Source organism: Accipiter gentilis, chromosome W (genome assembly GCF_929443795.1).
Source record: "Accipiter gentilis chromosome W, bAccGen1.1, whole genome shotgun sequence".
NCBI lineage: Eukaryota > Metazoa > Chordata > Aves > Accipitriformes > Accipitridae > Astur > Astur gentilis.
Genome location: NC_064918.1, coordinates 33904773 through 34048951, shown reverse-complemented (window position 1 = coordinate 34048951; position 144179 = coordinate 33904773). Strand labels below are relative to the sequence as shown.

The following is a 144179-nucleotide window of genomic DNA, read 5'->3' as shown; positions in this document are numbered from 1 at the left end:
CTTGCCTGTTCGGGTGTAAAGTCCCAGATTATGGGAGGTGATAACCGTCCTAGGAATCTGCCCAAATCCTTCCATATACCCTGCCACCCAGGGACTGGCCACTTCAGGGCACATTTCAGTATTGCCTCACCTGAAATTTGTCTTCTCTTATACCAGGACGAGACCAGATTCCACAAAACCCATAATATGCCACCAGTATTAATTATTAGTATTAAACAGCTCACATAAGGGTGAACAAGGACCTCGGGAGCCTGCATAATAAAACCATTCACATCAGTGCCCGGTACGGGGAGGGAGATATATTCCCTCATCTCCTCCACAAGATAGCTCCCCCAGCACAGTAAGGCCATCAATGCCAGGACAAAGCACATAGCCATTATTTGTATTAACATGCTCCAAAGTCAGCAAAATAAGGAGATAAGCAATGCAGCCAACAAACTCTGTGACCTGCACAGGAGCTTGCCACTTAATAATTATAGCACGCTTAATGCAAAACTGCCATTGTCATGCCCCATGTTGGGGACCAAAAAGGACTGTGGTGGGTTGACCCTGACTGAGTGCCAGGTGCCCACCAAAGCCTCTCTGTCACTCCCCCTCCTCAACTGGACAGGGGAGAGAAAATATAACAAAAGGATCGTGGGTCAAGATAAGGACAGTTTAATAAAGCAAAAGCAAAAGCAAAAGTTGCATGTGAAAGCAAAGGAAAACTAAAGATTTTATTCTCTCCTTCCCATCAGCAGGCGACGTCTGGCCACTTCCTGGGAAGCAGGGCTTCAGTACAAGTAGCGGTTGCTCCAAAAGACAAACGTAAAATAATGAATGCCCCCACTTTCTCCTCCCTTTACTTAGCTTTTATTGCTGAGCTGATGTCATTATGGTTTGGAATATCCCTTTGGTCAGTTTGGGTCAGCTCTCCTGGCTATGTCCCCTCCCAAGATCTTGCCCAGCCCCAGCCTGTTGGTGAGGCGGGAGGAAATGTTGGAGGGACAGCCTTGATGCTGCGCAAGCACTGCTCAGCAGTAGCCAAAACACTGGTGTGCTATCAACACCTTTCTAGCTACTGATGCAGAGCACAGCACTACGAGGGCTGCTATGAGGAGAATTAGCTCCATCTCAGCCAGACCCAATACACTATAAAAGATTTTAAATGCCTAGTTGGTGTGTGAAGTGTTCAAATCCAGAACTGAAATTCACAGAATAGGCTTATCAGCTTAAACCCAGAGATTCCTCTCAGATCTCTACCTCTCTCACTATTAATCCAGTAAAATCCCCCGAAGAATCTGTATTTTTGCTGCTGGGGAGAGAAAAACTTCTAAGTCATGAGGGTGGTGCCTGCAGATTCACAAATCAATCATTCATCTACCCAGTTTACCTGCAGGATGTTTTTGGCAGGTATTCTAGCAGATTAGTTCTCAAGTCTGCCATGGATGATGGTAAGAATTATTTATAGTAGAATAGAATATTTCAGTTGGAAGAGACCTACAATGATCATCTAGTCCAACTGCCTGACCACTTCAGGGCTGACAAAAAGTTAAAGCATGTTATTAAGGGCATTGTCCAAATGCCTCAAACACTGACAGGCTTAGGGCATTGACCACCTTTCTAGGAAACCTGTTCTGGTGTTTGACCACCCTTTCGGTAAAGAAATGCTTCCTAATATCCAGTCTAAACCTCCCCTGATGCAGCTTTGAACCATTCCAACGTGTCCTGTCACTGGATCCCAGGGAGAAGAGATCAGCACCTCCCTCTCCACTTCCACTTCTCAGGAAGCTGTAGAGAGCAATGAGGTCGCCCCTCAGCCTCCTTTTCTCCAAACTAGACAAACCTAGAATCTTTAGCTGCTCCTCACAGGACATGCCTTCCAGCCCTGTCACCAGCTTTGTTGCCCTTCTCTGGAGTGCAGTAGTTTAAGTATTCTGCTGGGGCTTGGGAGAGGCAAGTTAAAATGCCTCCTCTACCTGTGCAGAGATTTTCTCTTTCACATCTTGAGAGTGCCAGTGCCCTAACAACTGGGAGGTATTCTCACATAAATGTCATTCTGTTTTTTTAGAAAGTGATAGCTTTATCCAAATAAGGTCTTAGGTTCCTTGAAGAAGGTTGGACTTTACCCGGTAGAGTTATTTCAGCTAAATTCAGTAAACTAAACATGTATGCCTTTTCTGTAGTTAGTGGAGTCAGAGGCACTATTTTAGGCTGAGATGAATTGTTTTCTGGAGGCACCTATTGATGTCCTTCACTAGAGAGGAAACCCAGACATCTAATTTTTACATAACTAAAGTCAGATTAAGTGAATCCAGGTCTGAGGGCTAAATTTAAAATTCCAACCTAGGTTCTTCCTCAGGGACTATTCACATTTACTAGAGACAAGCCAGCTGACCCAGGTGTTTCCTGCACAGCACCACACCTGTTTCCTACTCAGGCCTGACTGATGGAAACCTCTTGGCCTCTGAAAACCTCACCACAGCTGACCTTCTTGGCCTGGGCTGAACACTGAAATTTTCAACACCTGATTTCTCTTTAAAATATACTTGGAGAAGGCAGCAAGGTTACCCCAGCCTGAGCCCTTCTCCCCTCCCAGAGCAGCTCTATGGGGGGGGAAAAGTTGGGGAACAAAGAGGAAAAAAGAGATTGTGAGTGGGATTATAGTGGGTAAGGCACATAACCTTAATTTTGGCCTTTAATTCCCAGAGTGTTTGCATTTTCTAATGAATGATACAAGTTATATAATATATGCCTTTGTATGGGAACCAGGGCTGTGATTTCTAATAAGTGTGTTTTATTTTTTAGGCTGTCCTTTGGTGTTTCCCTTGCTAGCTCTGTGCATTTTGCAGTCTTGTACTATACAAGTGTTTTATAGAAAGCAGAACAGTTATAACAGGTGAGCTTGCCAAAGTCAGCCCAAACAATCAAGGTATTTGCCTAGAAAGTAAGAGATATGGGTTTGTTACAGTTCCCACTCTAAATTATGTAAAGGAGGTGTTTAAACAAAGGTTTCCTGCCTTCTCAAGTCCCTGCAATAGCCACTATGCTATTGGGTATTTAAACTCCTGGCAGTGGCCAATGAAAGCAAAAAATTGTTTCTTTATCCATGAATGTTGTTGGAGGAGTGTACTGCTTTTGAGCTGGAGTTATGTAAAAATCCTGTGAGAATTTTACTCCAGTATTTTTGTACTGGGTCTGGTTGGGCTATGTTAAGGGATGTTAAGAACAGCAGTGGCTGCAGCCTCCAGAAGCTCTGGCCTGGGACTCTCTCCTGCTTGGCCACTGGAGCCCAGTCTGCTGTGCCTGAGGATGCAGGACCTCTGCCCAGGCTGAGAGATGTGGCTGTCACTTTCCCATTTGCAGGTTCAAGTGGTAGTAAAGCTGAGCATGTACTGCAGAGAGATGCACACAGAACACTAATGTGGCTGGCTACACAGACTGCTGCTGGCAAGGTGCTGCCTTCAACAGCACCTACATATAGGACTCATAAAACATAGACAGACAAGTCCCCTTTCTCCTCTTTGGTTGGTAGAGATAGAAGGTCACTTGTGAATGCCTGCACACATCACTCTCAAATCATAAGCACATGCATATTTGTGGATCTCCTGAGTACTGGCATGGCTCCCTCTGTCTGCCTGGTACCCCTGCTCAGATCCTAAGCCTTCTTACCTGCTTAATGGGTCCCCTACTCATCAGCTAGTCCAGCTTCATGCTCACTAGCAAACACAAATGCACACACTCATCCCATGGGTGCTCCACACTCACAAGTCCCCCTCCTACTCATTGGTTAGTCCAGATGGAAGTTTGCTAGTGACTGACATGCCCATACACACACATACCAGGTTTGGGGAAGACACTCAGCTTCCCCCCAGCAGCTGGCACCAGGCGCACAGGTTCTGACCTGTGGTCCTGCTCCAGCCACCGGCACGGAGCCCCTCAGTTGCCTCACTCATGCTGTTTCCCCCACCTAGTAGCTCTTTTTTGGGACACACACTGTTCCCACCCCAGTGGCTGGTGACCAAGGGCCCCACCCACTCCAGTGACTGGCACTGAGACCCCCACTTGTTCCAATACCTGACACAACAGGCCAGGGGTACCTACACCCCCAATCTGACTCCAGCAGTTGGTACTCTGGGCTCAAAGGCTGTAGGACCCTCCTGTTACCTAATCAGAAAGTAACTCCCGAAACACACAAAGTATGTTTAGAGAGGACACATTGCTTTATTCTGCGCAAGGTGGAAAATTTCCACAAATCAAGCACCCTTACTGAGGTTTTCAGTCCATACTTATACACTACAGTTAAAACACCATGCCTATCAAATACATATGTTCCGCCTAACTATTGCATATTCATTATGTTGAGCAAGCATGACATGTTGTTCTCTTGAGCAATCATCCCAGAGTCTTCTACGACTGCCCAGGGGTCTCTGGTGGTCTTCATTTGGGGAAGAATACCCCTACTCCTTTTGTCTTTTTATGGTCACCCATCATCTGAGGACACCAGGGTCTTTGTTTCTCTTGCCAAGCCCTTGTTTCTCAATGCCGAAGGAGGATGTATGTCCTTAACTAGCAAGTCTGTGACTCTTTAAGCATCCTCTATTGTAAGCAGAATCTTAAACTAGATAAGCTTTACCTTGAGTACACATAATCTAAACAGTCCTTGAACAGCAAACATACCACACTTCTCATGGTTTAGGTTTTTTTCTTTAAACTATCACTGCCTTCTTATTTGTTAATCAGTCTTCTGAAGGCTTGAGGCAACACGACTGACCAGGTTTGTTCTTATTGGTCCCTGTGTTCTGCATCGGGTGTGTGGGAGGGGAGTGTGTTGAGGAAGGGGAGAGAAATAGAGAGGGAGATATCTCAATAAAAAAGGCTCAACAACAAATGGCTTAATAAGATAACTGCTTTAATAAGACAGAAAAAAAAGAGGAATATAGATAGCAAGTAAATCTTACGTCCCTTCAGATGCTGGGCACCCCACATTGGTGCAGCATCGGATTTAGCCCAGAAGGATTTTCACACGGCATGCTTCATAGAACAGATCCTGTCCATGGAGAGAAGCTCTCCCTTTTTTGTCCTTTGAGCTAATTTCCTTACAAAAAACCCAACTCTATTCCTAAAAGATGTTCTCATGAGAAATTCTTGCTGCACTGTTAGATAAAGGTGAGGCCACACAGGCGAGGTAATCACTGGTACCAAGCGGGAGCTTCTTGCAGGCTCCTCTGTTGCAATGAGCTGGCTGAGTTTATCCTGCGGCCAAGGGATTTGTGTAACACAAAACAGGCCTGAAGGCCGTGCAGCACAGCGTAGCACAGGCCTGGGCCTACTCAAGGTAACTGCATTGTGGATCACTAGCTCCTAGATGTGCAATGCTATCCCAGTCAGGATCGCTACAACCTCCCTTATCATTTGTTTATCAGGCTTGTCACTGTATTTTCTTGTTTATGGCTTCTTTGACCAAATACCCTTAAAGGAGCAGTCATTCTCCTTCCACATACCCTTACAGGATGGAATCAACTTTCTTCATAACAGCCCATATGGTGCTGTGCTTTGTATTTGTGGCTAAAACTAGTGCTGATGATAACACACCAATGTTTTGGCTACTGCTAAACAGTGTTTGCACAGCAGCAAGGCTTGCTTTCCCACTATGCCCTGCCCACCCTCACACAGTGAGTAGGCTGGGTGTTACAGATGCACGACTAACCAAATCCAACAGGTGTTAAAACTCAGATTTATTCTTCAGCAAAAGTTAGAGGTCCGGTAACATTTTATAAAACCACAGGCTCAATGATGTAAAGAATTAATACTACACGGCCGACTTAAGAATCCCCAAGATTTAAAGTGATGGCTCAAAACGCGCGTATCACTCCCCTAAAAGCTGAGGGCTCTCTCCCTCGAGGAGTTACCTGGGGTGGTGCCCCGGCCCGAGGGGGAGTCCCCGACTGCAGACCCGCTGCTCCGAGGAGGACTGCTAACATGTCCTCCGACGGGACCCCGTTTATACCCCTGTCGAATCTGACCTGTGGTCATTTAATTCTATTGGCTAGGAGGGTCACCTCGGTGTACCTGGCACATCTTGATTGGCCAGTTCAAATTTCAACCTGCAGCCTCCAGGGTTTCCTTCCCCTTCTCCCTTCCTGGAGAAGTTTTGTTTCCTGCTGGCGGGATGGGGGGGGGGGGGGGAAATGTACTGCCACACTTGGGGTAGGCAAGAGGTTGGGAGGGGACATAACCAACACAGCTGACCCAAACTGAAGAAAGGGATATTCTATGCCACATGATGTTGAGCTCAGCAATAAAAGCTCAGTGAATGAATTCCTCTTTTTGTTTTGCTTGCATGCACACCTGTTGCTTTTCCTATTAAACTGTAATTATCTTGATCCCTGAGTCATCTTGCCTTCTATTTTCTCCCCGTGTCATGAGAGAGGGGAGCAAGCAGGTAGCTGGGTGGGTGTTTAGCTGTTGGCCAGAGTCAATCCACCACAGTCCTTTTTTGTCACTCAGTGTGGGGCTTGAGATAATGACAGTTTTGATCTGAGTGTGCTATAGATGTTGTAGTTGTTAATTGGCAGGCTTCTGTGCTGATCATGGAGTATGCTTTCTTTACTGTATAGTAGACTCCAGGGCTTGTTAGTGGCTGCTTTTGGCTCTTGCTGTTTGCTGTGCTACTTATAACTTTATTTCACTGTACCTGGGAACTTTTAATAAAAGCAATGGCCATGCACTTGGCCCTGGGCTGGCATATGGCCCTGGCATTGATGCCATTCCTGTGCTGGGTAGGCTATCTTGCAGGGATAATGAGGGATTACACCTCCCTCTTCTCCAGGATGCATGTGTACAACTTTGTTGCACAGGCTCCTGAGGTTCTTGCACATCCTTATGTAAGCTGTTTGATCCTATTATCTAACACTGCTGCATAGTTGTTGGGTGCGTGGAACCTGGTTTCATCCTGGCATAAGAGTAAGCAACTTGTTAGTGATGTCAGAGAGAAACATGCTGCAAGACGATCCCTGGATGGCAGGGTATGTCGAAGGATTTAGGCAGGTGCCTAGGGAGGTTATCAACTCTGATAGCCTGGGATTTTACTCCTGAACAGACATATAATCTCATTGAAATGGCACCCCACCTGATAGAAGGGTGCCTTGCCAACCTCAATGAGACCCAGCAGCTCCTAGCACTGTTTTGGGGCTTGGCCTGTGTCTATCAAGCCTCTGTCCAGCACCATCAGAGGAGCAGGGGAAAGAGGGCCTCTACATCTGAGGACACCATGGTCGAGACAGGGACCCAAACCCCAACTACAGTAATCGCCTCATTGGTCAAAACCAAACACTGGATGTGGAGATCAATGGGTCCATACCATCAGTTAGTAAAGGAGGAAGAGGAGGAGGAAGGGGCTGATCAGGAAGCCAGTCCTTCAGCAAAGAAATGGGAGGAAGAAGTGAGAGAAATCAGACAAGAGGTGGAAACCATCCAGCTTCTAACCCTGAGTGAGCTGCAAGATCTGTGGAAAGTTAACAGCTGCCAGCAAGGCTAGTGGATTGCTGCCTGGTTTCTCTGATGCTGGGATACTGTGGCCAACAGTCAGGAATTAGAGGGTGTGGAAGTCTAGCAGCTGGGATCCCTTGCTAGGGACCAGGGAATTGACAAAGAAATCAGAAGAGAGGCAATAATCTGCAGCCTCTGGAGATGGTTCTTGTCAAGTGATGTCCAGTGCACACAGGCCATGTGGAGGAGTTTTGTCCAAAATGCACTGGCACCCTAGCAATGATGGACCAGCCAGACCTCAAGATACCAACTGTGGAGAATGTCTCACTGGGTTTGGCAATTCAAAGAGAATCTCTCTTCCTTCTCATCCTGTGGGCCTGCATCTCAGCTGTCAGGGGTGCCCCACAGAGTTAGCCTCCCCCTGCTGGAGGGAAAGGGAGCCCCAAGTGCATGCTGCGTGGCACCCTCTGGTTCTTCCTGTGTGACTGGGGGAGAACATGAGGAAGTAGGATGGTGAGCCTGCCTCTAAGCTAGAAGCCCGCATACGTGAATGAGGGGGAAGACAGCTGCTAAGAAGGGGCCATCCAAGAAGGCTTTCACTCCAGTTGCTGTTGGTAGAAGGCAACCAGCAATCCCCCCATAAGTAGAAGGACCAAGAATGCCTGTCCTCCTAATTTTGATGAAGAGACTTCTGGTCTGACACTGCAGGGGTCAGATGATAGTGAATACTGTGACCCAGATTAGAGGGTCCCTGCCTCCAGCCAGGTGGAGGAATGGGACAACCAGTTTTACTCAACTGTATGGATTCAATGGCCTGGTGCATCAGACCCACAGAAGTATGAGGCTTTGGTGGACACCAGTGTACCCTAATGCCATCAGGATACAAGGGGGTGGAACCTATTTGGATTGCTGGAGTGACAGAGAGATCCCAACAGTTTTCCAACAGGCTGAGGTAAGCCTAACAGAGGACAAGTGGATAAAGCACCCCATTGTGACCAGCCCAGAAGCCCTGTGTATCCTTGGCATAGAGAAGGTACTTCAAGGACCCAAAAGGGTAATGGTGGGCTTCTGGTGTAACCACCGTGGATACAGAGAAGATTAAACAGCTGTCTACCTTGCCTGGCCTCCCAGAGGATCCCTCTGTTGTGGGGTTGCTGCATGTCAAAGAACAGCAGGTAACAATTGAACAATTGAATTGATGCTGTAGGAAACCATCGGAAGTGGAAAGGTGCTGTGTGGAGTCCCACATGATAAGTTGCAGACACTGTCAAAAGGGAAGGCAAGTTGATTCAGTCTGCAGAAGTAAAAGCCATCCAGCTGGCCCTAGAGATTGCTGAACAAGAAAAGTGGCCAGTACTCCATACTGACTCCTGGATGGTGCCAAATGCCCTGTGGGGGTGGCTACAGCAGTGGAAGAAGACCAACTGGCAGCGCAGAGATAAATCCATCTGAGCTGCTGCATTGTGGCAAGACATCGCTGCCTGTAGGGTTTAGGGTTCTTCCATGCGGGGTCCGGATGATAGAACACCAATATGATGATTAAAGTTGCCAGTTTATTGAGCCTAGCTGATCATTCTTATACAATTCTCTAAGTTGCTTAGAAGCTTTGATTGGCAGCTGCATGCAAGCATTTGGTGTCCACGCGCACAAACATAAAATGTGATTGGTTATATCGATACTGTCCACGCGTATAAACATAAGATACAGTTAGTTATACTCACTCTGTACACGTGCATAAACACAGGACATAATTGGCTATATTAACTAGAGCATGCAAAACTTGTCTCAGTCCAATTGGCCAAGACAAGCCCCTGAATTGAGGTTGTTTGTGCCAAGTTCCCTTTATCGTGGAATGCGCACCTGTGTTCTTCTAATTGGCATCTTTCTTTTTTTTGTCTTCTTGTTTATTCTGTTCAAGGCCTTCTAAAGGCGTCTGGAATGCTCTTGTGACCATGAGCTACTTTCAGGCCCAGTCACTAAGTTCCATATAATTGACCCTACATCTCCCCCATTTTTTTTTTTTTTTGTTTCAGTTAACACAGCCTTACTTGATCTATCAATTAATTTTTAAACACATTGCAACATACAAGGATGGACCATCTGTACATTCTTGTGCCGTCTTGCTCCACAAACTCAGCCCAGCAATCAGTAGGTGTCAGCTTTACGTGGGCGTCCCCATGGAGGCAACGATGGCCTTGCCATACACCAGCCCGATGCTCTTCGGAAAACCCCCGTATTTATACATTTGCAGAGGAACGGATTTCAGCACGTGGCCAGCGGGTGCCAAAATACGCCTCAGTTGCAACCTATGACGCATGCGCTCGCTGGCCAGGCGCGCTGCACGAGTCATAGCCATCTTGTCTATTGGTTCATGGGCTTTACGATACAGTTGCGATGCACAGAGAATCTTGACCTGTTATGTTAGCCAAGATGACCTACGTGTTAGTTTTTGACTGAGGTGGTATTCATATTGCCGCACCATCTATGATGTTCCAGATGATGATGGTCGTACAAATCGAACGGAAGTCCATTGTGGGCCTGCATCTGTGGAAACACAAGCATAATCTCGCCCCCAAGTTATTAATGAAAATGGACCTTCCCATTTCCCTGTTTCTAGATTCTTAACTAAGACCATGACCTTACCTCTAATTTTGGCTTTAGCTAACTTTTCTTGTGTAGAGAGAGTCCCAATTTTTATATTTTTTTTAATGATTAAATGACTACATATCAGGGTATATTTATACTACTTCCACACTTGGCTCTTATGAGTAATGTTTCGCCGGATGCTGATCAACATTAAATCATATATTTTTGCTATAATAACTCTAAGCTGCTTATTCTCTATACGATTAGTTATAAGTTAGTTGGTTAGTTAAATTTCTATTACAATGATTACACACACAAAAAAAAAATAATTTTTTTTTTTCTTTTTTCTATCCCTTCCACCCACTCGCACTAAGATACATATCCAAGGCCGTCATCGTACTCCGTGTTTTTCACACGCGTTCTTAATTTCCGCATTGACTGCCGGTCTCCGTCGTGATTTGTCTAGGCAGTCTATCTAGGGCTTCGGGACCTGCTGAAGTCTCCACTGCCTCTTGTTCTCGATCTTCTGAGTTGTTTGTGACATCTGGTCACTCGATCCATGGTGTCCTGGGTTCAGCTGGGATAGAGTTAATTTTTACAGGAACCTGGGAGGTGGGGGCATAGCCGGGGCAGCTGACCTGAACTAGCCAAGGAGCTATTCCATACCATGTGACATCCTGCCCAGTATATAAATGGGGAGCGGGCCAGGGGGTGGTCTCTGTTTTTTTCGGTGGGGGAAGTGGCGGAGCGTCGGGTCCCGGGTGGTGAGCAGTTGCACTGTGCATCACTCTTTTTGTATACCTTTTTTTCATTAGTGCCGTTGTTGTTGTTGTAATCTCTTTTGTGTTTGTCCCAGTAAACTGCCTTTATCTCAACCCTCGAGGTTCCAGTTTCTTTTCCTTTTCTCTCCTCCGTCTCCTCCCCATCCCACCGGAGGGGGGCGGAGGAGTGAGCGAGCGGCTGCGTGGTCCTTTGTTACCGGCCGGGCTGAAACCACGACAGTCCTTTTTGGCGCCCAACGTGGGGCAGAAGGGTTGAGATAACGACAGATCTGGCCAGAGCGTGTTGAAACAAATTTGCCAAACGCATTTCTTAGATATATAGATGTTAGTCACAATGTTGTTTCATTTGTTTACATGGTGGCGTTTTGTAAGCTCTTATATGCTCTATGTATTGCCTGTAGTTGCGTATCTCATCTCTGGGAGAGTGATTGGGATTATCATTTTGCTGTATTGGGCAATGTCGACTTATGAAATGATTACATCACTGGTCATGAGGTTAAGCTGGTATCTGTATGAGGCAGTGATATCATTTCCATACTTTGGGCGCCTTCTGTCGGATTTTATTGGTAATTACACCCAATCCATGGGGAAATTAGGGGGGGATACCTCCCCCCGTCCGTTCACCTCCCTCTTCTCCTTCCGACTAATTACAACAGCTTTTGAGAATTTTGAATATCCTTGGGATGCGCAAGCCAGTGTGCTGTTAGTGCTATGCCTCCTGAATATGTTTCAGGTCTTGTTTAGGGCTACAAAAACGCTCTTTAAGAGTACCACTCAGAGATCTCCCCCAAAGCTGGAGACTCATGGGTGGCACGGCATGTGGGAGCATATGGGCAAGTATCTAGAGAACTTCTCACCGCCAGTGACTTGGAAGTTCACTCCCGAACAACTACAGAACCCTTATGAAGTGACAGAATATTTGAAAGAAAAATGCTGTGGCTATTCCAAAGACATACAACTCGCTGCACTGTGCTGGGCTCTGGCCAATATCTACCAAACACTGCTTGATATTATGCAGCACCCTCGGGGGGAAAAGGGGGAAAAGATGGAAAACAGGACAACATGTACCGTGGCTACCCAAACCCTGACAACAGACACCGTGGCTGCCCCTACCCCGACAACAAGCACCGTGGCTGCCCCTACCACGACAACAGGTACCATGACTACCCCTACCCCGGTGACAGACACTGCAGCTGAACCAGAGAACCAGCCTGTGCCAGTATCAGTCGCCCCTGTACAGAAAAAGAAACACACAAAGAAATCAGTTCGCTTAGCGAGAGATGAAGATGAACCAGGGTCATCGCGAGAACAGGAGGTAGAGGCAGAACCTGAAATAATTACCCGATCTCTATCCCTGAGTGAGTTGCGTGACATGCGAAAAGATTTTAGCCGCCACCCAGGTGAGCACATTGTTACCTGGCTGCTCCGATGCTGGGATAGCGGGGCTAGTAGTGTGGAATTAGAGGGTAAGGAAGCCAAGCAGCTGGGATCTCTGTCTAGGGAAGGGGGCATCGACAAGGCGATTGGGAGAAAAACACAAGTCCTCAGCCTCTGGAGGCGACTTCTGTTAGGTGTAAAGGAAAGATACCCCTTCAGGGATGAAGTTACATGTCACCAAGGCAAGTGGACCACCATGGAGAGAGGTATTCAGTACCTGAGAGAATTAGCCGTGCTGGAGGTGATTTACAATGATCCAGAAAATGCGCAGTCACCCACAGATCCAGATGAAGTCCAATGCACACAACCCATGTGGCGGAAGTTTCTACGAAGTGCACCACCAACCTATGCCAACTCATTGGCAGTAATGTCCTGGAGAGAAGGCTATGGACAAACGGTGGATGAATTGGCTGTCCAACTCCGGCAATACGAAGGGAGTCTCTCTTCCTCCCTACGGGCCTGTGTCTCAGCTGTGGAGGAGTTGTCCCGAGAGTTCCAGCAATTCAAAGTGGATCTGTCCTCCTCCTCACCTGTACAGGCCCGCATCGCAGTTATTGGGAGTAAGCGTTCCTCTGCCCAAGAGAGAGGAGAGAGAAAGTACACTCGACGGGCTAACCTGTGGTTTTACCTGCGTGACCATGGAGAGGACATGAGGAAGTGGGATGGAAAACCCACTTCAGTCTTGGATGCACGGGTACAGGAGTTGCGAGAAAAAGCAACCAGAAAAGAGAATTCTTGGAAAACTGCTGCTCCAGTTTCCCATGAGCAGTCCCCCAGACGCAGTAGATGGGCTGATCTCATTTCTGATCCCCTTGAAGGGACTTCCGATTTACGTGTGCAGAAAGTGAGTAACGGATGTTCTAACCAGGATTAGAGGGGCCCTGCCTCCAGCCAGGTGGAGGAGAGGGACAACCGAGTCTACTGGACAGTGTGGATTCGATGGCCTGGCACATCAGACCCACAGGAATATAAGGCTCTAGTGGACACTGGTGCACAATGTACCCTAATGCCATCAAGTTATAAAGGGGCAGAACCCATCTGTATCTCTGGTGTGACAGGGGGATCCCAAGAGCTAACCGTATTGGAAGCTGAAATGAGTCTAACCGGGAATGAGTGGCATAAACACCCCATTGCGACTGGCCCAGAGGCCCCGTGCATCCTTGGTATAGATTATCTCAGGAGGGGGTATTTCAAGGACCCAAAAGGGTACCGTTGGGCCTTTGGTATAGCTGCATTGGAGACGGAGGAGATTGAACAGCTGTCTACCCTGCCGGGTCTCTCCCAAGACCCTTCGGTTGTGGGGTTGCTGAAGGTTGAAGAACAACAGGTGCCAATTGCTACCACGACGGTGCACCGGCGACAATATCGCACCAACCGAGACTCCCTGATCCCAATCCATAAGCTGATTTGCCAACTGGAGAGCCAAGGAGTGATCAGCAAGACTCACTCACCCTTTAATAGTCCCATATGGCCCGTGCAGAAATCCAATGGGGAATGGCGACTAACAGTAGATTATCGTGGGCTGAATGAAGTCACGCCACCGCTGAGCGCTGCTGTGCCAGATATGTTAGAGCTTCAATATGAACTGGAATCAAAGGCAGCTAAGTGGTATGCCACAATTGACATTGCTAATGCATTTTTCTCCATTCCCTTGGCAGCGGAGTGCAGGCCTCAGTTTGCTTTCACTTGGAGGGGCGTCCAGTACACCTGGAATCGACTGCCCCAGGGGTGGAAACACAGCCCCACCATTTGTCATGGACTGATCCAGGCTGCACTAGAAAAAGGTGAAGCTCCAGAGCACCTGCAATATATTGATGACATCATCGTATGGGGCAACACGGCAGAAGAAGTTTTTGAGAAAGGGAAGAAAATAATCCAAATCCTTTTGAAGGCTGGTTTTGCCATAAAAGAAAGTAAGGTCAAGGGACCTGCGCAGGAGATCCAGTTCTTAGGAGTAAAATGGCAAGATGGGCGTCGTCAGATCCCTGTGGACGTCATCAACAAAATAGCAGCTATGTCCTCACCGACTAATAAAAAGGAAACACAGGCTTTCTTAGGTGTTGTGGGTTTTTGGAGAATGCATATTCCAAATTACAGTCAAATTGTAAGCCCTCTCTACCAAGTTACTCGGAAGAAGAACGATTTTAAATGGGGGCCTGAGCAACGACAAGCCTTTGAACAGATTAAGCAGGAGATTGTTCACGCAGTAGCTCTTGGGCCAGTCCGGACAGGACAAGATATTAAAAATATGCTCTACACTGCAGCTGGGGAGAATGGCCCTACCTGGAGCCTTTGGCAGAAAGCACCTGGGGAGACCCGTGGCCGACCTCTGGGGTTTTGGAGTCGGGGATATCGAGGATCCGAGGCTCGCTATACTCCAACTGAAAAAGAGATCTTGGCAGCATATGAAGGAGTTCGAGCCGCCTCAGAAGTGGTTGGTACTGAAACACAGCTCTTCTTAGCACCTCGACTGCCAGTGCTGGGCTGGATGTTCAAAGGGAAAGTTTCCTCTACGCATCACGCGACTGACGCCACGTGGAGTAAGTGGATCGCACTGATCACACAGCGAGCTCGCATAGGAAACTCCGGTCGCCCAGGAATGTTAGAAGTGATTACGGACTGGCCAGAAGGCAAAGATTTTGGAATGTCGCCAGAGAAAGAGGTAACACGGGCCGAAGAAGCCCCGCTGTATAATAAACTGCCAGAAAATGAGAGGCAATATGCCCTGTTCACTGATGGGTCCTGTCGCATTGTGGGAAAACATCGAAGGTGGAAGGCTGCTGTATGGAGTCCTACACGACTAGTCGCAGAAACTGCTGAAGGAGAAGGTGAATCGAGTCAGTTTGCAGAGGTGAAAGCCATCCAGCTAGCGTTAGACATTGCTGAAAGAGAAAAGTGGCCAGTGCTCTATCTCTATACTGACTCGTGGATGGTGGCAAATGCCCTATGGGGGTGGCTACAGCAATGGAAGAAGGGCAACTGGCAGCGCAGAGGTAAACCCATCTGGGCTGCCGCACTGTGGCAAGATATCGCTGTTCGGATAGAGAAGCTAGTGGTAAAAGTACGTCACGTAGATGCTCATGTACCCAAGAGTCGAGCCACTGAAGAACATCAAAACAACCACCAGGCAGATCAGGCCGCCAAGATTGAAGTGTCTCAGGTGGACCTGGACTGGCAACGTAGAGGTGAGCTATTTATGGCTCAGTGGGCCCACGATACCTCAGGCCATCAGGGAAGAGATGCAACATATAGATGGGCTCGAGATCGAGGGGTGGACTTGACCATGGACACTATCTCACAGGTCATCCATGAATGTGAAACATGTGCTGCAATTAAGCAAGCCAAGCGGCAAAAACCCCTGTCGCATGGAGGACGATGGCTGAAATATAAACAGTGTGAGGCCTGGCAGATTGACTATATCACACTCCCACGAACACGCCAAGGCAAGTGCCATGTGCTTACAATGGTGGAAGCAACCACTGGGTGGCTGGAAACATACCCTGTGTCCCATGCCACTGCCCAGAACACTATCCTGGGCCTTGAAGAGAAAATTTTATGGCAACACGGCACCCCAGAAAGAATCGAGTCGGACAACGGGACTCACTTCCGAAACAACCTCGTAGACACCTGGGCCAAAGAACATGGCATTGAGTGGGTGTATCACATCCCTTATCACGCACCAGCCTCCGGAAAAATTGAACGGTACAATGGACTGCTGAAAACTACATTGAGAGCGATGGGGGGTGGAACTTTCAAGCATTGGGATACACATTTAACAAAAGCCACCTGGTTAGTTAATACTAGAGGATCCGCCAATCGGGCTGGCCCCGCCCAACCAAGAGATCCACATACTGTAGAAGGGGATAAAGTCCCTGTAGTGCGCATGAGGAGTATGTTAGGAAAGACAGTCTGGGTTAGTCCTCCCTCAAGCAGAAGCAAACCCATTCAAGGGGTTGTTTTTGCTCAAGGACCTGGGTACACCTGGTGGGTGATGCAGAAGGATGGGGAGGTTCGATGTGTACCTCAGGGAGATTTGATTTTGGGAGAGAATAGCCAGTGAATTGGGCTGTATGATATTTAACTGCTAAATAACCTGCCAATGCATGTCATTGTATCTATAGTGTCTATATGCCATATCAAGGGTATTATTGTGAGAATTATCCAAATGACTACAGGATGGACTTTTGAAACTGAGCCAAGTACAACAGCGATAGAACTTGAACTGGCACCCACCAATTTCCTCAAGATCAACATCTTCGACCTGCAGACCAGGGGCATGAGTTGCACCAAATGTACTAGCCACAAGTTCCAGAGGCAGCGTACAACAACCCAACATCTCACACCATCTCTCTCTTATCCTGAAGAACTGTTACAACAGATAGAGCCCCAAAATTGATGGACACATTAGAGGGATAGCCCATAGGCTAAAGGAACACCGTGTGTGTGTGTGCGAGGTCAGGGGGTGGAGTCCATATACTTATATATAAGACAAGGAAAGTTGTAGTGGTTGATTGGAAAAAAATAAAAAAAGTAAGATCTGGGCATGATGTAGATGGTATAGAATAAGGGGTGGATAATGTCCTGGGTTCAGCTGGGATAGAGTTAATTTTTACAGGAACCTGGGAGGTGGGGGCATAGCCGGGGCAGCTGACCTGAACTAGCCAAGGAGCTATTCCATACCATGTGACATCCTGCCCAGTATATAAATGGGGAGCGGGCCGGGGGGTGGTCTCTGTTTTTTTCGGTGGGGGAAGTGGCGGAGCGTCGGGTCCCGGGTGGTGAGCAGTTGCACTGTGCATCACTCTTTTTGTATACCTTTTTTTCATTAGTGCCGTTGTTGTTGTTGTAATCTCTTTTGTGTTTGTCCCAGTAAACTGCCTTTATCTCAACCCTCGAGGTTCCAGTTTCTTTTCCTTTTCTCTCCTCCGTCTCCTCCCCATCCCACCGGAGGGGGGCGGAGGAGTGAGCGAGCGGCTGCGTGGTCCTTTGTTACCGGCCGGGCTGAAACCACGACACATGGCTTGACCCATTTTGCCGGTATCCAATAGGGCTGTTCGTTACCACAATAAGGCCGAATCCACTGTAGGTCTCCGACAAGTTTTTGTACAACACGTATATTTCGTATGTCTTTGTGTAGCAACAGCTTTTGTGGACAAACAGAGGCTTCCGCAACTTGCAAACCCAGATATAGTGTTAATGGCATTCCGTCTTTTTTAAACCTTGATTGACAGTCGCTGGCTTTGTGTCCGAACTTGTCGCGCCTCTCACAGACCCCAGGAAAGTTTGACCGGCTGCCGTTAGTTAGTGCCGGCACAGATCGAGGCTGCGTTGCTATGCGTTGAGGGCACACACCTCTCAAATGCCCCGGTTGACCACACCGATGACACACTGAGGGGTCTTTGTATGGGCCGTAGTCTCCTTTTCCCTGTTGCACTATCGGTCGTAATGCTACCGCGAGCGCTGCAGCGTGAGCTTCAGCATGTATTTTAGCTCTCTCTTGTTCCTGTATCAGAGGCAAGCGATTACAAGCCTCGATGATATCCACTAATGTAGCTGTACGTGGAAGCGACGCAATGATTTGTCTGCATTTTGCATTCGTGTTTTGAATAGCTAAGTCGTTTCCGACCGCAGCTTTCGCTTCGGGGGTTAAGGTGGGCGATGCATCATCGACAGCAGTTTTTAAACGGTCAAGGAATTTCATGTATGGCTCCTCTTCCCCTTGTATGATTTGAGAATATGGCGGAACCAGTTTTCCCACTTGCGGCACCTCTGAAATAGCTTCCAGAGCTAGTTGTTGCGCCAATTGTAAAATCTCTGGTCTTAATGCAGCCTGAACGGGACCAGTAGCAAACTGTCCCGTGCCAAGTAACATGTCTACACTGACAAATGCAAGTGGATTTTTTGCCCCAGCATCTAAATTTCTCACCTGGGCTTCTTCTGCTTTCTGTCTCCACCGACCATGAAACAACAACCTCTGAGTTGGTTCAAAGAACATTTCCACCAAAATCTTTATATCCGCTGGCACTAAGGTTTGTGTCTTAAAAAATTGTTGTATCATTTGTTGTACATACTTATTGTCTATTCCATATTGGATAATGGCTTTTTGCAGTTCTCGGACTGTTTTCCAGTCCAGAGGCGCCCATTTTCGCTTTCCTCCTGGTTCAGTGAACACGGGAAATGATCCGACAGTAGGTGGCAGTATGACTCCTTCTATAGTGGCTTGCTCGATAATCCCGCGCCAGTGTTGTCCCGGCGAAAAAGACGGATCGCTGGGTAGTGGTGGTGGGGGGTCCTGCCCGGGCTGGTTCCGTGTTTTGTAAGGGTGGGTCTGTTAGCCGTCGCATTCCTTTGTATCTATCCTCGTATCTCCATTTAGACCCTTTTTCCTCATCGGGCATTAATTCCCCTGCCTCTCTCGAGCAGTCCTGCCTCTCTCGAGCAGCCCGGCGCTTTCTTTCAAGCCCACCGGAATCCGCAGCAATTCCCCCCGCCTTTTCAGTAGCGTTGCCTCTTATTTCTCATCGGATCACGTTGGAGGTCGCCAAATGTAGGGTTTAGGGTTAATCCATGCGCACAAACATGAAATGTGATTGGTTATATTGACACTATCCACGCGTATAAACATAAGATACAGTTAGTTATACTCACTCTGTACACGCGCATAAACATAGGACATAATTGGCTATATTAACTAGAGCATGCAAAACTTGTCTCAGTCCAATTGGCCAAGACAAGCCCCTGAATTGAGGTTGTTTGTGCCAAGTTCCCTTTATCGTGGAATGCGCACCTGTGTTCTTCTAATTGGCATCTTTCTTTTTTTTTTGTCTTCTTGTTTATTCTGTTCAAGGCCTTCTAAAGGCGTCTGGAATGCTCTTGTGACCATGAGCTACTTTCAGGCCCAGTCACTAAGTTCCATATAATTGACCCTACAGCTGCCCAGGTAGAAAACATTTCTGTAAAGGTACATCATGTAGAGGCTCACATGCCCAAGCACCACAGTACAGAAGAACATCAAAACAACAAGCAGGTAGACCAGGCTGTCAGAACTGAAGTAGCTCAGGTGGACCTGGACTGGGAATGTAAGGGTTAGTTCAGTGGGCCCATGAAACATTGGGACATCTAGGGGGAGATGCAACATATGTATGGGCTCGTGGTTGCAGGGTGGATGTGACCGTTGACACCATCACATAGATCACCCATGAATGTGAAACATGAGCCACACAAGTGTTCCTTAGAATAGAGGGCAGTGGCAGGGATATCAATATGGGAGATAGATATACTATACTGGACCACTGCCATGAACCTGCCAAGCCAAGTGCTACATGCTTACCATGGTGGAAGTGATTGCTGGGCAGCTGGAAACATACCCTGTAAACCATGCCACTGCCCAGAACACCATCCTGAATCTTGAAAAGCTAGTTCTTTGATGACACAGTACCTCAGAAAGAATTGAGTCAGACAATGGGTCTCATTTCTGAAATAACCTCATAGACTCCTGGGTCAAGAAACATGGCATTGATTGGGTATATTACATTCCCTGTTACCTGAAGATGTCCGTGTACTGGGTCTGGCTGGGATGGAGTTAATTTTCTTCATAGCAGTCCATATGGTGCTTTGTTTTGGATTTGTGGCTAAAACAGTGTTGATAACACACTAATGTTTTAGCTGTTGCTGAAGAGTGCTTGCACAGTGTCAAGGCCTTCTCTGTTTCTTGCTCTGAGGGATGGGCAAGAAGTTGGGAGGGGACACAACTGGGGCAGCTGACTCAAACTGACCAAAAGGATATTCCATGCCATATGACCTCTTGCTCAGCAATAAAACATGTGGGCAGTCTTTCCAAAGTAGCTGGGCATCAGTCTGCTGGCAGGAGGTAATGAGGCCTTTGCATCAATTGCTTTTTTTTTCTTTTTATTTATTAACCTGTCTTTATCTTGACCCACACATTTTTCTTGCTTTGCTTGCACGCACATCTTTTGCTTTCTCTATTAAACTGCCATTATCTCGATCCATGTGTCTTCTCACTTTCTTTCTATTTTCTCCCTGTCTCATGGGAGAGGGGAGCGAGCAAAGTGTGTGGGTGTTTGGCTATTAGCCAAGTAAACCCACCACAATTTCCTACTGAATATCATTGTATGTCCCTTCCAACTGAACTATTCTATTCTATTCTATTCTATTCTACTTCAAAGCCCTGCCTCTGGCTGTTAGTGATCTTATTTGCTTCAGGTTATCTCACTTGGGGTTGAAAAGTCTACTGGAGAGCAGTACAGCCCAAATGTCTGCATGCTGTGCTTCATAGCACTGCAGTTCCTAAACAGTAGGTCCAGTATATGATTTAAGTGGTTTTTAAAAGCCAGCTTGCCAATGAAATCATTGCAGCTGTCTAATAACAACTTCATTATAAATTGCTCAGTACCTAGGTTACACCTATATCTGCTAAAAATAATTTGTCCCCCCTTTTATAAGACTCCCACAGGCTTGATTCAGCAGCTGTTCTTTCCCAGAAGTACCAACCAGCTTTTTCATACCAGTCTTTTTGAGAGCATGTGAGCTAGCTCAGTAGTGGTCAACCCTTCCGGTGGCTAGGGCAAGTTAAGAAATAATATAATGTACATTTATCAATTCTAAATCCTATATAAAGGCCCTAGATAATTAAACTGTGACTTGCATAAATCATGCTTGTGAGTCTTTGGAAGGCCACTGTTTTGAAGGTGTGGGTTTCTTATGTACTTATTAAAAAGTCACAAGTCTTGCTTCATCTTACAAATGAGATTGCCTTTATGTACAGTAAAGGGATGAATAAATATTCGCAATGGGAAATCAGATGTAGATATGCCTCAGGTGAAAACTAATTTCAAGTACATCTACTTCTGTGGCAATCACACCCCCCTCCCCGACTATTTTAAGCTCCTCAATCAATACATATGAAATCCTTCAGCAGGCTCCTGGCAGGACCTGTGGCCCCATGGAGAGAGGTGCCCATGCTGGAGCAGGTTTTCTGTCAGGACTTGTGACCCCGTGGGGGACCCACACTGGAGCAGTGTGCTCCTGAAGGACTGCACCCCATGGAAGGGACCCATGTTGGAGCAGTTTGTGAAGAACTGCAGCCCATGGAAGGGACCCATGTTGGAGAAGTTCATGGAGGACTGTCTCCCATGGGAGGGACCCCATGCCGGAGCAGGGGAAGAGTGTGAGGAGTCCTGCCCCTGAAAAGGAAGGAGTGGCAGAGACAACATGTGATGAACCCCCATTCCCCATCCTCCTGTGCCACTTGGGGGGAGGAGGTAGAGAATTTGGGAGTGAAGCTGTGTCCAGGAAGAAGGGAGGGGTGGGGGGAAGGTGTTTTAAGATTTGGTTTTATTTCTCATTACCCTACTCTGGTTGATTGGCAATAAATTAATTTTCCCCAAGTTGAGCCTGTTTTGCCCATGACGGTAATTGGTTGAGTGATCTCTCCCTGTCCTTATCTCGACCCACGAGCCCTTTATTATATTTTCTCTCCCCTGTCCAGTTGAGGAGTGGGAGTGATAGACCAGCTTTGGTGGGCACCTGGCACCCAGCCAGGGTCAACCTACCACACTAGAAGATAATGATAATCTCCTAAGATCAGTAAGTCATTGTCAGTGCACTCCAGAAACGTGGATTGCTTGTGACCTGCTGTGTTGCCCTTCCAGCTGATATCAAAGGCTTGCAAACATGAGGCTTCTTCCCTTTGTCTGAAGAAGGCCTCATCTACTACTACTTCCTGATCAGGTAGTCTGTAGCTGATACCCACCCCAATGTCACACATGTTGGTCTGCCCACTAATCCTGATCCAAAAGCTCTTATCATCTATCCCTAGGCAGAGCTCCAGGCAACCCTGCTCCTCCCTCAGAACTCTCACTCCTTGCCTTCCCAGCCTGTCCTTCCTGAAGAGCCAGTATCCAGCCATTGCAGCAGTCCAGTCCTGTGAGGTATCCCACCATCTCTCTCTGATCCCAATGAGATTATATACCTGCAAGTGCATATAGGCCTCTAATTCTTCCTGCTAGTTTCCTATTCTGAAGTGTCTGCACACAGTGAGGCCCACACTCACACTGATTTTCCAGAAAGGGTGTGAGCTTCCCCCATCATGCTGTCCTCTCAGCATGTCCTTATTTGTGTGCGTACACCTAAGGTCAGCCTCCTTCTGCCCTGTTTTGTTGGTGTCAAGGTGTCTTTTGTCCACATCACTCAATACCTTTTCCTTGCCAACCCAGGCCACTGCCTCCTCACTTGACTGCAGATCATAGAATCGTAGAATGGTTTGGGTGGAAAGGGACCTTAAAGATCATATAGTTCCAACCCCCCTACCATGGGCAGGGACACCTTCCACTAGACCAGGTTGCTCAAAGCCCCATCCAACCTAGCCTTGAACACTTCCAGGGAGGGGGCATCTACGACCTCTCTGAGCAACTTGTTCCAGTGCCTCACCACCCTCATCGTAAAAAATGTCTTCCTTATATCCAATCTAAACCTACCCTCTTTCAGTTTAAAGCCATTGCCCCTTGTCCTATCACTACATGCCCTTGTAAAAAGTCCCTCTCCAGCTTTCTTGTAGGCCCCCTTTAGGTACTGGAAGGCTGCTATAAGGTCTGCCTGGAGCCTTCTCTTCTCCAGGCTGAACAACCCCAACTCTCAACTCTCTCATTAGTGCTTAAATCACCTGCAAGTCCTGTACTTACTTGACAGTACTGAGAGTCTCAGAAACCAGAGGCTCTTTAAGTGTAGCTTGGATACCAAGGCATCCACACTGAAGATCAAAATGGGGAAAACACTGAGTGACTTAACAGGTAAATGGTGATGCCAACACAAGAGCAGATGAGCTAGTGGTAACCAGTCAGAGAATACATTTATCTGTCCTTAAAACACTCATAGCAGAAATGCATTTTTTTAATGCGCTTTTGCAGACAGACAGACCACAACCTACTCTTTTTAGGTAGTACTGGGGATGGCAGATTAGAAATATTTAACAGGATTAAGATTGAAGTCTTAGACTTCCATGTCCAAAGAAGAGCAACGAAGCTGGTGAAGGGTCTAGAGAACAAGTCTTATGAGGAGTGGCTGAGGGAACTGGGGTTGTTTAGTCTGGAGAAAAGGAGACTGAAGGGAGACCTTATCGCTCTCTACAACTGCCTGAAAGGAGATTGTAGCGAGGTAGGTGTTGGTCTCTTTTCCCAAGTAGCAAGTGATAGGACAAGAGTAAACGGCCTCAAGTTGTGCCAGGGGAGGTTTAGATTGGGTATTAGGAAAAATGTCTTCACTGAAAGGGTTATCAAGCACTGGAACAGGCGACCCAGGGAAGTGGTTGAGTCACCATCCCTGGAGGTATTTAAAAGATGTGTAAAGGTGGTGCTTAGGGACATGGTTTAGTGGTGGACTTGGCCGTGTTAGGTTAGCGGTTGGATTCGATGATCTTAAAGGTCTTTTCCAACCTAAATGATTCTATGCATGGTAGATGAAACAACTGAATCTTTATCAGCAGCATGAGTTCTCTTGGAGCCGCCAGAATTCTTACTTCCTAAAACCTCTTGTAGAGAACAACACTAAGATCTGAAACAAGAGGCTTCTTGTCAAATGGATACTTCAGAGCTGGACACACTCCTCACTGACTTGCCATTATAAAAGAATAAAATAAAGATCAAATCTGTGTGCATGGAAAATTAATTATAAATGGCTTATTTGCAGAGGATATGGTACATATCTTACTATTTAGGAGAATCCCATAACAATCTCATAAGCCATGGAGAACACCTCTACCATCAAACTTCATTCCCCTCTGCATTCAGTTAAGTCTTAAGCAGCTATAACATGATTAAACACAACCTAAATATACTAATTAGCAAAGATTCTAACCAAAGCCACCAATTATGCTCTGTCTTTCTTATCTTTGAGAGACCCAAGATGCCTTTGACAAAAGCGTATGCAGATTAACCATGTGACATAGACATGATCAGCCACAATGCCATGCTAACATAGCCATGCTGATGGTGAAGCAGACTTAGTGGGACTACTCTATTGATGTGTTATCATAGTGGATCCAAGATTCCAGCTCGCTACCCAAACTGTTAAGAACTAGGCAATGGTTGTGGATGCTCCAATTTCTAGATTTTCACCATTGCAAGAGGAAGATGCATAGCACACATGCACAACCTTACTAGCTAAACTAACACAACACTAACTAAACACTGCTTCAGCAATTAAGCTCAAAAGTAGAGTTCATAACCCTCCCAAGCCTAGGAAGATGAAGAGCTAAGAAATGAAGAAGCATTAATTATCTGAGTTGCAGCCTACATTAAATTAGCTTAAATGTACTTGGCTAAATATTAACTTAGAATGTGCAGCAACTGTGCCTATAATAAAATCATAATAGACAGGTACTCTGAAGAGGTTTTGGTTCAATTTTAATGCTTCCGTGTAAACCTAGTTAATTGGAAAAAAACGCTCAACACAGTGCAAGATGAGAAAAATTGCAGCAACATATTAGCTCCAACCACATGATGCCAGGGTAGACATTTATCTTCCCTAATTATGTTGTGTATTAAAATTTAGTACTTAAGAGTTTAATATTTTTATGGTTAAGTGAGAAAGGTACATTGTAGAAAAACAAACACCAGCAGAAAACAAGAGCCCACATATCCTTTTAAATTTAACTTGTCAGAAGTTATCTATGTACAATCAGTGTGCATTATAATAATTCTATTAATAAAAAGCCATTCAAATCTAAAATATTAACTGGCTGCATAGCACACTTGACATTATTGTCTATTTTAAGAGGGAAAACGAATATATTTCCAATAAATTTGGGCTGATTTGGATTCAGAAGTGTTCAGATATTGAACACTCCTTCTTTAAAACCAATGGACTGGAAAAAACTTTCAAGATCACCGTTTAGCTGAATATTTCCCACCATTTCATTACAACAAATCACAATACTAATGGTTTAATAGAAAACCATGTATATGAAGCATCCAGTAAAAAGGGGGCACTAAATGGAATAAAAATGTTCCCTTCCCCCATTTTTGCATTCTGAACAGTGATTTCATAAAGATATTTTATTAAAGTGTTAGTATACTGACTTTGTTTCATACTTGTGACAAGCAGGCCTGAGTTGGTGGGGAAAGGAACAAGCAAAAAAAACAAAACAACAACCAACCAAAAAAAACCCCACCCCCCAAAAACCCCCACAAGCTCATTTAATTAGTTTGCAATAATTTTCAGCCATTTATTTTATTTTGTAAAAAGGCATTATTACAACTGATCACAAACAGGAGAAATCCTGGCTATTTTACAGTTATAGGTACAGAACTTAAATATTCAAGCTTGTGATGAAAAGCGGCAAGGTGGTTGCAGTGTACAATGTAAACAAATAGCTTTGGAAAGTGAACAAAAGTCCTTGAGAATTCTTTACTAAGAAAACAAAACAAACTCCTCATTCCTTCCTGAAACATGATCACAGGTCAGTGTTTAAAAATTCATTTGAACTGTATTCAGCCTAAAAACAGTTTTATGAGATCCAGTCTGAATGGGGCAGTGTTGAGGTCCCTGTAAAAGTAAACATTTTCCATTTCTTAAAGGGGGGGGGGAGTGCTACAACATTTGCAGCACATTGCAGCATAAACTTTAAATACAAAAATATTTTTCTATTGTTGGGATAATAGACCTTGCACCCTGGAAAGAAGTAACAATACTGCTACTGACAGAATATCCAGTCCATATCTTTCAAGTCACATAAGGCAATTACCGTGTTAGCTTACTGTATATGGCTAAAAGAAGGTCCAGAAAATGTCAGTCTTTGTTATGTTTTCCGGCTACTCCATGTATGTTCAGGTGTACTTTTGTGATCTGATGAGTGTTCAAATGGAGATCTGTGTCCTAAAGGAGATCTTGAACCATAAGGAGACCTCTGATCTAATGGTGATCTTGGGCCACTGCCAGAAGCTCTGTGGTCCATTTGCCAGTCTGAGTAGTACCTATGATCTCTGGAAGATTTATGATGGCTGTACTCTGAAGTGGAACGGTGATCTGAATGTATCCTGTGGTCTGAATGGGAACGGTGATCTGAATGAGGCTGACTGTCTTTCAAATTTCCTTCCAGGTTTGACCTGTGATCTCTGCTCCTGTGGTCATCCAACTTTCTATGTTTACTATCACTATAGTATCTGAAAAGATTTACTTATATTAGTATTACCAAACACATAGTAAGAACTACAATTATGTCAATTCAACAGAACTGCATTAGAGAAATTTCTTTGCAATTCTGCATTACTCAGAAAAGATACTTTGGTGCTTACTACAAGCATACTGCAAAACCAGGAAGGGAATTCTTAACAGAATTTACAATTGCTGAAGCAATTTACCTGCTGTCTTGTTTATAGTGATCCCAGTCTCTGTGGTCTTTTCCATTGCTGAAGGCTGAATAGGACCTTTTCCTAGAGTCACTTTTCTTATATGCATCTCCCTGATGCCTGTCCTTACGATGATCATGGTATTGTGACAAATATCTATCAGAAGAATAACTGTCCCTGCTACTGTCATCATGGTTTGTATTCTCTTTCAGTCTTTCAACATCTGTTTAATAAAGCAGAGGTTATAAGGAAGTCTCATACACTATAAATTTTTTTCTTCACCAATTCAAACAGCACTTCTACCTGTCAGATTTAAAGCAATGTGAAAGTGGCATTATTATTTGAGAGAAACAAGATCTAAATAATTGAAAGACAAACGCACGAATGTGAGTGAACTGAGAGAAACCTCAGAAGTAAATAGAAGGCAAGCAAGCTAGAAATGTAGATATGTAGGGCTGAGAAACTAAAATTTTCCACCTTACAGACTGAATGGAGAGGATCAGTGTGGTCCAAATGAGCAGTGAGTAGAGATCAGGTGCCTTTAGTAGAGAAATTTTAATCAGAATGGTAGGAAGTTCCTCTCTAAGGAGAGACAGCCCTTAGCATGAACATCAGTTTTAGACATACACCTCATTAATGAAAAGTTTTTAGTGGTATTCCTAAAATACATTATACTAATTTTAAACCCATGGTAACATACTCAAGGTTTTACATAACATAATATAAAAATAAGTATTACAAGAAGGCAAGTGTGGGAGCATAGAAAAACAGTATTATTGTCAACAATAAAAGACATCCCATATAACTGATTGCTAACCATGACTTCAGGGAATATTTTTCTTATGATATAGTGACATTACAACTGCTAGGAACAGGCATAGAGCCTCCAAGAAGTTTACAAGTGTTGAGTTGGCCTCTCTACCTCCTCAAAATTAAAGTGTTTTGTTTTTAATTAATTTATTTACTTTAAAAGAACAGCAGGAAGTACCAAGTTCAGTTTGTGTTCAGTTGAATTTCATCAGCAAACTAGTGAAGTTATGCTAAGTCAGCCTATCCCTATGATATCCAGCAGTATGGGAGTTCTAGGAGACAGTTTTAAGCTTATTTCATTTTACATACCATCATTTAAGATATCCAGCACAATAATATGCCCAAGATTTCTTACCTGGATTTCTAATTACATGTGTATTCACGCTGCTGCTAGTATTCTGGTCACTGTGTTGCTAGAAGAGACAAGTACAAAAATTGTCATTGATAAATCCCAAAGTTGCATCTGAATTTTTCAGAAAATATCCTAAGAAAACAAACTAGTTTACTATGAACAGTAAAATACACTTCAAATGTATTGAGTTTACTTAATTGATACTTAATAAAACAGTTATAAAACTTAGAATATATATTTGTATATTTAGAGAGTCTGAAAGTATTACCTGAGATTCTTGGCGTTTTTTGATTGCATGTTTATACAGCTTGTGCAGCTTTCTGGCATCAAATTCTGTAAACTTAGAGACAAAAATCCACAAGTTTCTGAGGAAAAAGAAAGAGAGGTTATAATTCTTCCATATATTAGTTTTTATTGTATCATACAACAGAACATGGACTTAAATGAAATTATTTCAACAGTGCTTCAGTAAACTGAAATCACTGTAAAGTCTGTTACGCAGAATATTACCTAGCTGCACAGCAAGCATTATTTAGCTGTATTTCAAACATTTGAGAAATTAATTCCTTTAACAATTTGTCATTTTGTAATATTTATCACAATGACTGCAGAATGCAAAGCGCATGAAAAGTAGTATTAATGGCAATTCTGTTAATAGAATGATTTGTGCAATTGCATAAAGATATAGTTTTCAATTTGTTGTGCAAGTCCTCTGAAAGATTGTTTGAAATATGTCAGAAAACTTGAGTATTTACTACTCAGTAAAGATTCTTCCAAACTTGAAATCTCTTGCAGTGTAAGAAATTTGACCTACATGCCTCATTTCCTACAGATATAAGGGACAGGATTTTTCCACAGAATTCCAAAGCCTAGTTAAAGCTTTTGAAACCAAATGAGAAATCTGAAAGAGGATGGAAGTAGCATGGCAAAAACTTTGATCCTAATCTATGCTATGAAAGAAGAAAGGAAAACAAACCAACTCTTTTGGTGTCAAGAAGCCAAAACCCCAAAGACAACATTTGCTTCTATGATCACAGACACAAGATCTAAAGTCTAGAATTATTTTAGCAAAGTTTACAGGTGGAGTGCTTAAAAGATTACAGAATACTACTGTTCTAATTAGTGTTTAGTTCAGAAACATCTCAAGTGCATAGGCTCAAGAAGCATCTATCTGCTCTTTCTCTGTGATGATTTAAACATAGTTTTGGCCTAGAGGTTTGCAGAAGACACAACCAGCCAAGTGTGCCTAATGACATCTGTATAATATAGAATGAATACCTTTACTAAATTCTATGTCTTAAAGACAGATGAAATACATATTTTAATAAATCTATGGATGGTACTGTAGCATTATTATGAATTAATATTATAGTAGCTCTACTATGAATTTCCACTTAAAGAAATATAATGTTTACCAAGGTGTCTTTAAAACATAGATATTGTTTTTGTATTTCAGTTCACCCTAATATTTTGAAGTAAAGCAAGGACAAACAGCAGAAATAGTCTATGTTAACAGTCTGCAAGGAAATTAAACACTTGACTGAGTGTTGTATATGGAAGTGCAGGATAGATTTGCAACCATAAAGGATTAAAGTGCACATTATGATAAAACTAACTTAATTGTATTAAGAACTTAATGACAAAATATAACAAGTTTATAAACCAACATTTTTCTTATTTTTTCCAAAGTTATCACCTCACAGATGCATAACAACACTTAAAATTCTTTCATTTTGAAATACATCTGAGTATGTTATGATAAAGGTTTTCTGTAAAGTCATAGTTAATATCTGATTTCATTTTAGAGTATATTTTTATTCTTTTTAAAGGATTCTGCAACTCAAAATCAAACTTAACCACACACATTTATAATGGCCTATTTTTAGCATGAATAAAAAACCCAAAACCAAAACAAACTTCAAAGTTGAAAAAGCCAGATTCTTTAATGATAAGAACTCTTTTCCACTAAATATTAAAAATACTCTAAACAGACTTATTTTCTGTTTGCTTTTGGTTTTAAGTAGTAAGATGACTTCACCTTCTGGAAAAAAGTGCATTGCTATGCAAGTATGAAAGAGTGAATCCATTAAAAAAAAATGGAGCCATTTATAATAATCTTTTTATAAGTCCTTATTTAAAACAGCAGAAAAATACAAGAAAGGGAGAATAAGAAACAAGAAAAATAATTAAAAACTACTCTACTTAATATAAGCTATTCTGGATTTTCCTCTTTCAAGAAAAATCATGCAGAATAACTTACTTTCTCCACTGTTTAATTTGTTCAGGATTTGTGTACTCCTTTAGACATTCAGTAATGTGGTCCCCAATTTTGATTAGGCACTGTCTAGTATGCTCCAGCTGTTCCCTTTCAGAAAGGCCTTTCTCTGGTCTATCCAGTTGTTTCAATGCTGCTTTGACAGGCCTCATTCTTTCTTTGCACTATAAAATGTAAAAAAGGAATACATTAATTCAAATGAAAATAAAAAGATAATGAAAATTGTAAAACATGACCCACCCTTACCATGCTATTTATATAGGTGTCGTGCTTTAAACCCAGCTGGTAACAAAGCACCACGCAGCCGCTCGCTCCCTCACTCCTCCCCCCCCAGCCACGGTTGGATGAGGAGAAAATATAAAGAAAAGCTTGTGGGTCGAGACAAGGACTGGGAGGGATCACTCACCACTTATGGTCACGGGCAAAAGACAGGCTGAACTTGGGGAAGAAACAAAGTCAATTTAATTTACTACAAATCAAATCAAAACAAGGATATTAGGAAGTAAAACCAAACCTTAGAACACCTTGCCCCCACCCCTCCCTCCTTCCTGGCTCAACTCCACTCCCGGTTCTCTCTACCTCCTCCCACCAGTGGCGCAGGGGAACAGGGAATGGGGGTTGGGGTCAGCTCGCCACACGTTGTCTCTGCTGCTCCTTCCTCCTCAGGGGGAGGACTCCTCACCCTCTTCCCCTGCTCCACCGTGGAGTCCCTCCCACAGGAGACAGTCCTTCACGAACGTCTCCAATGTGAGTCATTTCTGCGGGCTGCAGTTCCTCACAAACTTCCCTGGCATGGATCCTTTCCGTGGACTTCAGTTCTTCCCGAACTTCCCTGGTGTATGTCCTTTCCGCGGGCGGATCTTCAGTCACACACTACTCCAGCGCAGGCTTTCCCATGGAGTTACAGCCATCTTCAGGGGCATCCAACTGCTCCAGTGCAGGCTCCTCCACGGGTTGCAAGTGGGCATCTGCTCCACCGTTCACCTCCATGGGCTGCAGGGGCATCAACTCCTCCAGCACACCTCCTCCCTCTTCACTGACCTCAGTATCTGCATAGGTGTTCCTCTTACATTCCAATCCCCCTACTCACTGCAGGTTCCCCTTCTTAAATATGTTATCCCAGAGGCGCTACCGCTGTCACTGATTGGGTCGACCTGGGCCAGAGGCGGGTTCTACTTGGAGCCAGGGGAGCTTCTAGCAGCTTCTCACAAGAGCCACCCCTGCGGCCCCCTCTCCTGCTACCAAAAAAACCCCACCACACAAACCCATAACATTCCACCTCTCCCTTCTGTGGATCACATATTCAAGGCTTATCACTAAAATTACAAACTTCACTCACATCACAAAAAACCTCCCAAAAACTTCCCCACAAAATTTAACATAATCACCATCACAATACCAAGCAGAAGCGGACAATATACACACAATCTATCCCTCATTCCTCCACCATAATTTCAATAACCGAAATTCCCAGGGGTATCTCACTAACATTGTTCAGTCTGTATTTTGCCCATTACCTCTCCCAATTACTAGCCTTATATCTGGAATTATTCCTCTGTCTCATGCCTGGCTCGCCAAAAAGGACTGTGGTGCTTTAAACCCAGCTGGTAACAAAGCACCACGCAGCCGCTCGCTCCCTCACTCCTCCCCCCCCAGCCACGGTTGGATGAGGAGAAAATATAAAGAAAAGCTTGTGGGTCGAGACAAGGACTGGGAGGGATCACTCACCACTTATGGTCACGGGCAAAAGACAGGCTGAACTTGGGGAAGAAACAAAGTCAATTTAATTTACTACAAATCAAATCAAAACAAGGATATTAGGAAGTAAAACCAAACCTTAGAACACCTTGCCCCCACCCCTCCCTCCTTCCTGGCTCAACTCCACTCCCGGTTCTCTCTACCTCCTCCCACCAGTGGCACAGGGGAACAGGGAATGGGGGTTGGGGTCAGCTCGCCACACGTTGTCTCTGCTGCTCCTTCCTCCTCAGGGGGAGGACTCCTCACCCTCTTCCCCTGCTCCACCGTGGAGTCCCTCCCACAGGAGACAGTCCTTCACGAACGTCTCCAATGTGAATCATTTCTGCGGGCTGCAGTTCCTCACAAACTTCCCTGGCACGGATCCTTTCCGTGGACTTCAGTTCTTCCCGAACTTCCCTGGTGTATGTCCTTTCCGCGGGCGGATCTTCAGTCACACACTACTCCAGCGCAGGCTTTCCCATGGAGTTACAGCCATCTTCAGGGGCATCCAACTGCTCCAGTGCAGGCTCCTCCACGGGTTGCAAGTGGGCATCTGCTCCACCGTTCACCTCCATGGGCTGCAGGGGCATCAACTCCTCCAGCACACCTCCTCCCTCTTCACTGACCTCAGTATCTGCATAGGTGTTCCTCTTACATTCCAATCCCCCTACTCACTGCAGGTTCCCCTTCTTAAATATGTTATCCCAGAGGCGCTACCGCTGTCACTGATTGGGTCGACCTGGGCCAGAGGCGGGTTCTACTTGGAGCCAGGGGAGCTTCTAGCAGCTTCTCACAAGAGCCACCCCTGCGGCCCCCTCTCCTGCTACCAAAAAAACCCCACCACACAAACCCATAAGAATAGGCAAAGACAGTACTGTTGTAAGCCAAATGAAAAACAAGTCTTTGCACAGCCTTTTTAGTTTTACTACAAGCTTTCATTTGGAAAAAGTAGTAATTTAAATCCAGCTGAAAATTTACTCCTATATGAAAGCATTAGATTGTAACAAATATTAAAGATGTAAGAAAGCACTAATTTAATATAAAGATTTTCTGAGGGAAATGAGTTATTATAACTAGGTTTTACAATCATGGGTTTAACTTTCAGCACAAGTATATAGGGTAAGACTTATTTTACTTTTTAGGACCTTGAAGGCTATACAAACTCAGTGTCAAGATTAAGTATGAGAATGTTTAATATATTTTAAGTAGATACTTTCTGCAACAATTAAACTTGGCATTCAACAGAGGATCAGCATTCATTCTCTGAACAGTTTTTAAGTCTGAGTTCTATGCAGATACTGACAGAAACTGAGCTATCTAGGATAAAGCTAGTTTAGGCATGCCTAAATTAGTAACAGTGATGACAACACAGATGTACCCACAGATATATTTCAGAAGTGCATTCTTGAATTTTCACATTAATTCAAATGTGTTAATAGTAAATGCAGATAAACCAGTTAGCATGTTTTAAATTATAGACACTTGCTTGGAAATACCATTCAATCACAATGGCAAGGTAGATAGATGAAATGCATATTTTTACCTGTCACAAAGTAGACAAGAAGTCAAATGAGTTAGCCTCAACAACCCACAGCAGTAATTTCCATTTGAAAAGGTAAACATGCTAATTAGATTGCACCTGGCCATGGCATAATGATGAATATACCAATACACAAACCCAACCTAGAATTGCTCCCACTAAGGAAGAGAGGCAAGTTTGTATATCCAGAATCAAAAATATGAGGGGTTGGTGAAGAGGGCTTTAAACTAAGGTTGCCAGGGGAGGGGAACCTCAATCCATCCCACTCCTACCAGTTTGATGCCAGTGCCAGCAATAGATGCCCAGAGCCTGGAGAGGGATCACAGGTCAGCAGGAGAGCACCTGAAGAGCAGCACAAAGGAATTCCAGCCACTCCAGCCAGTAAGTCAGCTTCATCAGGGGCCCAACTTAAATGCCTCTATGCAAATGCACATAGCATGGGGATGAGACGGGGAGCCAAAAGGAACCTTAGTAGATATATGGATGTAGATAGGAACTGTTTAATAATTATCTAGCTTATAATGAAGTTAAAGAAATTTCAATAGAGGTAGACATGGCCCAAGGGGATGAGAGGTGATGTTTAATATTTACATTGTTGAGGCTGGCTGGGGCAGGAGATAGTCCCTGATAAGAAGCAGAAGTCGACCCCAAGAACCAGCCAAGACCAGCCTTGTGATTTGGATAAATGCCAAGGAACGACTGAGTCTGCACAGGGACAGAAGGTTAAGAGTTCACCGCGAAGAAGACATACAGCCTTCATCTTCACGACCACCAGACAACCACCATAAGGAGGCACTGCGCAAGCGCAGTTGAGAGGAGACTATGGAAATGACTTCCTGGAGCTAATTTTAATATGAAGTGGGGATAGGTAAGACATACAGCCTTCATCTTCACGACCACCAGACAACCACCATAAGGAGGCACTGCGCAAGCGCAGTTGAGAGGAGACTATGGAAATGACTTCCTGGAGCTAATTTTAATATGAAGCGGGGATAGGTCATGCCTATGTATAGGCGTATTACGAAACTATGTATATGTAACACTTGACTGTATAAATTTAAAGCGAACTGCCAAGTCAGGCACACACGACTTTGGTGGGACTACCCCCCATGCTGCCCAGCGCTGAATGAACATACCTACTTTACAGTCTCACTGATTGTGGAGTCTGTTTCCACAAGTCAGGGAATCAACAAGAGGAGTTAGAAGCATGCACATGCCTGCAGGGCTATGATCTTATTGGCATCATGGAGGCATGGTGGGATGGCTCCTATGACTAGAGTGTTGGAATGGAAGGATACAGGCTCTTTAGGAAGGACAGGCGGGGAGATGAGGAGGGGGTGTCACCCTCTATGTCAATGACCAGCTGGAGTGCATGGAGCTCTGCCTGGTGATAGATAAGGAGCCAACCGAGAGCTTATGGGTCAGGATTAAAGGGAGGGCTGGGACAGGTGACATTATAGTGGGGGTCTGCTACAGGCCATCTGACCAGGAAGACTGAGCAGACGAGGCCCTCTATAGACAGATAGGAGAAGCCTCACATTCGTAAGCCCTGGTCCTCATGGGGGACTTCAACCACCCCAATATCTGCTGGAGGGACAACACAGCAGGGCATAAGCAATCCAGGAGGTTCCTGGAATGCGTTGATGATAACTTCCTTCTCCAAGTGATAGAGGAGCCAACAAGGAGAGGTGCTATGCTGGACCTTGTTCTCACCAACAAGGAGGGGCTGGTGGGGAATGTGAAGCTTAAGGGCAGCCTTGGCTGCAGTGACCATGAAATGGTGGAGTTCAAGATCCTTAGGGCAGCAAGGAGGGCACACAGCAAGCTCGCTACCCTGGACTTCAGGAGAGCAGACTTTGGCCTCTTCAGGGATCTGCTTGGTAGAGTACCATGGGATACAGCCCTAGAGGGAAGAGGGGCCCGAGAAAGCTGGTTAATATTCAAGGATCACCTCCTCCAAGCTCAGGAGCGATGCATCCCAAGAAAGAGGAAGTCAGGCAAAAACGCCAGGAGGCCTGCATGGATGAACAAGTTGCTCCTGGACAAACTCAAGCACAAAAAGGAAGCCTACAGAGGGTGGAAGCAAGAACAGGTAGCCTGGGAGGAATACAGAGAAATTGTCTGAGCAGCCAGGGATCAGGATAGGAAAGCGAAAGCCCTGATAGAATTAAATCTGGCCAGGGATGTCAAGGGCAACAAGAAAAGCTTCTATAGGTACATCGGTGATAAAAGGAAGACTAGGGAAAATGAGGGCCCTCTCCAGAAGGAAAAGGGAGACCTGGTTACCTGGGACATGGAGAAGGCTGAGGTACTCAATGACATTTTTGCCTCAGTCTTCACCAGCAAGTGCTCCAGCCACACTGCCCAAGTCACAGAAGGCAAAGGCAGGGACTGGGAGAATGAAGAACCACCCACCGTAGGAGAAGATCAGGTTCGAGACCATCTAAGGAACCTGAAGGTGCACAAGTCCATGGGATCTGATGAGATGCATCCGTGGGTCCTGAGGGAACTGGCAGATGAAGTCACTATCCATCATATTTTGGATGTTGTGGCAGCCCACTGAAGTTCCCACTGACTGGAAAAGGGAAACATAACCCCCATTTTTAAAAAGGGAAAAAAGGAAGACCTGGGGAGCTACAGGCCAGTCAGTCTCACCTCTGTGCCCAGCAAGATCATGGAGCATATCCTCCTGGAAACTATGCTAAGGCACATGGAAAATAAGGAGAGGTGCCTGGTGACAGCCAACATGGCTTCACTAAGGGCAAATCGTGCCTGACAAATTGGGTGGTCTTCTATGATGGGGTTACAGCGTTGGTAGATAAGGGAAAAGCAACAGATATCATCTACCTGGACTTGTGCAAAGCATCTGACACTGTCCCACACGAAATCCTTGTCTCTAAAATGGAGAGACGTGGATTTGATGGATGGACCACTAAGTGGATAAGGAATTAGCTGGGTGGTCACACTTAAAGAGTTGTGGTCAATGGCTCAATCGAGTGGAGACCAGTGACAAGTGGTGTTCCTCAGAGGTCGGTATTGGGACTGGCGCTGTTTAACATCTTTGTCGGCAACATGGACAGTGGGATTGAGTGCACCATCAGCAAGTTTGCAGAGGACACCAAGCTGTGTGGTGCAGTCGACACTCTGGAGGGAAGGGATGCCATTCAGAGGGACCTTGACAGCCTAGAGAGGTGGGCCCGTGCAAACCTCATGAAGTTCAACAAGGCCAAGCCCAAGGTCCTGCACCTGGGTCGGGGCAATCCCAAACACAAATACACGCTGGGCAATGAGTGGATTGAGAGCAGCCCTGAGGAGGACTTGGGGGTATTAGTGGATGAAAAACTGAATATGAGCCAGCAATGCGCTCTCACAGCCCAGAAAGCCAATCACATCCTGGGCTGCATCAAAAGAAGTGTGGCTAACAGGTCGAGAGAAGCGATTCTCCCCCTCTACTCTGCTCTTGTGAGACCCCACCTGGAGTACTGTGTTCAACTCTGGGGCCCCCAACATAAGAAAGACATGGACCTGCTCGAGCAGGTCCAGAGGAGGGCCACGAAAATGATCAGGGGGCTGGAGCACCTCCCCTATGAGGATAGGCTGAGAGAGTTGAAGTTGTTTAGCCTGGAGAAGACAAGGATCTGGGGAGACCTTATAGCAGCCTCCCAGTACCTAAAGGGGGCCTACAGGAAAGATGGGGAGGGACCCTATCAGGGAGTGTAGTGATAGGATGAGGGGTAATGGTTTTAAACTGAAAGAGGGTAGATTTAGATTAGATATTAGGAAAAAATTCTTTACTGTGAGGGTGGTGAGGCACTGGAACAGGTTGCCCAGAGAGGTTGTGGATGCCCCCTCCCTGGAAGTATTTGAGGCCAGGTTGGATGGAGCTTTGAGCAACCTGGTCTAGTGGAAGGTGTTCCTGCCCATGGCAGGGGGGTTGGAACTAGATGATCTTTAAGGTCCCTTCCAACCCAAACCACTCCATGATTCTGTGATTTTGGGGAACATCACCATCATTGTGTCAACATCTAGGGACAACTGAAAAAATCAGTGAAGCTGTTCCATTACCAGTTCATGCCATTAAGTAATTAAGCAGCTACATTACATATTGCACTAACCACACTTTAAAGCAACCTTTAAAAAGACAGTTTACAAAGTACACTGCTTAAGTGTAGAGGTGAACAGAGAAGTGTAATTGTACATGGGAATAGAGTGATTTTCAGTTACCTAGCCACACACAAGACATCCTGGAAATTATGGATGAGTCACTTATTTAGATAAAAACAAAACACAAAACAAAAACCCTACATACATAAACTGGTCAGTACCATAGTGATGAGAAAACAAGATAATTTGCCTCTCACAGCCAGCACCACAGTAGACCCAGTAAACCTGTCTGGCAGTAACAGACAACTGTTGAGACCTGAATGATAGAACTTCCACAGCAGAAAAGTAGCTGCTCAAAGTAACTCCTTAGCATCTTTCCAAAGGCCCCAATCGACCTATAAAACTTTACATAGATTGAGTTTACCTACCTTTTTTTCTTCCAGTATTGATTCTGTTGTGGTCAAAAGTAGTGATATAACTGAAATTCTTTTGGTATCAGAGATATTAGTCTGGCAAGATATTTCTAAGGACTTGTCATGGTTTAACCCCAGCCAGCAACTAAGCACCACGCAGCTGCTCACTCACTCTCCCCCCACCCAGTGGGATGGGGGAGAAAATCAGAAAAAAATGTAAAACTCGTGGGTTGAGATAAAGACTTCATAGAACAGAAAGGAAGAAAATAATAATGATGATGATAATAATAACAATTAAAAAATAAAATGAAAATAATAATAATATAAGAATTGGAATATACAAAACAAGTGATACACAATGCAATTGCTCACCACTTGCCAACCGATGCCCAGTTAGTTCCCGAGCAGCGATCTGTCCCCCCTCTCCAGGCCAACTCCCCCCAATTTATATACTAGGCATGATGTCACATGGTATGGAATATTCCTTTGGCCAGTTTGGGTCAGCTGCCCTGGCTGTGTCCTCTCCCAACTTCTTGTGCCTCTCCAGCCTTCTTGCTGGCTGGGCATGAGAAGCTGAAAAATCCTTGACTTTAGACTAAACATTACTTAGCAACAACTGAAAACATCAGTGTTATCAACATTCTTCTCATACTAAATCCAAAACATAACACTATGCCAGCTACTAGAAAGAAAATTAACTCTATCCCAGCTGAAACCAGGACAGACTTTAGGATTTGTTCCTTCCTCTGTCTAACACAGGAAGTCTGTAATACTTCAAGTACAACTTTGAAACTTAATTTCTCTTGTTAGCTTACAAAGAACAAAGTGGTATTTGATAAGGCCAAGCCAGAGACTACAGCAGCCACATTAAAATTCATTCGGTTCTCTCCTTTAAGAAGCAGTATCCATGAATTATTCTTGAGGGCAGATCTTTACAGTCTGTATTTTAAAACTATTCAGCGCACAGATGACTATACAAATACTCTTCATTATACTGCATAAATGCAATAAAAGAAAACTGCTGGCCTGAAAACAAAACTGACTTTAGTATAGTGTCAATAATCCTTCACTGATCTAAGATTTTACTGGCAATAGATATCTGTGTTATAATGCCTAATAGCAGAATCAAGAACATCAGAAATTGTGTTCATTTAGAATATCAAGTGTGAATACTAAGTTATCAACAAGGGACTTACCACACTGAATGTCTTCTGATCCAGTTCTTCAGATTCTTCAGATATAGGAACTGGTTCACTAGTTGCAGTAATATGAACTGGAATATCCAACAATGAAACTTTTTTATTTTTTTCTTTATTTTCAGTTTTGATTTCATTTACCTAAGAACAAAATATGAAAATGTACCTGATAAGCAAAGCTTATTTTTGGGCTGGAATTATACTGTAATTAGGCAATCACTGTAATTACTGCCTTCTCTTCAATAATAACAAGAAAAAAAAATAATTCTGATATTCAATGACAGTACCTTTTATTTTCTCTCTCCAAGGGATGGAGAAGGAGAATGGAAAGTTTCTTGCACCATTTGCACTCTCAGTCACACTAAGCTATGCATCTTTAAAGAGGTAATTTCCCATTTCATTTGCCTGTCCTTGTAGTTACAAGTGGTAAAAATAAAACTTCAAATGATGCAAAAGATTTCAATGAAATGACAACTGTAAAGTAAATGATCCAAAATACCTTTTCAACTCAAAATTGTTCACAAAAACCTGGTGGCCTTTTCTAGTGGTATATAAGAAAAATAAACCTAGTTACCTTTTCTTCCTTTACTTCTTTTTCTTTCTGTGTAGATTCTTTTACTTTGTTTTCTCTCTTTTCTTTAATATTTTTAAATTCTTTCTTATCCTCTTTTTCTTTTTTCTCCCTTTTCAAATCCCTCTTATTTTCTTTTTCTTTCATCTCTCTTTTTTCTTCAGCTTCCTTCTTTATACCAATGTCTGGTTCAGGCTTTTCTTCATTTTCTTCTTCTGCTTTTATTTTTTTATGCAGATGTTTCACCGAAACAATCTCATCCTGCAATACACAAGCATATATGTCACATCAAATTGAGTTCCTAACTATACAAGTTTTGTAACCATCAGATTAAAATGTACTTTTATCTCTGTGTGATTTCTGTAGACTTAGGTTTAACACCTATCAAATGGAGCTGGATGCAGTTGCAAAACAAAATGAGGACTACTCACTTATTTCCTTGATGTGACACAAAATAAGTACTGATTGGGCAGGGGTAATGGAGGTGGGTGAGAGATTAAGTCCATTTAACTATCATATCCCCAAAGAAATCTGCCCCTGTAAAAGGTAGTTAAGCTGCAAAGAGCTAAAAACAATAAGGAAGGAGGCATCACAAGACTGAACTGATTTTTCAGGGCATGGTGATGATAAAAGACATCTATTCTGGTTAGATTTGTTCCAGTAACTTTTTACTGACCACAGATTAAACATTCACTGTCACAGGAGAAGGGAACAGAGTTCCAACTTTCTCTTTTCCAGAGGTGTTCTGAAGAATCTGGTGTTTTTTCAAAATTAGGTGCAACATGGCCCCTAAACTTCATCTGTTTCCCCCCTAGTGGTTTCTGCTGTGTGATAAATTTAAATAAATGATCCAACAAAAACAGAGGCCTAAAGGGATACATCAGAAGTAATAAAAACATAACAAAGTTGAGTAGTCTATTAGAATAATGTAAGCCCTGACATACACAGAAGCATTCACTTGCATGTCTCAAAACATCATTTATTCATGCTGTTCTTTCTAATCAAGCTTGATTTTTTTTCCTGAGCCTGAACAAAAGTTGCTACCTGAAGAATCATTATCAGTAGTAATAATGGATTAGTCAGAAACATTAGTTTTATATCCAGATGTTACATTAAAATTGCATTTCTAGCAGATACAATGCTCAAGTCTTTAAAGAACATTGAAATTGCACAATGTCACTTGTAATTGGGTGACAACATTATTTTATGATAATATAATTTGGAAAACTAATCATAATGTCTGAGCTACGGGCTTATAATTAAATTAAAATAGATATAATCTTCCATGTGATTATATTGATGCAATATTAATTGCCACAGAAGGAGGATGCCATTCAAGTGCTTCAATTTTAAGTCAAACAGAAGATCAAATAGAAAGCATTACTATTAGAAACAACTGAATAGCCATCTTTACCATATGAATGATGTTTACCTCATTATTCTCATCATCTTCATCAGATTTTTCTGAGGGTGGTGATGAGGAGTCACTTTTTATTTCTTCTTTAATTTTTGCAGCCTTTGTTGCTCTATTCTTCTTAGTTCTTGTTTTCCTCCTCTTTGAATTGCCCTGAATGCAAATTAGTACCTTTATTATGTCAACTGACAAGCATCTTTGCACCACAGTTGCAGAAAAAGATTTATTTTTTATGTTAAAGAAAGCATTCATTTTATTTATTGCCACTAATGACCACCACTTTTCTCAGGACTGGAGACCGAGCCTAATGCAACAGTAGAGAATATATACAAATAAGAGAGAATAAAACAATATTAAACTTGCAATTCATTCCTTGAGTTAGTCCCATATAATATGTGTAGGAGTCAATTATATGGAACTTAGTGACCGGGCCTGAAAGTAGCTCACGGTCACAAGAGCATTCCAGACACCTTTAGAAGGCATTGAACAGAATAAACAAGAAGACAAAAAAAAGAAAGATGCCAATTAGAAGAACACAGGTGCGCATTCCACGATAAAGGGAACTTGGCACAAACAACCTCAATTCAGGGGCTTATCTTGGCCAATTAGACTGAGACAAGTTTCACATGTTTTAGTTGATATAACCAATTATGTCCTATGTTTATGCACGTGTACAGTGTTGGTATAACCAACTGTATCCTATGTTTTTATATGTGTACAGTGTCGATATAACCAATCACATTTTATGCTTGTGCGCGTGGACACTCTATGCTTGCATGCAGCAACCAATCAAAGCTTTTAAGGAACTTAGAGAATTGTATAAGAATTATCAGCTATGCTCAATAAACTGGCGACTTTGATCATCATATTGGTGTCCTGTTGTCCGTCCCCGCATGGAAATTTCACAACAAATATGATTAGTAATACAGAGAAAAATTACACAAAGCAGAGTGGAACTAAGAATAAAACAAGTATCTGCTGACATGCCCGTAAGCATATTATGTTATCTCGCTACTGAATATCAAGTTTTACTTACCGCACCAGTAAGTCTTTGCGCTTCTTTTCTTGCAAGGTCTTTATTCAGTAATTTAATGAGGTAATCTGCACGGGTCTGTAACTGCTTGGCCTGGGGTTTCTTATCTGGATCATCAGGTAAAATCTGAGGAGAGCAATGGTAGTATCAACTACGAGTACACATTATCAAATCAGGAAGCTGCTAGTCTGGAGCAGTGGGAACAGAAAAAGCTGAATTAAAAAAAAAAAAAAAAAAGGTAAAAAAATAAATCTACTCCAACTATACCTGACCAATATGCCAGCATGCTTCAAGGAATGGAGAATTTCTTAAATGTTTTATTTTTCCCCAAACACACAACTAATATAGTCTTGGAAATGGTCTCACAAAGTTTACAGTAAACTCAAGAAATTAGCTTCAGATTTCTGTTTCCACTCTCATAGTTTATCTAAAAAATTCAGAGCTCCTGTACCACTGTCATCCACAGATCTCCTAGTTCTGCTTTGTGCTTCTAAATGCATTAACTCATTACCACAGGATATTTCAGAAGCCAAAAATATAAATGAGTGGTTTCATAAAACAAGCAAATTAATGGAAGGCAGGGGCAGGATATCATTAAACAGATTTGTATACAACCCTGGCTCCTCAAATCCCAAAGCTACAGGTTGTTGGCAATGTCAATTGAGTTTGCTTCACTCCAGTCCTTCCCTAAATGTTTCTCACTATTTCTAAGCAGCCATTGCACTACTTTTATTTTGATGAGTATAGCTATTCCCATGTTGCGAATGAAAGACAGTTTCAAGCAAACAAACCAGGGACATGTAAACCAAACCAAAACCCCCAAACAACCTTCCCTCCAAAAGATCAAGAATAAAATTAACACAACTAGATCATTTAAACTAGGGAAGCAAAAGATGGAAGAGAATGAATTCAAGTGACAGAGATCCAAATACATAGAAATACAGAAAGATAACAGACTCTAAGAAGGTATACTTCAACTGAATACAAAAAATCTTGAAATCTAATAATTTACCAGAAGGATACAAAGGAGTACAACTGACCTAACTTCTGTGCAATTTCAGTTATCATAAAATAAGATCTTTTAGTAACTGTTATTAGCATTATTACTGTCATGGTTTAACCCCAGCCAGCAACTAAGCAACACACAGCTGCTCACTCACTTCCCCCCCACCCAGTGGGATGGAGGAGAGAATCAGGAAAAATAAGTAAAACTTGTGGGTTGAGATAAGAACGGTTTAATGGAACAGAAAAGAAGAAACTAATAATGATAATGATAGCACTAATAAAATGACAATAATAATAATAAAAGAATTAGAATATACAAGTGATGCACAATGCAATTGCTCACTACCTGCCGACCAATGCCCAGTTAGTCCCCGAGCGGCAATACTCCCCACCTCCACTCCCCCCAGTTTATATACTAGGCATGATGTCACATGGTATGGAATACCCCTTTGGCCAGTTTGGGTCAGCTGCCCTGGCTGCGTCCCCTCCCAACTTCTTGTGCCCCTCCAGCCTTCTTGCTGGCTGGGCATCAGAAGCTGAAAAATCCTTGACTTTCATCAGTGTTATCAACATTCTTCTCATACTGAACTCAAAAACATAGCACTATACCAGCTACTAGGAAGACAATTAACTCTATCCCAGCTGAAACCAGGACAATTACCTAAACAAAAAAGTCCTTGATGAATTTTGTAGATGACATACCTTCTGTGTCAAACTCAGATCAGGATCCATTTTTATCATTTCCCAGCTGCCATAGCCATATTCATAGATACCTATTAACAGATTGGAATCATCTTCCTTACCCCAATCTATATCAAAATGAGCTGCCTTGGTGTGGCATGGGATGACATATCTAGTAGAAATAAATTAGAAACATAAATAAGCAATCTTCTCAAACTTAGCAAGGGAGAGGGGAACATGCCACACATCACTAAGATCCTGGTATATTTAGGTAAGTAATCCAGATATCTATCAGGTTTTCTTACAATTTCTATAAAATATTTATTGAAATCAGTACTGAAACATGTTTTAAAGCAGATCAAGATTAAGATATAAAGAACAACAGACATCTATCTGTGGCCATGGACTGAGTCAGAACTGGCTAACCATTAAGATAAGTTTAAAATATTACTCAAGTGTAACTGCTAACTGAATAAGCAGATAGTCTAGGGACTATGATACACAAGGTAGCAAGCTAAAAAGTTCAGAGGGCTAAACAACTACCAACAATTACCATCTACTACACTTTGACAAATATTGCTTTCTCTCAGGTAGAGGTGACACAAAGCAGCTTCTTAACAAGCCTAATTTCTAGTCTAGAATAATTAAGAGTAACTGAACCCAGTCCCCAATGAATACAGTTCAGAAGCCAAAGCAAATACTGACTTCTAAGGAGAGGGAAGAAAGAATAAAGTAAGGATGTGGAGCAGATTTCTGCTGCCAGTTCTTAAGAGGGAATGGAGCGACACTGGTGTCCCAGTGTGCTTAGAGTCTGGATTGCTTAAATATATGCATAAAAGCCTTGAATAACTTTCTACATTATGGATTACTTTAGGAAAACAAAAAAAATACCTTTTCCTTTCTTCTGGATCTGAAGGAATGGATTTGTGCAATGGTGCCAACTCTTCTTCATGAGAGATGACTAGCTTTGCATTCACTTGCACTCCTGATATTCGGAATGTTGGGCCTTTAACTTTCCCAAGTCTACCTCCTTAAAATAAAGGACCAAATTATTAAAATATTTAGCCTTTATGTGTATCTTATAGACAAACATAAAGAAAAAAGAAAGTTTGATGCTATAGCAGCAGACATTCAATTATAGCAAATTACTTTTTCTTAACCAAACGTTTTAATTAAAATCCAGAATCTCAAGGTCTTCCAGATAATAATAGCAGATTCATTTTAAAGTTCATGGTAAAGCAAAACCATGCTGCATTCTACTATGACAACTCACTCAGGGAAAGGGGGGAAAAAACCAAACCCAAAAAGTCTTCTTACTAGAATCCTTTTTTCTAAATCACCTAGCATGCTAACATTTTGTTAATGTTTTCCCCTAACACAATTATTTTGTTATAATCAGAGTGCAAGAATTTTTCAGATGTCTTGACACTTTTTATTCCTCTCCCCCATCCCCAAACACACTTTACCTGCTCTTTCTTGTCCAAAGGAATTGTCTTTTAAAGCCTTAATGCATCCATTATGTACAAGTTCTCCCAGACGTCTAAGGTCCGTCTCAGATTTATCAACTAGTTCAGCATCTCTAGCTATAGCATCTAACCTGTAAGAAAACAAATATGTTTTTACAGCTCTCAAACTTTAGTATTATGAATGACTCCTTCAGATTTTGAAAGTAGAGAAGTGATCATGTAAGTTATCATTCACCCACACTTGCTATGCTGTGTACAATTTTGATCCATGCAGTTAAAAGCAACTATAGAAAAGAATACAGAAACTATAAAAAAGGGTGTTTCACATAGAGGACAATACAACAGGAACTATAAAGGACCCTAACTATACAGTTTTGAGTTAAATTACTACACATTCTTTTAAATAGAAAAGGAACTAATATATATAATAAGATCATATAGACTATAAATACTATTAAAGAAAATGAAGGTGGGAAATTATTCTCAAAATACAGAGCAATACAGAAAGCTTAAAATAAGAACTGACAATGAGAAAAATGCAAAACTGGCAGTTAGTCTGTTGAAAGCTGACGGCTTTATCCACTCTAGCAAACAAGAAAACTGAACGATTGTCACTAATGCAGATTTAACAAGACAGTAGGTAAAATATAAAGAAAAACAAGCAGTCTTGCAAAATTTAAAGATTTGTCAAACTGGCCATCTACATACATACCATATATGAAGAAAGGAAAAAAACATTAATCTAAATTCATGTTATAGTCAAGGCAAAAGATTAGGCACACTATTTTCTCTTCAACTTAAGATTTCTCAGTGTATTGTTCTAATTTTAATGAAAACAAGGTTCCAAGTTGCTATACCAATATAATCAAATAAGTTTACCTTTCAAGTGGGCCACCAAATTTCTTGTAACTCTTGATAAACCTAGTAACAGAAAATTTTGCAGTTAAAAAATGTATGCTTAACTACACTGGTTTTAAAAATGTATTTGTAAAGTCTTAGTACAAGGCTATGTGGATGCAAAGAAAATAAGAACTAGAGAGACTAGGACAGCTTAATATATCAAGATAACCCACATATAAAGCCAGAGTTCTATTTGGTTTAATAACTGATGTAGATAAAACAACAGAAGATACAATTTATTTCAAAAAATTACTTTACTAATTAGTTTCACAAGACAAAGGATTCAGCAATGTGATGTGTCTAATCATAAAAATCAAATATGGATTTATAGTAACTGGAGAATTCAGACATTATGTTAGGCCTCTCATAATAAAGAGGAGCTAGCTAGCTACAATTTTAAGGTGATTTTAAGACTTAGGAAAACATAATATGAAAGATAAAGGAATGCAAGCACAAGAATACCCCTGACAAAAGCAGCAAACCATTATGTGTTAGATGAAATGAAAAGGAAACAAGGCTCTTTAAGGTTATTTATATAATCAAAAATATTTTATAAGCTTTACAGTATTTTAGAGAAATGTGAATACTTAAATTACAGAAGCAAAGTAGCATTTTGCTAAACAATTTATCGTCCTTCTACCAAAGTATTTTTAGCACCAAGTATTGATGGGACCAGCTGTACAGATTCACTTATGTACTGGTTTTCTCTGAGATAAAGTTAATTTTCTTCAGAGCACCATACCTGCTAGTATGTTTTGGATTTGTGACCAAAACAGTGTTAATAATACAGGGATGTTTTAGTTATTGCTGAGCAGTGCTTACATAGTCAAGGCCTTTTCTGCTTCTCACACTGCCCCCCCAGTGAGTAGGCTGGGGGTGCACAAGAAGTTGGGAGGGGACACAGCCGGGACAGCTGACCCCAACTGACCAACGGGATATTCCAGACTATATGACATCACGCTCAGCAATAAAAACTGCAGAGAAGAAGGAGGGAGAGGGGTCGTTCAGTGTTATGGCATCTGTCTTCCCAAGTAAGTTTTACACATGATGAAGCCCTGCTTTCTGGGAAACGGCTGAACACCTGCCTGCTAATGGGAAGTAGTGAATGAGTTCCTTGTTTTGCTTTGCTTGCGTGTGTGGCTTTTGCTTTACATAATAAACTGTCTTTATCTCAACCCATGAGTTTTCTCATTTTTACCCTTCTGATTCTCTCCCCAATCCCTCTGGGGGAAGTGAGCAAACAGCTGTGTGGTGCTTAGCTGCATACTGAGGTTAAACCACAACAACTTATCAAAATGGATTTTGTATTTAATTTATATTTTTTTTAGTTTTAAAAAGCACCATATAACATTAATTCAATTACAATAGCAAGAAATTTAAAACAAAAATCACTGAACCTTTTGTAGGTATCGTCACAAAAATGTGCGTATCATTTCTTCAACTACAGTTTTTAGGTTAAATAATGGGAAGTTGAATATTTTGTTTGTGGAGTTAAAAAAAGAGCTCACCGATTTTAGAAACTGGTTTTTGAAATCACTGTCTTCAGGGGATGCAGGAAGAATAATACATATTAAAAGATTGTAAAACAATTGCGAACATTTTTCGAACCCAATGTTATCCCTCACCAAAATAGGTTCAAATTCTGGACATAAGAGTTCTTTATGTCAGCACCCCAAACTACACAGAGTAAAGCCTATAATGCCTAGAATAAAATTTTCAACTAAATTCAGGAAAAATAGACTGTTTTCCATATTTTCAAACTCTGAAACAATAAAAAAATATGTTTTGTCCCTTTAAACATACATGTCCCCCCACATCTTACCGCCTAATCTCTGCATCGCTAAATCCTTTAATATTTTCTCGAGGAATAGTTCGTGGTCGTCCACGTTTTTTTGGTCGTTTTCTTTCTGAGATGGAGTCACTATCAGATCCAGAATATCTTCTGCTCCTACTGCGTTTCCCTTCACTTCCATTAAAGCTGATCTGGAATTTCAGATTAAGTACTTTAAAGCTATGTGACTAAAACATTTTATTAATGTGTTATCTAGCCTGTCAAAAATGGGGGAATGGGGGGGTGTGCCACATGTGAAAACCACCCAACCCAAAAGTACAAGACAAAACAACAGCAATGAAAAAACAAACAACAACAAAAAAATCAGTTAGTTGTTCAAAACCCAGAGATACCTGTTTTGCACAGTTTCTCATCCTTGGGAGCATATATATTTCTTCAAGCTCTTTTTGTCTTTCCTCCTCTTCTATTCGTCGCCGCTGGACTTCTGGAATGATTTCTTCCCAGTTTCTTAAATTTTGTTCTGGTTCCAACTCAATGTCATCTTCATCCATATTGGAAAAGTTAGCCACCTTATTTATTGGAACATAAGTATTTTTGCCAAATCAATCATAGAATCATAGAATCATTTAGGTTGGAAAAGGCCTTCAAGATCATTGAGTCCAACCATCAACCATGCCCACTAAATATGATTTTATTTAAACAAAGAGTCAGTAATCAATATTTTAGAAAAACTTAGTTCAGAGTGGCATATTTTATTTATTTATATATACACAAAAATGTACACATATAAAATGCTTCATGAAGCACTGTCTCTAATGAAAGTATTTTCATATATGAAACGCACACACTCCATGCAACATGGCTGAATATAAAGATGAGAATCTTTTTCTTCTTTTACAAGTAATATAGAAACATTATGAAATGCCTCCCCAATAGCTGTGATTGTTGTTTAATTTCCTTCAAAGCAGAAAGCAAGTCTAACCGAATGCCTGAATTAATATGAAACTATAATAATGTAGAACTAACCAAACATTAATAAACTGTAGAAATCACAATATGTTGCAAATGAATGATTAGCAAGAAAGTGATTTAGTACTGTACTGATCTGAGAAAGTCCTGCCCTGCTTTAAACAAAAAACAAACAGAAACACACCACACACCAAACTTAAACAACAACAAAAAGATCCACAAAAAAACCCAAACCCAAACCACCACACACAATTTGGACCCGCTTAATATTTTAAGTGTTATCCAGTTAAGCATATCTGGTATTCATGTTTACATGGGGGCTGAAAGGAATTTCTAAAAGTCATCAACTAAGAAATCCAAACTTCATTCTCTGTTTTCAAAAGTACCACAGGTGCTTAACAGCATAAAGCATTAAATGAAAAACAGCCCTCCCCAGTATTTTAATAATTAGATCAAAGACTAATGTATTTGTAAATATCTTTCTTACTTTGTTAGCAATATACATTGTGTATTTTTAAATGTTTGCACTGACAGTAATTACCCTGTATAGGTGAAAAGACATTCTATGCCAAAGAGTTGACTTATTGTTGCACCTGTTTCATAAGAATGAAGAAAAGATGAATAGGTGCACAAAAGAAGAAGAAGAAAAAGTAGCACTTATAAAGGAAAGTGTAATTAAGGGAAGAGGGAGGGAACAGAGCAATACCTTGAACTGTGAAAGCAACTCATCTCCTACAGTTAGCGGGCCTGGCTCATTTTCTCGAGTTTCAGCCCTCTTCAGGATTTCATCTATATCCATTTCCTGAAACAGAAGTTTCTCTTTACAACAAAACAATTTGTACATATTTATAGTTTCTCTGTCCATCAAGTGTAGATGCACTGTTCTGTTTACCTGAGGCTCCTCTTCTTCCCCTTCAGGTTCTTTAAAAAGTTCCTCAGCACCGAACTTCAAAATCGCTGATAACTCTTCCTTATTAAAAGGTGTTGAGCTGAAATACAGAAAGTTTAAGATAAACACTTTATCTTAATGATTTTTTTCAAATTACTATAACCATGAGTCAATCAAACTTCCTTTTGACTTAAAAGCTATATCTAATATGTAAAAAAAAAAAATGTACAATATACTTTGCAGTCTTTACTTACATAACTCCTTACCACGTATTTTTTGCCTCTTATTAACGAAGTGAAATTACTTGCATTTTTAATCAAATAGTCAGGTATACTTAAGCATAAGTTAATATGAAAGAATAAACAAATATACCTGGAAGGGGTAGAGCCTGTATGTAGCACGGTTTTCCCTGTAGTGTCCATTCTCTGAATTACTAAGTGATCTAGCACCATCTTTTTCTTGGCTCTTTCAAGAATATCTTCTTCTACTGATCCTTTTGTGACTAGCCGATAAATATTAACCTATGCATATTATAAAAAAGGCTTTATTTACGTGTTCACAAATTACACCTGAAAACAATATTCAGATGAAGTTAACAAAAAATCCTTGAGCAACAACAGGGAGAAATGTTAGTCGTGATTACAAATCTAAATCTTATTGAACTAGTATTTCATATACAAAACCAGTCAATAATATTACCATAGTCTCTACATAAATTATTTAAAAAAAAATAAAAGAAAGAAATTCTTGGACCTCTCCTCTTTCAACTTCTGTGATTAGGCACAAGCATGGCCAAAAGGAAAAGTGTTATATCTGATTACTACTTGAAGTCTTCTGCAAGAAAGAAACCCAAAAAGAACTACTAAGTTTTTATCTTTAAGTAAAATGGATGCACCTGAAGTATAGCAATTACTTTCTAGAATGACATGATGCCAAAGAACATGGGACAACTCCACAACTCTTCCTAACCATCCATATAGTATGGCTGCCGTGCAATCTCTCTGTATAGGGAGACTTTAAAAATATTTTTTAAAAAGACAAATTAACATTATTAACATTTCTAGACATTCTTGGCAAGTATTAGTTATTCTTAAAATATATGAGGACTGCCCAGACAGACAGTTTATGGCTACCATATGAAACCCTCCTTCAGGTTTGGAGCTTAAAAGACAAGTGGGCATACCTGTTTCTTCTGTCCAATCCTATGAGCTCTAGCCTGCGCTTGCAGATCATTCTGTGGATTCCAGTCAGAATCAAATATAACTACAGTGTCAGCAGATGCCAAGTTTATACCTAATCCTCCAGCTCTGGTAGACAGCAAAAAACAGAAGTCCTGAAATTATAAAATAAGAAATAGCTTTATATATATTAGCAATAATATTCTTCAAGGAACTGATATGATACTTCTTTATAAGCTCTGTGGAGCAGACTATGAACTCATACACTTCTTTAAGTATATCATAAATGTATGCTAGACTTGTAATACAATAAGGTGCTTGTCATGGCTAGAGCCAGTAGATCGCTATTAGAATAGAACAGACTAAACTATTTCAGTTGGAAGGGACCTACACCAATCATCTAGTCCAACTGCCTGACCACTTCAGGGCTGACAAAAAGTTAAAGCATGTTATTAAGGGCATTGTCCAAAGGCCTATTAAACACTGACAGGCATGGGGCATTGACGACCTTTCTAGGAAACTTGTTCCAGTGTTTGACTACCATCTCGGTAAAGAAATGTTTCCTAATGTCCAGTCTGAAACTCCCCTGATGCAGCTTTGAACCATTCCAACGTGTCCTGTCACTGGATCCCAGGGAGAAGAGATCAGCACCTCCCTCTCCACTTCCCCTCCTCAGGAAGATGCAGAGAACATTGAGGTCGCCCCTCAGCCTCCTTTTCTCCAAACTAGACAAACCCAGAGTCCTTAGCCGCTCCTCATAGGACATGCCTTCCAGCCCTTTCACCAGCTTTGTTGCCCTCCTCTGGACACATTCAAGGACCATAACATCCTTCTTAAATTGTGGGGCCCAGAAATGCACACAGTACTCGAGGTGAGGCTGCACCAATGCTGAATACAGCGGAATCATCTTTTTTGACTGGCTGGTTATACTGTGTTTGATGCACCCCAGAATGCAGTTTGCCCTCTTGGCTGCCAGGGCATACTGCTGACTCATATTGAGCCTGCTGTCAACCACCACCCCCAGATCCCTTTCTCCAGCCACTGCTCTCCCAGTCTGTACTTGTACCCAGCGGTACTCCATCCTAGGCGCAGGATCTGGCATTTCGACTTGTTAAATTTCATCCCATTAATCATAGCCCAATGCTCCAATCTATCTAGTTCCCTCTGCAAGGCCTCTTGGCCCTCAAAAGAGTCAAAAGCACCTCCCAGTTTGGTATCATCAGCAAACTTGCTAACGGTCCATTCAATACCTGCATCCAGATCGTTGATAAATATATTAAACAGAACTGGCCCTAGAATTGAGCCCTGAGGAACACTGCTGGTGACTGGTCACCAGCCAGATGTAGCCCCCTTTGCTACAACCCTTTGAGCCCTGCCCTTCAGCCAGTTCTTCACCTAGCGCACTGTGAACCCGCTCATCTCACAGTTGCACAACTTGTCCAGTGTATTGGGTCTGGCTGAGATGGAGTTAATACTCCCCATAGCAGCCCTCATAGTGCTGTGATCTGCATCAGTAGCTAGAAAGGTGTTGATAACACATCAGTGTTTTGGCTACTGCTGAGCAGTGCTGGCACAGCATCAAGGCTGTCTTTCCAACATTTTTGCCCCCCCCTCAATGGCAGGCTGGGGCAGAGCAAGATCTTGGGAAGGGACATAACCAGGACAGCTGACCTAAACTAACCAAACAATTATTCCATACCAGATGACGTCAGCTCGGCTATAAAAGCTAAGTAAAGGGAGACGGAAGGGGGGCATTTTTGTCTTCCAGAGCAACCACTATGCGTACTGAAGCCCTGCTTCCCAGGAAGCGGCTAGACATCGCCTGCTGATGGGAAGTAGAGAATAACATAATTTGTTTTTCTTTCCTTTCGCGTGCGACCTTTGCTATCACTTTATTAAACTGTCCTTATCTTGACCCACAAGACTTTTGTTATATTTTCTCCCCCCTGTCCAGCTGAGGAGGGGGAGTGATAGAGCAGCTTTGGTGGGCACCTGGCATCCAGCCAGGGTCAACCCACCACATCCAGAAGGATGCTGTGAAGGACAGTATATTGGGCTTGTGTGGCAAAGTTTTTGTAGCTTGGGGGTACAGGGGCGGCTTCTGTGAGAAGCTGCTAGAAGCTTCCCCTATGTCTGACAGAGCCAATGCCAGCCGGCTCCAAGACGGACCCGCTGCTGGCCAAGGCCGAGCCCATCAGCGACAGTGGTAGAGCCTCTGTGATAACTGTTCATGTATCAACCAATGCTAAAGCCGTAATTAAGCACCTTTTGGCAGCATTTGCCGCCATGGGAGTGCCAACAGAAATTAAAACAGACAATGGCCCGGGATATCGCGCACAGTCATTAGAAACATTTTTACAGATGTGGGGGGTAGCTCATAATTTTGGCGTACCCCATAATTCCACTGGTCAAGCTATTGTTGAAGGTGCACATCGGACCTTAAAGGATCGTTTAAACATTTTAAAAACGGGGGAAGACATGCGGCACTGTACTCCCCAAGAGTTAATAAGCAAAGCACTGTATGTTTTGAATTGGCTACAGCCACGTGGTACTGAGGATCAGATCCCAACTAATAGGCATATGTGTGGGAGCAAAAATGTTGATAAAAATCAGCCGCAAGTTTCAGTATTCGATCCGGTTTTACAGCAGTGGCAAGGACCTTGCAAATTATTTACGTGGGGAAGAGGGTATGCTTGTGTTTCCACAGGTAACGAACAACCCCACTGGATACCGGCGAAATGGGTCAAGCCATGGATTGAGCGACTATGGATAACTATGACTCCTGCAGTGCACCTGGCCAGCGAGTGCATGCGTCATAGGTTTTCAGTTGAGGCGGATTTTGGCACCCGCTGGCCACGTGTGCTAAAATCCATTCCTCTGCCAATGTATAAATACCGGGATTTTCCGAAGAGCATCAGGCTGGTGTGCAGCAAAACCATAGTTGCCTCCGTAGGGACACCCACATAAAACTGACACCTCCTGATTGCTGGGCTAAGTTTGCGGAACAAGACAGCAATATGTTTTCAAAAAAAAAAAAAAAAAAAAAAAAAAAAAAAGTGAGAAAGGGGGAGATGTAGGGTTCAGTTATATGGAACTTAGTTATTGGGCCTGAAAATAGCTCATGGTCACAAGACCGTTCCAGGCGCCTTTAGAAGGCCTTGAAAACAATAAATAAGAAGATAGAAGAAGAAAGATCCCAATTAGGAAAACACAGGTGCACATTCCACGATAAAGGGAACTTGGCACAAACAACCTCAATTCAGGGGCTTATCTTGACCAATTGGACTAAGACAAGTCTTGTATGCTTTAATTAACACAACCAATTATGTCTTGTGTTTGTGCGTGTGGACAGTACCAATGTAACCAATCACCGCTTATGCTTGTGCGCGTGGACAGTACCGATGTAACCAATCACCGCTTATGCTTGTGCGTGTGGACACCAAGTGCTTGCATGTAGTAGCCAATCAAAGTCTCTCAACAACTTAGAGAATTGTATAAAAATGATTAGCTAAGCTCAATAAACTGGCGACTTTAATCATCACATTGGTGTTCCGTCGTCCGGGCCCCGCACGGATTAATCCCTAAACCCTACAATATTGTAGCTCTGGGAGCTGACCAACGCTTCCAGTTCATCCTATTTGTTTCTGATACTGCGTGCATTGGTGTAGAAGCATTTCAGATACACTCCTGAGCCCTCCGTGCTCCCAGAAGCAGTGTAAATGGTCCCACTAGCATTGCCACCCTCAGGCGATGCCATGCCAACCCTTGGCTTACCTACTGCAATCCTGTTGGTATCCCCTTCCCCCATCAACTCTAGTTTAAAACTCTCTCAATCATTATCTTGTGGGTTAACCCCGGTAGGCAGCTAAGCACCATGCAGCCACTCCATCACTTCTCCTCCCCACCCCTAGTGGGACAGGGGAAGAGGAAATGAAGACTAAAAGCAAGGAAACTTGGGGGTCGAGATAAAAATTGTTTAATAAGCAAAGGAGAAGTGGAAGATGAGAGATAGAAAACAAAACAAGTGATGCAAAGGCAATCACTCATCACCTCCCATGGGTAGGACCGATGCCCAGCCAGTTCCCAAGCAAAAGATAGCTAACCTCCCTAAACCCCCTCCTCTCCCTTTTTATTGCTGAGCATGATGTTATATGGCATGGAATATCAGTTTGGTTATTTTGGGTCATCTATGCAAACACTGTTCAGCAACAGTGCAAACACTGGTGTGTTATTAGCATTGTTTTTGTGACAAATCTAAAATATAGCACCATGCAAGCTGCTATGAAGACAATTATCTCCAGCCCAGCCAGACCCAGTATAAGTATAAAGCAAACTGATATCAATTTCTCTTGTGAACAGTTATCAACTTCTCCGTGGTTAAAAGGAAGCAGCATCCTAGAAGATGAGCAAAAGCCACTTGGGGAGAAAAAAAAAGCAAAACACTGGCTAAAAATACAAACCCTCTTGTTGTTAAAGCCTCATGTGTGCCCAAGTCCCTCTGATTTTTGTTAAGAAAACTGAAGTGTTCTGTTGGGGTCAATGCTCTTCAACATATTCATAAACAATATGAAAATGAGATGAGTAATCGAGGTGACAAAGTTTGCAGATGATATGGAGTTATTCAGGGACAACTACAAAGGACTACAGAAGGATCTTATGAGACAGGCAATAAAAAAGCATATGAAATTAAAGAGAAAGTGAAATACGAAATAAATTTGATTTTTAAATACAGTGAAAGGTAATAGCAAGCCATTACTGCTCAGGAATGAGTCCTTGGAGCTGTCGTAGATATTTCCATGAATACCTTAGCTCAGTAATAGCAAAAGAAAAAAAAAAAAAAAAGTATGAAGTTTTATTGATTATTAGGAAAGAAATAGAGAATAAAACAGGAAACAATTTTACTGCTGCACAACTCCATAGTTTGCCTCCATTCTTGAATACTGTGTGAAGTTTGGATCCCCCTTCATCTTAAAAACTGTACAGTACAACTACAAGGATTCCAGAAAAAGGCAATGATGTCTATACTAGAAATTTAAAACAGAACTAACTTCTGTATTTAACAAATGTCTGAAGTTTATGTTATGAAATTAAGTCCTTCCTCCTCAACCATAGCAGAAAATAAGCTCAGCAGCAACTGACAAATGTTATGCTTCTATTACTGAAAAACCCTGTCAGTGCAGGACAAAAGACCTAAGATTATAAAAGGTATGTAATGGCTTCCATAGTAGGAAACCTAAATAAACTAGGAATCTTAAGTGATACACAAACAATGGCTAGAAATTAGTTTTTCAGTTTCTTCCAGGGCAAGGAAATAAGAGGCAAAAAATGAAGATAACAGAAGCCAGATTTAAAGCTATTAAAGATAGTTGTTTTTCATGCAAGGATATACAGAACTCAATTCTGCCCATTGCCTAAGTAGGTTTTCGATGTCAAAAGCTTGTGTAAAAGTTCAGTGCTCCTGTAAAAACTGAAAGATTAAGTCCTACACAACAAAATAAATTAAATTCTTCAGGTTTTATACAGTACTTAAAATTACTTTGATAAAGAGCACTGACAAAAATCTAAAACTATAACTATGTAGTTATATTAGTTAAACACCATTTTCATAAATTCTGTGTTTCCTATTTAAGCTCCTCTTATTTTTTTTTTTGGGGGGGGGGGGGGGTTTGCTTTTTGGGATTTTAGTTTTTGTTGTGGGGTTTTTGTTTGTTTGTTAAGAGTTGTAAACCTTATAGTCTAGGCAATAGCAACGAAATTTCAACATAATACATCCCTCACTTTATTCCATCTTCAGTTATTGTGTACATATTTGTAATAAAAATGATGAAAAAATGATGAAAAAAAAGATGAAAAAACCAACCACCCACTAATACCATACCTCTGATCCTTCTGCATTAAAATGATCCAGTGCTTGTTTCCTCAATTCCCCTTTTATTGATCCATCAAGTCTCTAAAGAGATTGAATAATACAGTTAAAAAGGAACTCCTACTATATTCTAATCGGAACAACTTGAATTCTCAATTGCCAAAACAATTGGGGGGGGGATAAGAGTAATGTAACATTTCATCTTTCTAATTAATCAGTTTCATTTCAAAATAGTATTTAGCATATAGTAATTGCCAGTCTTTTCCTGTACATAAAATTAAACTTTCATAAACCTTTCTACAAAAAGGACACTTTTCTTAAAGAGGTAAAGATCAAGGCTTCTTTACTACTACCAGCAAAGTTCTTACCTGAAAGGGAAACTGACGATACTTCAGATACTCTGCTAGGATGTCTAGCATCCTCACCATCTGAGAGAAAATCAGTACTCTGTTGCCACGTTCTCGTAGGCGAATCAGTAGCTTGTCAAGAAGGATTAGTTTCCCACTGCTACGTATTAAATGCTACAAGACAAGAAAACATGTATTGCAAAATAAGCTCACCTCAACACTAATATACACTGTAGATGGTTAGACATTCATTAACTGAACATGAAAGTTTAATAAGTATTTAGTCAGTCCTGATCTTGTAAAAACTCATTATAAAAGCATTAAGCACTCTAACTGAAATCAACAGGAGTACTGACTAGCATGTTTTTCAAATAAATGCATTTCTAATCTCTGGCACATAAAACAGCATATTAACATTTCATTAAAATATTAAGTAAATATACTGTGCTATGAGTTAGAGCAGTTACAGTATAGACTCAAGTTCTTTTCTACCAAATAAACAACAATGACAAGACTACCTGACTACCTTAGTACTGCTTGCTCCTCACTTTCTGTCTTTTGAACAAAAATAAGCATTGCTACTTGATCATCTAAGTAGAGGTCAACAGGCTTTAGCTAGGTTACAATGTTAAGCCTTTACAGCTCCAGTGGGAACAACTAGGACAGAAACTCAGGTGCATGCCAAATTTATTGTTGAAAACATTAGGCCTCTTTAGCTGAAGAGGCTCAGGATAGAATTTTGGGGAATAAAAAATTTGGAGTTAGGTGCTTTTATTCCTTATGCCAGAAATGAGAAGGATGTATCATTCATAATTGGAGCTAACAATTAGAGCTTATTCAGATGAGCCAAGGAAATCACTGTTACAAATATGCAATTATTAGCAATAAGAGCTGAATAGTTCTGATGACTTTAATTATAAATTTAAGTAGTTAGGAGTGTGCCAAGTTACAAATGAAACATCCTTTAGCTTTGATAAGCACTTTATAATATAAAATAGCTTGTGCAGTGACAGCTTATAATGTCAATCTAGTAGTTTTGGGAAAGTATTTAAATTATGAACGTCAAAGCTTACAGAAAAAAAACCCTGATCTTTAGAAACATTTATGTTGTTATAAACTGCATCAATTATAACAGTCCTTTTATTTGTTGCTGTGGTTCTCAACAGTTTTAGTACAAAGATTAGTTAACCTTTACAAAAAACCCAAACTATAAACCCACAACACAATCACAGATCATCTTTGGTAGTGATGCTATAATTGCTTTCATATATAACAACAAAACAACCAGACTAAGCTTTGGATGTTTATTACTTTTATTTCCTTTCACTTTGGTTGTTTGAAGGCATGCAGAGAACAGTGTTTGATTACAAAAAAGTTTAAAGAGATTCTGCAGATTACTTTCTGCTATCACATGGATTGTTGGTGTACCACTGCCAGTCACATGCATTTGCATTTATATTCAATTTACCTGTTTGTTTAACTGCTTTATTTTAATCTGGGTTTAAAATAGGTCTTAAGTTTATTTAGCCTGAAAATACACAGACTATTTCAAACTATTTCCTTTTTATTTTGATCATAATTCAAGCCAGGGATATTTTATTTAGTATTGATCTCTCTATTATTCAGTTCTAGTTAAGAAACAAACAAAAAGAAATAATCAATTCACTTACCTGTAAAACCCAGGATGCACATTTAATAGAGAACTTGTTCTTTCTTAATATACTTTACTAAGAACTAATAAATTGCCAGAACACTATAAAATTACCATGTGCATATTAGAGATGTAAAAACACTTAAAAAAATTTTTTACAAATTAAAAAAAAAAAAAGAAAGGTATTACCTGTAAGGCCTCCTGTTTATTATAGAATTCATTATCATCCGGTGGTTTAATGAGGTAGCAATGGTTACAACACTTCTTGAGTTCCATCATGATGTTCAAAAAGCCTGAGGTACTGCCTTTTGAACCTTTACTCAGGGCTTTATAATTCCTGGTTAAAATCCACCTATGATATAGAATGTGCAATGGAAGTAATTTCTAACCATTTGTGGAAATATGAAGGATGTAAGCTCTCAAAATATCAGTTCAAATTGCATTATGAGAACTATTGCACTTCAGTAATTTTCATATAGATATATCATTAAAATAGCAGGAATTAAAAAGTGTCGTTACTTACTTGTAATATTGCTTCTGCAACGCACTCATTTCCATCCTCAAAATTTGTTCAACCTTAGCAGGTAAAGACTTTTCTACATCTTTTTTAACTCTTCTGAGTAGAAATGGTTCAAGTTCTTTGTGAAGACTTGCATAACCAAACTCTCTCCCTTTGCCGTGCTCCTCTTCGAAATCTTCCCAGGAAGAAAACCTTCAACATAAGAATGAATAAAGGTAAAAAAGTGACATACCATGAACACAGACAAACAAAGACCATAAATATACCACATGTGCACACACACATATGGACTTCTTCCCCACTCCCTTCTGTTTTATTTAATAAGTTTCTGAATTTGCATCTCACAAGAAATTCCAAATATTTTGTCTGCAAATAGGAGAATGGAAATTTCGAAACTTTTGCAGAATGAAAATTTAAAACAAACTACTGAATTTTAATTTCTCCAGTGAAAACCCAACATTTTACTTTTCTGCATGGAAACCCAGGTAGACGGTTGCAGAAATTCCATTATATTTCTCAAGAGCAGCATGAAAAAATAGTTGCATAGCTGGAGGAAGTGCAAGAGAATAGACCACTTCACATACCTTTTGAAGCTTGTATGGACTAGCTGAAATGTAGTTATCCTCTGATATGTACTAACAGACTAAGAGAATGGACTTGTGTGATCAAATGAAGAATAGGTGCAAGACAACAACCTTAGTAGCTTTGCTTTTAAGGTTCTGAAGAAGTCAATGCAATGCATAGCTCCGAAAGTAATTGGAGCTACAGTGCTTTGCATTTACAAGATATCTAAAAGGAGCACATGCCCTTATTTATCCCAGATATAAACAGAGGTCAGTATAGAATAATGTTAATACAGTAAACCTATTCTATGCAAACCATAAGGGCAAATTGGCTGCCTGACTGAACTACTGGATATCAGGCACTGTAGTACAATCTTGAAGACATCCTCAGCCCCATTCTATTTCCCTAGAGTAAATCCATGTGATTTTCCTTTTAGATTAAGATGAAGCATCTTTTCAGGGTTCTGAGCCATACATCAATCCATCTCTTTTGTGGACTGCTAAAACAGAAAAAATGACAACTACTACCAAAACAATTTATCAAGAGCAGCATGAAAAATATGTCCATCTATTTTATATAAAATATTTAAACTATTTCACAATGCAATTCTTTATCTCTATTGATTCTCCAATCACTACAATATTCCACCATAAGAAACTTGACCAAAAAAAAAAAAAAAAAAAAATCATGTTCCTTACTTTTCTGGCATGATGAAGTGCAGCAAAGACCAAAGCTCTTTGAGGGAGTTTTGCAGAGGGGTTCCAGTAATAAGAAGACGATGATTAGACTTAAAGTCTATTAAAGTCTTGTACAGAAGGGAATCATCATTTTTTAAACGATGAGCTTCGTCAACTCCTATAAATACCCAATTCAGACCACCAAGGAATAACTTAAAGAAATTGGGGGGGGGGGGGGGGGGGGGGAGAAGACATTATACAGGTTAATATATTATGCAATTTCTGACATTTTACATGAGGTTATATATACACCATCACTCCTTTTATTTTAATAACAAATGGACACCTATATGTTTTTAGTATTAATTATGGTTTTTATGTTTGCTAGATTCAACAAAAGGCTATGCAGGCATCCCAAATTTAAAAGGAAAGTATAAACCAAGCTTATACTTGCGAGGGAGGAGGAAGGCAAAAAGCTGATCTATAAATTTTCAATTGAGAAAAAAAATAATAAAAATCCACTATTGACTCTCTTCTTTCCAGCATGTACAAACAAATGAAATAGAAAGCCAACAAGCAGAACATTTTTTATTAAAATTTTCGTATGTTGTTAGAATTAACAATAACTCTATGTGCTACCATCATGAAGAGAGTAGTAATAGATATTATATATATATACATAATACTGCACACACAAATACAAAGATAAAACATGGGATTTCAGAGTTGTGAATCACAAGTGTTTGGAGCTAGGGGTTGGTTTGTTTTTTCAGTTCCTGGATGATGGTCTAACAGGAAAGTAGACATTTTCAGATGTGAATAAATTACTACAGTAATGTGAAGCTCAAGCAAACTGGAGAAAAAGAAGTTTTACCCACTCAATATGGGGGGGAGGGGGAAGGGAGGGGGCAGAAAGCCTCACCACACATACATAAAATCTAAAAGTGCTTAAAGAAAACTTCACTGTCATACTTCCAAGAGTAAAGCTGTCATACTCCCCATCTATTTAATGGCCCAGAACCCAAATATGTGCCAACTCTAAAGGAGTTTTACATTCTACAAATTATTTTATCTCCCTGAAGAAGTAAGTGTGATTACCTTATCCTTCAGCAAAATTTCATAAGTTGTTAGAAGTATATTAAATTTTAATCGCTTGGTCTGTGGATGCATCCATTCATGAGTTCTTATCTACAAGAAGAATCAAGTGAACTATAAGCTAGAGAAAAATGGTCTTATTGATCGGGATGACTTCAGGTACTACAGCAATATAGATGTTAAGTGACATACAAGAATCTGATCATGAAAAAGGAACATAACACGTGAAGCTGCTTTTTTTTTAAGTTATTAAACAGTGGTGGTGGTGAGGTGTTTGCTGGTTTTTGTTTGGTTGTTTTTTTGTGGATTTTTGTGTGTGTGTGTGTGTGGTTTTTGTCTTTTTGTGGGTTGGTGGGGTTTTTGGCTTTTTTTGGCTTTTTTTAACTTTAATGGATAAGGTTACTTATATTCCTCCTTTCAGAAAACAAATTAAGATTATGTCTGTCTGGTTTAAATATTTATTTTATGCACCTAAATAATCACATGACAAAAGACAATTTATTTTCAAATGCAAGGTTGCACTTTTAATCCATTTTATTATTAAGCAGGAATTAAATCTTTCACATGCATTTATGTCGGATCAAAATTTATGCTTTTAATTTGCATTTTAAACACATATAATGTTTCAAATAAATATTTGCTCATTCCTAATCAAAACATTGGAGATTAGTATAAGACAGGAACATGAAGTGAGTCTTGTTTAACACTAATCTTTTTCAATGATACAAAGAAATACTCACCATATTTCTGCTAGTTATATCTCCTAAGTAAACCACAGCATTCATCTGAGGAGCCCAAGTTTGAATCTCTCTTTGCCAAGATGTCAAGGTAGAAAGTGGCACGACTAGCAAGAAAGGCCCATACAGTTGATGTTCATGAAACAGGTAGTTCAGAAAAGAAATTGTTTGTATTGTTTTACCCAGACCCATTTCATCTGCAAGAATACAACTATTCCCTCTAAAAAAAAAAAAAAAAAATAAAATATTTAGAAATGCTTTCAAATTAAAAACAGCAAGACTAATTTAAGACTATACTTACTTGCACCATGAGTGAGCAAGCCAGTTCAGTCCATTTAACTGATAATCTCTTAACTCTAAACTCTCATGTCCTCCAATATAAGATGGTTGCTTCTTTAGTGCAACAAACCTCGGCCTCTGTTTTAGAATCTGTCAAAAGCAAATTGAGCATCAGTCCTACTACTAAGTGAAGTTACCAAAATGTCTTCTTATAGAAACAAAGTAGCAGTAGGAATCTGTTTGGTCACCAACTCTAGTCTTTATTCATCACAGACAACTAGGCCATATAACAATATCAACCCATTTGCAAGCTAAAATTAGTTTGACTGCTGATCTAAATTCCACAACAGAAGTGACATGAACTCATTCACAAAGGTTACTTTTAAAACAAATTAAAGTACTAAACAATCTATCTTTGAATGGCAATAAAATAAGCAGGGAACAAATATCTACAAAAGGCTATTCTTAATAGCGATACTTGTTACATATATAAATATAGCTATCATTATTATTGTTCTGGACAAAATTCAAAAAATATTTTATAATATGCATCTTATTTTTGGATGCGTAAAATACGTCAACTTTTTTTTTTAATCTCAACTGTATAAATCCATTGAAATTACAAACTCACCTTGCAGTCCTTAAACGGAGTGGTCTTGGATTGATTTCTGCTAAAATACTCATCAATACACGCCTGAAATTTTTTGGCAATAAGAGCACCATCTTCCCAGCTACATTCTGAGTAAGGCAGACCCTGCCATTTGCAATAGTAATCTGGATAACCAGCTGCTGATTTCTGATTTGAATGAGCTGCAGAAATGCATCAGAGATACCAGATCAATATTTTCCTTCTGTATTTTAAGAAAGTGCTCATTTTAAGTGATAAGACAACATGAACTAGTTTCACAGCAAAGACAGTATGACAACTTTTCTCTTCATCAGAGGTTTTGTTTTGCCTTAAGTTGTTCGGGATATTAATAACCTAAATTTATTAACTATAAATTCAACATGCAAGCAATAAATTTGTAATATTCTCAACACTGTTTTCCATCTGGAAGTTTGTCACGTACCAATTATCCTTTCCACTATTTGGTACTGTTTATGTAGATCATCTGTAAGTTCCTGCTGGCAGTTATAATATTCCACATCTTCTGGAGAAGCATTTTTCAGCCTGAAATGGGAATTTATTTGCAGCACTTATTATATTGTGTAGTTCTAAAACTAAGAAAATCTGGCAATTTTAAAGCTCTGAATGTAAGCACCATAGGAATACTGCTTAGAGAGCTTCTTTGAAGAAGCTACAACTCTGAAATTCCTGCTATAAAAGTGTTGCATCTGGCCTAGGTACCTCATCACTGATGACTGAGCTTATCAAGAGACATTACTATCAGCTACAGCTTGTACTAGTCACGCAGACCATTTACAATATCTGTTCTCAACACTGAGTAGTGTACTTCACACGGTATTTTCACAGAACAGCACTGATGGCTCAGTATAATAATCTATCTTATGAGTAGGAGTCACTAAAAATCCCACCACTATTTATAGATTATATTAAACATACTAATAAAATGGAATACCAAAACATAGACCTAAAATGTAAAGATTTTTTTCACCTCTTGGTTCTGAGGCTTTAACAGAAGTTTGAGCCAAGAAAACTAAATGCTGTAATGTTTTGAGTGCTTTAGCCATTTCTGATTTTTTTTTTAGTCTCTGCAGCAATTCCTGAAGAACTCTGATCAAAATACAATCAATCAATGACAAAACTAGTAAAAGGTAAGATCTAAAACAAAAACAGAAAACCCACCGCCCATCTTGTTAAAACTTCATTTATAACAGACACATTAAAATTTAGGTGCAGAAGCTGCTTCCTTAAAGGCCTGATTTTACAAGATGTGTGAGTATTCTCACTTGCTCAAGTAAAGTTGATCTAACAGGATCATAAGGTGTTAGGGAAGCTTCAACTTTAAAGCTTTTGTCTTCCTGTTGTATAGGCACTTGAAACTATGCCTTCACAAAGAAGCAATAGAACTCACAGAAACACAATAAAAAATCTATACTGTTACAAAAAATGTGCAATGTGGAAGTAAAAATACTCACCAGCGTTTTGTTTCCTGATCCTTTTTCTTATAGTTGTCTAGTTTCTTCATTCCTTTAACATTTTGTTGCTTCAGTGTTTCCTCAGTTTCCCAAGTATTGTGGATGTGTGACCAGCCTTTCCATTTAATAAGATACTGTATTTCTCCTAGCTCCTTTGACTTTTCAAACCCAGTATTTGGGTCACCATCTGCCTCAACTGCATAGATGGTGGTTGCAGCACCAGTGGCTGATAAAGAAACCACACCATAAGGCTTGATTAAGCGTGCACTGCCATAAATTAACCAGTAAAAAACATACTGCAGAAAGCAATTTGTGGTGCTCTTATATGAGCGTGTAACTTGCCTAAATATATCCTCAACTCTTATGTCACTCCTCTTACTTGAAGAATTATGATGTAGCTATATTAACACACACACAAGTATACCAACGAGATTCAAAAAAGCAACCGAAAAACTCTGCATCTAACCTATAGTATCTCATCTCATGAGAATTTTCTTAGCATTCCTAGTTTTTTTAGTGATCCCCAGAGAATGCTCCACTAACACTGCTTGCTGTCATCTTTGCTACATCCTTCTCATCTCAGAATATAACAGATATTTGACATTGTGCTTAATCAGCCTTGAGACTTGAATAGCCTACTATTCAATTATTACTATGGATGCTATAAATCCAATTCACAGAATCGAAGAATGGTTGAGGTTGGATGGGACCTCTGGAGGTCATCTGATCCAACCTCCATGCTCAAACAAGGTCACCTAGAGCCAGTTGCCCAAGACCACGTCCAGATAGCTTTTGAATATCTCCAAGGAGGGAGACTCCACCACCTCTCTGGACAACATGTTCCAGGGCTCAGTCACCCTCAGGGTCAAAAAAAGTCTTTCCAGATGTTCAGATGGAACCTTCTGTGTTTCAGCTTGTGCCCATTGCCTCTCGTCCTGTCACTGGACACCAAGGGAAAGAGCCTAGCTCTGTCCTCTTTGCACTTTCCCTTCAGGTATTTATATACATTAATGAGATCCCCCTCTGAGCCTTCTCTTCTCCGTCCCAGCTCTCAGCTTTTCCTCATAGGAGAGATGCTCCAGTCCCTTCATCATCTTCATGGCCTTTCATTGGACTCTCTCCAGTAGTGCCATCAGTTTCTTGTACTGGGGAGCCCAATATTGGACGCAATACTCCAGATGCAGCCTCACTAGTGCTGAGCAGAGGAGAACGATCACCTCCCTCAACCTTGCTAGCAATTCTTTGCCTAATGCAGCCCAGGATACTGTTAGCTGCCTTTGCAGTAAGGGCACATTGCTGGCTCATATTCAACTTGGTGTCCACCAGGACCTCCAGGGCCTCTTCTGCAAAGGTGCTTTCCATCTGGGCAGCCCCCCAGCATGTACTGCATGGGGTTGTTCTCCCCAGGTGCAGGACTTGGCACTTCCCCTTGACGTTCCTGTCAGCCCATTTCTCCAGCCTGTTGAGGTCCCTCTGGATGGCAGCACCACTCTCTGGCCTACCAGCTACTCCTCCCAATTTGGTGTCACCTGCAAACATGCTGAGGGTATACTCTGCCTCATCATCCAGATCATTAATGAAGATGTTGAACAGGACTGGACCCAGTATTGACCCCTGGGGTACCCTGCTAGTTACTGGCCTCCAGCTAGACTTCATGCCACTGATCACCACCCTCTGGGCCTGGCTGTTCAGACAGTTTTCAATCCACCTCACTGTCTGCTCATCCATTCTGTATATCAACAGCTTGTCTATGAGGACCTTATGGGAGACAGTGTCAAAGGCCTTCCTTAAGTCCAGTTACACTATATCCACTACTCTCCCCTCGTCTACAAAGCCAGTCACAGAAGGTTATCAAGTTGATCAAGCATGACTTCCCCTTGCTAAATCCATGATGACTACTCCTGATGACCTTCTTGTCCTTTATTTGCCTGGAAATGGTTTCGAGGCTTAGCTGCTCCATCACCTTCCCAGGGATCGAGGTGAGGCTGACCAGCCTGTAGTTCCCTGGGTCCTCCTTCTTGCAGATCTGAGTGACATCCAAACTGGTAACAACAGACGAAGAGAAGGCTGAGGTACTCAACTTTTCTGCCTCAGCCTTCACTGGCAGTCTCTCTTCCCACACCTCTCAAGTGGATGGTCCTCAAGGCAGGGACTAAAGTCCCTCCCATCGTAGGAGAAGATCAGGTTTGAGACCACCTGAGGAACCTGAACATACATAAGTCTATGGGACCTGACGAGCTGCATCCAAGAGACCTGAGGGAACTGGCTGATGTAGTTGCCAGGCCACTTTCCATGATATTTGAAAAGTCATAGCAGTCAGGTGAAGTCCCTGGTAACCGGAGAAAGGGAAACATTGCACCTATTTTTAAAAAGGGTAGAAAGGAGGACCCTGGGAACTACCAACCTGTCAGCCTCATCTCTGTGCCTGGGAATATCATGAAACAGATCCTTCTAGAAGCTATACTAAGGCACATGGAGGACAGGGAAGGGATTTGAGACAAGCAGCATGTCTTCACGAAGGGCAAGTCCTGCCTAACCAACCTAGTGGCCTTCTATGATGGAGTGACTACATCAGTGGACAAGGGAAGAGCTACAGATGTCATTTACCTGGACTTCTGCAAGGCCTTTGACATGGTCCCCCGCAACATCCTTCTCTCTAAATTGGAGAGATATGGATTTGATGGATGGACCGTTCGGTGGATAAGGGATTGGCTGGATGGTTGCATCCAGAGAGCAGTGGTCAATGGATCAATGTCCAAGTGGAAACCTGTCCTGGTTTCAGCTGGAATGGAGTTAATTTTCTTTCTAGTAGCTGGTACAGTGCTATGTTTTGAGTTAGGGATGAGAAGAATGTTGATAACACTCATGTTTTCAGTTGTTGCTAAGTAGTGTTTAGTCTAAAGTCAAGGATTTTTCAGCTTCTCATGCCCAGCTAGCAAGAAGGCTGGAGGGACACAAGAAGTTGGCACAGGACACAGCTAGGGCAGCTGACCCAAAGTGGCCAACGGGGTATTCCATACCACGTGACGTCACGTCTAGTATATAAACTGGGGGGAGTGGGGGTGGGGGGATGGCCGCTCAGGAAACTAACTGGGCATCAATCAGCGGGTGGTGAGCAATTGCCCTGTGCATCATTTGTACATTCCAATCCTTTTATTATTACTGCTGTCATTTTATTAGTGTTATCATTATTAGTTTCTTCTTTTCTGTTCTATTAAACCGTTCTTATCTCAACCCACGAGTTTTACTTCTTTTTTCCCGATTTTCTCCCCCATGCCACTGAGTGGGTGGGGGAGTGAGTGAGCGGCTGCATGGTGCTTAGTTGCTGGCTGGGGTTAAACCATGACAAAACCAGTAACAAGTGGTGTCCCTCAGGGGTCCGTATTGGGACTGATACTATTTAATAACTTCATCAATGACATAGACAGTGGGATTGAGTGCACCCTCAGCAAGTTTGCAGATGACACCAAGCTGAGTGGTGCAGTTGACATGCCTGAGGGACAGGATGCCATCCAGAGGGACCTGGACAAGCTCGAGAAGTGGGCCCATGTGAACCTCATGAGGTTCAACAAGGCCAAGTGCAAGGTCCTGCCTCTGGGTCAGGGCAACCCCAGGTGTCAATACAGGCTAAGGGATGAAGGGATTGAGAGCAGCCCTGTGGAGAAGGACTTGGGGGTATTGATGGATGAAAAACTGGACATGAGCCAGCAATGTGCGCTCGCAGCCCAGAAAGCCAACCGTATCCTGGGCTGCATAAAAAGAAGCATGGCCAGCAGGTCGAGGGAAGTAATTCTGCCCCTCTACTCTGCTCTGGTGACATCGCACCTGGAGTCCTGCATCCAGCTCTGGAGTCCTCAGTACAAAAAAGACATGGACCAGTTGGAGTGGGTCCAGAGGAGGGCCACAAAAGTGATTAGAGGGCTGGAACACCTCTCCTATGAAGAAAGGCTGAGAGAGTTGGGGTTGTTCAGCTTGGAGAAGAGAAGGCTCCAGGAAGACATTATTGCAGCCTTTCAATACGTAAAGGGGAGTTATAAGAAAGATGGGGACAGACTTGTTTCCCACATCTTGTCCTGTCCAGGCTGTCATGGTCTGTTTGGATCTCTCAAATTTACAGGACAACGTACACTGTGATTTAAACTTTTGTGCTGATTTTGGCTGGGATAGAGTTAATTTTCTTCATAGTAGCTAGTATGGGGCTATGTTTTGGATTTGTGCGAAAACAGTGTTGATAATGCTGAGATGTTTTCATTACTGCTGAGCAGTGCTTATACAGAGTCAAGGCCTTTTCTGCTTCTCATGCCACCCCACCAGCAAGTAGGCTGGGGGTGCACAAGAAGTTGGGAGGGCACACAGCTGGAACAGCTGACCCCAACTGACCAAAGGGATATTCCAGACCATATGACATCATGCTCAGCATATAAAGCTGGGGGAAGAAGAAGGAAGGGGGGACATTCGGAGTGATGGCATTTTTGTCTTCCTAAGTAACCATTACACGTGATGGAGCCCCGCTTTCCTGGAGATGGCTGAACACCTGCCTGCTGATGGGAAGTAGTGAATGAATTCCTTATTTTGCTTTTCTTGCATGCGCAGCTTTTGCTTTACCTATTAAACTGTCTTTATCTCAACCCATGTGTTTTCTCACTTTTACCCTTCTGATTCTCTCCCCCATCCCATTGTGGGGGGAGTGAGTGAGTGGCTGCATGGTGCTTAGTTGCCGGCTGGGGTTAAACCATGACATAAGGCCTGTTGCGATAGGACAAGGGGTAATGGTTTTAAACTAAAAGAAGGTAGATTTAGAGTAGATATAAGGAATAAATTTTTTACAACGAGGGTGGTGAAACACTGGAACAGGTTGCCCAGAGAGGTGGCAGATGCCCCATCCCTGGAAACATTCAAGGTCAGGTTGGACAGGGTTTTGAGCAACCTTATCTAGTTGAAGAGGTCCCTGATCATTGTAGGGGGGGTTGGACTAGATGACCTTTAAAGGTCCCTTCCAACCCAAACCATTCTATGACACTTGCTTTCCTCCAGTCCTCAGGCACTTCTCCCAGTTGCCATGATCAATCAAAGATTATCGAGAGTGGCCTCGCAATGACATCTGCCAGTTCCCTCAGCACTTGTGGGTGCATCCCATCAGGGCCCATGGACCTATGCATGTCCAGTTTGCCTAAGTATTCCCTGACCTGATCCTCTTCCACCAAGGGTACATCTTTCTTGCTCCAGACTTTCCCCCAGTCTCTGGGGCCAGGGATTCCTGAAGACCAGTCTTGCTAGTAAAGACTGAGATGAAGAAGGCATTCAGTACCTCAGCCTTTTTCATGTTCTGCGTTACCAGGACCCTGCTCCATTCAGCAGCATGCCCACATTTTCCTTAGTCTTCCTTTTGTCACCTATATACTTATAGAGGCCCTTCTTGTTGCCTTTGACAGGCCTCGCCAGATTCAGTTCCAAGCGGGTTTTGGCTTTCCTAACTGCATCTCTGCATTCTTGGAGTGTCTCTGTATTCCTCCCAGGTTACCGGTCCCTGCTTCCACCTTCTGTATACCTCCTTTTTGGTTTTGAGTTTTGCCAGGAGCTCCTTGTTTATGCATGCAGGCGTACTGGCATTTTTGCCTGACTTCCTGCTTGTTGGGATGGGCTGCTCTTGAACTATTTCTTCCTAAACTCATTTTACTACTTCCCCCCCAACCCTTTGGAATCTTACGTGGGGCAATTTTTAATTGAATACAGTCAGTATTACAGATGAAGCACACTAGCAGCAGGAAACAGGCTCATTTCTGTGAGGAGAGCCAAATAAGGAAGTGGACCCAACCAGATGCAGGGGACAGATATAGCAACAGAGCATGGCAATAGCAAAGGACAGCACAAGCAGTAACAACATCTGGGCATGCAGAATATAAGAAGCCTAGTCCAAAAGGCTTTTAACACAGCAGTGACACTGTGCATTGGAGTAAGGGGCTAGAGTAAGAATACAATGGAATTTAGGACAGTATGGGAAAAGAAAGTTGAGAGGAAAGAGAGTGCAAGCTCTGAGATAGGTCAGAAACTCTAGAGAGCAGATATAACTAATGGAGAAAGGCAGTTCTGAAGTATGAGTAGGCCCAAGTTTTCTATAATCAGAACCCTAATTTGCAGGCTAAAAAAAAATCCCCAAACCCCCAGAAACCCCACATAAGCAGGACACTGCATCCCATCAGATGCTGGAAATATGACACCCCTACCATCATTCATAAAATTACTTTTAGAAGTGCACATGCAAGCATACCACTGAAATTTTAGATTCCACTATCCATTGCATTGTATTGGGACTATTTGTACAGGAATAACTGAAGTCACTATCGCAGTGGTTCAGCCTTCCCAACATCATCCTTCAGCATTCAGGCTACTGGTTAGCTGTCCTATCCAGTCTACTTTTTCTCCACCCCCCTGTATACAGTTTATACCTATCAGGTATCAATAAACTGTACAAATAGTGATGTACAAATACTGACATAACAGTATGGTATGCATTTATGCAATATGGAGCTATATTCCACTTCATTTTTTCTTATTGCATTAATTAGTTACTGAAGTTCTTCTAAGTTTTACTTTATAAGACTTACAAAAGAAACATGAGTATGAAAACCAAAATAAGATTACTTTCTGGTATTTTTAAACTTATTATTTTACAGACATCACTGGTCACCTACAGCTGAGAACAACTGCTGTTTACATTGCACCGCAATGCATCTTAAGCATCTTAAGCACGCTGATAAAAAATACCTCCTTTTCGGCCAATTCGACTATCCATAAACTTCTCTATAGTTTCAAATTCATCTTCTTCAGGCTGCGGGACATCTTCTCCACAAACTTCCAACAAGTCATCAGAATCTGTCTTGGTTTCTTCAGTTTCTTTGTAACTAACATTGACTGTTGCCTGGCGACGAGATCCTCTCTTGTCATAGTCATCATCATCTGATGAATCAAGCTGCCTCTTTTTCTGTCCTGCAATCTTTTTGCTGCTTTTTGGCTCAATTCTTGAAGACAATAAGATACAACACAACAGTGGGGTTTCAACACAGACAGCTACAAGCCTTCTGTATTTGTTTCTGAATACATATATTTCATGACTGCTCAGTTACACCACTTTCAGTTGAAGCAGGCAGGAAAGAGGTATTCAACAGAAACCACTGGTGTGATAACATCTTTTGTAGCTTAAAAAAAGTCTTCAAGTTCTGTAATAAATATTAATGTTTTCATTTGCCTGTATAGTAGTACAATACTCGATTACGAATTAGAAATAGTACCAGAGTATCTAAAATGCAAGACTTCTTACCTGCTTGGAGGTTTCTGGCTTTTGACCTTGTTTTTTGGCTCATAGTCAGATTCACTATCTTCATAACTGCTTTTCTCTCTATCTTCCTGCGATTCAGAATCAGAACCAGTTCCTGATACTGACCCTGACCCAGACATTTGCCAGTCTTCACTGTACATATTGAGAGACAAAACAGTAACTCACATTAGTTTTTTGGGAGGTTTTTTGTTTGTTTTGTTTTTAAATCAGGTACTGACCACAGGTTTGCTACTTCAATTTCAACATTCTTCACAGAAATAAAAATGTTATAATAGTCATTTCAGCTAGAAGGACAGAAACTTATCATCAATGGATAACAGGTAAAAATACCCAATGGCTTCAAAGGGAGTTGAATTAAGTTTTCTGTTATCAAGAGGTAGATGTAAAAAACAAATCAAGCCAAAAATCTGGATTTCTGTATAAATTACAGCTTTAATAGCTGAGTTAATTTGACATCAATAAACCCAAAGTCCTTAACAAGACTTTAGCTGGAAAGATACATATTTACTGGAACTTACCTATGCTCAAGTCATAAAACCCCATAACATTATATTTTGCAAAATCCCAAATTCTTCAACAGCTATGTTCCCTGTGCCTCATGTGAATAATTAGGAACTTCAGCACAGGAACCAAAAATAATGCAGAATCAGATTTGAGAAACACACAGAAAGACTTGAACCATGGCAATTTGAGAGGCATTGGCTCCCAAAAGCCCTCACTGAGCTTCTAAATCAGTGCTTCACAACCATGCAAGATACTATGAGTAAGCCACTTGTGACTCCCAGCGGCAGTATCTCTGTGCTCCTGCTTAGCTGAGATCTTTTACTTTGCAACAGGAAAGATGTACCCAATGATCGACAGTATCTTACCTCAGGCTCTGTTTGTACAGACTCTGTACAAAGAAATTTAATCTTAATAGCTTGGCGGGGGGGGGGAAGTAAAGTCTGGCATGCATTCTTGAAAGGTTGCTAAATCTTTATACTACCACCTATTATCAGGTTTAGGGGTCTTTGACCAAGATGCTCAAACAGTACTAATGGCCTTCAAAGGTGGAATATTACTCAAAGACCTTTTCATTAAATTTCAGATCAGGAAGCCCAAGAATCAGTGCTTTCACACTTCTTTCACTTAAATATACATTGGTCCCAGAAGTTACATTTTTATTGTGGTCAATACATCTGTGTTTCTTGGAAATACTATAGAATCATCTGTCTCCTTAAAAGATTTTTGTTTTCTGCAGGCAGTAAATTAAAAAACACCCAAACAACAACCCCCCAAAATAATAACACCCTGCCCAACTCACCAACTCCCCCACCCTATGCAAATCCACAACCTGTATTTATTTGGAGATACAGACAACATATAAAACACCATATTCTAGGGCTTGGATCCTGAAGCACTGGATATATGAGGTTATTTGGCTACTAGTTTCTAAACTTAAATATCTTTCCTGTAACCGAGTATGTTATTAGGTGCATTCATTCTTAAGTAACAGAAGACTGTGAATAACAATTCATCACTAGAGAAGTACTATTTTGCATAGCAAGCTTTTTTTGCCCCCCCCCCCCATTTCTTGAAGATATTATATTGGCAACACTAAATATTGAGATGACTCAATTAACTGGAGAAGAGGAATGAGAGAATGATTCAATTTCTATACACTGTTCATAAAAAACCCCCAATCCCCCAACCCCCAAACAAACCCCAAACCAACAAAAACACACATGCCCCAACAACCCCCCCCCCCAGGTCACTACCAATGAGAAGGTATAACCTTTTTCACAAACTTTTTTATCTACAGCTTAAAATCAGCTCAATTTCAACTTAGTTTTATTGACTAGCCAAGAGAGCTTATTACTGTCAAACCTGTAATAATTTGGGGGGGGTTGCCTCTAAAATGTTTAAAAATTTGGCATGAAGTACAGGATTCCAACTTAAATTTTATCTGAGACAACCTACTTAAGTAGTTTCCTATTTCTTCAATAATATTCAGGGAGGACCTTCAACTCAAAAATATGCCACAAATAAGACTACTTTAAAAATAAAAAGTGCTGATGAACATTTTTCAGTAACACTGTAGGTAATACAGACTCTTTTGCTCAGAAATTAATAGCGATACATATGTTCCTTTGAGAGTATTTATTTCTAAATATTCCAAAACATTAATCAAAACCGAGAAGCACAAGATTATGTATTTCAAGTGCAGAGAAGTGAAGCCTGGGTAATTATAAGCATTATGTCACCATAACAAAAAATTATATTATTTATGAAAAACATCTTACTCTCTATGTTTTTTCTTCTTGGTTTCACTGGAAGAGTCATCTGCAGAATCTTCACTGCTTGATGAATCCTGCAGATGAAGAAAAGAATATATACAATTCATTACCACAAAAAGAATGAAGTATTTTTAGTATTAAAAAGATAATTCAGCTCCTACTTTCAAACTGAAATCATATTCTTCATGTCTTATCCTCTTCATCCCCCTCAGTGTACCCACTGATACTGAATGAGATCAGGATTGCTATTGATTTCATATTTCTCCATCTATCAATATACCATGTCAGCAGAACTCTAGAAAACACTACAAAAACTCTGTCTTAAAATATAATCATTGTGCCTACATATAGTCATGGTTTAGACTGCTGCAAGTTAATAAATCAAGATGAAGGTTCTATCAAAAGCCTAATAAAATCTCCTGCCCTTTGAGAGCTCTCTCACCTTTCATATCCTCTCACATTTAAACACCACTAAGAAAATTTTGAGAATAGCATGTATGTTTCTTTTCTCTCCACTCCTAAACAAAAAATAATAAATAAATCGATGAACCCTCTTAAAATTGTTTCCCTAAACCCAATCTCATAGAGATTAAATTTCGATCATTTTTATCCTAAAAAAGAGTCTTCCAGAAAAGAGTACTTGGCAACAGCTATAAATTAATATTTTAACTATATATGATTAACTCTTTCTTTTAGTTTCAATCTGACTAAAAAAAACCCCAACACCAACCCCCCCCACCCACAGTAATGATTAAAGACTTGTGATCGCAATGCTTACTTTTTTTTTAATAATGAAGAAAATATGAAAACCTGCTTTTAAATAAATTTTAATTCACAGTCACTAGTGTCCTTAAAAGATATTCCTACTGCACAAAGTCAATTTTTGTTTAGCCTATGGTTTAGGTTTTAAAAATCTCTAAAATTGAAGCATGGTTCTTAAAATACAAGAATTCTTTTATAACTGTTACAAAAGTTGCAAAAATCTAGCTTTCTGTTCCATATGGTGCTTTTGAAAACTGCAACAGCTACCTTTTTCACTATACTATTGTTTCTATATAAAGTCTTTTAGCATTTTTAACTGTCTTTATGGAACTCAGAAGGCAGAAATACAATGAAAGTTAATACTACGTGACTTGAAAATTTTGTCCATACATCACAGAATATCTAGCTAAAAATATCAATCTCAACTGCTATCATTTTGGCACAACTCACCTGAAAACATGCAACTAAATTCTCCCCCCCCCATGTTTCCTTATAAACATGTCAGTTATTTGAACATTACTTTTATAGACTAAACCAAGACTTTTTAAACATACACACGCACTTAAGAGAACAGAACTGGGCTCTACATAATTTTATTCTAACATGTGGGGTAATGAGACATGCATGTTTACATTTTATTTACTAATTTATATGTTATTCACCTCTTCTGAACTGCTGTCTGATGAGGCTGCCTTCTGCTGTTGTTGCTTCTTGAGCACTGCTGATCTCTGCACAGCAAGTATAGTTGGACTGGACTTCCAAAACTGAATTGGAATTCAGATACAAGAGTCATTTAAACCTATTGAAACTTTAAAGTTTACCACATACTTACTTTTCTTAAGATGAGCAGCATCGCTATTAAGACGGATCTCAATTTTATTAATAATAAAAAACTCACTATAAAATACCACATGCATTAATAATATTGGATAGCATTTTAAAGTAGTGAGACTTCTGCAGAAAGGAATGTTATATGAGAATTGCCAGCACGATTTTTACAGTAAGTGTAACAATAGTTGTGCAGGCCTCTGTATTATTAAGATAACTTTTTTTTTTTAAAGTAAATTTTTAAACTGATCTAGATAAGTCCTTTCAGGCCACTTAGCTGATATATTTTTGCTTCCTATGGGAATACTGAAGTACATAGAATCATAGAATATCTCAAGTTGGAAGGGATCATCAAGTCCAACCCTCTGCTCCTCACAGGACTACCTAAAACTAAACCACATGGCTAACAGCATCATCCAGATGCTCCTTGAACTCTGACAGGCTTGGTGCTCTGACCACTTCCCTGGTCCAGTGCCTGTTCCCTTCTCTTCTCCAACCTGAACAAGTGACCTCAGCTGCTCCTCATAAGTCTTGCCCTCGAGACCTTTCACCATCTTGGTCATTTATAAAAACATTGAAGAGAACTGGCCCTAACATTGAGCCCTGGGGAACTCCACTGGTGACTAGCCGCCAGCCTGATGTAACCCCATTTACTACAACTCTCTGAGACCAACCCATCGGCCAATTGTTCACCCATCATATTATAGACTTGTCAAGCTGTGTGCTGGACATTTTGTCCAGAAGGATACTGTGAGAGACACTATCAAAAGCATGAACACGAACAACAACAACACCCCCCCCCCCCCCCCCAAAAAAAAAAAAGAATCCTTAACAGCCTTTGAATCTTACGGTAGGAAATATTTTATTACCTTTCATATACATCATCCAAATTAAGGCCATATTACACAGAGAAACAGGAGAATTTAGGTAACTTTCATCCATTGCATTTAAGGGATTTCTAAACACCACTTTTCTTCTAAATTTGGAAGACTTTATCCCCATACAGAAGACAAGCTGCATCTAAGTCTGAAATTGTCATACAATCATTTATTGATATGAAGAAACTAAGCATTAGAGAGACAACTTTAAAAAATTTTTAGAAATAACAACATTATGTATGTGTGCCTTTGTCTTCAAAAATATGCAATAAGTTGATAGGTGCTTCTGTGTGATAAAATTTAGGTAATTATCTAACTGTAGGTATTACAGAGATGAGAATTTAAGAGCCCAATGTTTGTTATGAGAGCTAACCATGTGCATTCACTAAACCGATCAAGTTAGAATTCTAAGTAAAAATTATGGGGTTTTTGTTTGTTTAAATAAAAACTACTCTGCACAGAGTGGGGGTTTTCCCCCACAAAGGGTTAATTTACATGTTTCGTTTTACCTCAGATCCATCAACTTTTGGTGGTGGTTTAGCTTGAACTTGTTTCTTCTCTCTAGATGTGTCAGACTCTGATTCTGATTGACTGCCTGACTCTGAACCAGACTCAGAGCCACTGCTACATGATTGACTGCTACTTCCATCACTACTGCTTCCAGAGCTTGAACCAGATCCAGAAGCTGATGCTGACCCAGAATCATCATCTGATTGGCTGCAATTAGAAATTAACACGACATTACACAATGGCTAATTAAATAGGATTTAAAAAAAAAAAAGTCACATTAAAAAGGCTTTAGTTTCACATATAAATCAATTGTTAGGTTAACCCAGACACATGGATAGCATGCAAATGAATGTACTGGATTAAATAAATCAGGAATGAAAATTCAGAGTTTAATCAGATCCTTTTCACTAAACCTTAAAAGAAAAAAAAAAGGGGGGGGGGGGGGGGAGAGAGACAGGCAAGAAAGAAGGGAGACCATTAATCATTAATGTAGAGGAGTCAAAAGAGGGTATTTCTCACCCACCCAAACCCTTACTTAGCTCTATCAAACCCCACGTATTTTTGTGTATACACACACACACACTCTTGTTTTAAGTCTTTTTAGATCAGTAGTGTGTCCCCTCCCAAATTTTTTTTTTTGAGCATGCATTTCTTCAAAGCAATTATAAACTCCGTTTTGTTTCCCTAGTTTTACTCTTTTCATTAAAAAAAATAGGGAAAAAAAAGAAGTATCTTTAAGGAAGCACTTGCAAACTACATTTCATGTTGTGATTTGGACCAACTATATACAAAATACTACCAAACACTTGATTAAATAAAGTGTTTATAAAAATAACTGGAAAACCAGAAGTGTGTTGTCACACATAATATAAATTCATGCAGACCATCTTATACTGTTAAAGTAACAGCAGTAAAATTCCCCACACAGACAAACTCTGAATTTGTCACTGAATAAATGACTTGTGCCAAGTCATATAATCAGTGACCTTAGTATATTCTTTGGCCACTGGATTATTCCACCTCTACATTTATTTCACACTAGATTTAACATATTTAAATAGAATAATATTTCAAGTTAAACATTTATTTCATGACTATTCAAAACCATAGAAACATTTGGTTTTCTAAAACAATTTTACAAAGGAACAGAGTTAAGACTTTAATAAAATTCCTCATTAGGTTAAATACTACCATACTTTAGAGATATCAAGAGGGAAAACATTGGAATTACAACACCACACAAGCAAAATAATTGTAAATTATGTACACTTGGGTTGCAAGCATTTAAAAAGAAACAAACCCCCAGTAAAGATAATACCAAAAATCCAAAACAATAAAACCCCCAAAGCTGATATCAAAGCCTAAGCCTATCAGTGCCAGGACAATTCATCTTGCCAGCCAGCAAGGGGGGGGGGGGGGGGGGGGCGTGGTAGGTTGATCATCTTCCGCTCTGGAACACACTTAATTGACAACATTTAAAGCCACAAAACAGAACAACTACTCTCCCTGTTGCTAACACCAATTAAATTGTACTAGTGAGGGAAAAAAAATGAAGCTGTTCACAAACTGATTCCTGTAGACAGCACCTCAACCAACCAGCTGCATCCGTTGACTTTGAAAGAAAGAAGCAAACCATGAAAAAGTTTCCTTATTTTGAAGTGGGGGATATGAAGAAATACGACTGCTGGGTTTACTTACACTTGCTGAGGAGAAAACTGGGGAGCAACAAGGCTGCTTCCAAACTTCCCATTCCTGTCATCAAGGGCCTACTTCAGGCATGATGCTATACCACTAACATTAACCTGACTTGAAAAATAAAAGCAAAGCACCCACTGTATAATATGACTGGAGTTTAAACTATTTACCAGAAATTAAGGGCAACATCCACCATGATTCACCAAAGATATTTTAAATACAATAGTATTATTGTACACAACTGTTACCTTACCTTAAGTGTTGGGCAAATTGGAGCATTATAAAACAATAGCATTTCTCAGCATAGCATAGTGCCATAGGTAAATATCACAGGGACTATGGAAGATGGTACATGAAGAGAAGAAAATTCAGCAAGGAGAAACCTTGAGACACAAGTAAATACCTGCCAGACAAGTCCCTGTGACAAAATGCCACCAAAAATGCCTAAATCCTACATTTAGATAAATAAGCAAAAATCATGTCAGGAAGATTCACAGTTGATGGGAATTTTTAACAGTTTAATGTTTTTCAACATAGGAAGTAAGCGGCAAGTTCAAAACCAAAAGGATTGTGAGATAGAAAGAAAAAGTCTAATAGATATTGCAAGTATTTGCTCAGGAGCTAGATGTAAAGAACTCTACTAATTCCAAATCATTTTCTTTATGAAGAGATCAACTAGCTATCATCTATGTTCTCCATTAAGTAATACCAATCCATCAACAGATGTGGATCATACAATATTCAGTGTTCAGACAAAATACGTAGGCTCCTTATCTTGGCAACAGTGTCTAATTACAATGGTGTTTGAGAATTTTGAAAAATTTGAATACCCTTGGGATGTTGAAACCAGCATGGTCCTATTGCTAGGAACTAGCATGTTCCTGAATGTGGACATAACAAACTGCGTATCAACTAATAGTAACACCTGAAAAAGAGTAAAGGTTTCAAACTCAGTATTCAACTGACTTTTTAATAAATGCAAGATTATAGTACAAATCTGTAGCTAGAAGCAAGAGGGATGGGGATGTGAAGAAAGGAAAATACAAGAAACAAAAAAAATCAAATAATAAGGTTCACCACAATTGTTTCAGGGCTACCTTAATGAAACCCTCTACGAGGAAGAATGCAGGGTCACTACTGTAGACTAACAGCTAATTTGTACTTAGAATAAAGAAAAACCAGAAAGATAAAGTTTAAAGGCCCTACCATCCACAAGGTCTTACTAAGCTGTCTTATCCCACAGTGTTAAATCAGCACAACAAGAAAAATGGGAAAAGGCAAACTGAGCATCAGCAAGTATTTTTGAAAACAAGGCCTTGCTAAAACATTTATCAAATCTTGAGATGCTATGGCAGTGCTCATACAGGCTTTAAAGAGTTTCAAATTCACTGGTAAAAAGTACCTATGGGAGTTCAAGTGCAGAGGACTAGTGCATACTGGGTAGAGTTTACTTCAACTCTAGTCATCCAAATTAACGCAGCTGTGTGAAACTACACTAGAGTTTCTGTCTGTACACCCTCTTATATGTACCACATATTTGCAGAGATCTTGATGTAAATACAGCACACACAAAAAACAGACAAGATGAATAGCTGTGACTTCGTTTTTACTGAAGTGTGGAGAACTTGCCTATTCACTGGCCACAGGATGACCAGCTGTGGAAGGCTCCGAGGACTACCAGCACACATTTAATTTATCATGTGTTCTCATTGGGGGGAGGTCCATTTCTACCCTAAGCTTCAGTAGAACTTTGACTTGGAGACACAACCCCTACAAGAGCAGTATTATAGCCCAAAAGTTTGTATCTACAAAGGAGGTAGGAAGCAGGGAAATATATGAGTACATTCTGCATATTCTGCAATGAAGATACACTACAGATTGCTGAGACCGTACAAGCAGCACTGCATGACACAATACTTTTAAAACTCAAATAGCTGCAATAGTCTATATATCAAAGGACTTTCCTCTGAGAAATACAATGAATTTAAGCCAACAGTAACGATGATGAGGAACCCTAGGCAAAACACATACTATACAGTAAATGCTACAGGATAAATGCTCAATTTTCAGCATTAAAAAACCCCAAACAACAAACCACCCCCCCTCCCCCCAAAACACCCCCAAACCCCAACTTTTCCAAACATCAGAGAGAAAATTGATATTTTTTTATTTCTACCGCCGAGATCACTGTAGTCTAAGAGCCAGAAGAGAACAAGTTTATGCCAAGGCAAATCACTAGCTGTCACTTATTTCCAGGTGCAGACTGTATCCTTGTTTTTCTTGTACTTCGGCCAAACCTTAAAAAAAATAATTTATTTTTTTTTTAAACATAGCATTCCTTCTTTCACAAAGTGTAAAACTTATATGTCAGTATTTCAAACTATGACGTTCAACTGACTTTTTAAAAATAAGAACTTAATGCTAGCATCTTTCAAATTCAATCTTACACTAACATAGGTGTCATGAAAAGGCTTAAGAACAAGGAACTCAGTTTAGCCACTCCCTCTATCAAAAACACTGCCTCTGCTCTCTCATAGAAATCTTTTTTTTTCCTTAAACCTAGGGGAAAAAAAAAATATCTGCATATATATATACACACACACAAAAATAAAATGGAAAACTGCGAACAGGGCATGCAAACAGGGATCGAGAGGGCACTGCAGTTTGCACAGCAGGGTGTGCAGAAGGGCACGTGAGAAGGGCCGTGCACCTGGCTTGTAGGCCCACAGCCCAGGGAAGTGCTCTAGGTCTCTGCCAGGATGGTGGGCACTTGCCTCAGAGTTAAAACCAGTGTTTCTACAAAGAAAGACCCTGAGATGTGGTGGTGGGTTGACCCTGGCTGGACCAAAGCCACTCTATCACTCCCCCCCTCAGCTAGACAGGGGAGAGAAAATATAACAAAAGGCTCACAGGTCAAGATAAGGACAGGGAGAGATCACTCAACCAATTACTGTCACGGGCAAAACAGACTCAACTTGGGGAAAATTAACTTAATTTATTGCCAAACCAATCAGAGTAGGGTAATGAGAAATAAAACCAAATCTTAAAACACCTTCCCCCCCACTGATGTCAGATACAGAAAGTCCTGTGGTAGATTAGAAAGTCCTGTTTTAAATTAAGTTAGTTAGCCAAGATCATTGTGATCTTTTCTGTTCTTCCTGTTTAATGGTGCCTCACCTGGAGCACCAATTCTGATCCTTTCTATTCTTCCTGACTGATGGTGCGTCCCTCTTGGCAGGAAAATGAACCATTGACCCGATACAGAGCGGCTTAGCGGTCAAAGCAAGGAGGGGCTACCTCCCCAAACGACCACCAAAGACCACCCAAGACCCCCGCGCATGCGGAGAAGGCACCTGATGTGTCATGGATATGCATCTATGCATATGCATTAGATACTTTGAACATGTACTAGGTAGGAGTAGTTTAATAAATTAGGTGCAATTGTTACTGTACAAAAGGGACACACCTGATGAATCTGGGTGTGCTTGATTTGTGGAAAGTCCACTGAGCACCTTGCGCAGAATAAAGCAATATCTCTCCTGAGTGTGTGAGATTGGTCTATTGCACACCGGGTAATGAATCCGCTTTTAGGACAACACCACCACTCCCTTCTTCCCGGGCACAGCTTCACTCCCAAATTCTCTACCTACCCCCCCCAGCAGTGCAGGGGGATGGGGAATGGGGGTTACAGTCAGTTCATCACACGTTGTCTTTGCCGCTCCTTCCTCCTCAGGGGCAGGACTCCTCACGCTCTTCCCCTGCTCCAGCACAGGGTCCCTCCCACGGGAGATAGTCCTCCACGAACTTCTCCAACGTGGGTCCTTCCCATGGGCTGAAGTTCTTCACGAACTGCTCCAGCACGGGGTCCCTCCCATGGGAGACAGTCCTCCATGAACTTCTCCAACGTGGGTCCTTCCCATGGGCTGCAGTTCTTCACGAACTGCTCCAGCATGGGTCCCTTCCACGGGGTACAGTCCTTCAGGAGCACACTGCTCCAGCATGGGTACCCCACAGGGTCACAAGTCCTGCCAGAAAACCTGCTCCAGCGTGAGCACCTCTCTCCACGGGTCCGCAGGTCCTGCCAGGAGCCTGCTCCAGCGCGGGCTTCCCACAGGGTCACAGCCTCCTTTGGGCATCCACCTGCTCCAGCGTGGGGGGTCCTCCACGGGCTGCAGGTGGATATCTGCTCCACCATGGACCTCCATGGGCTGCAGGGGGACAGCCTGCCTCACCATGGTCTTCGCCATGGGCTGCAGGGGAATCTCTGCTCCAGCACCTGGAGCACCTCCTCCCCCTCCTTCTTCACTGACCTTGGTGTCTGCAGGCTTGTTTCTCTTACATGTTCTCACTCCTATCTCCAGCTGCAGTTTCTCTGTCACAGCAATTTTTTTTCCCCTTTCTTAAATATGTTATCCCAGAGGCTCTACCACTGTCGCTGATTGGCTCGGCCTTGGCCAGCGGCGGGTCTGTCTTGGAGCCAGCTGGCATTGGTTCTGTCAGACATAGGGGAAGCTTCTAGCAGCTTCTCACAGAAGCCACCCCTGTAGCCCCCCCAGCTACCAAATCCTTGCCATGCAAACCCAATACAGGGGCACTGAGGTGCCCGTCTGCCGGCCTGACAGGGAGGCACGAGAGGTATGCTGCCTTCCAGGAGCTAAGGTCTGAGATGTTGCCGAGAGGGTGCCAGAACTTGTCAAGAGCACAGACTACTATCCATTGCTACTCTTTCATGTGGGCACGAATGACACTGCAAGCCAGAACCTGGCCAGAATCAAAGAAGACTACAAAGCCCTGGGGGTGCAAGCAAAAATTATTGGTGCCCAAGTTATCTTTTCTTCCATCTTACCAGTTAGAGGAAAGGGTGCAGCCAGAAATAGATGTATAATGCAAATCAACTTCTGGCTTCGTGGCTGGTGCCGTCGTGAGGGTTTTGGCTTTTATGACAATGGGACATTCTTTGATGACTACAGCCTGTTAGGGAGGGATGGGATCCACCTGTCTAGAAGAGACAAGGGAATCTTTGGCAGCAGGCTGGCCAACTTGGTGAGGCGGCCTTTAAACTGAAGGACTTGGGGGGGAGGGGTCCAAAGTGGCAACACTCACGCCATTGCAACCAACTCGGGAATAAGCCAGGCCAACCAGAGCAGCGATAAATGTTCCTTAGCTGCCTCCCAAGATGAGAACCAGAAGACCAACCACGTCAAGGGTATGTATACCAATGCACACAGCCTGGGGAACAAACAGGGGGAACCGGAGCTCCGCACCCAGTCAGAAAGTTATGATATCATAGGAATAACTGAAACATGGTGGGACAACTCACATGACTGGAGGATCGCGATGGATGGCTATAGGCTGTTTTGTAAAGACAGGCAGGGAAAAAGAAGAGGAGGAGAGAGGAGGAGTCATTGCATTCTATGTTAGGGAGAACCTTGAATGTATAGAAGTCAACTACGGCGACTGTGGAAGCCCTATCAAATGCCTCTGGGTCAGGATCAGAGGGGTCGTCTCCAAGGAGGATCTTACAGTAGGCATCTGCTACCGACCTCCAAACCAAGATGATAAGACCAACAAAGCAATATTTGGGTCACTTAAGCAAGCTTTGGGTCAACAGAACCTGGTTCTTATGGGTGACTTCAACTACCCAGACATTTGTTGGAGGAACAATACAGGAGCTCACATGTCATCCATCAAGTTCCTGGAATGTGTAGAGGACTGCTTCCTCATACAAATGTTAGATGTGCCAGCGAGGAATGAGGCACTGCTGGACTTGCTACTCACAAACCAAGAAAACCTGCTTTGTAATATTTCGGTTAGTGATAGCCTTGACTGCAGTGATCACAGTACTGTGGAGTTTGGGATCCTGCTGAGCACGCTGAAGGTTAGTACTAAGACAAAGGTTTTAGATTTTAGAAGAGCAAACTTCAGCTTGCTCAGAGCTCAATTGGGAGGGATTCCATGGGAAGCTTCCACAGAGGATAAAGGAGCTAGCGAGTGCCAGGAGGTTTTCAAGAATGCTCTCCTGGAAGCACAAAACCAGTTCATCCCCTTTAAAGGTAAGGGAAGTAGGCGGAGCAAGAGACCCCCTTGGCTTAAGTGCAAGCTTCTGAGTCTGCTCAAAACCAAAAGAGATGGAAAAGCAGATGAATACCAGTTGAGAACTACAGGGGCATTGCCAGGGCATGCAGAGATGCAGTTAGAAAAGCAAAAGCTCAGCTCAAATTGAAATTGGCCAGAGATGCCAAAAACTACAAGAAAGGGTTCTTCAGGTATGTAAACAACAAGCAGAAACAGAAGGAAAATATTGGCCCACTGTTAAACAGGAGAGGTGAATTAGTCACCAACAACACTGAAAGGGCAGAGGTTCTCAACAATTTTCTTCACCTCTGTCTTTACCAGCACTGCTGGGCCCCAGGCCTTGGGAACAAAAATCCAGGTTGATGCAAACACAGACCCACCGTCAGTGAAGGAAGAGTTGGTATGTGAACTATTACAGGAGCTTAACCCCTACAAATCGATGGGCCCTGACAATATCCACCCAAGGATGTTAAGAGAGCTGGCTGAGGTCGTTGCGAGGCCGCTCTCCATAATCTTTGAGAAGTCGTGGAGACCAGGGGAAGCCTGGAAGAAGGCTAATGTCACCCCCATCTACAAGAAGGGCTTAAAGGCCGATCCGGGAAATTATAGGCCCATCAGTCTTACTTCAGTCCCTGGGAAAGTTATGGAACAAATCCTCCTGTGGGCTATCACAAGTCAAATGAAGCACGTGATTGAGAAAAGCCAGCATGGATTCACCAAGGGCTAATTGTGCTTGACAAACCCAATCGCCTTCTACGACAAAGTAACCTGCTCAGTTGATGTGGGGTGAGCGGCGGACATTGTCTACCTGGATTTCTCCAAGGCTTTCAATATGGTTTCCCGCAGCCTCCTCCTAGAGAAACTGATGTGTTACGGTCGAGACAAGTGATCTGTGTGGTGGGTGGGAACTGCCTGACAGGCTGCACCCAGAGGGTGGTAGTAAATGGCTCCTTTTCAAACTGGCAACCTGTCACAAGTGGCATCCCCCAGGGATCGATATTGCGCCCAACGCTGCTTAATATCTTCATAAGTGATCTGGATGATGGGATCAAGTGTACTGATGAAGTTTGCCAATGATACCAAACTGAGTGGGGAAGTGGACACTTCGGAAGGGAGAGCCACCCTGCAGGAAGACCTGGATAGGCTGGAAGGGTGGGCTAACAAGAACCTTATGAAGTTCAACAAAGCCAAATGCAAGGTCTTGCACCTGGGAAAACATAATCCAGGAATGCAGCACAGGCTGGGATCTACCCAGCTGGGGAGCAGCTCTGTGGAAAGGGACCTGGGGATCCTGGTGGACAACAATCTCAATATGAGTGAACAGCGTGCTGCTGCGGCAAAGCAAGCCAACAGGATGCTGGGTTGCATCAACAAGGGCATCACCAGCAGAGATAAATAAGTCATTATCCTACTCTACTCAGCGCTTGTCAGGCCACACCTGGAATACGGTGTTCAGTTTTAGTCCCCGATATACAAAAAAAGATATGGACAGGCTGGAGAGGGTCCAGAGAAGGGCCACAAAGATGATCAAAGGACTGGGAAGCCTGCCATATGAGGAAAGGCTGAGAGAACTGGGTTTGTTCAGCCTTGAGAAAAGAAGGCTTAGGGGACACCTTATCACCATGTTCCAGTATTTAAAGGGTGGCTACAAAGATGGAGACTTCCTTTTTACAAGGAGTCACATGGAAAAGAGGAGGGGTAATGGGTACAAGTTGCTCCTGGGGAGATTCCGATTGGACACAAGAGGAAAATTTTTCACAGTGAGAACAATCAGCCATTGGAATAATCTCCCCAGGGAAGTGGTGGATTCCCCAACATTGGACACTTTTAAGATTCGGCTGGACAGGGTGCTGGGCCATCTTGTCTAGACCGTGCTTTTGCCAAGAAAGGTTGGACCAGATGATCCTTGAGGTCCCTTCCAACCTGGTATTCTATGATTCTATGAACTCATTCCCTAACCAAGCTATTTGGAGACTGCAGCAGTTGAAAGAAAACATCTTTGTATTAATACCACAAAAAAAAAGTTTCTTGCCTAAAAGGACTACTTACCTATTCAAACAGAAGTTGAATGGAAATTTTCAGCCTAAAATTTATTTCTCAGTTAGTTATCTTTAAAAGGTAACTACCTACATATTAGAATATGTAGGTAGTATAAGAAACAGATCGGCATCAGCCAGACTACCAACTTGCATGATCAACTCCTGGGATAAAGCAGTGCCTTACTTGTTTTTGAAGTAATACTTGTAAGAAAGCAGCAACAACAAAGACAACAGACCTATTTAACTTTCTAAAAAAAATTCAAGTATCCAAAATATGCCAAGACTTGCTTGGAACAAAGGAAGAAGCGTTATCTAGAGAAGACTAAACCCCTACTTTTTCCCCCTCACACCAAAATGTCTGCAGCATTCTAGCCACGTATCTTAAGCAGTGTCCATAATAAAACCTGGGGTATTGAAAATTAATATTTTTTGAAAATTACATCTTACTGAAAAACTACTGTAGTAAGCTGCTACTTTTCAACACAGCTACTAGCAGTTTGCTACACCATGTCAATTCACCACCAGAGAGCATCCCTTTCTAGCACTTTGCTTTTGCAGATGTAACTTCACTGGGATATATGTACTTGGCTTTTTATTTTTGTTTCACTTGTCTAGTGCTGATCTAGTAAAAATTTAACAGAGAGTCATTACTTCTCAGTATCACCTAAGCAGGGCCCAGATTCACCCTGCCTCAGGACTTAATTGTAGCCAGATTTTTTGCTACAGTATTTTAGCCAGTGTATTCATGAAAGAAAAACAGAACTCTCCTTCCCCAGCCTCCCCACATTTTACTGCAAACACAAAACTACTGGCACACTAAGGGGTAAAAAGCAGTAATGGAGAGCAGCCTTCCTTTCTTCCTAACACGGACACATTAAGCAACCTTTAGTTATTAAAAATGAACATAAATCTCTAATCCCTGTCATGGGATTACCTATGTCCCTCTACCACATGAGCAGTAATTCAGATTAAACACTAGTAATTCAGATGCTAACCCTAGGAGGAAGGATGGAATTATTTAAGAAAAGGTACACAGTTACACACATGCACATGTTAAAAAAAAAAAAAAAGTTATATCTATCATCTCCTTGCAAATAGAGGGGAAACTAAGGAAGAAGCAACTTCAAAATTTCACTTTAAATGCTCCTATATTTGCTGTGAATTTCAGCAATTTTCACACAATTTGAAAAATGGTACAAAGCAGCAGTATGAGCTATCACAGCTGAAGCCAAGCACCTTGAAAACACAGTCTTGGTCCTCAAACAATATATTTGCCTGCTGGTGGGTGATGCTCCACAAGAATAACTTATTTTGACATTGCTATTAATGCCCTCTCCAACCTTCTCCCAACACAGCACCTCCTTAGTGGTATCAGTGCAGTCTGTAGAAAGAACAGATTCAGCTTTTAAAAAACATCCTACCAACTTACAGACCCCACAATGCAGTGTAACAAGTGAGCACAATTGAACAGGGCAATATTTCTTAAGACTGCTGTCCTGAAACCAAAGTATAAAACGGTGCAAATCAATACAGAATTTAGGAAAATTAACTAAATAAATTTCAAATGAAAAGGTTTTTTTTGTTGTTGTTTTCAATTTTAGTACATGCACACACATTCCACATTGCATCATGACAGACTGCAGTTGCTTTTCCAAGTGTTTAAAATGCTATGCAGTCTAATACCTTTTCCCCTTTCTTCAAGGAGCATTGCTGACATAACTAAAAAAAAAAAAAACAAAAAAAACACCACAAAAAACCCAAAACCTCTGCAGAACTCATTACACTGCAACATCTACCAGCATCGCTGTAAGTTCAGAGAACTTGTTTGCCATAGTTTTAAAAATCTAATTGAGGTTTTGAAGCTTGTAGGAAAAGACATACAAGATATAGAAGTTTCATACACATTTCTAGCAGCTCAGATGACATTTTCTTGATCCGCTAAAATGAATACTGTAACAGCTATTATATGGCAAAACCAATCATAATCAGCTTGAGAAAAATTCCCATTCTTTTGAGAACTTGAAAGACAAGCAATCTCTTACTCCAACAATTTCTATCAGCAGCATGCCAGAAGTGGTGTAATCTTTCTTGAGGTTGAAAAGGAAAGGAGATACAGTTTAAGACAACATGTACATTTTCTAGAAATAATCATTGCAAGCTATCATTGCTAACCAAGCTACAATTGAGAACATTTCAGACTATACCAAAATTTGACTTTTAAAATAGTTGTTCCATTAGGGGAAAGAGAAAACACACACCCCCACCAAAACACAACATGCTTTCATGATAGCAAGACTGTTTCCTTTCATCCTTTTATTAAAAGGAGCAGAACCTAAGTTCTATAATAAAAGCATTGAAAATGTAAATTCATGGAAATAATAGCTGTGAGATAGTCATATTTTAACATCCTTGTCACGTTTTTCTTTTCCTCCTTTGCCTATGGGCTTCTTTGATTTTCCCTGCATTATCTGTGGCGTAATATACAAGCAATTCCTCCTCTAGCTAAAGAGCTTTAAATGTTATCTGATGCTGTCCAGCTAGGGTCCATAATTTGTCTAACTTTTCTCACAATGAGTAATGCTTATTAACACAAATAGCACCACTGACCTCTACAAGATTAATCACTTGAACTGGCACGACTAATTATCGAGATTCTGGTATCGTATCTCTAGCGTTAGGATGAAAGGAACATTAAAACTCAAATATTTCTTCAACCAAACACTCAGAATACTGTCATAATTACCTGCTACCTAATGCTGTTAAATAAATATCATCTCAGGAACACCAATTCTGATCCTCTGCTCTCCAGAGTTCCTCTTATGTAGGAGGACAGGCAAAGTGCTTTATTTCTTGCCCCCTTCTCTTACTGTACAGTCCAGGGTCAGTACCTTTTATTTAGATGCTTTTATTTGAAACAGTTCAGCAAAACATGAAAGAGAACACCATAGTCATCCTGTTGCAGACACCTGAAGTAGCCTAAAAGAGATGGTTTGGGTACAGCACAACCAGCCTTTTTTCCCCCTTTTTCAAAAAAGAATGCTTGAAACTGGAAGGTAGGAGGCTATCTTCAGACCTAAGCCTAAATTAGAACCTTCCTGTCTTTCCCTCACGCTTTCTGAATATACTCAAGAGACTGGTAGAAACCATACATACCTTACATATAATGAGAAAAAGAGAAAATGTACAAAACTTAATTTTCAGTTAATTATTGTCTTGATTTTGGCTGGGATAAAGTTAATTTTCTTTCTAGTAGCTGGTACACATGTAGAAGGTGCACACCACAAGATGCTCTGTGGTTTTACTTAAGTAACCATGGAGAGGACATGAGGAAATGGGATGGAAAACCTACCTTAGTCCTAGATGCACGGGTACGTGAGTTGTGAGGAAAAACCACCACAAAAGGGGATTCTACCAGGAAAAATGCCGCTCCAGTTTCCAAACAGAGTAGAAGGGCTGATCTTACTTCTGATCCTCTTGAAGGGACTTCTAAGTCAACTTCACACAAAGTGGGTACTGGATACTCTGACCAGGATTAGAGGGGCCCTGCCTCCAGCCAGGTGGAGGAAAGGGATAACCGGGTCTATTGGACTGTGTAGAATCGATGGCCTGGCACGTCAGACTCACAGGAGTATAAGCCTCTAGTGGACACTGGTGCACAATGTACCCTAATGCCATCAAGGTATAAAGGGACAGAACCCATTTGTATTTCTGGTGTGACAGGGGAATCTCAAGAGTTAACTGTATTGGAAGCTGAAGTAAGCCTAACTGGAAATGAAAGGCAGAAACACCCCATTGTGACTGGTCCAGAGGCTCCGTGTATCCTTGGCATAGACTATCTCAGGAGGGGGTATTTTAAGGACCCAAAGGGGTATCGATGGGCTTTTGGTATAGCTGCCTTGGAGACGGAGGGCACTGAACAGCTGTCTACCCTGCCTGGTCTCTCTCAAGACCCTTCGGTTGTGGGGTTGCTGAAGGTTGAAGAACAACAAGTGCCAATTGCTAAATTGCTACCACGACGGTGCACCGGCGGCAATATCGCACCAACCGAGACTCTCTGATTCCCATCCACAAGTTGATTTGTGAACTGGAGAGCCAAGGAGTGATCAGCAGAACTCGCTCACCCTTTAATAGTCCCATATGGCCAGTGCGAAAGTCTAATGGGGGTTGAGACTAACAGTTGACTGTCGTGGCCTGAATGAAGTTACGCCACCGCTGAGTGCTGCAGTGCTGGATATGCTAGAGCTTCAATATGAGCTAGAGTCAAAGGCAGCCAAGTGCTATGCCACAATTGACATTGCTAATGCGTTTTTCTGAATCCCTCTGGCAGCAGAGTGTCGTCCACAATTTGCCTTTACTTGGAGGGGTGTCCAGTACACTTGGCATCGATTGCCCCAGGGGTGGAAACACAGCCCCACCATTTGCCATGGACTAATCCAGACTGCACTGGAAAAAGGTGACGCTCCGGAACACCTGCAATACATTGATGACATCATCATATGGGACAACACAGCAGAAGAAGTCTTTGAGAAAGGGAAGAAAATAATCCAAATCCTTCTGAAAGCCGGTTTTGCCATAAAAGAAAGTAAGGTCAAGGGACCTGCACAGGAGATCCAGCTTTTGGGAATAAAATGGCAAGATGGACGTCGTCAAATCCCAATGGATGTGATTAATAAAACAGCAGTTATGTCTCCACCGACTAATAAAAAGGACACACAGGCCTTCTTAGGTGTCATGGGGTTTTGGAGAATGCATATTCCAAATTACAGTTTGATTGCAAGCCCTCTCTATCAAGTGACCCGGAAGAAGAATGATTTTAAATGGGGCTCTGAGCAACAACAAGCCTTCGAACAAATTAAACAGGAGATTGTTCATGCTGTAGCCCTTGGGCCAGTCCGGACAGGACAAGATGTTAAAAATGTGCTCTATACTGCAGCTGGGGAGAACGGCCCTACCTGGAGCCTCTGGCAGAAAGCACCCGGGGAGACCCGAGGCCGACCCCTGGGGTTTTGGAGTCGGGGATATCGAGGATCCGAGGATCGCTATACTCCAACTGAAAAAGAGATACTGGCAGCGTATTAAGGAGTTCGAGCCGCCTCAGAAGTGGTTGGTACTGAGACACAGCTCCTCTTAGCACCCCGACTGCCAGTGCTGGGCTGGATGTTCAAAGGGAGGGTCTCCTCTACACATCACACCACTGACGCCACGTGGAGTAAGTGGATCGCACTTATCACACAACGAGCTCGCATAGGAAACCCCAGTCGCCCTGGAATTTTAGAAGTGATCACGGACTGGCCAGAAGGCAAAGATTTTGGAATGTCACCAGAGGAAGAGGTGACACGGGCTGAAGAGGCCCCGCTGTATAATAAACTGCCAGAAAATGAGAGGCAATATGCCCTGTTTACTGACGGATCCTGTCGCATTGTGGGAAAGCATCGGAGGTGGAAAGCTGCTATATGGAGTCCTACATGACTAGCCACAGAAAATGCTGAAGGAGAAGGTGAATCAAGTCAGTTTGCAGAGGTAAAAGCCATCCAGCTAGCATTAGACATTGCTGAAAGAGAGAAGTGGCCAGAGCTCTGTCTCTATACTGACTCATGGATGGTGGCAAATGCCCTGTGAGGGTGGTTACAGCAATGGAAGCAGAGCAACTGGCAGCGCAGAGGTAAACCCATTTGGGCTGCTGCACTGTGGCAAGATATTGCATCCCGGCTTGTAGGGTTCAGTTATATGGAAGTTAGTTATTGGACCTGAAAATAGCTCATGGTCACAAGATTGTTCCAGGCGCCTTTAGAAGGCCTTGAACAGAATAAATAAGAAGATAGAAGAAGAAAGATCCCAATTAGGAAAACACAGGTGCACATTCCACGATAAAGGGAACTTGGCACAAACAACCTCAATTCAGGGGCTTATCTTGACCAATTGGACTAAGACAAGTCTTGTATGCTCTAATTAACACAACCAATTATGTCTTATGTTTGTGCGCGTGGACAGTACCGATGTAACCAATCACCACTTATGCTTATGCGCGTGGACAGTACCGATGTAACCAATCACCGCTTATGCTTGTGCGTGTGGACACCAAGTGCTTGCATGTAGTAGCCAATCAAAGCCTCTCAACAACTTAGAGAATTGTATAAAAATGATTAGCTAAGTTCAATAAACTGGCGACTTTAATCATCACATTGGTGTTCCGTCGTCCGGGCCCCGCACGGATTAATCCCTAAACCCTACATTTGGCGACCTCCGACGTGATCCGAAGAGGAACAAGAGGCAACGCTACTGAAAAGGCGGGGGAATTGCCGCGGACCACGGTGGCTTGAAAGACAGCACCGGCACTGCTCGAGAGAGGCAGGACACTGCTTGGGAAAAAGCAGGTAAAATCGTAATCTTACGTTGATAAAAAGGGCGGCATGGGTAACGCAGTATCTGCGAAAGAAAAAGCAGCCATAAAGACATTTATGAGGCTGACTGAAGAAACAAAAATAGATATTAAAAAGGATCAGTTAGAGGACTTGTTACAGTGAGGCCAAAGAAGAGGATTTTTTAAAGACTCTGAGGCCCTCTTTTCATTGTCTATTTGGGAGAATTTAGGAAAGGAAATATGGGACTCTGTACAAGAAGGAAATAAAATAGCTGCACGTCTGGCAGCACATTGGAAAAAGTGTCTCCAAATGATGCAGCAAATAACATCAGAAACTGCTGCTCAGGATGCACTAAAACATGCTATAGCGACAGAAATTTGAAACATTAATGCTCCTGCTCCGCTAGCATGCTGTCCGGCAGCGGAGACAGTATACGGAACATCGGAGCCCCCCCTGCTGCCAACGGCACCGCCGTTAGAGGAACAGAAAACACCGGTTGCAGCTTTTCCCGTAGAAGAGCTGAATTTTTGGGGGAAGGGAAATAACGCCGATGTTCCTATGGCCCCATCAACACCCGAGGAACAGGCGGTGATAAATCCTTTGCCGGAAAAGTTGAGTCAGCCGCCGTTACGAGCGGAGGATGTTCCTCTGCCCATGGACACTGATGATTGTGGGGCCCCAGAGGACTTAGAGAATACTGGGGAAGCTCAAAACCAGCTATGTACCGATTCTGATGATACAGACAAGGACTTGACTACTCTAATAATAGAACAAAAAAAGACAATGCTAGAATTGTTAAAGGAAATGCGGAAAAGAGACGGGGGTAAAAGTGGGCAGCCGTTGATGAGAAAGTCATATGAGAAAGCAGCAACTGCGATCATCGAGAGTATGGATTCTTTTGCTAAAGTGGTGGGCAATGGGGAAGAAAAATCCCCCAGGGACAAAACGCAAGATCTGATTGATCTGTGTGTACCAAAGGGGAAATTAATGCCCGATGAGGGGAAAGGGTCTGAAGGGAGATATGAGGATAGATACAAAGGAATGCGACGGCTAACAGACCCGCCCTCACGAAACACAGAACCAGCCTGGGCAGGACCCCCCCCGCCACCACCCAGCGATCCGTCTTTTTCGCCGGGACAACGCTGGCGCGGGATTATCGAACAAGCCACTATAGAAGGAGTCATACTGCCACCCACTATCAGCTCATTTCCCGTGTTCACTGAACCAGGAGGGAAACGACAATGGGCGCCTCTGGACTGGAAAACAGTTCGAGAACTGCAAAAGGCCATCATGCAATATGGAATAGACAATAAGTATGTACAACAAATGATACAACAATTTTTCAAGGCACAAACCTTAGTGCTCGCGGATATAAAGGTTTTGGTGGAGATGTTCTTCGAACCAACTCAGAGGTTGCTGTTTCACGATCGGTGGAGGCAGAAAGCAGAGGAAGCCCAGGTGAGAAATTTAGATGCTGGGGCACAAAATCCACTTGCGTTTGTCAGTATTGATATGTTACTCGGCACGGGACAGTTTGCTACTGGTCCTGTTCAGGCTGCATTAAGACCAGAGGTTTTACAATTGGCACAACAACTAGCTCTGGAAGCTATTTCAGAGGTGCCGCAAGTGGGTAAGCCGGTTCCACCCTATTCTCAAATCATGCAAGGGGAAGAGGAACCGTATATGAAATTTCTTGACCGTTTGAAAGCTGCTGTCGATGCATCGCCCACTTTAACCCCCGAAGCGAAAGCTGCGGTTGGAAAGGATTTAGCTATTCAAAATGCAAATATGAAATGCAGGCAAATCATTGCGTCACTTCCACGTACAGCTACGTTAGTGGATATTATAGAGGCTTGTAATCGCTTGCCTCTGATACAGGAACAAGAAAAAGCTAAAATACATGCTGAAGCTCACGCTGCTGCACTTGCGGTAGCATTGTGACCGATGGTGCGACAGGGGAAGGGAGACTACGGTCCACACAAAGACCCCCCCGTGTGTCATCGGTGTGGTCAGCTGGGGCATTTGAGACGCGCGTGCCCCCAACGTATTACAACGCAGCCTCGATCTGTGCCGACACAGACTAACAGCAGCCGATCCAACTTTCCTGGAGTCTGTGAGAGGTGTGACAAGTTCGGACACAAGGCCAGCGACTGTCGGTCAAAGTTTAAGAAAGACGGAACACCATTAACATTCAGCAATCAGGGAAACGGGATAACGAGCGCCAAGATGAGGGGCGCCAAGACATCAAGTGCCTCTCAGACGGGGGTGATGGAGTACCCGGTTGTCTCTTAAAACTTAAGGCAGCCACCAAAGGAAGCGCAGGAGTCGACCTGGCCGTTGCCGCTGACACGACAATAACTGATGACAAAGTTCATGTTGTTCCATCGAATGCTACTGGGCCTTTGGGTCTTGGACTAAGTGCATTGTTTTTGGGATGCTCTTCTGTTTCTAAACAAGGAATATCGTCTTGCCTGGAGTTATTGATGCTGACTTCACAGGAAGTATTTCGATTATGGTGAAAGTGTTTGTTCCTCCTGTAACCATTATGGCTGGGACCCGAATTGCTCAATTAGTGCCCTTCAGGGCTAGCGTCCCCTGTGTCAGAGACGCCGAACGAGGGGGTGGGGGATTCAGATCTACTGACACCCCATTCGTGGCCTTCACAGAAATAATTGGATCTGCCAAACCCGTTCGTCAATTCAATCTATATGGACCTTTGGGAAAATCTCTGCTCGGTAAACGTATGCTCCTCGACACAGGGTCTGATGTGACCATAGTTCCAAAGGAAGAGTGGTTCGAGGGCTGGGAATTACAAAATGTCAACACCGTGGTAACAGGTATTGGAGGCCAGAGTTCCACACAAATTAGCGTAAATTTCATAACGATTGAGGACTGTGAAGACAAGAGGACGGCACATGTAAGGCCTTATGTTTTGAATACTACCGTGTGGCTTTTGGGTCGGGACGCTTTGGCGCAATGGGGGGTTAGATTGACCACACATTTTTAGAAGCGGCCATTGACAAGCGACCAACCCTAAAATTAAAATGGCTAACGGACAGACCCATTTGGGTTGATCAATGGCCGCTGGTAACAGAAAAGGTCGCTGTTTTAGAGCAACTCGTGGCTGAACAGATGGAAGCAGGACATTTGGTTCCTTCCACAAGCCCGTGGAACACTCCCGTATTTACCATCTTGAAAAAGTCGGGTAAGTGGCGTTTGCTGCAGGACTTGCGTGCAGTGAACAAAGTAATACAAGATATGGGATCCCTACAACCTGGTATTCCAACCCCTACTATGCTCCCCGGAGACTGGCCTTTAATTGTTGTTGACCTTAAAGACTGGTTTTTTACAATTCCGTTACACCCAGATGACTGTGAGAAATTTGCTTTTACCGTCCCGACCGTAAATCGGCATGCGCCGGCTAAGAGGTATCACTGGGTCGTTTTACCACAAGGCATGAAAAATTCACCGACTATATGTCAATGGTTTGTTGACATCGCTCTCGAGCCATTTCGCAAGAAATGGAAGGAGGCTCTGATATATCATTACATGGATGACCTGCTAGTCTGTGCACAACAACTTTCACCTGAACAAGTGTTAGCTGACCTGACATTATACCTTGGGGCATTTGGTTTAGTCATAGCCCCAGAAAAGGTTCAGCTGACAGCACCCTGGAAATATCTGGGTTTGCAGGTTGCGGAAGCCTCTGTACGCCCTCAAAAGCTATCGCTACACAAAGACATACGAAATGTACATTATGTACAAAAACTTGTCGGAGACCTGCAGTGGATCCGGCCTTATTGTGGCATCACAAATACAGACTTACAACCACTGTTGGACTTATTGCGGGGCAGCAATAGCCTAACTTCTGTACTACACCTAAGTGCGCCCGGGCAGCAAGCCTTGACAGCAATTGAGCAGAAAATCGCATCATCTATGTCTGGCAGATATATCCCTGATTTGCCCATAAATTTGTATGTATATAACTAAGACAAGGAAGTTGCGGGAATTCTGGGTCAGTGGGATGAGCAGCAAAAACAAAACCCATTGGTAATACTAGAATGGATATTCTTGCCTGCTAGCATGTCAAAAACGGTAGTCACTAGAATTGAAGCTCTGGGGATGTGCATTCAAAAAGCAGGGGTAAGGGCGATACAAATTTCAGGGAAGCAAATGGACAAAATCATTTCACCTATGTCACTTGATATTGTGAGTAATGCCATGACGAAAAATGACTGTCTTGCAGTAGCTCTGCTGGACTTCAAGGGGGAAGTAGATAATCACTACCCCCCACACCCATTATTTAAAACAATGTTAACAATGGAACCGCACTCTATCTGCAGCAATAAGCCGCTGGAAGCCATTACCGTTTTTACTGATGCTAGCAGCAAGACAGGTAAAGCAGGATTTGTATATTTACAGGATGGATCCTGGAAATCCGAAGTCATTCTGTCAGAGGGGTCAGTACAAGTGCTCGAGTTATTAGCCGTATGCTCTGTTTCTAAAAAGTGGGATAAAACACCTGTCAACATTATTTCGGATTCTCAATATGTCATGGGGATAGTCAAACGTATACATAGGTCCCTACTAAAAACTGTAAACAATAAGCAGCTGTTTATGACACTTTTAAAATTATGGATGTTACTAGAAGAACGGACAGACTTATTTTTTATCGATCATGTTCGTAGCCATACAACGCTGCCGGGATTCATTGTGGAAGGTAATGCGCACGCGGATCAACTGGTAGTAGCCAATGCAAACATCTATTTTAATACACCCAAACCTGATTTGTTTGGACAAGCACTGCTATCCCATAAATTTTATCATCAGTCGGCAAAAGCGCTGAGTAAACAATTTAATCTTCCATTGCAGCAAACCAGAGCTATTCTTGCTGCTTGCCCAGACTGTGCGAATATTCCAAACTTACAACCACAGGGGGTGAACCCCCGGGGATTATCACCATTGCAAATTTGGCAAACAGATGTTACGGAATATCCCAGTTTTGGGAGATATAAATTTATTCATGTAGCTATTGACACATATTCAAACCTTATGTGGGCTACTGTTCATATATCAACCAATGCTAAAGCCGTAATTAAGCACCTTTTGGCAGCATTTGCCGCCATGGGAGTGCCAACAGAAATTAAAACAGACAATGGCCCGGGATATCACGCACAGTCATTAGAAACATTTTTACAGATGTGGGGGGTAGCTCATAATTTTGGCGTACCCCACAATTCCACTGGTCAAGCTATTGTTGAACGTGCACATCGGACCTTAAAGGATCGTTTAAACATTTTAAAAACGGGGGAAGATATGCGGCACTGTACTCCCCAAGAGTTAATAAGTAAAGCACTGTATGTTTTGAATTGGCTACAGCCACGTGGTACTGAGGATCAGATCCCAATTAATAGGCATATGTGTGGGAACAAAAATGTTGATAAAAATCAGCTGCAAGTTTCAGTATTCGATCCGGTTTTACAGCAGTGGCAAGGACCTTGCAAATTATTTACGTGGGGAAGAGGGTATGCTTGTGTTTCCACAGGTAACGAACAACCCCACTGGATACCGGCGAAATGGGTCAAGCCATGGATTGAGCGACCAGATGCCACAGACAACTCAGAAGAGCAAGAGGCAGCGGAGACGTCAGCAGGTCCTGAAGCCCTAGATAGACCGACTAGACAAATCACGACGGAGACCGGCAGTCAATGTGGAGATTAAGAATGCGTGTAAAAAACATGGAGTATGATATCGTTTTTGAATATGTATTTTAGTGCGAGTGGGTAGAAAAGAGAGTAAATCATCAAAAAAAAAAAAAAAAAAAAATTTTTTTTAACCACTGTAACAGACATTCAACTAATCATAATCAACTAACCTACTAACCTATAACTAATTGTATAGAGGCTAAGCAGTTTAGAATAAGTGCCGTAGAGAATAAGTAAATATATATATAGTTTAATGTTAATCAGTCCTCGGCGAAACATTACTCACAGAAGCCGAGTGTGGAAGTAGTTTTAAGATACCTGATATGTAGTCATTCATTAACAAAAAAAAAAAAAAAAAAAAAATAATTTTTTTGCTAAACAGTTAGTTAAAACTGAAATTAGAAGTAAGGTCATAGACTTAGTTAAGAATCTAGAAATAGGGCGATGGGAAGGTCCATTTTTCATTAATAACCTCGGGGCGAGATTATGCTTATGTTTTCACAGGTGCAAGCCCCTGATGGACTTCCGTTTGATTTATGCGACCATCATCACCCGAAGCATCATAGATGGTGCGGCAATACGAATTCCACCTCAGCCAAAAACTAATGCGTAGGTCATCTTAGCTAACATAACAGATTAAAATTCTCAGTGCATTACGGCCGCATCACAAAGCCCATGAACGAATTGATAAGATAACTATGACTTGTGCAGTGCGCCTGGCCAGCGAGTGCATGCGTCATAGGTTTTCAATTGAGGTGGATTTTGGCACCCGCCGGCCACGTGTGCTAAAATCCATTCCTCTGAAAATGTATAAATACCGGGATTTTCCGAAGAGCATCAGGCTGGTGTGCAGCAAAACCATAGTTGCCTCCGTAGGGACACCCACATAAAACTGACACCTACTGATTGCTGGGCTAAGTTTGCAGAACAAGACAGCAATATGCTATCCAAAAAAAAAAAAAAAAAAAAAAAAAAAAAAGTGAGAAAGGGGGAGATGTAGGGTTCAGTTATATGGAAGTTAGTTATTGGACCTGAAAATAGCTCATGGTCACAAGATTGTTCCAGGCGCCTTTAGAAGGCCTTGAACACAATAAATAAGAAGATAGAAGAAGAAAGATCCCAATTAGGAAAACACAGGTGCACATTCCACGATAAAGGGAACTTGGCACAAACAACCTCAATTCAGGGGCTTATCTTGACCAATTGGACTAAGACAAGTCTTGTATGCTCTAATTAACACAACCAATTATGTCTTATGTTTGTGCGCGTGGACAGTACCGATGTAACCAATCACCGCTTATGCTTGTGCGTGCGGACACCAAGTGCTTGCATGTAGTAGCCAATCAAAGTCTCTCAACAACTTAGAGAATTGTATAAAAACGATTAATCATCACATTGGTGTTCCGTCATCCGGGCCCCGCACGGATTAATGCCTAAACCCTACACCGGCTAGAGAATCTGGTTGTGAAAGTACGTCACGTAGATGCTCACGTACCCAAGGGTCGGGCCACTGAAGAACATTGAAACAACCAACAGGTGGATCAGGCTGCCAAGATTGAATTGGCTCAGGTGGACCTGGACTGGCAACATAAGGGTGAGCTATTTATGGCTCAGTGGGCCCATGATACCTCAGGCCATCAGGGAAGAGATGCAACATATAGATGGGCCCATGATCGAGGGGTGGACACGACCATGGACACTACCCACAGGTTATCCATGAATGTGAAACATGTGCTGCAATTAAGCAAGCCAAGAGGTTAAAGCCCCTGTGGTATGGAGGGCGATGGCTGAAATATAAATATGGGGAAGCCTGGCAGATTGACTATATCACGCTCCCACAAACTCGCCAAGGCAAGCGCTATGTGCTGACAATGGTAGAAGCAACCACTGGATGGCTGGAAACATATTCTGTGCCCCATGCCTCAACCCACAACACTATCCTGGGCCTTGAAGAGCAGGTCTTGTGGCGACATGGCACCCCAGAAAGAATTGAGTCAGACAACGGGGCTCGTTTCCGAAACAACCTCATAGACACCAGGGCCAGAGAGCGTGGCATTGAGTGGCTGTATCACATCCCCTATCATGCACCAGCCTCCAGGAAAATCGAGCAATACAATGGACTCTTAAAGACTACATTGCAAGCAATGGGGGGTGGAACTTTCAAACACTGGGATACACATTTAGCAAAAGCCACCTGGTTATACAACACCAGAGGATCTGCCAATTGGGCTGGTCCTGCCCAGTCAGAACTTTTACGCACTGTAGCAGGTCATAAAGTCCCTGTAGTGCACAAAAAAATATGTTAGGGAAGACAGTCTGGGTTACTCCTGCCTCAGGCAAAGGCAAACCCATTCATGGGATTGCTTTTGCTCAAGGACCTGGGTGCATTTGGTGGGTAATGCAGAAGGATGGGGAAGTCCGATGTGTGCCTCAAGGGGATTTGATTTTAGATGAGAATAGCCAATGAATTCGATTGTATGTTAGTTGCTATATAACCCTGCTACTGTATGTTATCGTTACTGTAATTGTTATATGCTATATCAATGGTATTACAATAAGAATCACTTAGATCAAGCAAGAATGAACTGTGATAAAACTGAGCAAAGCGCAGTAGTTATGGAACCAGAACTGACTTCAGCATGCAACAATCCAACACCACAACCATCCTCCTGCTGCACCAAATGTCACCTGCTCACTGCACCACACTGAAGCCCGATCCTGCTCTACCAACTGAGGGGACTTTGCACCATCCCTCCTGCCCAGAAAGACTGGTATGACAGATGGAGACCAAAGTTGGGGATTAAATGAACTCAAGGAACAATTTACATATATGGCCCATAGACTAAGGGAATGATATCTCTCTGTGTGTATACATATACATACATATAGATCTCAAAGGACAGAAAAGGTGATGGTGATTAATTAGGATGTATTGGAAAGTACGGGACCTGAGCATGACATAAATGGTATAGAGTAAGGGGTGGATATTTTCCTGGTTTTGGCTGGGATAGAGTTAATTTTCTTTCTAGTAGCTGGTATAGTGTTATGTTTTGGGTTTAGTATGAGAAGAATTTTGATAACACACTGATGTTTTCAGTTGTTGCTAAGTAGTGTTCAGACCAAGTCAAGGATTCTTCAGCTTCTCATGCCCAGCCAGCAAGAAGGCTGGAGAGGCACAAGAAGTTGGGAGGAGACACAGCCAGGGCAGCTGACCCAAACTGGCCAAAGGGGTATTCCATACCATGTGACGTCATGTCTAGTATATAAACTGGGGGGGGAGCATTGGCCTGGGGGTATCACTGCTCGGGAACTAACTGGGCATCGGTTGGTGAGTGGTAAGCAATTGCATTGTGCATCACTTGTTTTGTATATTCCAATCCTTTTATTATTATTATTATTATAATTTTATTATTGTTGTTGTTTTCATTATTAGTCTCTTCTTTTCTGTTATACTAAACTGTTCTTATCTCAACCCACGAATTTTACCTTTTTCCTTCTAATTCTCTCCCTCATCCTCCTGGGTGGGGGGGAGTAAGTGAGCAGCTGCATGGTGCTTAGTTGCTGACTGGGGTTAAAGCATGACAACTATTCACCTGCATTTGTCCATTTACCGTATCCCACCTTGTCACATTATGTCCTCCCTTTACCTCTGCTCTTGTATTGCTGTCCTCTTCCAACCAACTCATCCTGTAGTGTAATTTGCCTTTTTTTTTTTTCTCCCCTCCCTTCTTCACTGATGAATGTGCTTCCAAGAAGAGACCAAACATCAACAGAAATTATAAACACTATCATGACTAGAATTAGAAGAACTCTAGATCTAAAACAATAGGGGCAAGGCAAATTAAGCTACAGAATAAAGATGCTGTTAATATGATGTATATAGAAAGGGAATATTCAGTATTTGCTGTTGAAAAGCATTTGTGCTCTTTTAGATACTTAATTCTGTTAATCAAAACAGAATTCCTGCTTTTGTAATTCCCTCTTTTGAAAATGTGTCATATAAGCCTTCCTCCCCCGCTTAAAGCAATTTTTATATTGTTTATATATTATACATATAAACCCCAGTAAAATTAAAACAGCATTATTTGATAAAAGGTATTCTTGAATAAGAAACCATGTGTTACATACACTGTACTTTGTTCAGTTGGAAAAAAAACCCAAACAAAACAACAACCAAACCCAAAACCAACAACACTAAACAAAGACAGGAATGCATGAGACTGCACAGAACAGTTATAGGAGCATCACGGGACCATGGAAAAAAAGAAGCGAAAGTGATGGATAAAGCAATAATGATGACCTCTTCAGTCCTGTTGAAGTGAGACTACTTCTCTACCATGCAAACAAATCACTGCAATGATGACAAAGTTAACTGACAATGCTAACCTGCAGTAATAGGCATGCAAGAATATATACTAAGAATGAATAGCATGCTCTCAGGATGGGATTTCTACATGAAAAAGCATAGTTTCATGTATGTTGGCAAACCAATGTAAAGTCTACAGAGAGCATCTTCCAGGATATGTAGTACAGAAGCTTCTCACACCCCTAGCCCTTGAGTCAAATAGTTGCATTTGTACAGCAGCATATGTCAAATCTGATTTGGTATGAAAGTTTAACCCATTAAAACCAGAAAAGATTAATTTCTGCAAGGTCTTTGAAAAGCATCTGAGATGACAGTTCACCATTATTTTAATAAACCAAAAGTCCAAGGAAGGTCATGCATTTGAATGGGAAGAGCCCCTTCCAGAATTAATAGAAGTAACAGACACTAAATGACAAACTCTTAAAAATGAAAGTTCACATGTAAGTTTATTTAGGCAAATACAGTGCAAGTGGGCTTTTTTTCTTCTTTTTTTTTTTATTAAACTGAACTACTCAATCTGATTTAGATGTGTGTATTGGTTTTGTTTGGCAAGGTTTTGGTAGCGGGGGGGGGGTTACAGGGGTGGCTTCTGTAAGAAACTGCTGGAAGCTTCCCCTGTGTTCGAGAGAGAGCGAGCCCATATTAGCCGGCTCTGAGACGGACCCGCCGCCGGCCAAGGCCGAGCCAATCAGTGATAGTGGTAACGCCTCTGTGATAACCTTTTTAAGAAGGAAAAAAAGTTGGGACGGGGAGAAACTGCCACCGGAGTGAGGAGTGAGAACATGTAAGAGAAACAAGCCTGCGGACACCAAGGTCAGTGAAGAAGGAGGGGGAGGAGATGCTCCAGGCACCGGAGCGAAGATTCCCCTGCAGCCCGTGGTGAAGACCCTGGTGAGGCAGGCTGTCCCCCTGCAGTCCAGGGAGGTCCACGGTGGAGCAGATATCCACCTGTAGCCCGTGGAGGACCCCACGCCGGAGCAGGTGGGTTCCCGAAGGAGGCTGTGACCCCGTGGGAACCCCGCGCTGGAGCAGGCTCCTGGCAGGACCTGCGGATCTGTGGAGAGAGGAGCCCATGGAGCAGGTTTTCTGGCAGGACTTGTGATCCCGTGGGGGACCCACGCTGGAGCAGTGTGCTCCTGAAGGACTGCACACCATGGAATGGACCCATGCTGGAGCAGTTCGTGAAGAACTGCAGCCCGTGGGAATGGCCCACGTTGGAGGAGTTCGTGGAGGACTGTCTCCCGTGGGTGGGACCCCACGCTGGAGCAGGGGAAGAGTGTGATCAGCCCTCGTCCTGAGGAGGTGAAGCGGCAGAAAATAACGTGTGATGACCATAAACCCCATCCCTGTCCCCCTGTGCCGCTGGGGGGGCTTGGTGGTGAAATCCGGGAGGGTAGTTGTGCCCGTGAAGAAGGGAGGGGTGGTGGGAAGGTGTTCTGAGATTTGGTTTTATTTCTCATTACCTTGCTCTGGTTGATTTGTAATAAATTGAGTTAATTTTGCAAACTGAGTCTGTTTTGCCCGTGACGGTAATAGTGAATGATCTCTCCTGTCCTTATCTCAACCCACGAGCCTTTTGTTATATTTTCTCTCCCCTATCCAGCTGAGGATGGGGGAGTGATAGAACGGCTTTGGTGGGCACCTGGTGTTCAGCCAGGGTTAACCCATCACAATGTGTAAAAGAGATTCATCTTATTGATCACCACCAATAAAAAACGAAGGGAGCAAAGAGTATTAAGTTCAGGCTACCAAGAAGTATTATTTCCTGTCCTCATCTATTCTGAAGCACGAACTTGATTCCTTTTTCCTGACTTCAGCTGACAACTTGTCCTGGTTTCAGCTGGGATAGAGTTAATTTTCTTTCTAGTAGCTGGTATAGTGTTATGTTTTGGATTCAGTATGAGAAGAACGTTGATAACACACTGATGTTTTCAGTTGTTGCTAAGTAGTGTTCAGACTAAGTCAAGGATTTTTCAGCTTCATGCCCAGCCAGCAAGAAGGCTGGAGAGGCACAAGAAGTTGGGAGGAGACACAGCCAGGGCAGCTGACCCAAACTGGCCAAAGGGGTATTCCATACTATGTGACGACACATCTAGTATATAAACTGGGGGGGGGGGGGCGGCATTGGCCTGTGTGGATCACTGCTCAGGAAGTAACTGGGCATCGGTTGGTGAGTGGTAAGCAATTGCATTGTGTATCACTTGTTTTGTATATTCCAATTCTTTTATTATTATTGTCATTTTATCATTGTTGTTGTTATCATTATTAGTCTCTTCTGTTCTACTAAACTGTTCTTATCTCAACTCGCGAATTTTACCTTTTTCCTTCCGATTCTCTCCCCCATCCTGCTGGGTGGGGGGGAGCAAGTGAGCGGCTGCATGGTGCTTAGTTACCGACTGGGGTTAAACCACGACACAACTCAAATTCAATTCTTGCCAATTAAAAATAAAAGTAGGATGGTGAGACACAAAGACAAAACCAATTTTCATTCCCAACTTTCTACCTCCTCCCCCCACCGCAGGGGGTGGAGAGGAAGAATGTGGAATGGGGAGTTGCAATTGGTTCATAATAGCTCATCTGCCACTCCTTCCTCCTCACACTTTTTCCCTGCTCCAATGTGGGGTCCCTCCCACAGGATAGTCCTTCACAAACTGTTCCAGCATGGGTCCTCTCCATGGGATACAGTCCTTCAGGAATGGACTGCTCCAGCGTGGGTCCCCCAGGGGCTGCAGTTCCTGACAGAAAACCTAGTCCTTTATTGGCTCCTCTCCAAAGGCCACAGTTCCTGCCAGGAGCCTGCTCCATCATGCGCTCTCTATGGGCTGCAGCTTCCTTCAGGGCACATCCACCTGCTCTGGCGTGGGGCCCTCCATAGGCTGCAGGGTGGATATCTGCTCTGGAGTGGTCTTCTCCACAGGCTATAGGGGAATCTCTGCTCCTCCCCCTCCTTCACTGACCTTGGTGTCTGCAGAGCTGTTTCTCTTGTGTTTTTCTCCCCTCGTTCTTCCCTCTCTCACACACACTCTGCTGCACAGCATTTTACCCTTTCTTAAATGTTATCACAGAGGTGCCACCAGCTTCACTGATTGGCTCAGCTTTGGCCAGTGGCAGATCCATTTTGGAGCCAGCTGGAACTGGCTTTGTCCAGCACAGGGGCAGCTCCTGGTCTCTTCTGACAGAAGCCACGCCTGCAGTCTCCTCACTACCAAAACTTTGCCACATAAACCCAATACAACTCTCTCTATACATACACACTTTTTCCTCCACCCCCCCACCCCCCCATTTGTATTACCTACTTCTACCAAAAAGAAACCAATAGATGAGAATACTTCTGTAAATATGCTTGGGGAATCTTTGGTTTAACTCCCACTTAGGTTTCTTGAAAGCAGGAACTTAGAATAGTGGCTTTCAGTTTATCTTTTTAATCTTCTGTAGACGGTATGAGTTTATACAGCAAATTCAAGCCTGCTGACAAAGAGCTGGCTTTATTAAACTATCTTTTGTGGTCCACAGACTATTAAATCAAGAAAGCAAATTAAATCCACAGAAATTACAGTCTTGTATTAACATCAGCTTTCAAGAACATAAACAATGGTAAGGGACCTTGGTGCAAGAAGCCACTTTCTGCTTACTGGAAAAAGGAAGTACAATGCAACTCAGCCAGCTACTTTCCAGATAAGCTTTACTGAGCACACCCTTTTTTACATACAGAGAAGTAAGGTCTGCTCAAGTGCTTCATGTCTTGTTCTACAAGAAACAAGGAAGAGCAAAGAGATGGGAAACCAGGTTGCTATTCAATTGGCACCAACATTACACTTTTGCATTCCCTGTTCTACCTGGAGCTTGTGTTACAGTTCAGCTATAACTGCCCTTCCTTGCTCATTAAGCTTTCTTAATGCTAGCTAATGTGTATTTACTCCTATTCAAGTTTGCAACAGAATGCTTTCAAGAACACTACACAAAAATGCTTTTCTTAAATTTAAGAGTCAGTTTCTCAAAGCACTACTATAAAGTTTTTGTACTTATACTTACTTGCTATCCAGATAATGTTTATCTGTGATATTTTACCTAGAACTACTTAAAACATTCCAGAGCAGTGATTTAAAGTAAATTAAAAAACCTGGAGAGTAGAGCCCACTGTAATTATTACACAGAAATTCTAAGATCAAGCAGCAAGATTAGATTATAACGTTTCTGTCAGTGTACAACCTTCACCATTGTGGTGGGTTGACCCTGGCTAGACGCCAGGTGCCCACCAAAGCCAAACTATCACTCCCCTGTCCAGCTGAGGGGGGGAGAGAAAATATAATGAAAGGCTTGTGGGTCAAGATAAGGACAGGAAGATCAGTCAGCAATTACTGTCACAGGCAAAACAGACTTGACATGGGGAAAATTAATTTAATTTATTACCAATCCAATCAGAGTAGAGTAATGAGAAATAAAACCAAATCGTAAAATAGCTTCCCCCCACCTCTCCCTTCTTCCCTGGCACAACCTCAGTCCCGATTTTCTCTACCTCCTCCCCTCACAGCAGTGCAGGGGGATGGGGAATGAGGATTGTAGTCAGTTCATCACATGTTGTCTCTGCCATTCCTTCCTCCTCAGGGCCAGCACTCCTCACACTCTTCCCCTGCTCCAGCACAGGGTCCCTCCCACGGGGTGCAGTCCTTCAGGAGGACGCTGCTCCAGCGTGGGTCCCCCACAGGGTCACAAGTCCTGCCAGAAAACCTGCTCCAGTGTGGGCACCTCTCTCCACGGGTCTACAGGTCCTGCCAAGGAGCCTGTTCGAGCATGGGCTTCCCATGGGGTCACAGCCTCCTTTGGGGATCCACCTGTTCTGGCGTGGGGTCCTCCATGGGCTGCAGGGGGACAGCCTGCCTCACCATGGTCTTCACCACAGGCTGCAGGGGAATCTCTGCTCCAGCACCTGGAGCACCTCCTCCTCCTCCTCCTTCACTGACTGTGGTGTCTGCAGGGTTGTTTCTCTTACATGTTCTCACTCCTATCTCCAGCTGCAGTTTCTGTGCCACAGCAACTTTTTCCCCTTCTTAAATATGTTATCACAGAGGCACTACCACTGTCGCTGATGGGCTCAGCCTTGGCTAGCAGCAGGTCTGTCTTGGAGCCGTCTGGCATTGGCTCCATGGGACATAGGGGAAGCTTCTAGCAGCTTCTCACTGAAGCCACCCCTGTAGCCCCCCCAGCTACCAAAACCTTGCCATGCGAACCCAAATACAACCATGCTTGGCACTAGCGCAGATTTATAGCTTCAGAGGTTGCTAACAAGGCCAAGGAAAGTCCAAACAGTGCAACAAGTTATTAAACCATGAAAATACAAGAGATTTGCTTCTACTTGTGGCCAAACAGAACTTCAGGCTCAGCACCTGCAGCAACGGAAAGATTTCTGGTCATCTACCAGTCAGATGAAGAGATTCAACAGTGGAAAGGAACACAGGTGCATGGCAAATTGGCCATTTCTTTCACACATGCTTCAGAAATGCTTCTTCACAGCTAGTCACAGGGAATAGAAGACAGCTACAATTCCTTACCACAGTTCTAGCCAGTGTATACAACCTAAGGTTTTCAGTTAGCCCCTTCTCCAGCCCTCCTATTGCTGAGAATACTACAGGCTTTCCACAACTTCTGCAATTCACAGTAAGAGTTTCTTTAAAACAGTATAAAACAGTATCCATGAGACTGTGTATTTCTGTAAAGCCAGCCTTGATCCACTGCTTCTCTTTACTTTTCAAAGTAGTGATGGTGGCTCCTCTAGATCTGGCTATATTTAATTGTGATCAGGACTGTCACCGCAGAGCAACAACCATAGAAGCTTACACAGACATCAAAGAGGGAAAAATGGCCTTGCTACATTTGTAAAGTGTCACATTTTTAAAGTGGCATACTTTTCAAAGATTCATTGTCATTATTACCAACTGTATCATCAATGCTGCTGTCTAGATTTGTCACTGTATCTACCTCATCTTTCCTTTTATACCTAATTTTGAAAGTTTGACTTTCTCTGCAGTTTCTTCCCAGCAGCAATTCTCAATTACTTTCTCAACTTGTTTTGCTTCTCTTCCTAGCATTCTGAATGGAACAGGATCACTAAAAGCCTAGTAATGATAATTTGCCATCAACAGTAGCTATTTTGTTACTGATTAGATTTCCATTCTATAGAATTCATATTTCCAGACTATTTGAAGACTAAATGCAGCTTCACTTCCCTGGTTACAGTTAGATATCTGTCTGCAGTCATAGCTAGCTTAAGGAATTTTCCTCCTAGTGAAAATAAGTTAGAGTTCTGGAAAACTTGAAGAAGGGGGGGGGAGATGATAACACAACAAACAAAAACAAACCACAACAACAACAGGGGCAAGTCATACTAAGGTACCCCATAAGCATCAAACACCTTTCACAATAAATTATTTTAATAATGAAAATAGGCTGGACAGAAAAAGGGCTCAATTCTTTAATATTGGAAGCCTTCACCCTTCATTTACAAAAACAGAATTTCCTGTTAGCAAATGGCAAGCATACAAATAGGTTTTCTGAGATCTGTCTGTGAATTAGGCTACAGGGTTAATGACTGATACAAGCCTAGGGGAAAAAAAGTTTAACATTTTAAAATGTGCTCAGCAGTACATTTAAGATGCAGAACAAAGTCTCACTTCACAGGCAACTGTCATGTTTTAAGTAATTTGCATCTTCCTGATATTTACTTATAATAAAGTTGTCTGGATGCTTTTTTGATATTTAGTTAGTTTAGTCTTATGAGAATTGCTTTTGAATAACTTTGATATACTGGTATTTACAAGTGGTCATAGTTTGATACACAGTATTATTCCTACATTATCTTTAGCTAGGTGGCTTGTTCCAAGTAGTAAAAAACTTCATAAATACAAAGTCATCAGAGTTGTCCCTGATAAGTTAATGTTTATTGGAGGTCTTATGTATAACTCTCTAAAAGTTCAGAAGACTAGGTTTTTTCACAGTGTTTTATTTTGTTCATGTTCCTCTACTCAACTGACAAAGCTTGTTTTGGGTTTGGTTGTTTTTTTGTTTGGTTTTTATTTTTTTTAATATAAGCAATCAGGAATATTTTGCCACTTACTAGAAGAAACCCAAAATTTGTTTGCTAACTAGACAAGTACCATCTTTACTGGAAGCAGAAATCTAACAAAAACAAAAAAGTTTACAAATTATTCACAAGATTCAGAGTTTACTGACTTTCTAGAATATTTCTAGGTATAACATGGAAGCTTGACATAAAAAAATACACAAAGTTGTTAAAGTTTCTTTAGTTTTACTGCTCATAGGTTTCCTAGAGATTTGCACCTAATATCACCCAAACACTTCTCTCTTCCCCCTTCTTCCCACCCCATTACTCACTATGCTACATGCAAGCTTAATGGCCAGCACGTGCTGAATGATCAGCTGGCCATTATGTTGTTCTTGGATTTCTTTACTTGGGGCAATAATTTAGATCTATCCCCTCTACCCAACTGGCTGTTTTCATAAAGCCCACAGAACTCAGTGTTCTTTATGACCTCTGACTGATGGAATCAACTAACAGGTTCAACAGGCTGTGATCAGAAAGAGAAGACAGACAGACAGATGGGTAGACTGACAGCATGATCACAACTGCTTCTATTTGTAAGTTTGCCTTGCCTTCTTAAATTTGCAGCATTCATCATATTCCCAGTTTTAGGAATATTAACTTCCTAGTGCAGTAGATACTTGTTGAACTTAGCAGTGTTCTAGAATAAGAATTTAATTCCACCCCTACAAGTTCACTGTTATCCTCATCTTGCAACAGGGAAGTTCTAACCAGGCTTTTCCAACCAAATGAACCCTCTACACATCCTAGCACACCAGCAATCAACATTAGAGGGGTGGATTTTTTATTTTTTTTAATTAAGAAAACAGCTGGGAAAACTGTACTTTCACTTTGGAAAACAAACATGAAGTTAATGCTTTCCGTTATACTGCTTTGACAACTCAACAAAAAAAGGAAGCCTCACTAGAATTAACAATCCACTGTTCCAACTTTAGAGATAGCCTAGTTTGGGGTTTATACAGCACATATGCATGCATGCCCTGCACTTCATAGACACGAGTTTTACTTCAACATTTCAATCTAATCTGTTTCAGCTTTTGACACTTCAGACAACTTTTGAGGAAAAAAAAGAGTAATGGATGCTGATAAAGCTTAAATAGTATTAAAACTGTATTATGTAAGGTATACACACAATTGTTACAGTTATTAAATGAAGCTAACTGATTCTAACAAGCAGATTAAGCATCTGTAAAAAAGCACGGCCAGTCCCCCTAAATAATGGTCTACCTGCTCACCAGGAAGCTTTGGCACAAAGTTAAAATGTAAACCAGTTCTAATAAACAAAATACAGGAGAATACATAGCCAAGGACTGAAAGTGCTTACCTTGACTCTCCACTACTGTTTCTTACAATGTCTTCATCACTGTGCCCATTCATTGTAAATATTAAGAAGCTTAAAAGATAAATAGAAGTCCACTCAGAAGGCAGATGTCAAGAATCTACTTCTTGATACTCTGTTTTCCAGGTGACTTGTTTACTCAACTGTTCTCTGCAGGTATTGAAGATTTTTCCCAAATTACCTAAAGTAATAAAGGAAAATGTTGACATAATTTGAAATATTTGATGGTTACAACTGAGAGATACTGAAAATAACCTGTCTTGTCACAACAACACTGAAAGGGAGTATATAACACATTTGACATCTTTTTAACTGAAAAACAGCTTTTGGTATACCATAGTACTGTCTTAAGAATAACCAGATCTAACTTTTAAAGAAAAACAGCCTCCCCAAACACATAAATAAAAATTGTGGATATTAATGCTCTAAGATCTGATTAGCAAAATTATTTCATGCACAAAACAAACATATCAGAAGCATTTCCAGACACAGACATGTTTACATCCAGTTGGGGATAGAGTCAAGAAAATAAAGACTGTCCCATTTTAAAAAATTGGTTCAACTACATCAAGCTAACAAGGACCCACAGATGGAGTGATCGTTATTTCATATACATAAATATCTTCAACTAGATCTTTACCGTGTTAGATGCACCTAGAAAAAGTTTAGGCTCACTTTAAATGGAGCGTAAGTACGAACTCACTGATAATCAGCTAAAGAGCAGCGCCTCTCACAGATTTAGTGGTGTGAAAGCGATTAAGGGCTCGCCTGCAGGTTGCCTATCTCGAGGTGCTCTTCTCTAATACAGCCCGACCTACAGCTCATTATGGAGGCAGGGGCTGCCTCGTTCCGGGACGGAAAAAGCACTGCGCTCAGGCACCATCTCAGACACCAGGGCCACTCCAGCCAGCAAACAAAGGCAACGACGGAAGAAAAGTGATAGGAAAGAGCCCTGTAACCCCAGAGAGGCCGCGAAGCTAGGCCGGGGCCCCGCGGCGGCGAGCTGAGCAGCTTGGTGGTTCCTTGCGGATCAGCCGCTGCTGCCCAACGAGGCCAAGCTCTGCGCTGTCTGCCCTCCCGCGCCCAGGGTGTGAATACCCTGCCGCCTCCGGGACTGGCACTCCCTGGACGCCAGGAAATATCTTTAGTGGCCACGAAACTCTATCCTTGTCGCCCGCTCCTGCTCCGCGACGATCCTCCCCGGCCACCCGCACCGCGCTCTTGCGGCCTCCCGTGACCGACCACTCCCAAGGCGCTCCCAGGGAGAGTCCAGGCCAGGGCTGCCTCCCTACCTCCCACCCCCAGAGACGACCCTCTGCTGGTGGCGCGACCCGCACAGGCGCCGCTCCTGGCCAAGGCTCCCTGGCAGTATTGCTAAGGCGGCCGCTGTCCTCTGTGCTCGCTTCTCCCAGCGCCCCCCCATGGCCAGAGAAGGGCGAAGGCCGCACTCCTGCCTCCCAGCCGGTTCGTCACAGGCTCCCCCCGCAGGAGTCAGCGAAAGAGGCTCAACCCCGGCTGCCCGTCTCAGCTCTCACAGCTCCCTCCCTCCCTCTTCGGAAAATAGCGAGCGGACCCGGGAGCCCAGCCCCGTGCTGGCCATCCAACCCCTTCTTCTCAACGCCAGTCGCCTCCCCATCCATCTTCGAAAGCGACAGCCACCGCACAACTCCGGACCAGGAAAAGGGAAAGGAGCCATGGCGGGCCTCTGCCTACCTGCGTGTGTGCGCCCGGCCCAGCCTCCCTAGGGCTGCCCTGGTCCGAGACGGCGCTACACCCCACGAAGAGGTCTGTGCTGCAACCTAGGGCCGGAGGCTGCTCCTGCGGCCGCCACAGGGCCTGGGCCGCTGGCTCCTTACAGCCCCACGCGGCGGGCTCGCCTGCAGCCCCCACCAGCTTGAACAATAAGGCCCCAAACCAGGCAGGGAGAAGCTTGAAGAGTAGGTGCTGTGTTGCTCCGCCGCCGTTTCTTAAGTCCTGCCGACCACCGCCATCACGCTGCCACTCCGCTCAACCTCCTCCCCCTCCCTTAGTCGGATGGAAACCCTGGGCGTGATGTCAGTCCTGCGCCCTGGGACAGAGCGGGGAGGAGGAGGAGCAACAGCCGGGAGGGGACAGCGCCGCCAGGTCATGGCGGCAGGAAGGGCCGCTTGGAGGGGGTGGCGGAGCTAAAGCGGCCTCCTTGCCGCGCCGGATACTGCCGGGGCCGGGGGCAGCAGGCGCCCGCCTGCAGCAGCAGCGAACGGGCACTGGGGCCGGTGCCGCTCCCGCTCCTGGTGCCCGCTGCAACTCCTGTGTGAGGGGGCAGGGCGCGGCCCAGCCTGAGGGGCGCCCATGACCTGCGCAGCGTGGCAGGGAACCTTGCCTAGACCACATGTTACTGTTTAGTGTGGTGTGGGGTTTTTTTGTTTCATGTTTTTTCCTGTCTAAAATCAGAGCCCCCTAACAAACACATATGCATTCTTAGTCTTCCTATGTGGTTACAAGTGGCATTAGGGCATATTTAGGAAGGCTTGGCATGCAGCTACACAGAGTACACTTGTCTCCATGAGGAAGGCATTGATAGCATATGTCCATACATTCTGTATGGTATGTCTAAATATTTTGATGGTTTTAATATTTTGTACCAGCTGTGGAAACTAGTTTGCTGTTAGGTGACTGTAAAAGTGAGATTTGGTAAATAATTATTAGAAATCTTATACTAACACTATGATTGAAACAATAGACAAAAGTATAGCCAAGCAATTAACTAGTAGAGGCAGTTACTCCTAAGTTTGGTTAGTTCTTGGCTCTTATGACTAGATGTTCCTGTATGCTAGAGGAGAACAATGTTGAAACTGACCACATGTGATTGAAACTGCGTTAAGCTTCAAGATCAAAGAACAAGGACAAGAACAAAGACTTGAAGGTCAGCCAACAGAATCTCAAATGGGTCGGTGGTCACAAAAGCAGCCCTTCGACTCAAATGAATTTTTCATTGTGCATGATTGGATGTAGGCAGTACTATGATAATCAGTTACAATAATTTTTATGTATATGTATGCAAATCTGATTAATATGTAATTATTACTCCATATAACCTGTTTGTGCTGAAGTTGTGGCATGCACGCTAGGTGGAATTATCCCCCGTGCATCCAGCACTGCAATAAAGAATGCCTGCTTTCTAAAACTCCAGAACGAGTCTTAGAGAGTTTCTTCGACCGGCTTCGGTATCAGCATCCCCCAGCTGGAGGCAGAGCACTCCTCTCACTCTCTTAATATCTATCTCGAGTTGTTTCAAAGTGATTAATGAGAAAGCTGTTTGTTTAAGGTGGCTCCTGTTCAGAAAAAAAATAATCATGTAAATTGTCCTACTGCTGAAGTCTACATGTTCCCAGAGTGGCAAAAGTAGTGGCTGCTGAGTGAAAGACTGCTCTGAGCAACACAATTAAACAGCCAAATGTGTTGGAAAGAAGAAGTGATTTACCTGTTTTCTCCTCTTTGGATTCCCACATATGCAGTTACACTCCATCATGCTAGGGGGGATTGTGGGGTCATTACTGACCAGGATGTGGTACCAGACTTGGAATTTTCTTCAGCACCCTGCAAGAGTAAAAGAGGTTGAGATTAACAAGAAAACACAGTTTGCTCATGAAGGAAGGAAAGGCTTGAAAGAAGAGTCATTGTGTGGGTATACCAGAGCAAGGTGGCTACAGTAACTGTCAAATCAGTTCATACTTGAAGAGTTCTGTTGGCCAGGAGTGTCAGCATCTGAGCCACAGTCAGTCAGCTAGAGATGTTGGCCTAGGGTTTATCTCATGGCTGCCCCCACCAGGGTGAGCAAAGCTGGGCAGCCAAGGCACCTGCCACCCCCTCAGCAGGGCTGCAGGGGTATCCTGCAGCTGCTCCTTCAGCCCACCAAGTGTTGGGATCAGCTGTTACACACAGCAACTCCATCTCCATTTTAGAACCAGACTGAAGCAGCAGAGGCTAGGTGAGGCACTTCCACTAGTCCATCTCTCAAGCATCATAGAAAAATACCTCAAAATCTCAAAATAAATGTTTTTTTTTCCCCCTTAGAATTAAAAAAAAAAAGCATAAGAAGGTGTTCAAAGCCTACAAAAAACCTGTTAGACTATGTTCCTTCCTGAAGCACTTAAGTTTGCCTAAGTCAGCTTAAGGGAGAATACTTCATTTTGATAGACAAAGATGCCACAAGATCAATGGACTTTAAATTCAAGAATGTCAGAATGAAAATAATTGCTTTAAATTAAATTGAAATTGAAATTTTTAATTGAAATTAAGGTAATTAACATGGAAATACTACCAAGGTGTACTAGGTGTGGCTGGGATGGAGTTAATTTTCTTTGTAGCAGCCCTCACGGCACTGTGTTTTGGATTTGTGGCTAAAACAGTGTTGATAACACACCAATGTTTTAGCTATTGCTGAACAGTGGTTGCACAGCATCAAGGCTTTCTCTTTTTCCCACTCTGCCCCTGCAGCAAGTAGGCTGGGGATGGGCATGAAGGCTGGGAGCGGACACAACCTGGACAGCTGACCTGAATTGTCCAAAGGAATATTCCATGCCATATGATGTCATGCTCAGCAATAAAAACTGAGAGGAAGGGATTTTAGGGGAGGTAGCCATTGCTCAGAGACTGGCTGGGCATCAATCTATTTGTGGGAGGTGGTGAGTGACTGTCTTTGCATCACTTGTTTTGTGGTTTTGTTTTCATTCATTTTCTTCTTTCCTTTACTTATTAAATTATCTTTATCTTGACCCAGAGTTTTCTTATTTTACTCTTCCTGTTCTCTTACCTGTCCTGCTTGGGTGGGGGGTGGGTTGAGCGAGTGGCTGTATGGTGCTTAGCTGTTGGATAAGGCCCCAAATCTGCAAACATTTTGAATATATTCACACTTTCCCGGCATTCCTCTGGTGAGTATTTAGGGCAAAAGAGTCCAGGAAGGCTGGACATTCTTCAAGAAGGAAATCTTAAAAGCACAGGAGCAGGCTGTCCCTATGTGCTGAAAGACAAGCCAGTGGGGAAGAAGACCGGCCTGGCTGAACGGAGAGCTTAGGCTGGAACTCGGGGGAAAAAAAGGAGTTTATGATCTTTAGAAGAAGGAGCAGGCAACTCAGGAGGACTACAAGGATGTAATGAGGTTATGCAGGGAGAAAATTAGAAGGGCCAAAGCCCAACTAGAACTTAATTTGGCTACTGCTGTAAAAGACAATAAATGTTTCTATAAATACATTAGCAACACAAGGAGTGCTAAGGAGAATCTCCATCCTATACTGGATGCGGGGACACACATAGTGACAAAGGATGAGGGAAAGGCTGAGGTACTTAATGCCTTCTTTGCCTCAGTCTTTAATAGTAAGACCAGTTGTTCTTGAGGTACCCACCCCCCTGAGCTGGAAGACAGGGATGGGGAGCAGAATGAAGCCCCCATAATCCAAGGGGAAATGGTTAGTGACCTGCTATACCACTTAGACACTCACAAGCCTATGGGGCCGGATGGGATCCAGCCAAGGGTACTCAGGGAGCTGGTGGAAGTGTTTACCAAGCCACTTTCAATCATTTATCAGCAGTCCTGGAAAACCAGGGAGGTCCCAGTTGACTGGAAGTTAGCAAATGTGACACCCATCTACAAGAAGGGCCAGAAGGAGGATCTGGGGAACTACAGGCCTGTCAGTCTCACTTCGGTGCCGGGGAAGGTTATGGAGAAGCTCATCTTGAGTGTCATCATACAGCATGTACAGGACAACCAGGTGATCAGGCCCAGTTAGCATAGCTTTATGAAAGGCAGGTCCTGCTTTACTAACCTGATCTCCTTCTATGACAAGATGACCCGCTTAGTGGATGAGGGAAAGTCTGTGGATGTTATTTACCTGGACTTTAGTAAGGCCTTTGACACCATTTCCCACAGCATTCTCCTGGAGAAACAGGCTGCTCATGGCTTGGATGGGTGTACTCTTTGCTGGGTAAAAAGCTGGCTGGATGGCCAGGCCCAAAGAGTTGTGGTGAATGGATTTAAATCCAGTTGGTGGCTGGTCACAAGTGGTGTTCCCCAGGGCTCAGTATTGGGGCCAGTTCTGTTTAATATCTTTATCAATGATCTGGACAAGGGGATTGAGTGCACCCTCAGTAAGTTTGCAGATGACACCAAGTTGGGTGGGAGGGTTGATGTGCTTGAGGGTAGGAAGGCTCTTCAGAGGGATCAATACAGGCTGGATCAATTGTATGAGATTCAACAAGGCCAAGTGCCGGGTCCTGCACTTGGGTCACAACAATCCCATGCAACGCTACAGGCTTGGGGAAGAGAGGCTGGAAAGCTACCTGGCGGAAAAGGACCTGGGGGTATTGGTCGACAGCCAGCTGAATATGAGCCAGCAGTGTGCCCAGGTGGCCAAGAAGGCCAAGAGCATCCTGGCCTGTATCAGAAATGGTGTGGCCATCAGGACTAGGGAATTGTCCCCCTGTACTTGGCACTGGTGAGGCCGCACCTTGAATACTGTGTTCAGTTTTGGGCCCCTCACTACAAGAAAGATGCTGAGATGCTGAAGCATGTCCAAAGAAGAGCAATGAAGCTGGTGAAGGGTCTAGAGAACAATTCTTATGAGGAGCAGCTGAGGGAACTGGGGTTGTTTAGTCTGGAGAAAATGAGGCTCAGGGGAGACCTTATCGCTTTCTACAACTACCTGAAAGGAGGTTGTAGTGACATGGGTGTTGGTCTCTCTTCCCAAGTAACAAGTGATAGGATGAGAGGAAACGGCCTCAAGGGAGGTTTAGATTGGATATTAGGAAAAATGTCTTCACCAAAAGGGTTATCAAGCATTGGAACAGGCTACTGTATTGGTTTTGTCTGGCAAGGTTTTGGTAGCGGGGGAGGGGGGGTTACACGGGTGGCTTCTGTAAGAAGCTGCTGGAAGCTTCCCCTGTGTGAGAGAGAGAGAGAGCCCATACCAGCCAGCTCTAAGACGGACCCGCCGCCGGCCAAGGCCGAGCCAATCAGTGATAGTGGTAACGCCTCTGTGATAACATTTTTAAGAAGGAAAAAAAGTTGGGACAGAGAGAAACAGCCGCCGGAGTGAGGAGTGAGAATATGTAAGAGAAACAAGCCTGCGGACACCAAGGTCAGTGAAGAAGGAGGGGGAGGAGATGCTCCAGGCACCAGAGCGAAGATTCCCCTGCAGCCCGTGGTGAAGACCCTGGTGAGGCAGGCTGTCCCCCTGCAGCCCAGGGAGGTCCACGGTGGAGCAGATATCCACCTGCAGCCCGTGGAGGACCCCACGCCGGAGCAGGTGGGTTCCCGAAGGAGGCTGTGACCCCATGGGAACCCCACGCTGGAGCAGGTTCCTGGCAGGACCTGTGGATCTGTGGAGAGAGGAGCCCATGGAGCAGGTTTTCTGGCAGGACTTGTGATCCCGTGGGGGACCCACGCTGGAGCAGTGTGCTCCTGAAGGACTGCACACCATGGAATGGACCCATGCTGGAGCAGTTCGTGAAGAACTGCAGCCTGTGGGAAGGGCCCACGTTGGAGGAGTTCATAGAAGACTGTCTCCCGTGGGTGGGACCCCACGCTGGAGCAGGGGAAGAGTGTGATCAGCCCTCGTCCTGAGGAGGTGAAGTGGCAGAAAACAACGTGTGATGACCATAAACCCCATCCCTGTCCCCCTGTGCCTCTGGGGGGGCTTGGTGGTAAAATCTGGGAGTGTAGTTGTGCCCGTGAAGAAGGGAGGGGTGGTGGGAAGGTGTTCTGAGATTTGGTTTTCTTTCTCATTACCTTGCTCTGGTTGATTTGTAATAAATTGAGTTAATTTTGCAAATTGAGTCTGTTTTGCCCGTGACGGTAATAGTGAATGATCTCTCCTGTCCTTATCTTGACCCGCAAGCTTTTTGTTATATTTTTTCTCTCCCCTATCCAGCTGAGGATGGGGGAGTGATAGAACGGCTTTGGTGGGCACCTGGTGTTCAGCCAGGGTCAACCCATCACAGCTACCCAGGGAAGTGGTTGAGTCACCATTCCTGGAGGTATTTAAAAGATGTGTACACATGGTTTAGTGGTGGACTTGGTAGTGTTAGGTTAATGGTTAGACTTGGTGATCTTAAGGGTCTTTTTCAACCTAAATGATTCTATGATTCTATAATTGCTTCATTAAGAAGGATATATTCTGCAACATCGTCTATAGATTAAGAAGGTGTGACTGTACATAAATTACATATATTTGTAATAGCATATTTTAGCTATGAAAAGTAACCATAGCTGTGAAAATATGACAGTACTAGCATTAATTAATAATTGGAGTGTGTGCTAGGGAAACTTACCAGCAGTACTATCAAGATTATAACATCACCTGTTGTGGCATATGCTTCCTTTTGCAGATGCACAGTACCTCTACAGTTACATCCAACCCAGCATATCAGATGTCTATGGAGAACTGCTCTAAGGTTTCTAGAAGACTCTGGAATGCATGATGCTACTTTAGATTAATGAAGCAATAATGCATGTACTTCCACCCACTACAAACACCCCTTTGCCAGGAAGGCATTATATGTCATCTTCACTATAATCTGTTACTACTGGGTAGTTTGCTAAGAAGTATTTATTTTTTTTTTTTGCCAGGACTTTAACACCAGTAGTTTCCACATCCAAATTAATATGGTTAAACCTACCTCTTTTCCAGTGAGGATTAATCCTTTGCTTATTTAAAGTTTCATGGTTTACTAAGTGCTGTGAGGTGTGTGTCCTTTCTGTGTGTAGCAGAGGTGCTAGCCTGTGTCCACTAAAAAGAAATTGCTTCCTGAACACAGCACTTAAAAATACTAGCCACCCTTTGTAACCCAGGAGATACTCTCCAGTCCCTAAGACTTCTAAACATGTCTCAAAGCGCAGTTCCCCCAGGAAGTACCTGCATGTGCCCTTTGGTTTGTGCTAAAAGAAATGAAGGTGCTTTATTTACATTTGCCAACTTCACCTGCAATTCACTGCCAATACTAGACAAGCTTAAGATTCAAGCAGAATAATGTTCTGTTTCAGCAGGACATGAAGTTAAACTCCTAATTACAAAATTTGGGAGACATTTATATTTTGTTATATTCTACTTAATAATCTTCTTAGCTTCTTCAGTTTCCCTCACCTGAGCCACTTCAGTTCTGGCAGCCTGGTCTACCTACTTGTTCTTTCAGTGTTCTTCAGTGGCATGGCTTTTGAGCATGTGAGCATCTATATAATGGACCTTTAAAGCAATGTTTTCTATCTGGGCAGTGATATCTTGCCCAGATGGGTTTACCTCGGTGCTGCCAGTTGGTCCATTTCCATTGCTATAGCCACCCCCACAGGGCATTTGCCACCATCCAGGAGTCAGTATAGAGCACTGGCCACTGGCAATCTCTAGGGCCAACTAGATGGCTTTCACTTCTGCAAACTGGCTCAATTCACATTTCCAGTATAGTGGTTATGGCTGGGACAGAGTTAAATTTCTTCATGGTGGCTTGTATGGGGCTCTGTTTTGGATTTGTGATCAAAACAGTGTTGATAACACACATATGTTTTAGTTATTGCTGAACAGTGCTTACACAGCATCAAGGCCTTTTCTGCTTCTCACACTGCCCCACCAGCAAGTAGGCTGGGGGTGCACAAGAAGTTGGGAGGAGACACAGCCGGGACAGCTGACCCTAACTGACCAAAGGGATATTCCATACCACATGACATCATGTTCAGCAATAAAAAGCTGGGGGAAGAAGGGGGGGAGGAGGGAACGTTAAGAGTGATAGCATTTGTCTTCCCAAGTAACTGTTACGCATGATGAAGCCCTGCTTTCCTGGAAATGGCTAAACATCTGCCTGCCAATGGGGCATAGTGAATGAATACCTTATTTTGCTTTTCTTGCATGTGCAGCTTTTGCTTTACCTATTGAACTGTCTTTATCTCAACCCACGAGTTTTCTCACTTTTACCCTTCCAATTCTCTCTACCATCCTACTACGGGTGGGGCGAGGTTGAGCAAGCAGCTGTGTGGTGCTTAGTTGCCTACTGGGGTTAACCCACAATACCCTTACAAAATATGTATATATCTCAGTTTAATGTGGTTATTTACAAGTTAAAATGAAATAGAAAAACTTCAACTGGTACAAGTGTGTGCATACATTTCTTTAACTACATTGGTTTAATTGAATTGAATGATAAACTGATAATTGGGCAGTTATGATTCAAGGCTGTCCTTAAACCTGATATGTAGTACAATAAACTAAATCCTTTTTACAAATTACTGCTTTGTCTGGACAGAGTATCTTTACATGATTGGAACACCTGAACAGTGACACTTAATTAGTGCATTGGCTGAAGGTTTTGCTGAATAGATTAAAGAAATAATTAAAACATTGGCATTTAAATGGTTATAATGAGGCTTCAAAGTTAAAATCCATCAAGGCAGCTGAGAGAAGTTAACATTTCTCTTTCTACTGCTGTTTTGTTTGGTCTGCCTTTAAATTGGTCTTGGCTTGCTGGAAGCATTAATTCTCTCTAAAAGTCTCTTGCCTGTTTTATAAATGTGGTGCTCCTGTTAGTATAACCTTCTCAATGTTTAGCTAGGGAAAGTGTGAAGTGAGAGTGAAGGTTTTTTTGTTTGTTTGTTGTGGTTTTTTTTCCTTAGGCAGTAATGCTTGATATTTTTAAGATAAAGGCAAACCTATAACCATAGTAGACTGCTTCAGACTATATTCTGGAGCAGGGGAAAAATTAATTCATGAAATGTTACTCAAATTACAATAAGCACTTACATGGCTGTAGGTAAAAGCAATAAATTTAGCATCCAGGGTTAAAAAAGAAATTTATAGCCATGATCCTACAAGCAGTAAATCGTCTTTGTATAAAGAAGTGTCAGATGATAATTTTAAACATTACTATTTTCTCCTTAAGTATACTTCTTAATTTAATTAAATCTTATCATTTTTATTATTTTTTTTTAAATCACGTCCCAGTTTTGACTGGGATAGAGATAATTTTCTTCCTAGTAGCTGCTATAGTGCTGTGTTTTGGATTTAGGATGAGAAGAATGTTGATAACACTGATGTTTTCAGTTGTTGCTAAGTAGTGTTTAGACTAAGTCAAGGATTTTTCAGCTTTTCATGCCCAGCCAGCAAGAAGGCTGGAGGGGCACAAGAAGTTGGGAGGGGACACAGCCAGGGCAGCTGACCCAAACTGGCCAAAGGAGTATTCCATATCATGTGATGTCATGCCCAGTATATAAACTGGGGGGAGTTGGCCTGGGGGGGGATGGCTGCTCGGGAACTAACTGGGCATCAGTTGGTGAGTGGTGAGCAATTGCATTGTGCATTCCTTGTTTTGTATATTCCAATCCTTTTATTATTATTATTGCCATTTTATTATTGTTATTATTATCATTATTAGTTTCTTCCTTTCTGTTCTATTAAACTGTTCTTATCTCAACCCATGAGTTTTACCGATTCTCTACCCCATCCCACTGGGTGGGAGGGGAGTGAGTGAGCTGCTGCATGGTGCTTAGTTGCTGGCTGGGGTTAACCCATGACAGTCCATTTTGGCACCCAACGTGGGGCACGAAGGGTTGAGATAACGACAGATCTGACCAGAGCGTGTTAAATCAAATTTGTTAGAAGCATTCATTATATTGGTCTAATAGTCATTGGTCACTATGTTGATTTATGGGCTCTTAGAGTTGTGGCGCTTGTTTTTAGAGTTCTGTTATGTATCACCTCACTTTCTGTATGTAGTCCCTGGAGAACATTAATCATTAATGTAGAGAAGTGCAATGAGGTTATTTCTCACCCACCCAAACCCTTACTTAGCTCTATCAAACCCCACATATTTTTGTGTATAAATTACAGCTTTAATAGCTGAGTTAATTTGACATCAATAAACTCAAAGTCCTTAACAAGACTTTAGCTGGAAAGATACATATTTACTGGAACTTACCTATGCTCAAGTCATAAAACCCCATAACATTATATTTTGCAAAATCCCAAATTCTTCAACAGCTATGTTCCCTGTGCCTCATGTGAATAATTAGGAACTTCAGCACAGGAACCAAAAATAATGCAGAATCAGATTTGAGAAACACACAGAAAGACTTGAACCATGGCAATCTGAGAGGCATTGGCTCCCAAAAGCCCTCACTGAGCTTCTAAATCAGTGCTTCACAACCACGCAAGATACTATGAGTAAGCCACTTGTGACTCCCAGCGGCAGTATCTCTGTGCTCCTGCTTAGCTGAGATCTTTTACTTTGCAACAGGAAAGATGTACCCAATGATCGACAGTATCTTACCTCAGGCTCTGTTTGTACAGACTCTGTACAAAGAAATTTAATTTTAATAGCTTGGCGGGGGGGGGGAAGTAAAGTCTGGCATGCATTCTTGAAAGGTTGCTAAATCTTTATACTACCACCTATTATCAGGTTTAGGGGTCTTTGACCAAGATGCTCAAACAGTACTAATGGCCTTCAAAGGTGGAATATTACTCAAAGACCTTTTCATTAAATTTCAGATCAGGAAGCCCAAGAATCAGTGCTTTCACACTTCTTTCACTTAAATATACATTGGTCCCAGAAGTTACATTTTTATTGTGGTCAATACATCTGTGTTTCTTGGAAATACTATAGAATCATCTGTCTCCTTAAAAGATTTTTGTTTTCTGCAGGCAGTAAATTAAAAAACACCCAAACAACAACCCCCCAAAATAATAACACCCTGCCCAACTCACCAACTCCCCCACCCTATGCAAATCCACAACCTGTATTTATTTGGAGATACAGACAACATATAAAACACCATATTCTAGGGCTTGGATCCTGAAGCACTGGATATATGAGGTTATTTGGCTACTAGTTTCTAAACTTAAATATCTTTCCTGTAACCGAGTATGTTATTAGGTGCATTCATTCTTAAGTAACAGAAGACTGTGAATAACAATTCATCACTAGAGAAGTACTATTTTGCATAGCAAGCTTTTTTTGCCCCCCCCCCCCCCCCCCATTTCTTGAAGATATTATATTGGCAACACTAAATATTGAGATGACTCAATTAACTGGAGAAGAGGAATGAGAGAATGATTCAATTTCTATACACTGTTCATAAAAAACCCCCAATCCCCCAACCCCCAAACAAACCCCAAACCAACAAAAACACACACGCCCCAACAACCCCCCCCCCCAGGTCACTACCAATGAGAAGGTATAACCTTTTTCACAAACTTTTTTATCTACAGCTTAAAATCAGCTCAATTTCAACTTAGTTTTATTGACTAGCCAAGAGAGCTTATTACTGTCAAACCTGTAATAATTTGGGGGGGGTTGCCTCTAAAATGTTTAAAAATTTGGCATGAAGTACAGGATTCCAACTTAAATTTTATCTGAGACAACCTACTTAAGTAGTTTCCTATTTCTTCAATAATATTCAGGGAGGACCTTCAACTCAAAAATATGCCACAAATAAGACTACTTTAAAAATAAAAAGTGCTGATGAACATTTTTCAGTAACACTGTAGGTAATACAGACTCTTTTGCTCAGAAATTAATAGCGATACATATGTTCCTTTGAGAGTATTTATTTCTAAATATTCCAAAACATTAATCAAAACCGAGAAGCACAAGATTATGTATTTCAAGTGCAGAGAAGTGAAGCCTGGGTAATTATAAGCATTATGTCACCATAACAAAAAATTATATTATTTATGAAAAACATCTTACTCTCTATGTTTTTTCTTCTTGGTTTCACTGGAAGAGTCATCTGCAGAATCTTCACTGCTTGATGAATCCTGCAGATGAAGAAAAGAATATATACAATTCATTACCACAAAAAGAATGAAGTATTTTTAGTATTAAAAAGATAATTCAGCTCCTACTTTCAAACTGAAATCATATTCTTCATGTCTTATCCTCTTCATCCCCCTCAGTGTACCCACTGATACTGAATGAGATCAGGATTGCTATTGATTTCATATTTCTCCATCTATCAATATACCATGTCAGCAGAACTCTAGAAAACACTACAAAAACTCTGTCTTAAAATATAATCATTGTGCCTACATATAGTCATGGTTTAGACTGCTGCAAGTTAATAAATCAAGATGAAGGTTCTATCAAAAGCCTAATAAAATCTCCTGCCCTTTGAGAGCTCTCTCACCTTTCATATCCTCTCACATTTAAACACCACTAAGAAAATTTTGAGAATAGCATGTATGTTTCTTTTCTCTCCACTCCTAAACAAAAAATAATAAATAAATCGATGAACCCTCTTAAAATTGTTTCCCTAAACCCAATCTCATAGAGATTAAATTTCGATCATTTTTATCCTAAAAAAGAGTCTTCCAGAAAAGAGTACTTGGCAACAGCTATAAATTAATATTTTAACTATATATGATTAACTCTTTCTTTTAGTTTCAATCTGACTAAAAAAAACCCCAACACCAACCCCCCCCACCCACAGTAATGATTAAAGACTTGTGATCGCAATGCTTACTTTTTTTTTAATAATGAAGAAAATATGAAAACCTGCTTTTAAATAAATTTTAATTCACAGTCACTAGTGTCCTTAAAAGATATTCCTACTGCACAAAGTCAATTTTTGTTTAGCCTATGGTTTAGGTTTTAAAAATCTCTAAAATTGAAGCATGGTTCTTAAAATACAAGAATTCTTTTATAACTGTTACAAAAGTTGCAAAAATCTAGCTTTCTGTTCCATATGGTGCTTTTGAAAACTGCAACAGCTACCTTTTTCACTATACTATTGTTTCTATATAAAGTCTTTTAGCATTTTTAACTGTCTTTATGGAACTCAGAAGGCAGAAATACAATGAAAGTTAATACTACGTGACTTGAAAATTTTGTCCATACATCACAGAATATCTAGCTAAAAATATCAATCTCAACTGCTATCATTTTGGCACAACTCACCTGAAAACATGCAACTAAATTCTCCCCCCCCCATGTTTCCTTATAAACATGTCAGTTATTTGAACATTACTTTTATAGACTAAACCAAGACTTTTTAAACATACACACGCACTTAAGAGAACAGAACTGGGCTCTACATAATTTTATTCTAACATGTGGGGTAATGAGACATGCATGTTTACATTTTATTTACTAATTTATATGTTATTCACCTCTTCTGAACTGCTGTCTGATGAGGCTGCCTTCTGCTGTTGTTGCTTCTTGAGCACTGCTGATCTCTGCACAGCAAGTATAGTTGGACTGGACTTCCAAAACTGAATTGGAATTCAGATACAAGAGTCATTTAAACCTATTGAAACTTTAAAGTTTACCACATACTTACTTTTCTTAAGATGAGCAGCATCGCTATTAAGACGGATCTCAATTTTATTAATAATAAAAAACTCACTATAAAATACCACATGCATTAATAATATTGGATAGCATTTTAAAGTAGTGAGACTTCTGCAGAAAGGAATGTTATATGAGAATTGCCAGCACGATTTTTACAGTAAGTGTAACAATAGTTGTGCAGGCCTCTGTATTATTAAGATAACTTTTTTTTTTTAAAGTAAATTTTTAAACTGATCTAGATAAGTCCTTTCAGGCCACTTAGCTGATATATTTTTGCTTCCTATGGGAATACTGAAGTACATAGAATCATAGAATATCTCAAGTTGGAAGGGATCATCAAGTCCAACCCTCTGCTCCTCACAGGACTACCTAAAACTAAACCACATGGCTAACAGCATCATCCAGATGCTCCTTGAACTCTGACAGGCTTGGTGCTCTGACCACTTCCCTGGTCCAGTGCCTGTTCCCTTCTCTTCTCCAACCTGAACAAGTGACCTCAGCTGCTCCTCATAAGTCTTGCCCTCGAGACCTTTCACCATCTTGGTCATTTATAAAAACATTGAAGAGAACTGGCCCTAACATTGAGCCCTGGGGAACTCCACTGGTGACTAGCCGCCAGCCTGATGTAACCCCATTTACTACAACTCTCTGAGACCAACCCATCGGCCAATTGTTCACCCATCATATTATAGACTTGTCAAGCTGTGTGCTGGACATTTTGTCCAGAAGGATACTGTGAGAGACACTATCAAAAGCATGAACACGAACAACAACAACACCCCCCCCCCCCCCCCCAAAAAAAAAAAAGAATCCTTAACAGCCTTTGAATCTTACGGTAGGAAATATTTTATTACCTTTCATATACATCATCCAAATTAAGGCCATATTACACAGAGAAACAGGAGAATTTAGGTAACTTTCATCCATTGCATTTAAGGGATTTCTAAACACCACTTTTCTTCTAAATTTGGAAGACTTTATCCCCATACAGAAGACAAGCTGCATCTAAGTCTGAAATTGTCATACAATCATTTATTGATATGAAGAAACTAAGCATTAGAGAGACAACTTTAAAAAATTTTTAGAAATAACAACATTATGTATGTGTGCCTTTGTCTTCAAAAATATGCAATAAGTTGATAGGTGCTTCTGTGTGATAAAATTTAGGTAATTATCTAACTGTAGGTATTACAGAGATGAGAATTTAAGAGCCCAATGTTTGTTATGAGAGCTAACCATGTGCATTCACTAAACCGATCAAGTTAGAATTCTAAGTAAAAATTATGGGGTTTTTGTTTGTTTAAATAAAAACTACTCTGCACAGAGTGGGGGTTTTCCCCCACAAAGGGTTAATTTACATGTTTCGTTTTACCTCAGATCCATCAACTTTTGGTGGTGGTTTAGCTTGAACTTGTTTCTTCTCTCTAGATGTGTCAGACTCTGATTCTGATTGACTGCCTGACTCTGAACCAGACTCAGAGCCACTGCTACATGATTGACTGCTACTTCCATCACTACTGCTTCCAGAGCTTGAACCAGATCCAGAAGCTGATGCTGACCCAGAATCATCATCTGATTGGCTGCAATTAGAAATTAACACGACATTACACAATGGCTAATTAAATAGGATTTTAAAAAAAAAAAGTCACATTAAAAAGGCTTTAGTTTCACATATAAATCAATTGTTAGGTTAACCCAGACACATGGATAGCATGCAAATGAATGTACTGGATTAAATAAATCAGGAATGAAAATTCAGAGTTTAATCAGATCCTTTTCACTAAACCTTAAAAGAAAAAAAAAAGGGGGGGGGGGGGGGGGAGAGAGACAGGCAAGAAAGAAGGGAGACCATTAATCATTAATGTAGAGGAGTCAAAAGAGGGTATTTCTCACCCACCCAAACCCTTACTTAGCTCTATCAAACCCCACGTATTTTTGTGTATACACACACACACACTCTTGTTTTAAGTCTTTTTAGATCAGTAGTGTGTCCCCTCCCAAATTTTTTTTTTTGAGCATGCATTTCTTCAAAGCAATTATAAACTCCGTTTTGTTTCCCTAGTTTTACTCTTTTCATTAAAAAAAATAGGGAAAAAAAAGAAGTATCTTTAAGGAAGCACTTGCAAACTACATTTCATGTTGTGATTTGGACCAACTATATACAAAATACTACCAAACACTTGATTAAATAAAGTGTTTATAAAAATAACTGGAAAACCAGAAGTGTGTTGTCACACATAATATAAATTCATGCAGACCATCTTATACTGTTAAAGTAACAGCAGTAAAATTCCCCACACAGACAAACTCTGAATTTGTCACTGAATAAATGACTTGTGCCAAGTCATATAATCAGTGACCTTAGTATATTCTTTGGCCACTGGATTATTCCACCTCTACATTTATTTCACACTAGATTTAACATATTTAAATAGAATAATATTTCAAGTTAAACATTTATTTCATGACTATTCAAAACCATAGAAACATTTGGTTTTCTAAAACAATTTTACAAAGGAACAGAGTTAAGACTTTAATAAAATTCCTCATTAGGTTAAATACTACCATACTTTAGAGATATCAAGAGGGAAAACATTGGAATTACAACACCACACAAGCAAAATAATTGTAAATTATGTACACTTGGGTTGCAAGCATTTAAAAAGAAACAAACCCCCAGTAAAGATAATACCAAAAATCCAAAACAATAAAACCCCCAAAGCTGATATCAAAGCCTAAGCCTATCAGTGCCAGGACAATTCATCTTGCCAGCCAGCAAGGGGGGGGGGGGGGGGGGGGCGTGGTAGGTTGATCATCTTCCGCTCTGGAACACACTTAATTGACAACATTTAAAGCCACAAAACAGAACAACTACTCTCCCTGTTGCTAACACCAATTAAATTGTACTAGTGAGGGAAAAAAAATGAAGCTGTTCACAAACTGATTCCTGTAGACAGCACCTCAACCAACCAGCTGCATCCGTTGACTTTGAAAGAAAGAAGCAAACCATGAAAAAGTTTCCTTATTTTGAAGTGGGGGATATGAAGAAATACGACTGCTGGGTTTACTTACACTTGCTGAGGAGAAAACTGGGGAGCAACAAGGCTGCTTCCAAACTTCCCATTCCTGTCATCAAGGGCCTACTTCAGGCATGATGCTATACCACTAACATTAACCTGACTTGAAAAATAAAAGCAAAGCACCCACTGTATAATATGACTGGAGTTTAAACTATTTACCAGAAATTAAGGGCAACATCCACCATGATTCACCAAAGATATTTTAAATACAATAGTATTATTGTACACAACTGTTACCTTACCTTAAGTGTTGGGCAAATTGGAGCATTATAAAACAATAGCATTTCTCAGCATAGCATAGTGCCATAGGTAAATATCACAGGGACTATGGAAGATGGTACATGAAGAGAAGAAAATTCAGCAAGGAGAAACCTTGAGACACAAGTAAATACCTGCCAGACAAGTCCCTGTGACAAAATGCCACCAAAAATGCCTAAATCCTACATTTAGATAAATAAGCAAAAATCATGTCAGGAAGATTCACAGTTGATGGGAATTTTTAACAGTTTAATGTTTTTCAACATAGGAAGTAAGCGGCAAGTTCAAAACCAAAAGGATTGTGAGATAGAAAGAAAAAGTCTAATAGATATTGCAAGTATTTGCTCAGGAGCTAGATGTAAAGAACTCTACTAATTCCAAATCATTTTCTTTATGAAGAGATCAACTAGCTATCATCTATGTTCTCCATTAAGTAATACCAATCCATCAACAGATGTGGATCATACAATATTCAGTGTTCAGACAAAATACGTAGGCTCCTTATCTTGGCAACAGTGTCTAATTACAATGGTGTTTGAGAATTTTGAAAAATTTGAATACCCTTGGGATGTTGAAACCAGCATGGTCCTATTGCTAGGAACTAGCATGTTCCTGAATGTGGACATAACAAACTGCGTATCAACTAATAGTAACACCTGAAAAAGAGTAAAGGTTTCAAACTCAGTATTCAACTGACTTTTTAATAAATGCAAGATTATAGTACAAATCTGTAGCTAGAAGCAAGAGGGATGGGGATGTGAAGAAAGGAAAATACAAGAAACAAAAAAAATCAAATAATAAGGTTCACCACAATTGTTTCAGGGCTACCTTAATGAAACCCTCTACGAGGAAGAATGCAGGGTCACTACTGTAGACTAACAGCTAATTTGTACTTAGAATAAAGAAAAACCAGAAAGATAAAGTTTAAAGGCCCTACCATCCACAAGGTCTTACTAAGCTGTCTTATCCCACAGTGTTAAATCAGCACAACAAGAAAAATGGGAAAAGGCAAACTGAGCATCAGCAAGTATTTTTGAAAACAAGGCCTTGCTAAAACATTTATCAAATCTTGAGATGCTATGGCAGTGCTCATACAGGCTTTAAAGAGTTTCAAATTCACTGGTAAAAAGTACCTATGGGAGTTCAAGTGCAGAGGACTAGTGCATACTGGGTAGAGTTTACTTCAACTCTAGTCATCCAAATTAATGCAGCTGTGTGAAACTACACTAGAGTTTCTGTCTGTACACCCTCTTATATGTACCACATATTTGCAGAGATCTTGATGTAAATACAGCACACACAAAAAACAGACAAGATGAATAGCTGTGACTTCGTTTTTACTGAAGTGTGGAGAACTTGCCTATTCACTGGCCACAGGATGACCAGCTGTGGAAGGCTCCGAGGACTACCAGCACACATTTAATTTATCATGTGTTCTCATTGGGGGGAGGTCCATTTCTACCCTAGGCTTCAGTAGAACTTTGACTTGGAGACACAACCCCTACAAGAGCAGTATTATAGCCCAAAAGTTTGTATCTACAAAGGAGGTAGGAAGCAGGGAAATATATGAGTACATTCTGCATATTCTGCAATGAAGATACACTACAGATTGCTGAGACCGTACAAGCAGCACTGCATGACACAATACTTTTAAAACTCAAATAGCTGCAATAGTCTATATATCAAAGGACTTTCCTCTGAGAAATACAATGAATTTAAGCCAACAGTAACGATGATGAGGAACCCTAGGCAAAACACATACTATACAGTAAATGCTACAGGATAAATGCTCAATTTTCAGCATTAAAAAACCCCAAACAACAAACCACCCCCCCTCCCCCCAAAACACCCCCAAACCCCAACTTTTCCAAACATCAGAGAGAAAATTGATATTTTTTTATTTCTACCGCCGAGATCACTGTAGTCTAAGAGCCAGAAGAGAACAAGTTTATGCCAAGGCAAATCACTAGCTGTCACTTATTTCCAGGTGCAGACTGTATCCTTGTTTTTCTTGTACTTCGGCCAAACCTTAAAAAAAATAATTTATTTTTTTTTTAAACATAGCATTCCTTCTTTCACAAAGTGTAAAACTTATATGTCAGTATTTCAAACTATGACGTTCAACTGACTTTTTAAAAATAAGAACTTAATGCTAGCATCTTTCAAATTCAATCTTACACTAACATAGGTGTCATGAAAAGGCTTAAGAACAAGGAACTCAGTTTAGCCACTCCCTCTATCAAAAACACTGCCTCTGCTCTCTCATAGAAATCTTTTTTTTTCCTTAAACCTAGGGGAAAAAAAAAATATCTGCATATATATATACACACACACAAAAATAAAATGGAAAACTGCGAACAGGGCATGCAAACAGGGATCGAGAGGGCACTGCAGTTTGCACAGCAGGGTGTGCAGAAGGGCACGTGAGAAGGGCCGTGCACCTGGCTTGTAGGCCCACAGCCCAGGGAAGTGCTCTAGGTCTCTGCCAGGATGGTGGGCACTTGCCTCAGAGTTAAAACCAGTGTTTCTACAAAGAAAGACCCTGAGATGTGGTGGTGGGTTGACCCTGGCTGGACCAAAGCCACTCTATCACTCCCCCCCTCAGCTAGACAGGGGAGAGAAAATATAACAAAAGGCTCACAGGTCAAGATAAGGACAGGGAGAGATCACTCAACCAATTACTGTCACGGGCAAAACAGACTCAACTTGGGGAAAATTAACTTAATTTATTGCCAAACCAATCAGAGTAGGGTAATGAGAAATAAAACCAAATCTTAAAACACCTTCCCCCCCACTGATGTCAGATACAGAAAGTCCTGTGGTAGATTAGAAAGTCCTGTTTTAAATTAAGTTAGTTAGCCAAGATCATTGTGATCTTTTCTGTTCTTCCTGTTTAATGGTGCCTCACCTGGAGCACCAATTCTGATCCTTTCTATTCTTCCTGACTGATGGTGCGTCCCTCTTGGCAGGAAAATGAACCATTGACCCGATACAGAGCGGCTTAGCGGTCAAAGCAAGGAGGGGCTACCTCCCCAAACGACCACCAAAGACCACCCAAGACCCCCGCGCATGCGGAGAAGGCACCTGATGTGTCATGGATATGCATCTATGCATATGCATTAGATACTTTGAACACGTACTAGGTAGGAGTAGTTTAATAAATTAGGTGCAATTGTTACTGTACAAAAGGGACACACCTGATGAATCTGGGTGTGCTTGATTTGTGGAAAGTCCACTGAGCACCTTGCGCAGAATAAAGCAATATCTCTCCTGAGTGTGTGAGATTGGTCTATTGCACACCGGGTAATGAATCCGCTTTTAGGACAACACCACCACTCCCTTCTTCCCGGGCACAGCTTCACTCCCAAATTCTCTACCTACCCCCCCCAGCAGTGCAGGGGGATGGGGAATGGGGGTTACAGTCAGTTCATCACACGTTGTCTTTGCCGCTCCTTCCTCCTCAGGGGCAGGACTCCTCACGCTCTTCCCCTGCTCCAGCACAGGGTCCCTCCCACGGGAGATAGTCCTCCACGAACTTCTCCAACGTGGGTCCTTCCCATGGGCTGAAGTTCTTCACGAACTGCTCCAGCACGGGGTCCCTCCCATGGGAGACAGTCCTCCATGAACTTCTCCAACGTGGGTCCTTCCCATGGGCTGCAGTTCTTCACGAACTGCTCCAGCATGGGTCCCTTCCACGGGGTACAGTCCTTCAGGAGCACACTGCTCCAGCATGGGTACCCCACAGGGTCACAAGTCCTGCCAGAAAACCTGCTCCAGCGTGAGCACCTCTCTCCACGGGTCCGCAGGTCCTGCCAGGAGCCTGCTCCAGCGCGGGCTTCCCACAGGGTCACAGCCTCCTTTGGGCATCCACCTGCTCCAGCGTGGGGGGTCCTCCACGGGCTGCAGGTGGATATCTGCTCCACCATGGACCTCCATGGGCTGCAGGGGGACAGCCTGCCTCACCATGGTCTTCGCCATGGGCTGCAGGGGAATCTCTGCTCCAGCACCTGGAGCACCTCCTCCCCCTCCTTCTTCACTGACCTTGGTGTCTGCAGGCTTGTTTCTCTTACATGTTCTCACTCCTATCTCCAGCTGCAGTTTCTCTGTCACAGCAATTTTTTTTCCCCTTTCTTAAATATGTTATCCCAGAGGCTCTACCACTGTCGCTGATTGGCTCGGCCTTGGCCAGCGGCGGGTCTGTCTTGGAGCCAGCTGGCATTGGTTCTGTCAGACATAGGGGAAGCTTCTAGCAGCTTCTCACAGAAGCCACCCCTGTAGCCCCCCCAGCTACCAAATCCTTGCCATGCAAACCCAATACAGGGGCACTGAGGTGCCCGTCTGCCGGCCTGACAGGGAGGCACGAGAGGTATGCTGCCTTCCAGGAGCTAAGGTCTGAGATGTTGCCGAGAGGGTGCCAGAACTTGTCAAGAGCACAGACTACTATCCATTGCTACTCTTTCATGTGGGCACGAATGACACTGCAAGCCAGAACCTGGCCAGAATCAAAGAAGACTACAAAGCCCTGGGGGTGCAAGCAAAAATTATTGGTGCCCAAGTTATCTTTTCTTCCATCTTACCAGTTAGAGGAAAGGGTGCAGCCAGAAATAGATGTATAATGCAAATCAACTTCTGGCTTCGTGGCTGGTGCCGTCGTGAGGGTTTTGGCTTTTATGACAATGGGACATTCTTTGATGACTACAGCCTGTTAGGGAGGGATGGGATCCACCTGTCTAGAAGAGACAAGGGAATCTTTGGCAGCAGGCTGGCCAACTTGGTGAGGCGGCCTTTAAACTGAAGGACTTGGGGGGGAGGGGTCCAAAGTGGCAACACTCACGCCATTGCAACCAACTCGGGAATAAGCCAGGCCAACCAGAGCAGCGATAAATGTTCCTTAGCTGCCTCCCAAGATGAGAACCAGAAGACCAACCACGTCAAGGGTATGTATACCAATGCACACAGCCTGGGGAACAAACAGGGGGAACCGGAGCTCCGCACCCAGTCAGAAAGTTATGATATCATAGGAATAACTGAAACATGGTGGGACAACTCACATGACTGGAGGATCGCGATGGATGGCTATAGGCTGTTTTGTAAAGACAGGCAGGGAAAAAGAAGAGGAGGAGAGAGGAGGAGTCATTGCATTCTATGTTAGGGAGAACCTTGAATGTATAGAAGTCAACTACGGCGACTGTGGAAGCCCTATCAAATGCCTCTGGGTCAGGATCAGAGGGGTCGTCTCCAAGGAGGATCTTACAGTAGGCATCTGCTACCGACCTCCAAACCAAGATGATAAGACCAACAAAGCAATATTTGGGTCACTTAAGCAAGCTTTGGGTCAACAGAACCTGGTTCTTATGGGTGACTTCAACTACCCAGACATTTGTTGGAGGAACAATACAGGAGCTCACATGTCATCCATCAAGTTCCTGGAATGTGTAGAGGACTGCTTCCTCATACAAATGTTAGATGTGCCAGCGAGGAATGAGGCACTGCTGGACTTGCTACTCACAAACCAAGAAAACCTGCTTTGTAATATTTCGGTTAGTGATAGCCTTGACTGCAGTGATCACAGTACTGTGGAGTTTGGGATCCTGCTGAGCACGCTGAAGGTTAGTACTAAGACAAAGGTTTTAGATTTTAGAAGAGCAAACTTCAGCTTGCTCAGAGCTCAATTGGGAGGGATTCCATGGGAAGCTTCCACAGAGGATAAAGGAGCTAGCGAGTGCCAGGAGGTTTTCAAGAATGCTCTCCTGGAAGCACAAAACCAGTTCATCCCCTTTAAAGGTAAGGGAAGTAGGCGGAGCAAGAGACCCCCTTGGCTTAAGTGCAAGCTTCTGAGTCTGCTCAAAACCAAAAGAGATGGAAAAGCAGATGAATACCAGTTGAGAACTACAGGGGCATTGCCAGGGCATGCAGAGATGCAGTTAGAAAAGCAAAAGCTCAGCTCAAATTGAAATTGGCCAGAGATGCCAAAAACTACAAGAAAGGGTTCTTCAGGTATGTAAACAACAAGCAGAAACAGAAGGAAAATATTGGCCCACTGTTAAACAGGAGAGGTGAATTAGTCACCAACAACACTGAAAGGGCAGAGGTTCTCAACAATTTTCTTCACCTCTGTCTTTACCAGCACTGCTGGGCCCCAGGCCTTGGGAACAAAAATCCAGGTTGATGCAAACACAGACCCACCGTCAGTGAAGGAAGAGTTGGTATGTGAACTATTACAGGAGCTTAACCCCTACAAATCGATGGGCCCTGACAATATCCACCCAAGGATGTTAAGAGAGCTGGCTGAGGTCGTTGCGAGGCCGCTCTCCATAATCTTTGAGAAGTCGTGGAGACCAGGGGAAGCCTGGAAGAAGGCTAATGTCACCCCCATCTACAAGAAGGGCTTAAAGGCCGATCCGGGAAATTATAGGCCCATCAGTCTTACTTCAGTCCCTGGGAAAGTTATGGAACAAATCCTCCTGTGGGCTATCACAAGTCAAATGAAGCACGTGATTGAGAAAAGCCAGCATGGATTCACCAAGGGCTAATTGTGCTTGACAAACCCAATCGCCTTCTACGACAAAGTAACCTGCTCAGTTGATGTGGGGTGAGCGGCGGACATTGTCTACCTGGATTTCTCCAAGGCTTTCAATATGGTTTCCCGCAGCCTCCTCCTAGAGAAACTGATGTGTTACGGTCGAGACAAGTGATCTGTGTGGTGGGTGGGAACTGCCTGACAGGCTGCACCCAGAGGGTGGTAGTAAATGGCTCCTTTTCAAACTGGCAACCTGTCACAAGTGGCATCCCCCAGGGATCGATATTGCGCCCAACGCTGCTTAATATCTTCATAAGTGATCTGGATGATGGGATCAAGTGTACTGATGAAGTTTGCCAATGATACCAAACTGAGTGGGGAAGTGGACACTTCGGAAGGGAGAGCCACCCTGCAGGAAGACCTGGATAGGCTGGAAGGGTGGGCTAACAAGAACCTTATGAAGTTCAACAAAGCCAAATGCAAGGTCTTGCACCTGGGAAAACATAATCCAGGAATGCAGCACAGGCTGGGATCTACCCAGCTGGGGAGCAGCTCTGTGGAAAGGGACCTGGGGATCCTGGTGGACAACAATCTCAATATGAGTGAACAGCGTGCTGCTGCGGCAAAGCAAGCCAACAGGATGCTGGGTTGCATCAACAAGGGCATCACCAGCAGAGATAAATAAGTCATTATCCTACTCTACTCAGCGCTTGTCAGGCCACACCTGGAATACGGTGTTCAGTTTTAGTCCCCGATATACAAAAAAAGATATGGACAGGCTGGAGAGGGTCCAGAGAAGGGCCACAAAGATGATCAAAGGACTGGGAAGCCTGCCATATGAGGAAAGGCTGAGAGAACTGGGTTTGTTCAGCCTTGAGAAAAGAAGGCTTAGGGGACACCTTATCACCATGTTCCAGTATTTAAAGGGTGGCTACAAAGATGGAGACTTCCTTTTTACAAGGAGTCACATGGAAAAGAGGAGGGGTAATGGGTACAAGTTGCTCCTGGGGAGATTCCGATTGGACACAAGAGGAAAATTTTTCACAGTGAGAACAATCAGCCATTGGAATAATCTCCCCAGGGAAGTGGTGGATTCCCCAACATTGGACACTTTTAAGATTCGGCTGGACAGGGTGCTGGGCCATCTTGTCTAGACCGTGCTTTTGCCAAGAAAGGTTGGACCAGATGATCCTTGAGGTCCCTTCCAACCTGGTATTCTATGATTCTATGAACTCATTCCCTAACCAAGCTATTTGGAGACTGCAGCAGTTGAAAGAAAACATCTTTGTATTAATACCACAAAAAAAAAGTTTCTTGCCTAAAAGGACTACTTACCTATTCAAACAGAAGTTGAATGGAAATTTTCAGCCTAAAATTTATTTCTCAGTTAGTTATCTTTAAAAGGTAACTACCTACATATTAGAATATGTAGGTAGTATAAGAAACAGATCGGCATCAGCCAGACTACCAACTTGCATGATCAACTCCTGGGATAAAGCAGTGCCTTACTTGTTTTTGAAGTAATACTTGTAAGAAAGCAGCAACAACAAAGACAACAGACCTATTTAACTTTCTAAAAAAAATTCAAGTATCCAAAATATGCCAAGACTTGCTTGGAACAAAGGAAGAAGCGTTATCTAGAGAAGACTAAACCCCTACTTTTTCCCCCTCACACCAAAATGTCTGCAGCATTCTAGCCACGTATCTTAAGCAGTGTCCATAATAAAACCTGGGGTATTGAAAATTAATATTTTTTGAAAATTACATCTTACTGAAAAACTACTGTAGTAAGCTGCTACTTTTCAACACAGCTACTAGCAGTTTGCTACACCATGTCAATTCACCACCAGAGAGCATCCCTTTCTAGCACTTTGCTTTTGCAGATGTAACTTCACTGGGATATATGTACTTGGCTTTTTATTTTTGTTTCACTTGTCTAGTGCTGATCTAGTAAAAATTTAACAGAGAGTCATTACTTCTCAGTATCACCTAAGCAGGGCCCAGATTCACCCTGCCTCAGGACTTAATTGTAGCCAGATTTTTTGCTACAGTATTTTAGCCAGTGTATTCATGAAAGAAAAACAGAACTCTCCTTCCCCAGCCTCCCCACATTTTACTGCAAACACAAAACTACTGGCACACTAAGGGGTAAAAAGCAGTAATGGAGAGCAGCCTTCCTTTCTTCCTAACACGGACACATTAAGCAACCTTTAGTTATTAAAAATGAACATAAATCTCTAATCCCTGTCATGGGATTACCTATGTCCCTCTACCACATGAGCAGTAATTCAGATTAAACACTAGTAATTCAGATGCTAACCCTAGGAGGAAGGATGGAATTATTTAAGAAAAGGTACAGAGTTACACACATGCACATGTTAAAAAAAAAAAAAAAGTTATATCTATCATCTCCTTGCAAATAGAGGGGAAACTAAGGAAGAAGCAACTTCAAAATTTCACTTTAAATGCTCCTATATTTGCTGTGAATTTCAGCAATTTTCACACAATTTGAAAAATGGTACAAAGCAGCAGTATGAGCTATCACAGCTGAAGCCAAGCACCTTGAAAACACAGTCTTGGTCCTCAAACAATATATTTGCCTGCTGGTGGGTGATGCTCCACAAGAATAACTTATTTTGACATTGCTATTAATGCCCTCTCCAACCTTCTCCCAACACAGCACCTCCTTAGTGGTATCAGTGCAGTCTGTAGAAAGAACAGATTCAGCTTTTAAAAAACATCCTACCAACTTACAGACCCCACAATGCAGTGTAACAAGTGAGCACAATTGAACAGGGCAATATTTCTTAAGACTGCTGTCCTGAAACCAAAGTATAAAACGGTGCAAATCAATACAGAATTTAGGAAAATTAACTAAATAAATTTCAAATGAAAAGGTTTTTTTTGTTGTTGTTTTCAATTTTAGTACATGCACACACATTCCACATTGCATCATGACAGACTGCAGTTGCTTTTCCAAGTGTTTAAAATGCTATGCAGTCTAATACCTTTTCCCCTTTCTTCAAGGAGCATTGCTGACATAACTAAAAAAAAAAAAAACAAAAAAAACACCACAAAAAACCCAAAACCTCTGCAGAACTCATTACACTGCAACATCTACCAGCATCGCTGTAAGTTCAGAGAACTTGTTTGCCATAGTTTTAAAAATCTAATTGAGGTTTTGAAGCTTGTAGGAAAAGACATACAAGATATAGAAGTTTCATACACATTTCTAGCAGCTCAGATGACATTTTCTTGATCCGCTAAAATGAATACTGTAACAGCTATTATATGGCAAAACCAATCATAATCAGCTTGAGAAAAATTCCCATTCTTTTGAGAACTTGAAAGACAAGCAATCTCTTACTCCAACAATTTCTATCAGCAGCATGCCAGAAGTGGTGTAATCTTTCTTGAGGTTGAAAAGGAAAGGAGATACAGTTTAAGACAACATGTACATTTTCTAGAAATAATCATTGCAAGCTATCATTGCTAACCAAGCTACAATTGAGAACATTTCAGACTATACCAAAATTTGACTTTTAAAATAGTTGTTCCATTAGGGGAAAGAGAAAACACACACCCCCACCAAAACACAACATGCTTTCATGATAGCAAGACTGTTTCCTTTCATCCTTTTATTAAAAGGAGCAGAACCTAAGTTCTATAATAAAAGCATTGAAAATGTAAATTCATGGAAATAATAGCTGTGAGATAGTCATATTTTAACATCCTTGTCACGTTTTTCTTTTCCTCCTTTGCCTATGGGCTTCTTTGATTTTCCCTGCATTATCTGTGGCGTAATATACAAGCAATTCCTCCTCTAGCTAAAGAGCTTTAAATGTTATCTGATGCTGTCCAGCTAGGGTCCATAATTTGTCTAACTTTTCTCACAATGAGTAATGCTTATTAACACAAATAGCACCACTGACCTCTACAAGATTAATCACTTGAACTGGCACGACTAATTATCGAGATTCTGGTATCGTATCTCTAGCGTTAGGATGAAAGGAACATTAAAACTCAAATATTTCTTCAACCAAACACTCAGAATACTGTCATAATTACCTGCTACCTAATGCTGTTAAATAAATATCATCTCAGGAACACCAATTCTGATCCTCTGCTCTCCAGAGTTCCTCTTATGTAGGAGGACAGGCAAAGTGCTTTATTTCTTGCCCCCTTCTCTTACTGTACAGTCCAGGGTCAGTACCTTTTATTTAGATGCTTTTATTTGAAACAGTTCAGCAAAACATGAAAGAGAACACCATAGTCATCCTGTTGCAGACACCTGAAGTAGCCTAAAAGAGATGGTTTGGGTACAGCACAACCAGCCTTTTTTCCCCCTTTTTCAAAAAAGAATGCTTGAAACTGGAAGGTAGGAGGCTATCTTCAGACCTAAGCCTAAATTAGAACCTTCCTGTCTTTCCCTCACGCTTTCTGAATATACTCAAGAGACTGGTAGAAACCATACATACCTTACATATAATGAGAAAAAGAGAAAATGTACAAAACTTAATTTTCAGTTAATTATTGTCTTGATTTTGGCTGGGATAAAGTTAATTTTCTTTCTAGTAGCTGGTACACATGTAGAAGGTGCACACCACAAGATGCTCTGTGGTTTTACTTAAGTAACCATGGAGAGGACATGAGGAAATGGGATGGAAAACCTACCTTAGTCCTAGATGCACGGGTACGTGAGTTGTGAGGAAAAACCACCACAAAAGGGGATTCTACCAGGAAAAATGCCGCTCCAGTTTCCAAACAGAGTAGAAGGGCTGATCTTACTTCTGATCCTCTTGAAGGGACTTCTAAGTCAACTTCACACAAAGTGGGTACTGGATACTCTGACCAGGATTAGAGGGGCCCTGCCTCCAGCCAGGTGGAGGAAAGGGATAACCGGGTCTATTGGACTGTGTAGAATCGATGGCCTGGCACGTCAGACTCACAGGAGTATAAGCCTCTAGTGGACACTGGTGCACAATGTACCCTAATGCCATCAAGGTATAAAGGGACAGAACCCATTTGTATTTCTGGTGTGACAGGGGAATCTCAAGAGTTAACTGTATTGGAAGCTGAAGTAAGCCTAACTGGAAATGAAAGGCAGAAACACCCCATTGTGACTGGTCCAGAGGCTCCGTGTATCCTTGGCATAGACTATCTCAGGAGGGGGTATTTTAAGGACCCAAAGGGGTATCGATGGGCTTTTGGTATAGCTGCCTTGGAGACGGAGGGCACTGAACAGCTGTCTACCCTGCCTGGTCTCTCTCAAGACCCTTCGGTTGTGGGGTTGCTGAAGGTTGAAGAACAACAAGTGCCAATTGCTAAATTGCTACCACGACGGTGCACCGGCGGCAATATCGCACCAACCGAGACTCTCTGATTCCCATCCACAAGTTGATTTGTGAACTGGAGAGCCAAGGAGTGATCAGCAGAACTCGCTCACCCTTTAATAGTCCCATATGGCCAGTGCGAAAGTCTAATGGGTGTTGAGACTAACAGTTGACTGTCGTGGCCTGAATGAAGTTACGCCACCGCTGAGTGCTGCAGTGCTGGATATGCTAGAGCTTCAATATGAGCTAGAGTCAAAGGCAGCCAAGTGCTATGCCACAATTGACATTGCTAATGCGTTTTTCTGAATCCCTCTGGCAGCAGAGTGTCGTCCACAATTTGCCTTTACTTGGAGGGGTGTCCAGTACACTTGGCATCGATTGCCCCAGGGGTGGAAACACAGCCCCACCATTTGCCATGGACTAATCCAGACTGCACTGGAAAAAGGTGACGCTCCGGAACACCTGCAATACATTGATGACAGCATCGTATGGGGCAACACAGCAGAAGAAGTCTTTGAGAAAGGGAAGAAAATAATCTAAATCCTTCTGAAAGCCGGTTTTGCCATAAAAGAAAGTAAGGTCAAGGGACCTGCACAGGAGATCCAGCTTTTGGGAATAAAATGGCAAGATGGACGTCGTCAAATCCCAATGGATGTGATTAATAAAACAGCAGTTATGTCTCCACCGACTAATAAAAAGGAAACATATCTCTGCTCTCCAGAGTTCCTCTTAGAGGAACTTAGAGGGGTCGTGTTGAATTCAGAATTCCCTTGGGCTAAATTAAGGTGAAATGACACCAAACGATCAGTTAAACATTTTATTCATGGCGGAAGCAAACTGAACTTGGAAGGAGTTAACAGTAGCTGGCGTGGTTTCTCACAACATGGAACTACCTCATTAAACCATGTAACCTGTGGTAACCGTGTACATAAATTCAGGGAAGACAATAAGGAGATCCCTCCCATTGAGTCAGGAGGCTTAGAGTGGACCCTCTTGTTTTCTAGACTCCTTCCCAGAGAAGAGCCTAGGGGCGGCTGGATCCACTCCTAGTCCCAGACTTGGTCAATGGTTTTATGTCTTAAAGGGATGAGGTGTAAGGATTATGAAAAAGGAGAGAGAAAGAGAGAGCGAGACAGAGAAAGGAAGAGAAAAAGAAAAGAGAAAGTTTTCACTGGTCCTGGGTCCAGCGTTGGTCCTGTCAGCCTAGGGGTCCAGTTCCTGTGGGCACGCACACGTGGGGCTTCAGTTTGTGTCCTTTTATCATCCTTGCCCCTCCTTTGTGTGGGCGCTCAAACGCATTAGGCTAACTAGGTTTCATGTGTGGTTTGTGCTTTCAGAACCTTCGGGAAATGGGTCACTGGGCTTGGGGGTTGTTTGGGGAGTAACTTCTCCTTTCCTACAGACATGACCATTGTTTGATCTTTGGCAATGCATGGTGAGCTGCCCTGCTCAGCATATCAGAACAGAGTATGAGAACATGGAGCTGTGCATCCTGCGACATGCCCTCCCTGTCCTGTTGCTGATGTCCAGTGCTGATCTGTGCTTATGTGCTTCTTTTGACCTGTGGTTCCTTGCTGTCGTGGTTTAACCCCAGCCAG

At 42.3% G+C, this 144179-nt stretch overlaps 1 protein-coding gene across 5 annotated transcripts; it reads right to left on the bottom strand.

Annotated features, from left to right (window-relative positions):
* Nucleotides 1-24706: 24706 nt before the first annotated feature.
* On the bottom strand, nucleotides 24707-130481 carry LOC126035434 (chromodomain-helicase-DNA-binding protein 1). 5 transcript variants are annotated; one of them, XM_049793976.1, is made up of 37 exons: nucleotides 113801-114588; nucleotides 112073-112268; nucleotides 77389-77596; nucleotides 75836-75937; nucleotides 74418-74485; nucleotides 72118-72267; nucleotides 71565-71818; nucleotides 64800-65025; nucleotides 63770-63870; nucleotides 63331-63509; nucleotides 62722-62849; nucleotides 62424-62640; nucleotides 61687-61776; nucleotides 60610-60800; nucleotides 59351-59539; nucleotides 59017-59179; nucleotides 57198-57350; nucleotides 56842-56913; nucleotides 50969-51118; nucleotides 50158-50306; nucleotides 49789-49885; nucleotides 49603-49698; nucleotides 48320-48496; nucleotides 47958-48118; nucleotides 46115-46156; nucleotides 45236-45366; nucleotides 44661-44799; nucleotides 43791-43941; nucleotides 42087-42209; nucleotides 41069-41203; nucleotides 39640-39897; nucleotides 39066-39206; nucleotides 30061-30239; nucleotides 28069-28165; nucleotides 27804-27861; nucleotides 26651-26861; nucleotides 24707-26452 (listed from the first exon to the last, which is right to left on the bottom strand). In XM_049793976.1, exons 2-37 carry the CDS (start codon nucleotides 112123-112125, stop codon nucleotides 26089-26091), a joined length of 5403 nt encoding a protein of 1800 aa, XP_049649933.1. In that variant the 5' UTR covers nucleotides 112126-112268; nucleotides 113801-114588; the 3' UTR covers nucleotides 24707-26088. The 5 variants fall into 5 exon arrangements, with proteins under 5 accessions (XP_049649933.1, XP_049649934.1, XP_049649937.1 ...); XM_049793977.1 differs by having other exon boundaries at nucleotides 41069-41191; XM_049793980.1 differs by lacking the exons at nucleotides 74418-74485; nucleotides 75836-75937; nucleotides 77389-77596; nucleotides 112073-112268; nucleotides 113801-114588 and adding exons at nucleotides 125792-125859; nucleotides 127210-127311; nucleotides 128763-128970; nucleotides 130463-130481.
* Nucleotides 130482-144179: the final 13698 nt, after the last annotated feature.

Coding starts and splice junctions, on each gene's coding strand:
- LOC126035434 (XM_049793976.1), bottom strand. CDS start 112,125: ATGAATGGGCACAGTGATGAAGACATTGTAAGAAACAGTAGTGGAGAG. Junction 48,119..48,319: donor TGAGAAACTGTGCAAAACAG/GTATCTCTGGGT, acceptor CTGAAATTCCAG/ATCAGCTTTAATGGAAGTGA. Junction 42,210..43,790: donor ATCTGAGTTTGACACAGAAG/GTATGTCATCTA, acceptor TGCTCTCCTCAG/ATTTTACCTGATGATCCAGA.